This window comes from Aquila chrysaetos, chromosome Z (genome assembly GCF_900496995.4).
Source record: "Aquila chrysaetos chrysaetos chromosome Z, bAquChr1.4, whole genome shotgun sequence".
Taxonomy (NCBI): Eukaryota; Metazoa; Chordata; class Aves; order Accipitriformes; family Accipitridae; genus Aquila; species Aquila chrysaetos.
The window spans coordinates 76,867,692-77,005,551 of record NC_044030.1 but is presented as its reverse complement, the minus strand read 5'-3'; the positions used below and the strand labels follow the sequence as shown (position 1 = coordinate 77,005,551).

The window sequence follows — 137,860 nt, the reverse complement described above, 5'->3', positions numbered from 1 at the left end:
GCAAGGCTGTTCCCTGCCAGCAGCAGGCAGCGACTTGGAGATCCACAGAGCCACCACAGGACTGGCACAGTGCCATATGGCTGAGCCAAGGGCTGGCAACCACAAAGTCCCATGAGACTGGGCTAAGATGCCCAGGGCCAGGCAGCCCCACGTCTGCATTTGCTTGCAAAGATGAGACTGGGGCATCTCAGCATCCTCCAGCACTCTGAAGGGGGTGCTCGGAAATATTTCTCCCTTCCCTTCTCCTTCTGTACAGAGATCTTTATCCCACCCACCATCCATAACCCCACTGGACCAAGGAGATAGGATGCTCAGCAAGCAGCAAAGTCAGAGGGATTAGTAGTTATGGGCTACAGGTAGGGAGGGAAGCCACCCAGCACTGCTGTGGCACCAGTGGAGACTTCTGCCCCCAGCATAACATCACCTGCATCCCTCTGAGCACCACCTGCCATCGGGCCAGGGCAGTCACAGAGAAGGAGGTTTGGGAGGCAATGGAGAAAAGGCAAGACCAGAATAAAGGCAAGCCAGCCTGTTCTTTCAGAAAACAACCCCCGGGGTCTTTTCTTTTTTTTTTTTTTTTTTTTTTTGAGGTGACAGATTTGGTAGCACCACAGAGGTATTAAGCTTCCTATAGCAGTCAACTGGGTACCAATTTGTGTCCTGATGAACCCCTCGCATCTTGCCGCTGTCAGCTCATTTGGCACACTAAAGATTAGATGCCAGGCAGATCTGTTACAGGAAAAGCATCAGATGGACACGCTCCCAATAGATGCAGCAGGGTCTGCCTCCAGCCATGACCTTCAGAGCCAGCATCCCTCCTAGGAACACCCATGGATACCCCTGCCCTGGAAAGCATGGACTTGGGATGTGTTTCAAGGTCAAAATTCCCCAAATGATGGGGTGGCTGGAGACACTAGAAGAGCTCAGTGTGCTTGGCACCCAAATGCAGACTAGAAATAACTTGGTTAAAACGTAACTTGGAGAGAGCCATCCCCAGGAGAAACTATCAGGTGCTACAGGACACCTTTGCTGAGGAAAGCAGAGCAAAGGCTGGAAGCTGAAACAAAGCCAAGCCAAACTTCAGCGCATGTCCTCCACGTGCAGATGGGTCCCCAGGGGCAAGCGATGCTATTCAGGCACAGCCGGCCTCCCTTACAGGGGGACACGTGAGGTCACAGGTGGGTAGCAAGGAGGATGCCAGGGGCTGCAGGGGTGCTGCCGGCTCTCAGCTACCATCCCCCTGCCTCACTGAGAGCTTCTCAATGAGAGTCCAGACACTCCAGATTCAAATACCATGCCTGCTGATTCCCACAGCAACCTGGGACAACTCCCCACACTCCAGCACCTGCAAGTCAGGGTGTGGACACCACCCCTCCTCTTTCACCTGCTTGGACAGAGGCTTTGCAGAGACAGCTCCCACGAGGGGCTTTCACAGCCCACGCACCCTCCATGTCCAGTTTAGACCTGTGTGTTGGCATTTCAGAGTACGAGCCAGCAGGGTAGGTCAGGCCAAACCAAGGTCCAAAGGCAGGATCTGCCTGGTGGAGCCTTGCTCTTCCCAGCCTCTGCCCCAAAAAAGTACTGCAGCATCCCCCACACTGCCCTTTCCTCCTGCTCACTCCTGCCCTCAGGTTTGGGCCACTCCAGCAGAGCCCGAGCACCGGTGGGGGCAGCAGGGGTCTGGAGACGACCGAGTCCTCCCACATGCTGCTGCCCACTGCCATGCAGAGCCACTCGCATCTCTCCCGCACACCCGACGTGGGTGGCAGGAGAAGCCTGGCACGCTCATCTGAGGGAGTTTGCAAAGGTCAGCCCGGGAGGAGGTCTCCAGCGAGGGCTGCTTGCCAGCACCGGCTGGGAACCACTCGAGAATAGAGGCAGGAAGGGGAAAAGAAAAGGGAAAAAAAAAAAAGAAAGAAAAAATAGCCCAGCTGGCAGCACAGACGCTGCCGGGAGAGGAAGCGGCAGGTTGAGACAAGGACACGGCTCATTATGCCACCCCCGCAGGTGCGGAGCGCCGAGCGGAGCGGCCGGCTCGGCTGCCACCGGCAGCATGCTAGCAGGGGGGGAGGCAGCAGCCAGCATCCGCAGCCCCAACCGGGGAGGACAAACCGAACAATATCATTATGGCTAGGAGCAGCTTCCACCCCCTTCCTCCCGCATGCCCTTGAAGGCCAGGCCGGCTCTGGTGAGACACAGAATCACCGGGATGTGGGAGATGCTGCTGAAACAAGCTCTTCCAGCGCTGTCACCGTCCTTGGGGGCTTTCAAGCCCAGCCTGGATAAACCCCCGAGCAGCCCACTCTGATGCTGTGGCTGACCCTGCTTGGAGCACAAGACCTCCTGGGGACCATTGCCACCTGGATTATCCCATGCTCAGAGCCAGGCAGGCACAAGCCCACCGCATGCTGGAGCTACCAACAAAGTCAGGGTGACTGGGAGCTGGTGACAGTCACTCTGGTTTGGTGGTTTCCTCAGGGAACAGGCCAGGAGCTGGATAAGCCCCAAGGAAGAAGGTCCCCATGTCCTCAGGACACAGCTCGCCTGCACAGCCAGCAGTTTCAGCGGGAACTAAGACCCACGCCTGACCAAGAAGGTGACCCACCAGCATCTCCTCAGAGTCGCGTCAATCTCAGACCACAGCCAGGACAGCAGCAGGCATGGAATGGGACATTAATCCAACAAAAAACCCTGGGCATGGATTTTTCCTTGCAGCCATTTCCTCATCCCGCAGCTCAGGGTGCTGGAAAAGGCGGGCAGCATCTCCAAGGATGGGAACAGGCAGGAAGGAGAGACAGCATCGAATGCGTGGGTGCTGCTCTCGCCGTGGTGAACAGAGTACAAACCCCGCTGCTGCCAAGCCCAGTGTCCTCAGATGCATCTCCCCAGCTCACCCAGCCACAGTCGCCGGAGACTTCCCCGCGCCGCGCTGAGTGGGGGAGTCTGAGCGGGCCGGTGGGGAGCACCACAGCAAGGAGCCAGCACTCTCCTGAGTGCGGGATCACAGGCTCGCTCCTGCCCCGTCCGCTCGGCCGTGGGGAGATGCAGATCCAGCTCGGAGAAGGTGGTGGCAGCGACGGGGGAAAGGTCTCCTTCGCAGTGGTACAGCACCTGCCAGGAACACGCTTTGCAGCCGGCACTCGGGTAGGAGGTTGCAGAGCTTGGTGGCCTCATCCACTGCCCTGACCTTCAGACACCAAGTAATGAGGCTTTAACAGAAAAACAGCCCGGGCCATGGTTCCCCACCTCCCTATCCTCTCTGGGACAAGGACCCACAGCCAAAGCCTCAGGAAGAGCTGAAGCTCCAGGGGAACACACCGTGCTCCTCACTCCCGCAGCGTGGGGATTTCCTGCACCAGAAGCACCATCGCTGGGCTCACCAGCCCTCAGTGGATTTCTCTTTTCAGGAATTTGCTTAATTGCCTTTTGACCCTGGACAAGTGTCTCACATCTTCCCTCCATCCCTCCACCCAAGGCCACCATTTCCACAGGTTAATTCCAAACTGCTTCACCAAACACTCGCGCCCCAAGGGGCCACTGCCTCTTCCCACAGGATATGCCCTGTTATGGGAAGGGAACTCAAGCAACCCTTCCCGGCTCACCTTCCCACCGCCGCACAGGATTTTATTATTCCCCGTCATGCCTCCCTCAGTCATCTCTTCCCCCAGACGGAAGACAGCCAGTTTATGTAATTGTTCCTTCTATGGAAACAGTTTCGTACCTTTAATTATTCCTGACACCCCTCCCTGCACTTTCCCGGCGTGTCTTTAAAAGGGTGCGGACGTGCTGGCAGGCAGACAGGCTGTGAAGGAGGAGAAGTTTTGGTTAAGACACCCACTGCACCCTGGGAAGAAGGCTGTGGTCTGCCCTGACCCCGCTCCTGCCCAGCTTTTGGCGGCAGAGGGGCCACATCCAGCCCCTGGACCAAAGCCCTTGTTTGTCCCCAGGCAAGCTGCACACCAAGCAGATCATTTGTGAGCACCGGGAAGGCCAGCGCCAGCTCCCCCAACCCAGGGCCTCCAATGCCCCCGGCAATGACAGGCTGAAACAAAAAGCATTTGCAAGGCCAGGGCATCGGCCTGGCGCGGGACAAGCGGCATGAGCCCCCCCCATCTGGGGTTACGCAGTCGGTCGAACACTGAAAATGTGAAATGGACGGGTGACAGCGAGTGCTGGTTTAATATCACGATGACTCAGCCGCTGTGCGGGGAGCACAGTGAAAACTCCTGACTCCCCCAGCTCGGAGGGGCTCTGTGAAGAGTTCACGGGGAGAAGGGAGGACCCCGGGTGGCTGCTCGCACCCTGCCCCGGAGAGCCAGGGACCCCAGCCCCGTCCCAGTAAAGGACGGGGAGACGGATGCGGTGACCAAACCACAGGGGACGGACAAGCCCCGAGCCTAGAAGTTACTCCAAAACGCCCCATTCAAACACCTCCTCAGTAAGGGGAAGCATACAGAGGTTACAAAAGCACCCTCTAATCGTGACACAAACGTCACGCTGACAGCCTCAACCGCTCACATCACCCATGAGCCGCAGCGCCCGCGGGACCAGCTGCTTCCCCCCTCGGTCTCGGGCCAGGTCCGCAGGTAGGACGCTGCCCCGAAGGGGATCCTCGCTCTGCGCCGACCGTCTCTCCCCCAACTCCACGGGGGCAAGGGATGGGCTTTTTCCTCGGGACGGGCGCGTTTCCTAGGACAAAATCCCGGACGCTGGCTCCCGACAGCTCCTCCGGCCGGGAGCCGCCTCGCTCCCCGGCCTAACCCCGGCCGTCGCGACGGGCGAGGACTCGCAGGCCGAGACCCCCAAAGGCGCTCCCCCCTCGGAAAAGGGACGGCGCCAACGGCTGTTTCGCAGAGGGACGGTGCCGGCAGCGCTGGGCCCAGCCGGGGCGGCCGCAGGGCTGTGGGGTGCCCCGGGGTGAGCGGGGTCGCGGGGGGGGGGGGGGGGTCGGCTTTAAACATGGCCCCCAGGCCTCACGCCTCACACCGGGCCTCCGGGGTGACCGGCCTTACCCCTCAGGTGAGACCTCACCCCCCCCCCACGAAGGACCCACGTCACGCCGGGTGTTGCCCCCCGGGGACAGCGGTGTCCGGGAGGGGGGGGGCGCTCCCCCCCCCCCGCCCCCCTCGGAGCCCCCCGGCCCCTTCCCCCCCGCCCGGACTCCCGGGGGGGGGGGGGGGGGAAGAAGGGGGGTGAGGGGGAAGATTGGCTAAACGGCGCCCCACTGACGTCACAGCCTTCCAGAAGATTCCCGCGAGGATCCCGCCGATCCGAACGAGGGACTGACCAATGAGAGCGCGCCGGAGGGGCGGTGCCGGCTTAAACTGGCCAATGGGAGGCGGCGGTAGGGAGGAGGGGCGAGGCGGGCGGGGTGGAAGGCGAGGCTTCGCCTTCCACCCCGCCCTTCTCGCCCCGCCTCCTTCTCAGGGAGAGCCAATGAGCGCGGCGCGGTGAGGCGACGGACAGCCTCCCGGCCCAACGGGGCGGGGCGCGCGCGGGCGGGACTCCCCCCTGACGTGGTGGCCGGGGGGGGCGGGGGGTGGCTCAGCGAGCGCGCGGCGCCCCAGGACAGCGCGAGCGGTGAGTGCCGGGGGCGGCGGCGGCGGCGGCGGCGGCGGAGGAGGAGGAGGAGGAGGAGGAGGAGGATGGCGAGGAGGAGGATGGCCGGCCTGCCCCGCTGCGCTGCCTCAGACCGCCGTCCCGTCCCACAGACCCCCACGGCGCCGGCACCGGCACCGGCGTCCCGGTGGGGACGGGGGCGCGGCCCCTCCGCCCCCTGCGGTGACAGGGTGTCGCTGGGCGGGGGTGGGGGGGAGTGTCAGTCCCCCTGCCCCGTGGGGTGACAGGGTGTCCCTGTGGGGCTGGGGGGTCAGTGTCTCTGCCCTGTGTGGTGACAGGGTGTCACTGTGGGCCTGGGGGTGTCAGACCCCCTGCCCTGTGTGGTGACAGGGTGTCACTGTGGGCCTGGGAGGGTCAGACCCCCTGCCCCGTGGGGTGACAGGGTGTTGCTGCTGGGTCATTCCCCCTGCACTGTGTGGTGACAGGGTGTCACTGTGGGCCTGGGAGGGTCAGACCCCCTGCCCTGTGTGGTGACAGGGTGTTGCTGCTGGGTCATTCCCTCTGCCCCGTGGGGTGACAGGGTGTCACTCTGGGGCTGGGGGGTCAGTCTCTCTGCCCTGTGTGGTGACAGGATATCGCTGGGGGCCTGGGGGGGGTCAGACCCCCTGCCCTGTGTGGTGACAGGGTGTCCCTGTGGGGCTGGGGGGGTCAGACCCCCTGCCCCGTGGGGTGACAGGGTGTCACTGTGGGGGTCAGTCCCTCAACCCCATGACATGACATAGTGTCACTGTGCGTCTGGGAAAGGAGGGTAGCCCCTCTGCACCCACGGGGTGACAGGCTGACCCGATGGGAGGTAAAACCTCTGTCTTACGAAGTGACAGGGTGTCTCTTTGGGGTTGGCGGTGTGGGCCCCTCTGCCCATGGGGTGACAGGGTATCGCTGTGGGGCTGGGAAGGGGAGGTTAGCCCCTCTGCCCCTTTGTGGGTGGGGAATGGAGGCTAGCCCCATTGCCCCCACGGGTGACAGTCGTCCCTATGAGGTGGAAGGCAGGGGACAAAGGGGTTGGTGCCTCTGCCCCCGCGGGGTGACAGGGTTTCCTTGTGGGGCTGTGAGGCAGGGTTAACTGCTCTGCCCTACCTAGTGACAGCGTGTCCCCAAGGGGCTGGGAGGAAGGGGTTAATCCCCCTGCCCCATAACAGTAACAGTGCGTCCAAGTAGGGCTGGGAGGAAGGGGTTAAACCGCTCCCCCCCCCCAATGGGGCTGTCCTACAGCCCTATAGGGCTGGAGAGGGCAGTGAGGTGAGTGTTAACCCTTCTTCCCTCCGCTTTGGAGGGAATAATGTGCCCTGTTGGAGCTGTGTGGTGTGGCTAGGAAGGGGTTAACCCCCCCACACACACACACACACCCCGTTGGGAGCACCAGTTTATCCCAGTGGGGCTGAACTGGGTGGTGAGGAAATGCATAACCCCTGCCCAGGTAACAGTAATGGGATTGGAGGGGCCAGCAAGGAAGGGGTTAACCCCTTGTCCCCAGTCGAGGTGACAGTGTCCCCCGGGAGAGCTGGCCGTGGGGACGAAAGGGTTAACCCGCTTTCCCCTTGCGGCAGGCAGTGGGTCCCTGGGGGGCTGGAGGGATGAGGAGGGGTCACCCCAGGCAGGGGCCAGCACCCCCGTGGGGCCGTGCAATGGGGCACAGCAGTAGGGGGGGGGGGGGGGGGGAGTGAGAACCCCTCTCCATGCAGGTGACAGCTGCTCACCGAGCCCCTAAATGGGGCACCCCTAAATGGGGCACCGCCTGTGGGGGTGTGTGGGGGGGGTTTAACCCCATCCCCACACAGGTCTTAGCCCCCAGTGGGGCTGGGCAGGGGGCGCAGCGAGCGGGGTGCAGGGGGGGGGGTTAACCCCATCCCCGTGTCAATGTGAGCACCCCGCTGGGGCTGGAAAAGGGGGACCCTACACGGGGTGGGGGGGGGCAGCAAGGGGGGCTTGACCCCATCCCCACACCACTGCGAGCACCCCAGTGGGGCTGGAAAGAGGGAATCCTATATGGGGAGTCGCTGCGGGGGCGGGGGGAGACTTGACCCCATCCCCACGCAGGAGGCAGCACCCCGTGGGCACGGAAATGGGGGACCCCATCTGGGGAGACATTGAGGGGGTCTTGACCCGTCCCCAGGCAGGAGGCAGCAGCCTGGCAGCGGGGGCTGTGCCGGCAGAGGCAGCGAGGGGAGGGTTAACCCCGTCCCCACGCAGGTGCCGGCACCCCAGTGGGGCTGTCGGTGGGGAGGGGGAGGCGGGCGGTGCGTGTGGGGGCCCGGGGAGGGGATGATTCATTGCGGGTAGTCATGACATTGCTGCCTGGTTGCCTGCGGCTGCCAGCCGTCACGGGCACGGGTGGCTCTGCCTGCCCCGGCACGCCGAGATCCCCTCCGGCTCCCTGACCGAACCCGGGACACGCTGCCATGCCGGCCATCCTGCTCTTCTGGAGCCGCGCCGAGAGGTATGCACCCACCCCGGCACCCACCCCGGCAAGCCCCGGCTCGGCCACCCCAGCACTGGGTGCCCGGCGAGCCACCGGACCCCCAAACCCTGGGGACGCAGCAGGCTGTGGGCTATCACCTGCCCGGCGTTTTCGCTCGCCCGAGGGTGGGATGCAGGAGCCGACCGGTGATGTCCCGGTACGGCTGCTTGATTTTGGTGTGGGGCATCCGGAGAGGATGCTCTCCGTGGCCCGTGAGTGACGGTGACGGACTGCGGACGGGGGGACACAGTGGCATTGGATTTCCTTGGAGCACCTGAAGGTGACTTCTCAGAAGTAGGTTTTGCGCCGCCGGGCTCGGCTCGGAGGAGGCACCGTCCCGGTGCCCCGCTGCGGCGGGGGAGCCCCGGACCCCTTCTGCCAGGGGGACCAGTGCCAGCACCCGGTGAGGGGGATACAGGGACCCCCGTGCATCCGAAGGGGAAAGCTGGGGAGGTGCAAATTGGTTAACGTGACTTTTTTTTTTTTTTTTTTTTTTTTTTTCCCACATCACCGCCGCCCTACTTTTCTCCCTCCCCGATTCGCCCGGTGGGTGCACAGCCCTGGGCGTCAGCGAAGTCGGTTCTGGGGACACCGGGGGGCTCCTGGCTGCGCTCCCTGCTCCTCGGCGGGGGCTGCGCGGGGGACGTGACGGCAGCGGGGCGGCCGGGTGCCTTGCGGCAGCTGGGAGGGAGGATGCTGGAGCTGACGGCAGAAGTGTTTTAATCCGTTGGCTTAGCAAGAAAGCGTCAAGAAACCAATTAAAAGGAAAATTACGCCTCAGCAAGCGACTCCATTGAAGGGTCCCCCCGTGCGCGGCTGGGAAGCACACAAAGGACGGCAGCTCCACGCCAGCACCGCGTCGACGCTCGCTCGCTCGCCCGCTGCCGAAGCCCTTTCAGAGCCGTCCTGGGAGCAGAGGTCAGAGCCAACAGCCACCGGGCTGGCGAGGAGCTGCCTTTTCGGTGTGCCAGAGGAGCCGGAGGGAGAGGCTTGCCACCAGAGCATCATCCCTCAGCGGCACCAGCACCCCCGGCACAAGCCAGCACCTTCCTCTCGGCAGTCCCCCTGCCACCCTCCGGTGCCTCCCAGCCGGGCACACGGCACCTGCCGGCGCCTGTGGACAACCGCGATGTTTAAAATAAAACTAGAGCCTTTAAAAATGACGGCTTGGACTCTGAATGTGTTCGTAAAGTTTCGGTAAGTGGGTTTCCACCTCTCAACCTTGTGTCCTCGTTAAACCATGGTGCCTGTCCCCAGCGTCCCGCGGTGACCTTGCACCCCGAGATGGAAAAAAAACAAAAAACCTCCCTGGTGCTGCTGCCGGGGTGGGTTTGTTCCCTTAGATGACTGCCAAGCGGAGGGATTATGTCAAACGATCGCTATTCAGCTGGCGCGCTCATCCAGCGGTTACACGGGCTGATGTCATGTGCGGGGCTGGAACAAAGATTTAATTTTTTTTTTTTTTGGTGTGGTGGCAAGAGCAGGATGGAGGCTGGGCTGGCTTGCCGCGGCTGGGGGATGCTTGTGGTTTTCTCCAAGGCTGGGTGGCCGTGGCTTGTCCAGAGGCTTGTCTGGTTTGGGAGGGCGATACAGGAATGGCTTTTGCCCGCCTGAAACCCGCCCTGCGGCGCCTTCCCCCCCCCTCCCCGCTCCCGAGGGGGTTAAATGGGAAGGCAGGAGAGGATGACTGAGCAGAAGGGGGAGAGGATCGGTGGCAAGGCGCAGCTGATCCCCGGGAGGTGGGAGGGAAGGAGGGAGGCTCTGCGGGGACAGAGTCGTGTTTTACCATCATCTCGCATGTGAGCATCGCCTCCGGAGTGTGCCTTAACCCACCAGGTCACCCGCTGGCGGCTGGTCCTCACCGGCACGGTAAACCGCGGCACGGGGATGCGTTTTGGCAGAGATATTCCCCCCTCCCTGATCACAGCCAGACAAAGGGGTCCCCAGCCAGGAGAGCATCCTCGGCGGGCATCCCCACGCCGGCCAAAGGCCCCTTCGGCGGTCAAGACCAGAGATGTCGCGGGGGGTGACAGCGTTTTGCCGGGATGGGATGTATTTTTGTGGGAAGCGCCGTGGGGTTTCGGCTGGGTGAGGGGGTCCTGGTGGTGCCGTCGGTTTGGGCTGCGCAGGGTCGGAGCCGGGTGCTGTGGTCCCCCGGTGGGGGGAAATTGAAGGTTTGCCACCTCCGTGTCTCTCAAGTTGGGGTGCGACGGGGTTGTCTTCAGTGCTGCCTGGCTTGCCCTCGCTGTGGGAGGGTTGGCAACATCCAGGCAGGCCAAATCCTGGTCCAGGTCCTGGTGCTGGTCGCGGGGAGCCCCTGCCCCGCACCGGAGGCCGCTGTGGGGTGGGGAGGCGTTGGGGTGACCTTTGGCGGGGGGGGGGGGGGGGATTGGCAGGTTACCTCTCAGCCCCCCTGCCTGTTGCTCACCCCAGGTCTCCCACAGCCCCCCGGCCCCGCGGGGAGGGCAGATGCGGAGGCGGGCAGGGGGCAGAGCATCCCCCAGCGCCTGCGTGGGCTGCGTTGGGTGCCGCCGGCAGCTCTGCACGCAGGAGCTGGTACGGAAACGTGCTGGCATCCAGGAGCTGCCGCGGGAGACGCTGTCGGATGCTCTTTACGCCCCCAGGGACCTTCTCCCACCTCTTTTGTGCCCACCCCGAGGCTGCCGCACGCAGCCACAGGTGCCCCCATCTCCCCTCTACCGTGTCCTTCAGAGGTCCGTGCCTTGGGTGCCCTAGCCCCCCTCCCCACCTACAGCAAAGTACCTGCTCCATGGCTGGGGCAAAAAAGAGCAGAAGTTGGTGGTTTGGATTGAGGTGGCCAAGCGTGGGGCCAATTTCCAAGCCCCTGTAGCAGCTACCCAGCTGTAGAGGGGTTATTGCCTGAGGTGTGACCCAAGCTAAGCCTTGGATGCTTGGGATGGATGCTGGGGGCTCGGTGCAGTGCTGTGGGCGTGCAGCCCTGGGGGGGGGCTCAGCCACCCTCATCTGAGCTGCTGTGGTTGGGGCATCCCTCTGTCACCTCCACTGGGAGCTTATGGATAGAGTAAGGTCGGGGGAGAGCAGCTGGTAACTTGTACGATGGTGAAGGAAAGGGCCAAAGCTCACAGCCCGTGCTGAAATCTGTCTGCTGGAGGAGCACGATGGGCTGGGGCTGCCCAGGGGAGTTTGGAGCAAGGACGGGGTAAAACCTGGACCGTAGCCAGGAGCAGGACATGAGCAGGAGGGCTTAGCAGAGAGCAGCAGGTCTGCTGGGGCAACACCTGGAGAAGAGCAGGGCCAGCAGCAAGCGCTGAGCTCTGCCGTGTGAGGTGGGGGGGTGTTGAGAGTTTGCTGTCGGATAACTGAAGGTTGAGAAGCAGCGGCAAGTTTCCTTGGAGGAGTGTGGGGCTTGCTTAGCCTCTGCCCAGAGGAGCTGCCTTGCCGTCTCCTCTGGCTGCTCCCTGGGTCTCTGCAATTCCAGCGGCGTGACTGGGGCATGAATTATGGCCACCCAGTTTTCCATGCCTTAGTAAGGCATGGCCCCGGCCTCGGCCCCCGCACGATGGAGGCAGTGAGCCCTGGGTTTCTGGCTTACTGCAAGATGCAGTTGAAGGCTCTCAGGGAGTGCAAGTCAGGCTAGAAAGTGGGCTTTTTTTTTTTAAAACAAAAAAATAAAAAAGCCCTCCCACCATCACAAGATGTTTCTGTCTAACGGCTTCGTTCTCTCTCTTCGCTAAATACAAATTACAGCTCTGACAGCCGGAGGCGCTTATCTCCAGCTGAATGCCAATTGCTTTCAGGAACAAAATGTTTGAAGTTCCTTTAAGGTGAAGGCGGCAGCACAGTCCCTGCGGCTGCTTTCAGCCTCCAAAAACCTGCTGTTATTACCCTGACTCGGGTCCCAGGTCCCCAGCTGGGAGAGAACCGTGCGGGGACAGACACGGGCCGGCAGCTACATTTAGATATACATAGCTCAGCCCTCCTGGCTCAGCAGGGAGGGGATGGGACGGGACGGAGACGCGGTCCTGGCCTGACGTTAGCGGTGGTGTGGCCCCTATAATAACGCTGTGCCCAGTCTTGGGCTCTCCCTCTCGTCGTCAACCTCAGAGATGAGTCTCCCCATCCCCGCCGTGGGGCTCGGGGGGGTAAAACAAGACCCGGGCCGCGTCCTGGCACCGGGGCTCTGACCTCCGGTGGGAAGCGTGGACTTGAGCCAGCTCTGGTGCTGCTGGCCGGTGGGACGCGGGGAGCATTGGCTCCGCGATAAGTGCGTGCCGGTCCTGTCCCCGGCTGCCCCAGCGTGATACTTGCCTTACGGAGAGCTGTCTTTCTGCTTTCAGGAATAAGTACTCGGCTCCCGGCAGCGTCGCCGTCATGGGGAAGGACTATTACAAGATTTTGGGCATCCAGACCGGCGCCAACGAGGATGAAATCAAGAAAGCCTATCGGAAAATGGCCCTGAAGTATCACCCCGATAAGAATAAAGACCCCAACGCCGAGGAGAAGTTCAAGGAGATTGCGGAGGCTTATGACGTCCTGAGCGACCCCAAGAAACGAGCCGTTTACGACCAGTATGGGGAGGAAGGTAAGGGGATGAGCACTGCTTGCTCAGAGGCAGGGGTGCGGGGTCCAAACTGGTGTTTATAGGTGAGGGAGCATTTTCCTACAGAGATGTTCCTGTGATTCATGCCTGCTCCTGAAACAGGGCTGGTAGCTGCAGAACTGGGGAGAATGAGGGCTCTGTGGGTGCCAGAAATCGCCTCTCATCCCACTCCTCCCCGGACTGCTCCGCTTTTCCGACCCGCCACCCTGCTTCCTGGGATGGCTGGGCTTTCCCTGCCCTCTGCCCCCAAACCCCTGCAGCTGGCTGAGACGATGGAAGTGGAAGGAACTCACTTCCTGGGTCATACCTGGGGTAATTCATTAGCAACCCTTTAATTGACCTAAATTTCCCTGTGAGAAAGTATTGGTTTTGCCTGCATTTCCCCCTGCATTTGGGCACTGGTCCCACTGTCCTCCCCGGTACAGGCTGACCTACAGGATTCAAAGCTTTTCCCAATTTAAGTAATAGGTCCTTGTTTTGAAACCAAGCGGCTGCTGTTGTCTGGTGGTTGGCATGGAGGAGGAGGAGAGCGGCTCCACCGCAGGCGGCCTTATTAGTCGAAGATGGAAGAGCGCAACCCCATTCGAGGAGAGCGCCGAATAGCATCTGCATTAATCAGCCCAGGACTTGGGTGCTTAAAAGAGCAGGAGGTCTGGCAGGAACAGGCTGCTGGGTGGAAAAGGCAGCCCCTCTCATGGGGCCAGCGGGCAGGTGCATCCCCTAATGAGCCACCAGCAGAATTAATCAGCGGTGGGTTAATTCTCGACCCGTTAGTTATGTCAGGGCTACGATGGATGCACCAGGCACAGTGATTTGCCACCCTGTAAAAAGAGAAAAGACTGTCTCAAGTGGGAAACCGGTCTTTCCCTGGAGGCGAGACTGAAATCGGACCCTGCTCGGGCTGGCGTCACGGGATTAAAGGTGAAACCTCTGGCTGTACAGTCTGTTAGGGATGGGGACTCGCCAGGGATTTGGCGAAATCCCCATCGCTTGAAGGCACCTAAAATAAGACTGAGTTAAGGAGGGAGGGAAGAACATCCCCCCTCCTTGCCCCATCAGTGTCAGACCAGTGAGTGGTCTGTGGCCCCCCACCTTTTGTTTCCCATCAGATGCCATTTTTTTGGAGCAACGTGTCCTGGGGATCAGCATTTTAAGGGGCTTCTGGGTCCCACACTCTGAGGTGGGCAAGGCGAAGTAAAAGCCTCCCGACCCACCTAGAATATTAACTTCATCAATCAGAAAAGACCCCCAAACTTGCACGCTCTGTTCTTGTCCCCCTCCTATCTCTCACTGCGGGGGGCTGGCACAAGAGACAGCCTGTCAGAAATAGTCAACAGCGTGCCCTGAAAATAGTCCTTGAGCTAGGCTTGGCTTAACCCTTCCTGCCCCTCCTGGTTAAAAATAGCCCTGCAGAGCATGTGCGACCTCTTTGCGGGGGGGGAACTTGTCGTATGCCTTGGCTGCTTGGGACTTTGGGGGAGTTGCAGTGACGTAAGGCTCAGCCTGGGACAGGGCAGGGGAGTTTCCCCTGGGAATGGTTGCCAAAAGATCCAAACCTTGAGCTTACCTGGCATTTTGTACAGTCCGTATGCAGGGAGTGTACGCAGAACGGGGGGTCTGCTGACCTCCACCTGCTCTGCCACCCAAAGTCATGGTCGCTTGCTGAGCTTAAAGCCTGTTCTCACCTGCAGGACATGATGCTCCTGGGCTGCAGCTGTCAGTGCAGCCCAAGAGACAGGCCATTTGGGCAGAAGGGAGCCTGCCCATGGGGAAAAATGGAGAATGGGCTGGTCAGGAAACATTTCAAATGAAAAGGCTGTGAATTGGATGGAGAGAACGAAAGAAGCACTTCAGTAGGGATAGCAGGGACAAAACCTGAACAGATTTGGGGCTTGCTGGGTGTCGAGGCAGGACTGTGTGTCATGGGTTGAGGTGGTGCCTTCCTGGCCCATGCTCTTTGCAGGTGGCTGGGCTGGAGGGGGTGACCCGCACCCCCAGGAGTTGCTGGAAGGGCTGCCCAGAGCCAGCAGAGACCACGCTCCCACCCGGGAAGTGCAGTCCTTGTACGGCGTCTGCCAGCAGAGAGTGTTCATGTCTTGTCCTTCCCCTTCTCTTCCAGGTCTCAAAACTGGAGGTGGCACTTCAGGTGGCTCAGGGAACACTTTCCACTACACCTTCCATGGAGACCCCCACGCCACCTTCGCATCCTTCTTTGGAGGCTCCAACCCTTTCGACATCTTCTTTGCTAGCAGCCGCTCCCGAATGTTCAATGGCTTTGACCAGGAAGACATGGATATCGATGATGACGACGACCCTTTCAGTGCCTTTGGCCGGTTTGGCTTTAATGGCATTAATGGGGTTCACCGGCGGCACCAAGAGTCCCTGCACACACGGAGGAAGGTCCAAGACCCACCCATCATCCATGAGCTCCAAGTGTCCCTGGAAGAGATCTACCACGGTTCCACCAAGAGGATGAAGATCACACGCAGAAGGCTCAACGCTGATGGCCGGACCATGCGGACTGAGGACAAGATCCTAAACATTGTCATCAAACGGGGATGGAAGGAGGGAACCAAAATCACATTCCCCAAAGAAGGAGATGCCACCCCAGACAATATCCCTGCTGACATCGTCTTCATCCTCAAGGACAAGCCTCACTCACACTTCAAGAGGGACGGGACGAATGTGGTCTACACAGCAAACATCAGTCTTAAAGAGGTGGGTGTGGGTGGGAAATCCCACAGGGTGGGAGGTGGCGCTGGGTTGTGGTGGGACCAAGATGGGATTCAGTCCTTCTCCTGTGCTGATGGGGAAGGACCAGGTAGGTTGTGAGAAACACAAGCAAAGACCTCTGCAGAGAGGAGCTGCAGAGACCAACTTGTGCTTGGTTTTGGAGGTGCTCAACCTCCGTGCTGGGTGTAGGACACAGGTGACGTGGTCCCTGCTGAACCTTGCTTCTTGAGCCAATACAGGTGGTATTTATCCATTTTCTCCCTTCCTCATAGGTCTTGTCGTTCTATTTTAGCGTAGGGTATTCACATGTGGAAGAGAGCCCCGATCCTCCATAGGAACAAGGGAGAACCCAAGTTGGCTGGCATGAGTCTGGTCCCAGCTTCTTCTTGTAGCTGAGCCTGCTGTGGCTTAGTTGCTGTTTGCAATAGCGCTGGGTGCCTCTCCCCATGGACAGAGAGCAGGGTCACGAGGATAAAGGTGGTACCTTGCCCTCCCTGAGCAATGCTTTAGCTGTTTTCCTTGGTTCTGGCTTTCCTAGATAAAAAACCAAAACCGAAATATTCAGGCAGTGAGCAAAACCCAACACATACAGGCTGCCAGTCCTGGAGGTCACAGCAGGGCTGGATGTATCAGAGCCAGCAAACTATGCGAAAGTGGGAGAGGAAGGGGAGATTACCCCAGTACAAGATGTGCTGTTCGCTGTTGCTGCTGTATAACTACCTTTTAATAAATCCCAACTGGCAGCTGCATTTAACATTGACGTTTTTGGCAGCTGCCATTTGCTGTTCCTTTCAGACTGTAGACACTGTCTGTCTTATTAATGAGCTGATTTTTTTTTTTTTTCCTGAAGGCAGATTTATGTTCTCAAATGCATTTAATAGAAATAAGCTCAATGGGCCAGACCTCAGGTAGGAAAATATGAGCTCATTAGAGTGCCAGCGAGTTGGGAGAGCTTTGCAATGGCTCTGCATCCAGCTGGGGCTGTGACCAGGTGTACTGGGGGCAAGGAGCAGCCACATGGGTCAGGCAGAGCTGGGTGCTCCTGGAGCAAACTCAGCTCAAGTTAACCTGTGGAGTCAGTTGAATTTCCTTCACAGTGCGAAGTGCAGAGGTTTATTCCTGCGGTGGCTGGCTCCCCTAGCCACTCCAGAAATACTTGGGAGAGACTACCTTATTTATGGAGCCATGCATGCCATATCTCAGATGTTTCCTTCTGTGCGTTCCTCTATCTGTAAAATTAACCTCAAGCTGGCTGTTCTGATGTCCAGACCACGTTAGCCCAGGTTCATGCACTGCTCAGTCTGGAGGGCCTTTTGCCTGGAGTTGCCCTCACTAGCAGCAAGTGGAGAAACCTGCTCCGGCTCCACATGCTATTGCACCAGAAGTGCTGGTGCTGGGTTCCTGTGAGCTCCGTGAGCAAGGCACACGTGCTGGTGTTTGGTCGGCACGATGCAGTCACAAAGTGGAAAATTGCTGGTCCGGGCAAATTCCTTGTCTCTCTGAGCTGGAATTTCAGGTCTCTGTCCTCCCCCATCGCAAACCCAGCGAGCTGGGCATCCTCAGGGAGCTGCCAGCCTGGCTGCCATCCCCAGGCTGCTGCTTGCCAGGGCAGGGTGATACTCTGCAGCTTTTATCTTCCATGAGAAGAAGTACCTTAAGTGCTCTGGAACACAAGCAGATGCCAGGAGCTCCCCAACTCCATATGCCACCACCTCAGTATGTGATGGGAGTACAACCTCTCCATCACCTGAGCCTACATCCATAGCCCTGGGCACTCTCCTTGCACCCTTCCTCCTTGTGAGTCTGGCTTTTTTAGCCTGGTCTTTAGTCTCGTCCACTGCCACGAGAGCAGCACAGCACAGTGCCAGCAGGCAGAGCAGGCAGGCAAGTGGGTGCCGTGACCCCACTCGTGGCCATGCTGGAGACGCCTCGCTAGCACCCTTCTGCAACGGACAGCAAACCACCTGGTGCTCGGGCTGGGGGCACTCATGGAAGCATCTTCTTCCTCCTCCTCCTCCTCCATCCCACAAGACCCCCTCTGGAGAGCAACCCAGAGAGGCAATGCCTTCCCAGCCCTCAAGTCCCGCTGGGTGCCACGTCCCCCCGGCCGGCGTGGTGCGGGTTTGTTGCCACCCGACTGCTGCAGAAGCCAGAGGTGTACGATGGCTTCCCCAGGGACTTGTGGGCTGCGGGGAAGTGTCCCTTCCTAAAATTACAGGCGCGCGTCGCAGTGGGAGGCTGAGGGAGGGAGGAGTGACACTGCTCCGCCAGCAGCTGCCTCTCCGAGGAGGCAGATCTTCAGGCAACGCTGCCGGCAGGGCCTTGTGCCCGCCCGGCTGCCTGCCTAACGCCTGCCCTCGGCAGCCGCCCGTGTTTCATCCTTTACCTGGCGTCACCTTCCTCGAAGCATCAGCACCCAGCTGAGACGTGAACCGTGGTGACATCCCTCCCGGTGGCTTCGCTGTGAGCGGAGGAGGACCCAACGCTGACCTAGATAAAGCTCTGCTCTCGCAGCACAGCGCTCAGCTATCAAACCCAGGGTGATTTAATCCCCAGGGATAAACTGAGCCTCTTTCTAGGATGCGGGGCAGCTCCCGCGGTTACTGGTGTTACTTCAGCAACCGGTTTCCCAAATGCCTGCGAAGTTGAGCAAGAAGAATGAAAAACAGGGACATACGGTGGAGGAGCGATCGCCTCGGATTCTTGTATCTTGGCTCTAGGAAGGAAACATTAAGATCCCATCTGCCTTCGCTGTTACCGCCCGCTCCTGCTCGCATCCCTCTGCTTGCCCTGTCCACGTGCCCCATCCTGTTCTCCTTCCCATTTTGTGGCTGGAGATGTCCTTACCCTGGCACACACAGACCTGTGCAGCCCTCCATGGCACATGGCAGCGGGCACCAGCCAGCAGGAGGGCTCTGGCATCCTTGGGTGAGCATGGTGAAGAAATGCATTGATGGGGAGAGATTGTCCTTTGGTTTCACCCCCCACCTGCTGGAGAGCCAACCAAGCACCCACTGCTTGCACGGAGCTAGCGATGGGCGTCCTCCTGCAGCCAAAAAAGCTCATCCCTGGAGGACACTCTTCCCAGGAGAAGAACCCGTGCAGATGAGCTCTGCAAGGAGATGGACCCATCTCTCCTGTTTTCCACTCACTGGAGCCCCCCAGCCAGCTCCAGTATGGGTCCCCCAGCAATCTCCCTGGTGCAAAGCCCTGGCTCAGCTGCAGAAGCCACAGCCATCAGCCCTGAGCCGGTGGCCAGCACGAGAAGAAGAGATGTTTCTCCTGGTGCCTGTTGCTGCTCTGCCACCAGAGGTTTTTCCTAGGGAGGAGAATGCAAAACATCCCCCCATCTACCCCAAAAATGGCAATTGCATCCTCCTCCCCTCCCTTCGCAGGGTGTTTTGGTGGGGCTGGGACACCCAGGACCCAGCTCGGAGGGGCAAACCTACACCAACCCCCCACTGGGAAGCTCGAGGCTGTACCCCTGGCAATCCCCCCCCCCACCTCTTCCAGAAGCATCGCTCCGCAATCCTTTCCCTCAGCCCTTGCCGAAAGCCTGGAGACGATCCTGCCCACGTGTACGCCAGAGCTGTCTGAGTTATTTAAGGACACAAGGATTTTCTTGCTGCATTCCTGTGTCACGTGGCTTGCTAATGCAGGCCGGCTTGCGGCTGCCGCGGCACCCACCGCCCCGGCTGCTGCCAGGGGCTGGGGTACAACAGGGTGGCACCCACGAAACCGGCTCTTGGCTTTGTAATCGGGACTGGCAACGGGGACCAGCCCTCCGGGACCCCGGCTTCTAGGAAAGCTCGGTGCCGCGCTGCGGTCGCACCACAATCCCATGCCGGCGTAACCTTTTGGGGGCTGTTGGGTTGGGGGGGGACGGGACAGAACATGGGCTGTGCTATAGATAACCCCCAGCACTGAGCAGAGCTGCAGGGCTCCAGAGGGTGACAGCTGATGAACTGCGTCGGCATCCGATGATCTCAGCTGGATTTTCGGCTGCCCGAGGCTGGGAGGGGGCTAAATTTAGCCTGTCCTGTTGCTGTGAGTGGCCAGGCGCTTGCTGCTGGTGCCTCCTGGGGAGCCCAGGAGGTGAGGAGGGGGGTCCTTACCCCCATGAGGCTGGGGCAGCCCTCGCCTGGTGCACCCCTCTCCTGCACGGCTCCTGCAGCCCAGTTCATGGTGATTAGACTGGGCTGGCACCAGCAGAGACCTGGGCTTGCACTGGTGAGCATCAACCGATGCTCTCGGGCATCATCCAAACGGAGCTGGGTGGTTTAACCCAGGGAGAAGCCGGTGGGGGGACGGAATGTGGCTGTCAGGATGCTTTGGGGTATCATCAGCCCCATCTGATGGCATGTCTCCTCTTCTCCCTGCAGGCCTTGTGCGGCTGCACCGTGAACATTCCCACCATCGATGGGCGGGTGATCCCGCTTCCCTGCAACGACATCATCAAGCCGGGGACAGTGAAGAGACTACGCGGGGAGGGGCTGCCCTTCCCCAAGGCCCCCAGCCAGCGAGGAGACTTGATCGTGGAGTTCAAAATCCGCTTCCCGGACAGAATAGCTCCCCAGACGAGACAGATCCTCAAGCAGCACCTCCCGTGCTCCTAGAGCCCGGGGACTCTCCTCCAAGCAGCAATACTCCAAATGCACGTGCTGCAGCACCCAGCCTGCACAAAGCAGAGGGTGCTACAGCACTTACTTTCAAATGCAAAAAAAACAACCCCTCACACCACTTCACTTGCCCCCAAAACTCACCCAACCCACCCCACCCCCATCCATCCCTCTCCCCATCCATCCCTCTTGGCCTGTTTTCTACTCCAGCAGCGGGGAGCCTCCTGCCCATCATGGCGCTCTCGGCTGCCAAACCTTTTTTTTTTTTTTTTTTTTTCCCCCCAGAGGTCCAGCTTTTCCACCTCACACATGCAAGTGGCGTGGGCCCTTTACCCGGGGAGGTACGTCACGTTGTGGGTTTTTTTATGTCACCTGCTTTTCAGGCCACTTCTCCCACGAGAGGCTGGACTTGTCAGGGTCCGGCGCAGTGTAAATAGGACTCTGCAGGATCTGGCATCCCCGCTGTTAGTTTTTCTCTTCCCTTCTTTGATACTTGCTGCTGTTTGGGGTCCTGGCTGTACCGCGGTGCCGATCGCTCCCGCCCGCGGTGGCCCCCCCGCCCTGTAGCCGGACTGTTTCTCACCTGGGACCATGGTACCGAGTCCAACCGTGGTCTGCTCTCCTGTGCCAAGCCTACAACCGTGCCAAACAATGGAGCACGTGGGGATGGTCCCGTCCAGCCTCCTGCTGACCCCGGTGCCCGTGGGCAGCAGCTGCCTGCACCCGCTGCCCGCAGAGCCCCAGCCAGCAGGAGGAGGGGGAAAGCCCAGGGTGGAGCTTTCTTGTTCAGATATGTTGAGTTTGCATTGCTGCTTTTTTTTTAAATACGTATATATAGAGCTCATTAGATGATAAACTCCGTAAGGGTTGTTTTCTCTGCCCGTTTTGGGATTCCTGGCGTGGGGCACCCTGACTTTTCTTTTTGGGGGATAGTTCAGCTGCACAAACATCAAACCCCTGGGGCGGGGGTGGGGTGGTGTGTAGCACAAGTCGGGGTGCAAAGCAGAGCCAAGCGTGAGCAGAGCTGTGGGTTTCACTAGCCTTTGAGGTCAACATTGGGGATTTTGATAAGAAGAGAAAGGCGCATGTATATATTTTTCTACAGGGACGATTCATTCAGGAGGTATTTCTAGGCGTCAGGGTGGAGCTGGGAGGCGCATGAGGCAATCTGCTTAGTGGCTTCATTTTCAAATGCTGTATTTTTTTAAAACCTTTGGATTTCCATCAGGAGAATTTTTATATTTCTTACCTTTCTCGGCCCACTCTGCCTCATGCCAGTTTTTTTTCCCGGGAAAGGGCTCCTACGGAGCAGGAGGCGCGTTCGACCTGGCTTTGTACAGCTCCTCTTCCACTGCAGCACCACGGAGAAAACCCCTGCCAAAATATTCCCCCTGCCCCGGGAATCATTTTTTTTAAAGGCAAATCACTGACTTGAAACAGGGGGTCCTTTGGGGCAGAGGGGCGAGCGCAGGGCGTCCGTAGGGGCTGGGTGTACAGCTGTACAGTGTATCATATGGGGTGAGAAGACCCGTTAGACGCTGCTTAATTAATTGCCTGGTTTGGCCGGTGAGGGGACACCACCAGTTCCCTCCACTGGTCCCTGTGGAGTTCGATGTAGAGAAACCTGGTGGACACCGTGAGCGAGAAGACAGGCCAGCGCGCAGATGCAAGCTGCTTTGTTTTTCTCGGTTTCAATGAGACCTGAATGTTTTATAGTGGGTTTTTTTGTAATTTTTTTTTTTTTTTTTTTTTTTGTAATGTCAGTATTGAGAGAAATGAAGAAATAAAGTATTTTAAAAAATATACTTCCTTGGAGCATGTTGTGATGGGAGATGCTGGGCTGCGCTCACGCAGGCAGCGGGGACGGGGGGGTCTGTGCCAGGGTCGTCCCCACCACCGGGCTGGCCGGGTGCCTGGGACCTTCAGAACTGATAAAGAAGTAACCAGCCTGGTACGCAGGAACTTTGAGGCTGGCAGGGAGATGAAGAAGAAATCTGTTTGTTTTGTCTAATTGGTGGACAGCACCTTCAGGGCCTGATAATGAGGGAACAGGAACATATATGTGACCTGCTCGGTCACCGAGAATGGCTGCTCGCCTCTTAAAATGGCATTAGTTGTGCTAACCACATTGCCAGGGGTCAGGAGCAGGGGAACCGGTCAGGGGCTCTCCATCCCCTTGGGGATCCCGGGACGTGGCTGACACGGGCAGTGGGGTGTGCAGCTGGGAACGGGTTGGTGAAGGGGGCTCCTCGCTGGCTGCCCGGGGGGGGGACTGGAGAGACAGCAGTGCCCAGCTCTTCTCAGAGGGGCCCTGGGGCAGGGCCAGAGGCAGCAGCACAAGTTGCACCCAGGGAAAGTCCTGCTGACACCAGGAAAACCTTGCCCATAAGCTCCTAGCAGGAGCAGGACGCAAGGACAGGCGATGAGCGCAAAAACCCATGGGTGTTGTGCCTCAGGAGGGGCTTGGGCAGAGGCTACTGAACCCCAAATGGGGGCCATGGCTCACTGCCCCCTCCCAGGCGACAGCGCAGGCCCACGAAATCACCCCACAAAAACCCAACCCTGCAGCCCACACAGCAGACAGGGCTGGGAGCAGATAATGGGCTGGGCAGACTGGGGGGAGGCAGAGCCAGCACAGCCCCACAACGGCCATGGGGGCTGACAGTGCTGCCGGGGATGCCCACGGGGCAGGGGATGGCCGCGGGGAGGGGAAACCCTTGGAGCAGGAACACTTTATGGAGAAGGGATGCCCATGGGGCAGTGGATGTCAATAGGGAGGGCACATCCATGGAGCAGGGGATACCCGTGGAGGACGGACGCCTGTGGCGGGGGGATGCCCTTGGGGCAGGCATAGCCATGGGGAGGGGATGTCCTTGGGATGCCCACGGGGCAGGGATGCCCACAGCGCGGCTGTGCCAGGTCCGGAGTGGGACGGGGGACCCGCCGAGCGCGGCCGCTGCCTGCCCTCTGCTGGCAAGAGCGCCTGCCGGGCTCGCAGGGTTTTGGGGTGCTGCAGGAGGGCCCCAATCCCTTGGGTCAGGGACCCGCCTCTCACCCCAGCACCTTGGCCGGGGAGGGGGTCCCCCATCCTGCACCCACCGTGGCTGGGACGCAGCCCCTAGGAGGTCGCATGGTCCCAGTGGGGACCGGCTGTAGGGCTGGGGGGGGGGACACACACACGACAATGATGACGACGTGGTTCTGGGGCCACACGGGGAGCCCCAGGGGGGCACAGGGAGATGCCGAGCATGGTGGTAACGAAAGGGCTGCCCTCAGCTGACCCCCTCACTAGTCCCACACCATGGAGGGCAAGACTCAGCCAGCAGCCCCTTCCTCTCCCAGCACCTTTGGGGGCTGCCCAGTCCCCCCAGCAAGGAGCTGGGCAGGGGAGGAGAGTGCCGCGGGAAGGCTCTTGCCCCTGCAGCTACCAGGGGTCTCTGCTGGGGGGGGGGGCGGCCCCTAGAAAGGGGGGCTGGGGCCAAACCCAGTCCCCAGCATCAACTGCTCTCCCGGGGCTGCTGGGGGTTCATGGGGGTGGGGAGGCCCAGCCAAGCTCCCCGGCTGCTGCAGGTGCTGATTTGGGGGACACCCTCAGTCCCCCAGCAGGTTTACACTGCTCCAGGGTGGGGGGAGATGCTCCCAGAGCTCCCGTGGGTGCTGTACCCACCATGTGCCCAGGTGGCAGGGAAGAAAGATGAGGTTTTCCAGCCCCGCTGCTGGATTTAATTAGCATTTGCAATTAGGAGAGGCAGTAGGGAAGACTTGGGCTGCCGGGAGCCGGGACATGCACGCCACCACCCCATGCCCTGCTTGCCGCGGCCTCCACCGCAGGCAGAGATGCCAGGATGGATCTTGCCTGAGCACTCGCTGGGTGCTGATGGTCCCAAAGCGGCAGGAAGAAACCCACCCCCTGCCAGAGCCAAGGAAGGCTTTGGGGAGAGTCCTGGAGAGCTCCTGGCAGGGGTACAGGGCAGCCCTTTCCCCCTTCCCTGGTGGCTGAAAGGGGCTGGTTCCTGGTTTCTCCCCGCCCTGGCTGGAGCTGCCTCTCTCCCGGGTTGCACTGGTGAAGCAGTGGGACACGAAAGCAAAACCAGCATTTGCGTCCCTGCAGAGCAGCGGGGAGAAGCACAGGCAGGGAAGCAGCCCTGGAGTAAAAGCTTCCAGCTGCTAGTTGACCCAAAAAAAGGGCTGGTGTGGGGCAGGGGAGGAGGTGACGGCCAGCGTCCCTGCAGGAGCGAGCAGCAGCGTTTTCTCTAACAGAGGTAGCATGAGGACAGGGCAGGAGCGGTGCTGGCAGAGCACTCTGAAGTAGGACAGAGCACCTGAGCTGCCCACCCTCCCCGGGGGCCTACGTGGCCTCCTACCCCAGCAGGAGGTTGTGCTATTTTAAACACAGTGTTCCCAATTTCAGCTCGTTTCTCCCCACTGCTACGCACAAGCCCCCTCTCACAGGTAGTCCTGTCCTTCTGCCATTTTGAGACTCGCCTCTCCCCTTAAATTGAGCTGGTTTGATGGAGCCCTCCAAGATCTGCCAGGCTTTATTAGGGCAGAAACTCCCAGGCCCCATACAACTCCATGCAGTGGGGGGAAGGTTGCCCTCTCCATCCCCCAAAGCCTGGGGCAACCTTCTGCCACACCATTTGCATTTAACCCTCTCTGCAGAAACCCTCAGTTCCTGCAGCCCCCTAAAAGCCGAGAGTACGCGGGCGCTCCATATGTCCTACAGCCACGAACAGGCTCCCCCCCTTGGGCTCAGGGCTGGGATGCATCCAGCCTCCCACCCCGCTCCTGTGTGCATGATGGGAGCAGACCCAGGGCTTCTCTTGCATAACACACAAAGAAGCACAGCAATAGCACATTTTTCAGTTCAGAGAAGGGAAAATAAACCAAGGAGCAAGGCAGCGAGGTAGAAGTGGAAAGGAAGGAGAACCACAATCAGAACCCTTCTACTGAGTGTGGGGCACAGCACGGGGCCAGCTGGCACCAGAGATCCCAGACTGTCATCAGAAACCCAAGGGGATGCAAGAAATGTCATGCTGAAGCTCCCCTCTTCCCTAACCACAGCAGTGTCACACTGCAATACAAAGCCCAGAGACAGCCCAAGTGGCCCCTTGTGCCTGCCTTCAGCCAGGGTGGATGAGACAGGGATTGCTGGAGAAGTCCTTTGCTGCAGAGGAGCCAAAGCAGCAGGAGAGCCGACGGCTCACGGCCAGCGCCGGAGAAGCAACACCAGATACCTGCTGCCAGGATCTCTTACTCGGTGCAGGCTGCCAAGCCAGGGCTGCGGAGAGACACTGCCAAACCGGTTTCTTCCCTTAATGTGAGCTAAGAGGTGTTAAGAATGAAGAGCAACCCCGTAGGCAGCAGGGAAGCGCACGTACAGATGGATTCCAGCAGAGCGAGGAGTGCTCGGACAGCACCAGAGACACACATTTAAGAGACAGCGCCAGCACCACAAAAAGGAACTGCTGGGGCCTGGCTAGAGTTTTGGAGGATTTTTATTAATTTTTTTTATTATTTTTGTGTTTTGTTTTTTTTTTTTTTTTATACAGGCTAGCGTTGTACCCTTTGCTAAAGCTGCTGATTCTGCCACATAAACTAGAACAGAAATTTCTCAGAAATTAAGTCAGTTCCCCTCCTTGTTAATTCACTGTCTGCCTCCCACCTGAACAACGGTCTGGATTTGTGTTTGCAGAAAACATTCCCTGTACAAAGTCTGACGTGCAGCTACACTGTTCTGACTGAGGAATGAAGAAGCCAAGAGTCCATTGAACATTGGATTTTTCCTTGTACAACGTGGCCTGATTTGGAGTTTGGTCCACTGAGGACAGCCAGTTAACCGTAGAGATCATCGTCATTGTCTTCACTGTACACATTGCCCCCGCTACCACCTCCTGTGCCTTGGCTCGGACCGGCGCCACCCTGGTTACCAGACGGGAACCTGTGTGCAGCGGTGCAGAAGGGGAGAGAAGAAATGCTGTTCAAAAACCTCCTCACAGCTCAGCACCATCCCCTCCCTCCATGCCAACACCCTGGCGCCAAGTAGGGCAAGCCGGAGAAATAGGGTGAAGCCTTAGGGCAGGTCACGCAAAAGGCTCACACGGCTGCCAGCTGTCGCTTGTGTTAAAGGAAGAAGGGTTGATGGACTTCAGGAGCACTAACAGAGCAGCTACAACCAACCCGCAGCACAGCCTACACCTGCCACATTGTGCACTGGCTGCTGTCCGCGCTGGGGAGAACGTGAAAGCGCGCTGGAAGAAGGGTTTGTTACCCAGAATCCAGCAGAAAGCTGCCTCGGTGCTCTGCTCTGCAGCTTGGCTGAGCCGCGCTGCCCTCCTGCCACTCCCCCACGGTTACCTGAAGCTGCCAAAGCCACGGCTCTGCTGTAGAGTCTGTGCAAACATCTCGTATTTCCTGATGTCGTTGTCACTGACAGAGCGGCGAGCAAAGCGCATGGCTTCCTCAAAGTGATCCCTGCGTATCTCAGGAACGGGGTCATCCTCCTCGACTTCCTGCAGCAGGACAGAGGGCCTAGGTGAGCTGCGTGCCCGACCTCTGCGGCCCGACAGCTGCCCACAGCCTCCCTCCAGGCCAAGGTGCTCCAACACCTGCCAAGGCAGTGGCTGGAGAGGGATGCTGCAGCAGACCGTGAGTCAGGGCTGCAGCAGACGGCTTCTGAGCAATGCTGACCATGAGGCACCACAGGAGGGCCTCAACCTCCCAGAGGACGAGAACAAAGTGCTCCAGCTCCGCACTCTGTGCGAGACCCCACTTGTCCCTACCCGAGGGTTACAGAGAAGAAGACATCACACCTCACACACATGAGCGGGGAAAGCTCAGAATGCCCCACTCACCATAGCGGAAGGGTTGGTTTGCCTCTCACGTTCTCGCCTGATCTCACTCTCGATGGACTCACGGATGGCCAGTTTGCAGGCACGCTGGCAAATTTCTGTCAGGTCAGCCCCCGAAAAGCCATTGGTCATCTTAGCTAGGAAATCCAGGTCGACATCCTAGTGAAAAAAAACAGAAGCAAGAGACACCTCTCCTTAACACCTTACATCCTCAGGTGACAGAGAGGTGTTCTCAGATCCCATGGTATCAAAGTGCTGCCTTAACTCTGGCCGATTTTGGGAAGATCAGCTAGCTGTTAAGGTTCTTGTTTTTGGGAAGAGTTAACCACACACGAAGGCAGGCCATGCTTCCCACACCCCCACCAAGAACTCACAAAGCAGCTGTAAATGCCTCTGCACCTGTGGATTTAGGATATGATTTGCTCAGGTGTCAGCAGTAGGAGTTAAACAAAACACTGTCAGACTGGAAATGGAGATGGGGCACAGGCAGACCAAGGCAGACCAAGACAAACCGACCTCCTCCTCCTCCTCCTCCTCCCCCTCAACTGAGGGGGTAGTACTGCAACCTCATTTGAAGCTTTCCTTCCCAACAGAATCTAAAAAGGTAAGCTTGGCATAAAAAAGCTTGAGCTCTCACTTGACATCTGCTTTTCCCTGGTTAACTATCAATTGCATTACTGCCTGCTCCCCAGGCAAGGGACATAGCTCTTGCCTGCGATTGAGTTCAGCAACAATTAACTGCAACAGTTCCTCTTCAGTTTCCATTTCCCACCCCCGTGTTCTACATTTACTTTTCTTTCAGAGTACAAGAATCTTTTCCATCTTGCCCATAACAGGCTTTCCTGTTCCCACACTGTGGGCAGAACTCCACTATGTGAGACAGACCTGCTGTGCTTACGCTCTGACACCTAGCTTCGTTGATACCTCGCCTCAGAGCTCAAGCCTCCCCCTACCTCTTCATTTCCATCCTTCAGGGACTGAAGGTTTCCCAGCTCTGTACCTCATGGAGCAGCCACCAGCCCTCTGCTCTGTCCCCAGCTTGAGGAGCACATGCAACACACAGCAAACCCAAGCCGGATACAGTCAGGGTGCAGATCCTACCTTGGCAACTGGCGACTTCCTCAGGTTGGCCTTAAGAATAGCAACCCGGGACTTCTCGTCAGGCAGGGGGATGTAGATGAGCTGATCCAGGCGGCCGGGGCGCAAGATGGCTGGGTCAATGATGTCTGGCCTGTTGGTGGCACCAATAATGAAGACGTTCTTCTTGGTGGACATGCCATCCATCTCTGTCAGGATCTGGTTGATGACACGGTCTGCAGCACCACCACCATCGCCAATATTGCCACCTCGAGCCTTTGCAATCGAGTCCAGCTCATCGAAGAAGAGCACACAAGGGGCTGCTTGGCGGGCCTACAAAAAGCAAATGGGAACACTTAGTCCTTGTTAATACCACTGGCAAGGAGCACGCTCACTTCACGCTAAGCCTGCCCTACCATTAAAGCAACTCAGAGGATACCAGAGCACTGCTGCTGCAAGGAGAGCTTGGAGGAGCTGCTCTAGAATAGCCTCCTGCCACACAAACCCTCAATTAAATTCTCCTGAAAAACAAGCTGAATTTCCCCAGAGCCAGGAGCATTGTGAACCAGGCAGAAAGGCAGTAACTCCAATGCCTAGAGGGAAAGCTGGAGCCGATTTGCCTTACTCTCCCTGCAAGACCTGGGGACATCAATTGGTTATTTAGGCACTCAAGTGTCAGTAGGCAAGATACATCCAAGGGGGGAAGGGGGAAATCCAATCGTTGTTTTCAGCTGCCTAATGGGTAGTTATAAGGAAAAGGGAGCCAGACGTTTCTTTGAGGTGTGCAATGAAAGGATGAGACCACAGGCACAAACAGCTGCAAAGAAAATTCCAGTTAGAAATAAGGAAAAAAAAATTCTTCACAGTGAGAGCACTCAAACACTAGCACGCAGGACCAGAGAGGTCAGGGATTCTCTATGCTTAGCAAGCACTGAGAACACGAGGCACTGAGCACCCTGATAAAATTTCCGAGTTAACTCCCTGCTCTGGGCAAACAGCTCGACTAGATGGCCTCTAAGGTTCCCTCTCACCCTAAATTATTCTCTCTCACTCTCCTTCCAACCTTGTTCTATCAGCACCTTCGCTGAACCACAAGAGCAATGATTCCCAGGATAATCCATGCAGATACCTTCTGGGACAGGAGGCAACCCTACCAATGGGGCAACTGGGCAGTAAGAGTAAGCTCCTTTCTAAGCCATGTGTATTGCAGGACAAGAACCCACAGGGTATTTTGAAAATCTGTAGATGGTGACAGCTAATGAGGTGTCAAGGTAAGTTTTCAGGGTTGTGGAGGATGTCCATGCCATCCTAACACTAGCCTCACTGCTAAGGCACTGGGGCATTTATCATCCTGTACCAACAGATGCAAACTGCAGCCAGAGAAAACAGTTTAAATAGCTATGTTGCTAAAGATGATTAATTCCCTAACATCAGGAAAGCAGCCCTCACTCTCAGTGCAAGTGGGCAAAACACAGAAGACACAATCAAGAACCAGGCCAGTAAGACAGATGCAGTGGAGACAAAGTTCTGGAGGTACCTCAGCACAGACACAGCTCAGGGAGAAGACGAAACACTTACCTTGTCAAAGATCTCGCGCACGTTGGCTTCAGACTCACCAAACCACATGGTGAGCAATTCTGGCCCCTTGATGGAAATGAAATTTGCCTGGCATTCATTGGCAATGGCTTTGGCCAGCAGCGTCTTACCACAACCAGGTGGCCCATAGAACAGAACCCCTTTTGATGGGGTCATACCAAATTTGAGGAACTTGTCCGGGTGCTCCACAGGATACTGAAGGAGAACAAAACAAACGAAAACCTCTCATGGTTAGCCAGAACAGGCTTGTACCTTAGAATCACAGAATGGTTTGGGTGGGAAGGGACCTTCAAAGATCATCTGGTCCAATCCCTGACAGGTCAGTTTTGTTTCTCCTCCCACCAGAAACACTACCTGAGATTTGTGGTGGGTTAATCACAAAATCCTGCCTGCTTGGTGCCACTGGATTTTTTAAATGGACACTGGTTGGAAAAGCACCACAGCTAAATTGAAAAGCTGCCTTAAACAACCTATTTACCTCTAAGAACTAAGTACCAGCTCAGGTAGTTTTCCAGCACACTTAACCCCAACTTCACTCTGCCCTGCAGAAGCAAAAGGGAACAGCTCATTATCTAAACTATTCGCTTTGCTCTCCAGAGATGGGCAAGGTGTCTGATGTGAGCATTTATCCTCAGCAATGAGGTCAGAGATAGGTGACGATTTTAACATCAAAAAATTAGATTGAAAATTAGATTTTTCTATTCACAGACAGGATGTTTCTACAGTGCCAACTGAAAGCTGGGAAGTATCAAACACAAACCATTCCCATGCAGCCACCAGGAGTTTCCACAGACACTTCATGACTTTTTGTCCCAGTCTTTCCCTTCATAGAAGGCTTTACAATCCCTTCTCACCTGTCCCTGTGCTAATGCTGATGGGAAGCCCTTCAGAGGCTCTCTGTATGAGAATCTTCATCTACACTCTGGCATATAGAGCCACCACATAAGAGGATTCTCAACAGTCGTCCCACTGCTGGTTTCCACTTAAGAGAAGCAGAACTGCTGCTGCTTCTGCATGCAGCAAAACACCCACCCAAGATGACACTGTAGACTCAGCTAAGGAAAGCCTGATGCTGCTTCCCAGTACCTTCCTCTTGAAGTTCACTAAGCATGGTATTTTTAGTCCATTACAAGCAAATTCCATAAAAACCTCTGCATTTACCCTGTTCACAGCCCAAACAGGAATCCAAAGAAGTTCTGGATTTTATTATTATAGTTATTTTTCAAGCTGATTAGGCAAAAATGTGTTGGAAACCCCTACCTGTACAAGCTCCTGGAGTTCTCTCTTCACATCTTCTAGACCACCAATATCTTCCCAGGTTACTTGTGGCACCTCCACCACAGTCTCCCGAAGAGCAGAAGGGTTGCTCTGGCTCAGAGCCCACTATTGTTAGAAGAAACAGCATTATATGAATTCTAACACATCATGTTCACTTGCTTCAGACAAGCAAATACACATTGCGCGCAAAAGAGAGGGGCACTCCTGCATTACCCTGAAGTCATCCATGGTCACAGCCAGCGAGTTCATCACTTCAGCATCGATGGTTTCATCTTCTAGGTCTATGAGATCCATCTTCTTTCTGATAGCCTGAAGAGCAGCTTCTGAGCAAAGAGCAGCCAAGTCAGCACCAACATGGCCATGGGTCTCGTTTGCCACCTGAAAGCAGAGCACTGACTATGACTCACAGGGATACGAGCAAGCGCTCTGCAAGGGCAATGCATGCTCTGGTCACTCACTAGGAAGTGCAACAAAGCTCTGGAGGACAGCAACATCACTGTTTTGCTGTGGATTCAAGACAAGTGCTATCACATATTTAACAGGCAAAGACACCACTGTTCCACCTCCTACTTGAGATGAAAGCTGCAACTGGAATTCAGATGGTGTGCAGAAAGACAACCCTGAGGACTGCAGTTCTTCATCCAGGACAGAGATTACAGGAACCATCCAGTTTACACATGGTGTCCAGTGTCACCACAATGCTCACCCAGCTCTGTGTGAGCTGCTTCAGGCTTGCTTTAGTTTTAAAGAGAATGCCACAGCAAACAAACCCAAGAGGACAGCGGAAAGGCACTTCCAGAATGGACTGACACACATTTGTTTCACTTAGCCATGCCATTCTTAACTAGTGAGTGAGGATTTTTGGTCACTGGTAAACTAGTTAGAAGGAAGCCCAGACATCATGCATTCACCCAGTTTCATGCTGTCCTAAATGAGCAACTACATTTATGCGATCAAGCCTTAACAACTCTTCCACTACAAAACAGAGCATTGGGAACATCTGTCTGCAGAGACAAGGTTTCCTAATAGCACGCTACTCACCTGTTCCAGATCCACATCATCAGCCAGTTTCATATTTTTCGTGTGGATCTGCAGGATCTCCAGGCGCCCAGTGGCATCTGGGATACCAATATCTACCTCTCTGTCAAAACGACCTGGGGAGTACAAAACATATGCTGAGCTGCTGATTCTGTGAACTAGAGGAACTGCAGTTGCTGCCTTCCTCTGACTGAACAACCTGATGACAAGCCACAAACACATACAATTTCGGAGAATGCCAGAGCTTTGGGTTTCTCTGTAGCATCTGTCAGCACAGTAGCAGAGTCAGATCAGAGAAGGAAGAAAGGCTTTAGCCATTTAGGGAAAGTGATACTACTGTATTAACTAGAGTTCAAGATCATATGACACAAAGGATTGCTGGTTTACTAACTTATGAGCCTCATTTTTAGGAAAATATGCTTCCCCGAACCAACATACCATGAGACATTTTTCTTTATTTCTACCTTTGTGTCTACATCGGAAGAGTCCACAAATACTGAGAGACTTTATTTTTCAGAACTTTCACAGCAGTACCCAAGCGGTGAAAAACATGAACTGCCCCCATATCTGGAGAGGCAGGAAACCCAGGTATTACTGCAATATTAACTAAGGTACATACACCTATCATTTTTCTCTAGCCATAGCTGTGCATTCAAATGGCTTGCTACACATTTAAGAGGCTGTTTTCCCCCGCACACTTGACTCATTTGCTATTACAGACTTTACCAACTGGTCATAAACCAGTCATTCACTCACACTGCGAAGTTTCAAAAACCTGAATCTCAGAAACTACCAGACTTCTCATCAATAAAAGAAAAATAAATCACAATTCAGAGCCTTCTGCAACCTAAGGCATGAACATTCCCTTAAGCATTTAATCCTTCAGTGTGTCCTGAAATAGCTTCACCTAATAGAGGCTTGCACGCTTTTCCACATTGAAGTATTTTTTTACTTCCACAAGTTCTAACCTAATACAGCACAGAAAATGATACCGAAGTCTGGAAGCCTAGAAATGAACTTCAAACAAGCATCTGGAGACAGGTCAATAGTTTAAGTAACACACAGAAGATGTTTAGTATCAATTTCTGCTCAATCCTTCCAAGGCCCCTGAAGCACAGCCTGTAACAAAGTATGTGATACACAAAAGAGACTGCAATTGTGGTTACCAAATCGCCTGAGTGCTGGGTCAATGCTGTTAGGTCTGTTGGTAGCTGCCATAACGATCACGTGTGCTCTCTGTTTCAGTCCGTCCATAAGAGTCAACAGCTGAGACACTATGCGACGTTCCACCTCTCCATGTGTCTGTGGAGAGAGAAAGCAGTGGTTAGACCAAAAGCTCTACAACAGGAGCACAGCAGCTAGTACTGCACCAGAGCAGACAGATATGACAGCCCCGAGCTGTTAAGAAACATCATGAACTAATATCTGATTCTTCTCAGAATACGACTGAAGTCAGGCATTAAGTTAAATACTGCTTTACCCTGTAGTCAAATGCAGAGATTCATGCCGGTTTCTACCAAAGAGGACGTACTACTTTACCTTCTACAGGCTTTCTTTACCTTCTCTCTCTTAGGAGCAATGGCATCCAGTTCATCAATGAAGATGATGGCAGGAGCGTTCTTCTCTGCTTCTTCAAAGGCTTTCCTGAGGTTGCTCTCAGACTCACCAGCCAGCTTGCTCATGATCTCAGGACCTGAAAAACAGCAGCACTGTGGTACGCAGAAGAGAGGCAGCTAGCCCCAAGACATGCAGCTGAATTTTTTTAGTACAACGTTCACATGGAGCAATCTATTTTTCAAGCCAAAGCAAATACTATCAACTGAGTTCACTAAATTTGCAGCTGAACAGGCAAGAACAGCATGCAGAATTACTTTCTAAATTATTCTGGTGTTTTCAGTTTACTCTAACAGAATACAGCGCTAGTCAATGAGCTACCTTTAGCTGCCTCTTTCCTTACCCTATTTCACACTTGGTGAACTTCTCTGTAATGTGCCACCACACACTGTTAATGCCAGTCCTAGCTTGCAAGAGAAGCAATCAAATTATATGGTGATGAATTATCAAGGTAGGGAAGGAAAGCTCTAAGATACTGAAGCTGCCTTTAGCTTACATTACACAGGTATACATTTAGCTCTGTAAGATCCTATAAATGTGTTTAAAAAAAACCCAGCAAAACAAAACCAAAAAAATCAAAAACCCAAACCCCATCTCCTCTCAAAGAATAAATAAAAAAAGTTAAAATTTGTAAGCACAACAATCCCAGAAGGAAGGACAGCATTCCCCTGAGATCCCCTACAATCGCTGAACACTAGTGCAGGCTTACAGATTTATTCTGTCTGATTTTTCCATCATGCTGATGGGAGTGGTAATGAAGAGAAAGTATGCTTCTAGAAGATCCAAGAAAAAGAAACCTGACCCTCAGGAGTGCAAAGCTGCTAGCTGACTGAAGCACACCAGCTGCAGAGCCACTGGTGCAGCAGGTACTAAGAGTCTTTCATTACAGGTAACTCACCAGTTCATACCAGCTCTGTCTAAAACACTGCCTGCAGTTCCAGGCTTGGGACCAGCAGACAGAGAACGCATCACTAACTCTGACAACGTTATTTTTATTATGCAATAGAAGTACAAGTGTCTAAAGAAATGGCAGGCTCATTAGCATTCAGTGACAGCTTACACACACCTTAGGAAGTATATGACAAGGACAACGTATGGTTAAAACCAGCCCATTTACATTTGGTATCTTGAGATATGAAGCAAGTCACTTCCCTACTGCTGGTCACTGCTATGCTGTGCTATATACTCCTTTGTTATTGCCTTCATTGGTCTATGTGATTGAAATCAGAAAAGAAAAGCAGCACTCCTTAAGTAAAAATGTTCAGTTATTCCAGCACCAACTGTAAAAATGGGACAGAAAAGCAGTAAGGAAAATTCAGAATTTGGTCCTTATTGGACATAAACCAGTAAGCATCTCAACTGCTACAGGTGTGAGTTATCAATAGGAGGTTCTGTAACTTGGTAGCTAAGTCCCAACGTACTCATTATAGCTTTCAGGAAAGTTCCTCCCAATTAATGGTATGTGAAACAAAACAGGTCTTGTGCTTTACTTGAAGGGAAAGAAATCCACAGCAGGCCAGCTTCTTTTCTGAATGGAACATGGTGCCAGCAACAGAAGCAGGTGTCCTGCACCCATATACTTAGAGTCATCTCAGCACTTCACTCCTAGCTCTGCTCTCACCAACATAAACAAACACCCAGACAGACAGACTCCAAATCCCTGCGTCGCAAAGCTGTCTTCCAACCACCCTGCTACAACACAATCAAGCTTACGGGAAGTGCCACTACAGATGCTTCCCCACAAACAGCCCCCAAGTGTCCCCAGAGGCATGCTTGAAAGAGGTGAGGAAGGATGTCAGGGAGACAACATGACTCTACAAGCCCTGTTAACACCATTCATTACCATAAGATGGATGAATTAGCACACAGCAGATCTCGGGCCAAAGCAGCCACAAAACTTACCATTGATCAGGAAAAAGAAAGCCCCTGTTTCGTTGGCCACCGCTCGGGCAATCAGTGTTTTACCAGTGCCAGGAGGACCGTACAGCAGGATCCCACGTGGAGGCTGAGGACAAAGGCAAAGGAGTTAGGTGGTGAGCTAGTATCTGAATGCCTAAGCAGCTTCATAGTGAAACTGTAAGCATTTGGTAAAGCCAGTCCAAAATTGCGATGCAAACTCATACAACAGCTGTCCTCCCAACATTGCTATCAACACCCTTACTACTTTGCATGACACACAAACAAAAACCTTGCCAGTAACTGACAACGCCGATTCAAAGCATCACTCTGCTTTACAAGATGCTTTCCAGAACATGTAAGGAAATACTTTCCTAACACCAGCATTAAAAAAAAAAACAAAAACCCCAAACACAAATTACTTATTCCACCCACCAATGCCTCGTAAACCTCTGACATCAAGAGCCATCTGCAAGGGCAAGCCCACTCATCCACCTGGTGCACACAGGGACTTACCTTCACCCCTATGGCCTTGAAGAGCGCAGGGTGTCGGAGGGGAAGTTCCACCATCTCTTTGATTTGGGCCAACTGCTTCCGGCAGCCACCAATGTCATCATAGCCCACTTCATTCAGTGACTCCTCTTCATCCTACCCGGAAGAAAATATATTAAACATCTGAGTGAAAACAATGGTTCAACAACCCCTCCCAGTCTACAGAAGCCAAGAATCCGGGTTTTTACTCGTAGCCACTTCTTTGCTGTCTTGAGATTCTCACTTTCAAGACTTCCTTGTGTCTTCTATGATTGCTTCTCAGCTCTGCCTTCCCACATGTACAAAGGGAATTGCCTGCATGTACCTAGACCTCACTGAAGCCCACCCTCTTGAATGATAGCCTCTGCTGCCAGGTTCCCTACAGACTCTAGTGCAAAACAAGCTCTGTGACCCTCTGACGTGGCTAACAAAGACAGCAATAGACAATGAAGCTCAGTATAAAATATACTTATTCCTTAAACTGTAAGTGATATCTCTAACTCCTTGACATACTCTAGCTATCGTACAGTTCTCAGATGTAGGGTTGTCTTTTGGGATTAACTCAAATAAACAGAGGATGTTAAGATCCAGACACGCAGATAAGATCAACTGCAACCAATTCTTCCAGTACAGCTCTACAGCATCCATTCATTTGGCTGTCCAAATCTCTACTGGCCTTAGTTATCTGTAACATTATGTCCTGGTTTCGGCTGGGACAGAGTTATTTTCTTTCTAGTAGCTGGTACAGTGTTATCTCTTGGATTCAGTATGAGAAACACACTGATGTTTTCAGTTGTTGCGAAGTAGTGTTTAGTCTAAAGTCAAGTATTTTTCAGCTTCTCATGCCCAGCCAGCAAGAAGGCTGGAGGGCCACAAGAATCTGGGACTAACTGGGCACAGGTGGGCGACTGGTGAGCAATTGCATTGTGCATCACTTGTTTTGTATATTCCAATCCTTTTGTTATTATTTTCATTTTATTATTGTTATTATTAGCTTCTTTCTTTCTGTTCTATTAAAGTGTTCTTATCTCAACCCATGAGGTTTACCTTCTTCCTTCCAATTCTCTCCCCCATCCCACTGGGTGAGGGGCAGTGAGTGAGCAGCTGCATGGTGCTTAGTTGCTGGCTGGGGTTAAACCACGACACATTAGGCCATACTAAAATAATAAAATAATACAGCCTGGAATCTCAGAAGGGCTCAGTCCAAGACCCACAAACAGGAACTACTACCTCAAGCAGGTCACTCAGAGTTTAGCCCTATCAAGCATTGAAGGTCTCCAGGTTTGGAGATTCCTGCCCTCTCTAGGTCCTGCCCCAGGGTTGGGGGAACCCTTTTTCCTAGCATCTACTGGGAATTTCCTTTGATCCAGCTTATGCCACTGCCTCTAGTCCTGTCCCTGGGCACAGCTCTCTGAAGAGCTTGGTCATCCACCCCCTCCCATCAGGCAGTTGCAAGTAAGTTGCCACTTTGCCTTCTCTCCAGGCTGCATCATCCCACTCTTCTAGCCCCTCCTCACTCATTCTGACCTCCAGCTCCTCATCATTTTCATGGCCTTGGTTCAACTTGCTCCTATCTGTCTCTGCTGTGTCCTGAAGAGCCCAAACTGGACTCACGGGGTGCCCAGATGCAGTCTCACAAGTGCAACGTAGATGTGAATTTTTCAGAAGGCAGCTAACTACAAACCAGCCCTCACCCTGATTTGCAGGTAGTAAAAAGGCACTTACTTTATGCAGTATGCAACCACCTTAGCTCATTTCTCTGAGATTTCCTACTCTGTAATACTAAGGTGGCCAAGACCTTACAGACAAGCCACTCAGCCTGCCTGAAGCTTGGAACACTCAAGGCTAAACATCTTAAGGGACTGGGGAAATTTTTTTTTTTTTTATTTTTTTTTTTTTTAAGTCAACCATTTGGGGGTTTCAAATTTCTCACTGAAAAAGCACGAATTGCTTTCTTAGCAACATTGTAAGCTCTCCCTGCTATCAATCAAGGGAACTTTGGAATTAAAAGACGCATCCAAGTCCAGCATAAGATATCTGGAAGCAGATGCAAAACCAGCTGCTGCCGAAGTATGGCATCTCATCAGCAAACCTACACACTGGTGCTATCTCAGCATATAAGGAAGGACACAGGAAATGTATTTCTCTACCTTCAGCAGCAGCTCATCTCCTGAAACCGGAGTTTCTAACCATTACATTCAGTACACAAAAACAAGAACTCCAAACACTGCTGCTCTCAAGCACTGTCAAACAAACAGGTTTCAGACAGAGGTGATTTAGTAGAAGAACTGGGAGGATTCTGCTCACCTCTCGTTTGATGGGCTCTCCTTCACAGTGGATCACTGTGTCTGGAGCCACTATACAGTATGGACTTGGATCTGTCTCCACCACTTTGAATTCCACTGCACGCATCCCTCCACGCACCAAGAAGATGTCACCTGTAAAATCCCACACTTAGTAGCCTGCTGCAGCCGACATCTCCAAAATGTCGACCCTTGTACTACCAGCAGCCCCAGAGGACAAGGAAGTGGGTTACACAGGTATACACTGCTGGCATTTGTAACACTGCTCTGCATTTTAAACTCCAGAGCTCCATGTACTGTGACTACCCAAGCACCATTTAGAACTGCAGCAGTTAAAGTTCTCAAATTTCATCCAGTAACAAACAGCAAGCAAAATCAGCAAACAATAGAAAAGAATACTCTGCCTAAATACAAAAGACAAAGGCAAGGAATCACATTTCTTTTCCATTCAGTTTCAATTTAACATTTCTAAAACATGCAAAAAGCCCTAACTTAATAAAAATTAATTTTGAAGTTATTATAGTTGCCACTAGTTATAACTGGTTGTCTCCAGAAGCAGAATAATATATAATACTGCACTATGACTCCTGACTAAACTGGGCTACAGAAGCTGGATAACTTCAGCTTGTGTTTATAGTGTATGTCCTGGTTTCAGCTGGGACAGAGTTAACTGTCTTCCTTGTAGCTGATATAGTGCTAATGTTTCTGAATTTGGTGTGAGAAGAACGTTGATAACATACTGATATTTTCAGTTGCTGCTAAGTAACGTAGATTAAGTCAAGGATTTTTCAGCTTCTCATGGCCAGCCAGCAAGAAGGCTGGAGGGCCACAAGAAGTTAGGAGGAGAACACAGCCAGGGCAGCTGACCCAAACTGGCCAAAGGAATATTCCATACCCTATGGCATCATGCCCAGTATATAAACTGGGGGGAGTGGGGGTGGGGGGTCACCGCTCGGGGACTAACTGGGCATCGGTCAGTGGGTGCTGAGCAATTGCATTGTGCATCACTCGTATATTCCAACCCTTTTATTACTACTATTGTCATTTTATTAGTGTTATCATTAACACTATTAGTTTCTTCTTTTCCATTCTACTAAACTGTTCTTATCTCAACCCAAGACTTTTACTTTTTTTTTCCCCGATTCTCTCCCCTATCCCACTGGGTGGCAGGGAAGTGAGTGAGCAGCTGCGTGGTGCTTAGTTGCTGGCTGGGGTTAAACCACGACAGTGTATTAGGACCTACTTGTTCCAGCAGAATTGCTACTAGCACAACTCCAAAAGTGCACTTGGTTTTCTATGCACTCTCTCAGTCATTAATTAAATTACTTTGAAGAAGTGAATTTAGTCAGAGTGCCAGCTGGTATACCCAACCTATTGATTAATATGCAAGCAACTCCCTAATTCCACCAAGTGATTTAATGATATTTTCTCCCGAGTTCTACCTGAACCTTTTCTGATGCTCTCCCATCTCATGTAGCATAAAACCACAGGAGAACTATCATCTACACAGGTCAGTCTAATGCTTTGCAGAGGTCTGTGCAAGATTCTAGAAATTCTCTTTATTCAGTCTCAGGACTAGCTCACACTTGCTGCCATCAGGACCGTAATAACAGGCACTATTACCTTTCCTGATGGGTCTGTATGCTTCCAGGAAGTACGGCTTGAGATAGACCTCAAACAGATTCCCCGTGATCCCTTCTACCGTGTCATCAATTGGCAGCACATGGATACGTTTGCCATATTTCACATCTGGGCATGGCTGGATGCTGCAACAGAAGAAACCTCCAGTTAGCCACATCATGCTGGAGTTATACCCTAGTCTGGAAAAGGAAGTGATGCCCCTTCCCAGGCCAGTACAAATGCCAGAAAGGACCCTCCAAAGCCCTGGTGAGACTTCCCACCTGCGTAAGAACATTTCAGTGCTGACCAGGCAAAAATCATGCCCATCAAGAGCAGTCTTCAGAACACTCACTTTCCTTCACTCCTCTCAGCCCTATCCAAGACCACTGGGAAATTTCATACTTTCTTCCTACCCCCCTGCTCTTCTGTAGCCTCCCTCGCCATCCCCAAGACACATTCACAAGTTACTTATGCCACCTAAAGACCTGTGAGAGTCAGGAGCTAACTTTTGTTTCAACAATGAGCTACTGCTGAAGCAGCTGCAAGGGAAAGGGAGCTGGGGGAAGCTTTTTGTTCCTTCCTCTCTCTAACTTATTACAAAGACCAGAGCCCCTGTTGCTGACAACCCTGATTCTGAGTAAAGGCTCTCACAGTACCAACCAGCAGTAACCAGCTTGCAGCCAGGTGTCTGTCAGTCCCACTTTGTGGAGGCTGACATTTAGGTTAAAGTCTGAAGGCCCCTTCCGCCTTTTTACATGAACACCACAGTTATTATTTTGCAGTGTAAGAGAACAGCCTACTGTAGCAACAGCTCCAAGTATCAAGCTGTGGCAGAAAGCTCAAACAGGCTTTGCCAGCTAAGAAAAGCCTATGTGGAACTGCAGCTGAGCATGCAACTTTTCATACATGACTTTGCTCAAGACTCTTAATAGATTCTTTGACCACATGCTTTACAGAAAGGACACAGCAGAAGGGTAAAGGAAAAGACAGACTGCCTCAGAAGGGAAACAGTTGACAGACCACAAGCAGGAAGCGATTAGCACTTGAATCTGGATTTTGGCAGAAACCAGGCCACAGAAAGTAACAGAATAAGCAGTTAAAGATGAGCAAGAAAAATTCTGAGGGCAAGAGGTGTGAAAATTCTCTGACCCTTGCAACACAGTGAAGACAATTGTTAATGCATTTGGGAGGCTGAGAACCACTACACAGTCCCAACAGAGAAGGGGAGAGTACAGGCTGAACTGTCACACTAGAAATGACTCTTAACAGTGAACTCACGTCAGGTTAAAGTAAGGATTCAACTTTATTTTAAATCCATAGACTGACACAAAGCACTGTTCCGTTCCAACTACAGTGGCATTTAAAACTTGCATTTTCTAGTGGTAGAGGGATGGGTAGAACAGCCTCACTTCCCTCCTCTATAAAGTTTTTATGAATCACATTTTGCATTTGAAGATTATTCCAGATATCACCTCAGAAATTCTAGTGTCAGAAACGAGACTCCAATCTTCCCAGAACATGCAGGATATTGCAGATTAGGATGATGCTCAGGAAGAGGATGAGCTGTTAGCCCTCCCACACTTAGGCCTGCAAACTAGCATTTTTATGTTTAAGAAATGCTCACATGCTTCCCTCCCCCACTCCCATCACAGAATGGAACCTATCTCCGGAAGCTGAGATGCATACTTCAATGCTTTCCCACTCCTTTCTGCAAATGTTGCACAACAAAATTCCTGCAACACTTTTTAAGCAAGCATTCCTAATTTTAGAATTATTTTTACAAGAAAACATTCTTAGGGGATTTTTAATCTTGCTATTTGACTGCTTCATGTTTTCGTTGCTCATTTCTAGCAAATTTTAACTTCTGTTTGCCATAGGGCAGCTCAGATACTACAAGATCAATTACAGTGTTGTTTAATGACTTCCACAGTTAACACTGTGGACATTAAAAATTAAGACAAGAAAAATTTGCGACTTCACCTGACACTGTAAATTTGGGAAGACGACTGTGACAACAGTGGATAAATGAACCACTCAATTTAATGACAGAACCTGGGCTCATGAAGGTCCTGAGGAGACTTCAAGAATCTTTAGCATTTTTTAGTATTAATCTGAATATGCATACAGCCAGAAACACATGCAAAAATAAACTGAGATCCCTGATCTTGAAAACACTTGTATGATCTCCTCTGGAAGATGTAGGAATACTTCCTGCAGTCCCTGCCTCTGCTACTGACTCAATCAATTCAGAGCCAGCACACAAGTTATTTAGGCAACCCAGGGATACGCAACAGTTAGCAAACGAGTCCTCACCTGATCACGTCACCCAGACGCACCCTCAGGTTGTTGCGAACAACCCTATTCATGCGAATCTTCTCATCTGAGCAGGTGTCATCTGACAGAACAATGCAGACTGCTTCTCTCCTCTTCTTTCCTTTCAGCAGGACAGTGTCTCCTCTGAAGAGTTGCAATTCGTCCATTTTTGCCTGTAAACAGTAACACCATCAGAACAAGCTTTTGACAAAACAAGAATTCAAGTTTTTGAAGGAGAGTTACTTGACTTTGGAGAATTACATCTTGGAAGCAATATATTAAATCCACAAGGACAGAGGCTCCCACTACGCTGGTCAAGTGCTAATCCTGAAGCCAGACTAAGGGCTCAAGCTCACCTGAATCCTACAACATTGAGAATCAACATACATTTTAACATGGAAGAGTGTTAGGAAACAAGACAACCCTCCCTCACTCATAACAGCTGCAGCTTCCAACACAAATATCTAGATTCATGTTGCAAAGTTACATTTCAAGTTAATACACAGCAACAGCTTGCAAATTACCAGATTAAATGGTTTCCTTTTACAGATGACGCACCTGGGACAGTGACACAACACTGTTGTCTTCATTGATGGCTTCATCAACAATTAACCGATTGGGCCTGTTCTTCTGCTTCAGAATAGCAGTCGATAAGTCATCTGCTTTAGAACTGGTGAAGAAAACAGAAGTTGTAAGTCTGAGTGATACTGCTCCCCCCTTTCCAGCCACTCCCCTGTTTTCATCTCCATTTTCTACAGGTTTCTTTGTTGTCTTGTCTTTTAGAAGCTATACTTGCTTGTAAGACAAAGGAGAATGTTTTTCCCAGGCACTAGTTGCAGAAGTTCAAAGCACAATGTTTCCCATCAGTAAACATAACTACTTTACTAGCCTCAAATGGAAACAGCTATGAAGCTATCTATGAAAAGAAGTGGTCAGTGAGATGTTGCTGACTGCAAGATGTTTTGCCTAAAAGAATTAGTCAGACTCATCTGAAATCACATGTAACCACTGCCACCGAAACAAAAGTTCAAGTCTATTTGGTGTCAAATCCCAGATAAATAGGGGAATTAAAGGACAATGCTGCAGCTCCCCTGACAGGAAGTTTTAAGAGGTTAGCCTGTCGAGGCTTATTAGTTAAACCTAGCAAGCCAGTAGAAATATTCAAGTGCTCATGAAAAATGGGGTTTTCTTTCTTTATTTTTTTTTTTTTTTTTTTTGGATATAAGCACCTTTCCACAATACCTTCACAGGAGTCACTGCAGCTCTTAGCCCACTGTGCCACAAGAAGTACGACAGATAATTTCGCTTGCCTTGACAAAACGGAGCAAATCAAACACCAAGGAAATGGAAGAAAGGCAGATTAAGTGTTTCCCTTCAAAATCTAATACAGCAAATTCACTCTATGAAAGAAATATGAACTCAAACCAACTGATCCCCAAGGAGGTCTTAGAAGTTGTGCATTAGCCAGCCACAATAGCAGCAGGCTGTTGTAACTTCCCTTGGTGGGCGCCTGACTACTTTCTCCAAGTATTCAGATGTGCCAGTGTCTAAGGTCGGAACAGAAAACTTTGGTTTGATTCTGACAAAGAAAAGAAAGTCTTCCTTTGTCCTAAGCAAGTGGCAAGCACCAGCAAAGAGTAGGAAGCTTTGTGGACAACAGTGTTGGCCGTACACTTTCGCTCCATTTCCCTCTTTTATGGACAAAATAACCAGAAGCAATCAAACCCTGAGTGGAAGTGGCAAAGCAAGCAGCTACACAGCACGAACGCAGACTGTGGCAGCAGTCCGTCACTTGGCGCACCCACTGCATTTTTAGAAGTCCATCAGAGAGGGGATGTACGGTGTGATGTTACCCCAGGTGCCCCCGCCCCTCAAGACAGAGGTTTTTCCAAGACAGGCTATGCAGTATTGGCTACTTTGTCTGACATGTAAAAGGGGGAAAAATACCAAGCAAGCCTATGAGGGCAGCCAGCTTGTTTCCAAGAGGTTTTCAAGCTTCGCGTAAGTCCTGGCAGCATAGGAAACATGTTGCAAATCACAAGACAACATTATTTTAAGTGAACAAGAAGAGGAGTTGTAAAATATGTCTTTCCTGGACTGCCAGCACTGCGCAAGTCGCCTTTTTCCTCTCCTCATTAAAGAGTGCAAGAGACAAGACATTGACATCCATCCCTTTCGATGCGAGATGTTACAGATCCATTCTTTGAACCCAAAAAGACACAAGAAAGGCTGCTGGGTACATCCTGGGAGGACCTCACGAATTCCATCTTAAACCCAAAATGTGGTCTTGGTAGAGTCCTAAAAAGTCTGGGATTTCCAGGAAGACAGAGAGCAACAAGAAAACTGAAACAATACACTGTCAGGCCGGACAGGATCTTGTGATTAAAACAGTGTGTAACACCAACAACCTACTCGTAAGGACCTTGCTTCCGCATTAGCTCTAGAAATTAATTTAGCAGGTAGATTTTAAAACTTGAGATAAGGGACACCAGCAAGAAACAATACTATTTAGCCAGTTGTCCTGGTTTCAGCTGGGATAGAGTTAATTTTCTTCCTAGTAGCTGGTACAGTGGTACGTTTTGGATTCAGTATGAGAAGGATGTTGGTAACACTGATGTTTTCAGTTGTTGCGAAGTAGTGTTTAGTCTAAAGTCAAGTATTTTTCAGCTTCTCATGCCCAGCCAGCAAGAAGGCTGGAGGGGCACGAGAAGCTGGGCCTAACTGGGCATCGGTAGGTGACTGGTGAGCAATTGCATTGTGCATCACTTGTTTTGTGTATTCCAAACCTTTTATTATTATTGTCATTTTATCATTGTTATTATTATCATTATTAGTTTCTTCCTTTCTGTTCTATTAAACTGTTCTTATCCCAACCCACGAGTTTTACATTCTTCCTTCCGTTTCTCTCCCCCATTTCACTGGGTGGGGAGGGAGCGAGTGAACGGCTGCGTGGTGCTTAGCTGCTGGCTGGGGTTAAACCATGACACCCGTTCCAAGTGTGAATGTAACCCATACCCCTCTGCACGAGATGTGCATCCAAAGGCCTTTTGATAAGAAAGCGCTGCCAGACTTTGGCTATATAAACTGTCACTGAAACTGAGCGGCTGTCCCTTGGGATGCAGAGACTGCCATGCAGTCTAAAAAAAACAGTCTGGGACACAAGATAAAAATAAATGGAAAAGGAACTGGGCAGCAAGTGGAAGCTTTTCGACCGCAACTGTCCATAAACCAAAAGCTGTATAAATCTGGAAAGAAAGTTCCGATACCTCCTGACACACAGCAGTGCTGAAGAGCACAGCAAGAGGTCCACTTTGTTCTGCTGAATGTGAGAAAAAGTTTTCGTACTGAAGAACTGAACCTACAGTTTCCTAAGTAAGAAGCGAGGGCTGGATCAATGTTGTCAGTACATTACTGCACTTAAAGCAATCGAAAAGCTTGGAGGCATTAAAAATTGAATAAAGGTCTCCAAGAAACAGCATGGAGGCATCTAAACGTCTGGGATCAGCTTCAGGTATCTGACCCGACAGTTCTGTAGACAAAGAAACAAAGCTGTTTTAAAATTATGTCAGCTACACAGGAGAGTGATGTTATTTCTCCTGCAGAGAAGGGTAAGGACTTTGAGAGACAACCACTACCCATCTTTCAGCAGCAATTTAAAATATTGTTATTATCACCATTTGCCCTCATTGCATCTCTCCTGGGGGTTCCTCGTGCTCTAACTGAAATGAAAGAGCAAAATACATCCGTGCACCTCAGCCACACTCAGACGATCCCTGACGTTTGTGCATCAGAGAAGGAAAGCCTAAGGCATGGGTTGGGGTTCTCTCCTGCCAACTTTCCTACACGTGCTGGTGAACTTCAGTGGAGGGTAGGACAGACAGCTAACCTAGGTAATTTTTAAAGCTCCTCAATGAGTTTCCCATCAGAACAAGCCTGGTGCAAATCCTCTAGATCATCGCCCCTACTCACCCCTTTTGTCAACTCCCTCACACACTTTCCCTCTCGCTCCTTTCTTTCACTGACTCAACAAAGAGATAAACTGAACACAAAACGTAGCTTTAGAGCTGTTTTGGTATTAAAAGGAAATTCAAAGCCTGCATCAAGCCTGCCCCAGACAGAGGCCAGAAGTGAGGACACAATCCCCAGCACAGCTAATGGCCAAACTTGCATATAAAGCACAAGACATCAATAAAATTGAAGCAAATATGTATTAGCTCCTAAAAACCAACAACAATGGGTTCCCTGTTCCCATCCTCGGCCCCCTTTTCTCTCTCAGTAAAGCAGTCCAACAGCCCCATTTGACACAGGGAAAGAGGGGGAGGGGGGTACTTTTTATAACTTAAATCACCTCATCATTTTTCTCTGTGTCAGATCTCCCCTCTTCAGCATGTGATAACGCCCAGAGGCTATGCATTATGGTGGACGGTATGAAAAGCAAGAGCAGAAATTAATTACCATGTGATTCTTCCGAAAATGACTACCAACCTCCAAAACTCCACTTAAACTAAGGGAATAGGTCACTTCCTGCAAGTCTGTGCTAAAAATAGAGGAAAAAGTCACTGACTCAGAATGATTCCAGCTGCAGTAACGAAAGTGAAAACAGTCATGCATTCTGTATGCTGGTGTGCCTTTTTATCAATATTCTCAGAACTTGCTTCCGAGATAAAACCTGTCAGTGGTTTCTTACCACCCTGAACATCCATGTTACAGACTGAACTGCCTTCCCCAGGTAGGTATTAAAAAAAAAAACAAAAACCCATAACACATTTTATCCATTGAAGCAAACGAGTGAGGTGTCTGATGACTGCAGCCACTTAATGGAACAGCACGTGACAACCAAGCGGTGAGTTCATACTGGTGCTTGATATGCCAAGTTCTGAAACACTGTTTCAGACAGGTAGGCACACGAAAATGAGAATCTCTTCAGAAACCGCACTCTCCTGCCTCTTGCAGTGCTACTTGCTCTGCTAAGGCTCAGTTCAGCAAGATGGCTGCCAGCAGCACTGACCCAAAAACGGCAACTAAAAAGTAACTGTTTTCCAGTTGCAGAGTAACTTTTGTTGATTTCTATGGGCTGAGAAGAACTTGGCTAAAGCAGAAATTTCTTTCTAAAGACACTGTTCACCTCAGCTGCAAAACATGCCTCCAAGACCACCACTTCCACCACAAGCTCTACCACAGACACTGAATTCTTGGCACACCTTGCTGTAACTGACTCAGTAGGACCAAGCAGGTCTAAATTTCAGGACTTGCAAAAGGAAAGGAGAACATAAACAATGGACGCTGAGGGGACCAAAAGTGCCTCTGGCAAGGCCAAAAAGTCACATTAAGTATTCCTGGATTTGGGACATTTCTCTTTAGGTTCTATTTTTACGCCTCTCAAGGGGCAATGGAGTGGCTTGCACACGTGGGCTGGGAGCCGAGAGACCACTATTACTCAACTCATTTTTGAGGAGCGCGAAACACGATCCTCAGCCCTGAACTGGAAACAGTGAGGCGAGACACCGGAGACGAAAATATAGACGATTGCCTCAGCTGGCAGAGAGGCCAGCCCGGCACAACATGTCTGCCTCTGCTAATGCCAAGTCACTTGCTAGCCCCGGCCCGAGGGCCGCTGCGAGGAGGAGGCCGGGACATGTCTCTCCCCCCGCGCCTCGCTGCCCCGCCAGCCGCTCCGGGGCCTGGAAAACAAAGCCCTCCCTGGCTGAGGCCTAGCCCAGGCGGGACAGCCCGGGCCCTGCCGGGGCACGGCAGGCAGGCAAGGCGGCCCCGGGCGGGGGCACGGCCAGGGCCCAGCGGGAGGCCCGGCCCGACCTGGCCTCGCCTTCCCTCCCCCACCCCCCCATGACTCGACACTTCCCGGGGAGGCCCAGCCCGACCACGGGGGAGGTGTGGGGGGGTAGGGGAGCGGTGCGGCGGCGCGCGGCCCATCCCCCTCCCGGCACCGCCGCCTCCTCCTCCGCAGGGCCCGCATGACACAGCGGGATCGCGGGACGGATCGGGCCCGCCGACGGGCCCGGGCCGCGCCGCGCTGAGGGGGGGGTAAGGCGGGCTAGGCCCGGCCGGGCCCAGCGGCGCCGCGGCGGGGCCTAGGCCGCGGCCTGCTGGCGGGCGGCCCGCACTTACTCGGATCCAGAGGCCATGGCGCTGGGGGGGGAAGGGGCGAGGGGAGGCGGGCGGCGGCGGCTCCTCAGGGCGGGCGGCGGCGGCGGCGGGCGGCGGGTCTCGGACAGGCTGGCGGCGGCGGCGAGTCGCGGCGCTTCGCGCTGACTGAAGCTCAGAGCCGACTCATCGGAAGAGGGAGCTCCGCCCCGCGCCCCCTCGCCTGCCTAGCAACAGCGTGCGCTGACCAATCGAAATACCGCCCGGCCAGCGCCTCAGCCAATGGGAGGGGCGGAAGCGGGGAGGACGAGGCGGGGGGAAAAAAAGAACGGGCGCTCTCTCTCCTTCGCCCCGCCCCTCTCCTTTTCCCTTCCCAATCGTCACGAGCCAAGCGCAGCACTAGTCAGCCAATCGTAGCGCCGCCCCTGCCGTGGCTCTTCTACCGGGCAACGCTGGTCGGCCAGCCGATGACAAAAATCCACCAATGGGAAAATCCGGGCGAGAAGTCCCGCCCCGACGGCCCTCCGCGTTAGTGTCGCCTCGCGATTGGCTAGCGCCCGAGGAAAGGGAAAGGGGCGTCAGGCTTGCAGCCAATCGGAAGGGGCGAGAGGCGGGCACTCGGGCAGGCTGGCGGGTGCGCTGAGCGCGGCGGGTCTCAGCCGGCGGGGCGGCGGGCGGGGGCGGCACGGCCGGGGGTGCGGGGGGAGCACTCCGGAGGGCTCCTTTCCCTCGGGTGAAGGGGTGTGTGCGGCGGCCCGGCCCTTCCCCTCCACCCAAAGCCACCGGCATCCCTTTTCCCCCGTTTATTTACGTTTTTGGCGGGTTTTCTTCTCCCTGGCTGATTTTTTTGGCAGGGCCGGACTGGACGACCCTCGGCCCTCCAAGCCCCGGTTCCCAGTCCGGTTGGGTGCTCGCATCCCCACGTCCCTACCCGGGTGGCATTTCCTTTGGGGCCAGAAACTCGGCTGGAGCCAAGTGGCCCTGGCCCCACTCACCAAGGGGGGATCAGACCTGCTGAGGTAATTTTCCCAAAGGAACCGGGGGGCAAAGCCCGCTCGAAGCCCCTCTGTGCCCCTCCGGTGTTCACGGCCCCGTTTGCCTCCTGGCCTTGCAGCTCCCAACCATTTCTTCCCTCTTGTGGAAGGCAAGGCTTGCCAAAGGCTAGGCTTTTGTGGCCGTGGGACCTTCCTCACCCAAAATTAGCTGCACCAAACAGCAGGCAGGAGCAGGTGCCCCTTGACCCCTGCTCCCTGCGGTAGAGGGGCCCAGAGCCACACAGCACAGTTGGTGCAGACCCCCAGGGACACACAGGCACAGGTCTTGACCCTGCTGCTGTCCCTGTCTAGCGCAGCACAGTGGACATCAGACCTCGGAGCTGTGTGCTTCACCCAAAACCACTTCTCCAGGCTCCAAACGACACTGATCGAGTAAACAGTCAGCATGCAAAGCACGGGTAGGACAGGCCATCTGGCACACCTTTGCTTTGTGAAACCATCTGGCTCTGCTGCCAGCTCCCTGGAGGCACAGAGGATGACGGTATCTCTGCCCTTGCTCTCCCACACACCCAGGGCACAGCCTCTGGGCTCACAGCAGCTCCAGGCAGTGTCAAGACCATGACTGCACAGGTTTGCTCTGGAAAAAGGGGACAGAAAAACTTAAACTATTTAGAGCTGAGGCTTTTATTAGAAAAGGAGATATGTTCTGTTTCAGTCGTTTGGGAATCCAGCTTTATCCAAGAGCAATTCTGTGTCTTGGAGGGGGTCCTTAAAGGCCTCGTGCCAGCCCAGTGCAGGGAGACTGACTGGGTTAGCTTGAGGGGTCCCAGTTTGTCGTCGCAAGGTAATCCTGTATGCTTCTGGCAAGAGATTCACTGTGGGGGAACATCGCCTGCTTCAGACACGAAACCAGGTACAAAGGGAAGGACCTGAAAGAGAAGGAAGCGTTGCAGCAGCCCGGACTTCAGCATTCTCTTGCCCTGGTCTGACTAGGAAGTTCGCTTCCCGCGTGCTGTGCGGAGTCCCTGGCTCTGCCCCTGGCCTCTGCCCTCCCATTTGGCTCCGTGTTGGCTCTTTTTGTGTCCTGGGGAGTCCATGTAGAGCCGCAGCCCACGGTCTCTCAGAGCAGACGTGGGAGGAAGCTCCTCAGATGCATCTGAGCTGCGGGTGCAGGCTAGCAGGAGCTGAGCTAAACTGTCCACACAGCTTGAAACACAGTCTGCGCTGCTGGAGCTCCCTTGTGTGGCCAGCTGAGATCCTACCCATCCCTCTACACACCTTCCCTGCTCTTCCTGCTGCCCATCCTCCCCACGGGGGCTCTGGGAGAACTTCTGCCAGTGAGCAGCCGCCTCCTGCTTTCGATTCAGTTTCCACAAGGCCTGCACCAGGTAGGAGGCAGCAGCTGGGTCACCTGCAAGACACGAAGGGGAATTCAGCCCTTAGCAGGGGAGGAGCAGGTCCCTCCCCAGCACTGCTGTGGGTTGCAGGGTGTTGCAAAAGAAGCTTAGAAGCCGGATGAGGGAGGCAAGCATGAGGAGAGGTGGTGTAATGGGGAGGAGACCGTCCCGGCTGTGTCACAGGCTCTAATTAACCCTGGGGCTGGCAGCCAAGGCAGATGGCATCAGCCCTGCGGCACAGCCAGCCACGTCTCTGTTTGGACACAGGTTGGTGTTTTTCTTGCAGGCAGGTCTGCACCTCAAAGGGAGGGAGCCTCAGTCAGGACTGGGACCAGCAGGTTTGGCAGATCCTGGCAAAGCTCGTGGCCCTGCAGCGCGTCAGCACAGCTGGAACACTGAACAGGGGAGGTCACCCCTGGGAGCAGCACTAGCCATGTGTGCTGCTTTTGGCTAGGATAGAGTTAATTTTCTTCACAGTAGCTAGTATGGGGCTGTGTTTTGGATTTCTGCTGAAAACAGGATTGGTAATGCTGAGATGTTTTTGTTATTGCTAAGCAGTGCTTGCACAGAGTCAAGGCCTTTTCTGCTCCTCAACCCACCCCACCAGTGAGCAGACTGGGGGGGCACAAGAAGTTGGGAGGGTACACAGCTGGGACAGCTGACCCCAACTGACCAGAGGGGTATTCCAGACCATATGATGTCATGCTCAGCATATAAAGCTGGGGGAAGAAGGGGGGGGACATTTGGAGTGATGGCATTTGTCTTCCCAAGTAAGCATTATGTGTGATGGAGCCCTGCTTTCCTGGAGATGGCTGAACACCTGCCTGCCCATGGGAAGTGGTGAATTAATTCCTTGTTTAGCTTTGCTTGTGTGCGTGGCTTTTACTTTACCTATTAAACTGTCTTTATCTCAACCCACAAGTTTTGTCACTTTCAGCCTTCCGATTCTCTCCCCTGTCCTACTGTGAGGAAGGCAAGTGAGCAGCTGTGTGATGCTTAGCTGCCGGCTGGGCTTAAACCACAACACCATGCCTCAGCTGTGTTCAGGACACATACGGCTCACCACTCCGCTCCCCTCTCCCCTGACAGGCCTCCATACTCGGCCTGTGGACTGCCAGGCATGGACATGCTGCTTCCTGAGACGAAGCAAGACTCCAGCTCCTCTGTTCTGGGAAAGCAGACCCTGGGAGAAAGCTGGATGGGGTTTGCGCAGGAAGAGAAATTTCCAAGCTATCTCAGGGCACAGGTTGTGGTCAGGGTTCCAATATGCTCCTCCGACAATAGTTTTGGTCTGCTTCTCCAGAGCAGTGAGCTGACCAGGCCACGGAGAAGCATCTCAAATATGTAACTTTGCTAGTAGCCCTACTGTAGTCCTTGACATCCAAATAAGTGTGGTCTGAAGGATAAGACCTTTCTGCTGAAGACAGCAAAGCAGCCCAGTACAAATTTGTGGAAATCCCCTCTGTTTCTCACAAAAATAAGCCTCTTACCTGGTGAGATCTGCAAACCGTGCTGGAAATCCAGCAAGGCTTCCTTGTGCCTCCCCAGGTCCAGGAACTGCATACCTCGCCCGACGAGAGAGAGCAACCTGATCTTCTGAAGCACCTCCACTTCTGGCATGAGATTCTCTGCCACAGAAAGACACACGCACCTGGAGACAGCATCCTCCAGACATTCCCTCCCTTGTCCCGGCAGGCTGAGCCAGGTTAGCAGTCAGGATAGGCCAAACATTTACTTGGACTGCTCATCTTCCAGCTCCCTGAACCCCTGGTGGCAGAGCTCAGCCTCTCCTCCAGGCTGGAAGAGGCCAGGAGGCAGCAGAGGGTGAGAGCAAAGAACACCAAGAGCTTGGCACATTACATGGCTGTGGTGAACAGTGACCACGGCAGCAGCCTAGCCTTTGGCTGCCCATCTGCACAACTGGTACAGATCTCTTCCCTGAAATCTGGATTAGAGAAGCTTCCTGGTTCACAGACCATTTAACTGTCACCTAGACAGCAGGGAAAAAGGCAGAGCCGAGGCGAAACCCTGCTCCAAACAAACCAGCCAGTCCCTTCAGGGGCTCCACTGCAGTGCAGAGCTTAGCACGCTGGGACAAGTGCCTCCTGCCAGAGATGACGCTGGGCCTGGCACCTTGCTCCTGTACCCACCACTGCCAAGCATGCAGATCCTGACCCAGCCAGGTCCCACACAGGTCCCAGCTGTGCGGCATCCTACCTGTTGGTTCAACTCCAGACCCATAAAGCTGGAGTCGCAAGAGATCGCCGAGGCACCTGCGGGTGGGAGGACAGAGGAGCCTTGGTACCACTCCCAGGCTGGGAAGCCAGCTGCAGGTTGTCAGGCCAGGCCCCACGCTGCCCTGCACCCTGCTCTGACGCCCCCCAGCCATTGCTGCCTGCTGGGGAGGCCCCTTCTCCCAGTGCAGCTTCATCACCTGCTGAATTGCGTTATGGCTTCCTTGCTCTCACCCAGCTTGGCCCATGCCCAGCCCTGGTGCAGGTATCCAGCTGCTCTCCACGTAAGGTAGCACAGACTCTCCTTCTTCTGGGACAGGAGTCCACCCACCAACCCTGCCCCTGGCGATGGGCACTCCGGCTGTTCCAGCCTCTCCTCCACTCGTAACATCCGTGGGATCAGGTCAGTTGTCCGGCTGATGACCTCCTCGCACACGGTTATGGCATCCTGGTGCCTCCCAGCCTGCTCCAAGGCAGACGCTGTTTCCAGGAACACCTCGGGGATCCTGGGCAGAGCTGAGCTATCACCTAGGGGCACCTGGGGAGCAAAAGTGATGGCAGTGCTCAGATGCAGAACTGCAGAGCATCCAGCCAAGCAGAATCAGAGAATCATTTAGGTTGGAAGAGACCTTTAAGATCTTCAAGTCCAACCGTCAACCCAACACCACCATGCCCACTAAACCATGTCCTGAAGTGCCTTGTCTACGCGTTTTTTGAATACCTCCAGGGATGGCGACACCACCACTATCCTGGGCAGCCTGTTCCAATACCTGACAACCCTTTCAGTAAAGAAATTTTTCCTAATATCCAATCTAAACCTCCCCTGGCACAACCTGAGGCCACTTCCTCTCGTCCTATCACTAGTTACTTGATAGAAGAGACCAGTACCCACCTCACTAATGACCCCGTGCTTACTGGGAACCTGGAGCTGCTGCCCAGCAAAGATCAGACCCACTCCCACAGACACTGGAGACTGTCGGAGGAGATAGAATCTGTGCAGCACTAACAGCTCAGCAGAGTCAAGGTGGCAAATCCCTACTCTTGAAGTGAAGGACATCCAAAACCAGGCTGACAGATGCTCCCCACAGGGAAGTGGAAACTGTTTCTCCAAATAGCAGTGGCAAGCGGTCTCTGGTGTGAATCCAAAGGCAGACATGCCACAGGTGAAGAAAATGAGGTGGGGGCTGGCATTTCTGACATCTCAAACTAGACACTGAAACCTGCAGTCCAGGGGTGACACCTGGGCCCAGGCCTTGGGATGGGGATCCAAACCTCATCTGCCAAGTCACCAAGGGAACTCTTCACCAGGACACCTACCTGCCGCTGCAGCCCCTCCTGAAGCAGAGCCAGAAAATCCAGGTAATGTTCTACTGCATCAGCCACCCTGCAACAGGGACAGGACATGGTGTAAGGAGCAGAGGGACACCAAGAAGTGCCAGCAGCCAGGTGGAACCTAGACCACCAGCCCACAGGCTCTACCTGCACCACACTTGCTCTGGTTGTGATGCCCATGCTTTGAGTAGACCTACAACAGCAGTACTGAACTGGACGATTTCCAGGACCACAGAGAAAACTGCAGAGCCCAAACAAGCAGCATGTTGCAAGCAGACCAGAGGCGCTGTTACCTCCCATCCTGGAGACACCGCTGTGCCAGCAGGTACTTCACTTCAGAGGGGTGGCGATGGCGAAGGAGAGAAGCTAGTATTGGTGTGTCAACAAGAAGCTCTGTTCGGATTAGGAAACGTGGACTAGAGGAAGCAGCTGCCGGAAGTTTTTTTCCCAGAGCCTGTGAAACAGGAACAGAAAACATGGTCAACACAACACTGGTTAAGTCCCAAGCAGCTGCAATCACTTGGCACTTCTGGCATCTGGAAATGCACCCAGATGATCAGAAGCACTGCACTTCCTAAGCACAGCTACTGTTCTCTCTTGCTACAGCATAGCCACTTCCAGGAAGAGCAACCAGGATCACACAGGGACAGGCAGACTTCTGATCTCCACACAGCATCAGGAGATTTGCAAGATCACCCAGATCACCTCAGGTTTTTAGTTCAAGGTGCTCTGAGCTGCCTGGAACACCATCTCCCATTGCAGCTGCAGACCTAGTTAAACCAGATCTTGGGCCATTCATAATGAGAGATCCCTCTCCACAGCTGTGTTTTGGATTTCAAATAGCTGAAGAGCTAACTCCATGTCTACTGCTGTGACCTGCTCCTCCCAGGCAGACCAAGGTTGCTACGACTAATGCACACCCCCTCACAGCCACAATCTGCCTTTTAAAGGCCTCTTCACTATTACATACTTTATTAAGAGACTGATACTTTCTGACATGGGAGTGTAACCTCTTCTCCCAAGCCACTAAGAACATGAACTGGGATCCAAAGGTCTTGCCACATCCAACTGCCAGGTCCTCAGCAGAAAATTTCAGATCTCACTGGGCTCCTTCCTGCCCACTGCTGAAGGCAGTACTGTGGCTGGATGGCTGTGGTCTACTCTGGGGACCCCTCCAGGGTCAAACAGCCCCCCAGAAGGCAGGAGCCTGCCTGAAGCTCTGTGCAGGCTCTGCTGAGCAAAAATCAACCCAGAACTACAGGAAGCAGACAAACCTCGTACAGCAGAGCCAGAGCCTCCAGCTCCGTGTTGGTCTCCCCCAGCTCGTGGTACACTGCTGCTGCATGGGACAGGGCAGGAAGGCACTGGAAGTCTACCTGGAGGGCCCGCTTCAGGTGCTGAAGGGCTGTCTGAGGCTTGCCCTAGTTAGATGGGGAGAGGTGTATGTTGCAAGAACATCTTGCTGACATCTTTACTGCTCGGTGGGATCCAGATCCCAGCTCTGCTTCCCCAGCAATCTCCACTAAGCAAGGGCAGTGCTTTAGCCAAAGGCAGCCCTCCTCCGGCTGGTTTCTGAGCTTCTGTCTCTGCAGCAACCCTTTGCGCTCAGCCAAAATCTCTGCCTGGATTTTGCAGCTGTCCAAGGAAGATGAGCAGAAGTTGCCCTTGTGGCCCCAAGGCCTCACCTTCCTGTAGCAGCCTAGGACCACGCGGAGGCAGTGTGGACATCAGCCTCAGCCTCCCCACTCCACTCTAGGCTGCATTTCCCCTCTCCCCGCTGACAGGGGAGAGGCCCGAACATTACCATTTGCTGAGCACAGCAGCCAAGGCAGGTGTAGATCTGGGCCAGGACCCTCTTGGAACAGAATCCTCCCGCAGCCTCCTGAAAGAGGGAGAGGGCAGTAGCAAAGTTCCCAGCCTCCAGTTCCTGCAGCCCTAGGATAGACCAAACATCTCAGCTCTGCAGTTCCCCTTCCTGCCCCACCTGGTCTCCAAACAAGCGCACATGCCCTTTTATTCCCAGTGCCACAGGCACCTGCCAGATCTCCTCCACACCCAGCAATGCACAGCAGCATGGTGCCAAGCTGCCATCTTTGGTCTGATGGTGTTGCAAGAGAACAAGCCATGCAATGGAAACATCTAGCAGAAATAATAGCAGCTTCCAAGCCCAGATACCAAGACGCCTGCCTTGGCCGAGGACAAGGGCAGAGGTAAGTGCTGGGCAGGTCCACCTGCACATTCATCCACAACAACAGCGGTGCAGATGGGGAAGCACACACAGAATCTCAGAAAGACTTTTTCCAGTACATCTGGGCCAGTTCCCCGCAAGATGTTTTGGGATATTGATTCATGAATATTTATCGCGAATGGTATTTGGTTTTCCTTCAATCCCCATTTCAAGTTTTCCTCTGAGGCCGCTCTCACAGGCCTACATCACATTCACATGTGTCACCTCCCCGCTGGAAGTGCTATCGTCACCCTAGAGGCTCTTGACAGGTCTGTGGGCAGGAGGTCCTGCCCTCCCTCCCTGCAGGAGGGCCCCACGTCAGCCTGAGCTCAGCAAGGCAGCGCTGGCTTCCCCTAGAGCTGCTGGGGTTGTCAAGACAGTGAGCGAGGAAAAGCCATGAGCAGGACAGAACACAGCAGTCAGATGAGATCAATCACCTGCTGTGACACCAGGCTACAAAGCTGCACAACAGCTTTGTGTGGCTCCCACAGCACTGTAATCCAATGGGAACAATGTGCTTGCAACAAGGCAAGTGCCAGAAGACAGACAGAAGAAAGAAAAATCCTCATAATCGCCCTGCCAGCCTTCCGCTTTATACAAGATCACTGCGGGGCCCAGATGCCTACCTAAAGCCACAGACAGGCAGAGGAACCCTGTGACAGCGCAGAGAAAGGCTTAGCTGGGGAAAAAGCAGAGAAGCTCTTTGGATACCGAACAGCAAAGTTGAGACCCAGAACATCAGCCCAGGCCCTCTTCCAAAGGAACAGCACAGAAAACCCCAAGGGCCAGTTTGCTTGGGAGCAGAAACCAGGATAATGGCAGGGAGAGGGGGTCCTGGGACAGGAGAGCAGTGGAAGGCTGTGCTGGCATGAGCACCTCCTCCACACAAACCTTGCAGGAAGGCTGCTGCAGTGCAGAGGATCTCTTTCAAGTCCTCAGTGCTCTGTACAAGGGGCAGGGAGGCCTCCTCAGCAGGTACTTGCCATGCCTTGAGCAGGGAGAGGAGTTCATTCTCCCCCTCTCTGCAGCAAGTTCTTCCTGGGTCCTGTGAAACACAGAGAAGAGAGAGCAGGGAATGCTGAAGGGAAGCAGGAGGGACTGATCCCAGGGCACAAGGAAACAGAGGTCCCACCAAACCCTTTGACAGTGCTTTCTGTGCTGGGGAGCAATATCCTACCACCCCTCGCTGCAGTGATTCCTGCCTGGCCCAGGGCAGCACCTCCCCACCTCAGAGTGTGGTGCACCTCGAGGGGCTCCTGGCAAGGCAGATCCAAGTGCCGTTGGAGAGCATTTGAAAAGGTGGAACCACTCAGCAGCCTTACAATCAGCAGGGAAGGTTCCTCTGCATCCCACTGCTTGCAGCTTGCTCCCTACAGAAGCTGCAAGTCCACCTGCAGACCCCTTCCAGCCTGCCCAAGTCTCCTGTCTCACACCTTGGGGGCCAGGGCCCCGACAGGCAGGAGATATTCTGGGGCTTGTTAACGCACTCAGGGCCATTAGGCTACGCTAGGACACCAGGGAGAGGATTACTCACGCTGACTGGGCAGCGCTGATGGGTTCAGGTTGCAAACTGTTGCTGTGGCATCTGGAGGAGTGGGGTTTATGACAAGCACGGCATTTATGCCAGTTCTACCTCTTTTAGCAAACCCATGGGTATTTATATCTGTGCAGATACTCCAGGGCAGGTAACTGGGAGCTGCATAGCATCTGCCTGTATCCAGTTACCTCAGCGTTGCTCAGGAGCCTGAAGAGGCCAATGGTGCTTCCCAGGCGGCTGGCTGCCAGCCACCACGCTGCTTGCAGGGCCCCCAGTCGGTGCAAAGGTGCCTGCAGCTCTCCTGCAGTTACCTCCTGCAGCACCTTCTGCCACAGCTCTTCGGTGCTAAGATCCTGCCCGCAGGCCCCACAGGCCTCCAGAACTGAGAAAACAAAGGAAAAAAACCCAGCCATGAGACAACAGTTGGTACCCTGTAACAGACACCCTCCCAAGAGGGAGAGGAAGCCTCAAGCGAGCACCGGCTCCTCGTAGTGAGAGAAGGAATGGGGCTAAACGGCTGGCCCAGCCCCAGCAGAATGGAAACAAAGCTCTCGGACAGTGGAGTTAACAGCGGCACACTCAGGAGACAACACACGGTTCAGAGCTACAACTCCAGCTCTGTGAGTCCTCCTGCGGTCATTTGCCCCCAGGCAAGCATGTGCCAACACTGCAGATCCCCCTCTGACCTACAGCCTATTTCAGTGAGTTTTCTTTGAAGCCAGCACACCCTAATTAAAGAAAACACTCATTTTCTACTGTGACTAAAACTTTGCTAGAGACTTGGCAGCTTATGCCTTGAAAACTCTTATTTCCCTTAAAACCTCTGGCCCATCCCTGCAGGCAGCAGCAGGCAGACTGGCAGCTGCACATCGTCCCTGTCCACAAGCTGCCCCACCACCTGCCCTTCCCAGCAGAGCTAGGCTTCCCTGCTCACAGGCCCCCCACCTCTAGCCAGTCACCACACATCTCCAAAGCACAGAGAACGCTCATCTTGCCCCGAGGAGACCCCGTACAGAGAACAAATCTCCTTACCCCTGAGGAGCCCCTGGCGTATTCCTTCTGGTTCTTCTTTGATGGCAGAATCAGATGCTCCCACAGTAAAAAGCAGGGAGTTGTAGAGGATGGTAAGCTCCAGAGGCAGGGTGGGGAGGGCAGCCGGCAGCCCTGTGACCACAGCCAACCCAACAAGAAATTGAGCTGGCTAGGAAAAACCCAAAAACCATCCACACTAAGGTGTCATCACCTGGCTTTTGTTAACAGAAGCGTCCCAGCAAGTTTGTTTTTTTTTTTTGTTGTGGTGAGATTTAACAGCTTGGGAACTGCAGTACCTAGAGAGACAGCAGGTGTCACCCGTCCAGGTGCCAACACTGCTTTAGACATCCACTGCCTAGCTATCCAGGTGCTGCAGTCCTCCAGGACTGAGACCTTTCAGCTCTCCCAAAAAAGCATCAATAGCCTACCCTCTTCCAATACACATCCACCCTTTTGCACAGGTTTCCCACGCTGTCTCTCTCTGCCTCGCATCAGTCTTCCTCTACACCAGGGTTGTGGCAGGGAGACCCTTCCCCAGCTTCCCAGGACAAAAGTTGCCTCGTTTTTTCCAGAAACCCCCAAACCCTGCCCACATGCCCCAGCAGGATTAGGTAGAGGTTGGGGCTGGGCCTTAATCCCTTCGCAGGTCCAGTTCAGCTTCGGGCAGGGAAAGACGTTCCCCGCCCCCAACCTTCAGAAGTTTGTTTCCAGCACCGGGATACCGGAGCGGCAGCCCAGTAAACACCAGTTCCCCGGGGACCAGTGCTTCCAGGACCACGCACCTCGGGTCCGGGATGGCAGCGGGAGGGAGGGTGAAGGCAAGGCGCGGGGCAGGCCGGCCCCAGCCAGCCGGGCCGCCACTCACCCCACATCCTCCGCAGCAGCCCCCCGAAGCCGTCTCGCTGCTGTCGCACCTCCCGCTCTGCTGCTCTGCCGGGCCCCGGCCCCGAGCACCGGGCCGCCTGCAAGGGAGACACTGAGGGAGACGCGACGGCACCGGCCCGGGACGCAGCACCCCACCTCACCCCGCGGCCGACGGGCAGGCTGCGGCCTAGCCCCGGGGGGCGGCGTTCTTCATGGTAACCGGCACCGGAGGCAGACCGCTGGCGGAAAAGCCAACCCGGGGCTCAGGGAACGAGAGAGGGGATCCGTCTCACCCGCCAGCGTCTAGCCAGGGCCTGGCTCTCGGCCGCCCAGGCCTCCAGGCAGCGCGGCTCCGCGGCCGCCCCGCGCCGCCGCTTCATGGCCGCCGCCGCTCTCTTCGGGCGGCATAGAGCGGAAGCCGCGGTCGCCACGGCAACGACCGGGCGGGAGAGAAGGGGCGGAGCCAGCCGCCGTCCCGCCAGAAAGGCGGTGGCCGACGAGGACCAAACCTCGGCGCTAGGCCAAAACCCCACTGGGGGGAGAGCCGGGCGGGCCCGGGGGGGGGCGCGAAGGAGACGACCACCGCCCGCCTTGGATCTCACCCTTTTATTTGCAGACATATGTTTCCCAGCCGCGTGGAGCCCCACGCCACGCTCGGACAGCAAATTCCCCCCCCCCCCCCCCCCCCCAATTAATTAATTAATTAATTAGTCATTTAATAACGAAGCGACCCCTCTCCCGCTGCCTCCCGCGCGGCGCAGCCCCCGGCGAGGCAGGTCAGCGGTGAGGGGCAGCGGCCCCGAGGACGGCGGCAGGCCGGAGGCGAAGCTGTCGGGTGAACGGGTGCTGCCAACGCGCCTGGGTTTTGGGGGTTTTTTTTTGAAGGAAAAAAAGGTTCTAGTTCCTAGCAGAGACTCAAGCATCACTTCCACCTTCCCGGTGTAGCTGCTGAATGGGAACAAAAGCATTAACAGCCAGATATGTAGAGACACCCAGGGAAGTGTAGCACCACGCTGCATGCAAAGCTCCCAAACTGCTTTCCAGAACTGGGTCCATCCCCTTTTTTTATCCCAAATGGGGTACTGAGGCACAGAGAGGTTAACAATGAAAAATAAAACAACAATCTTGCTCCAAGCCATGTGGCGGGTCAGGTCAGAGCTTGGGGGAGACGGCAGCGCTCCCCAGCCCTGCTTCCCCGGGGGGAAGGGGAGACACACACGCTGAGAACATGACCGTGCCTTGGCGTAAATAAGTGGCCTGAAGTGTTGAGGGAAGAACAGAGAGAGACAGGATGGAGAAACGGGTGTGGGAACGGAGATACACCCAGCCCTGACCTCCCCGCAGCCCTTGGATCAGAGCAGGGCCGGCCCCACGGGTCAGAGCGGGGAGACGCTCCCAACAGCCACAACCTTTCACAGTGGTGGCGGCCGTCGGTCGCCCTTTTCCAGGTGACACACCATCCTGCCTCCAGCCTGAGCCAGGGAAGTTTCCCAGCGGAGCTCTCCCCTGCCCAGAGGGACAGGACGCTGGGCAGGAGCCCTGCCAAGGAGCGCACACACAACACTTGCAAAAGCCCAAAGCGCAGCAGCTTTCTGGAGTGCGGGATGGAAACCACTCTGCTGAGCAGGCTGAGGATGACTGATCAGCAAACACAGCCATGTCTTCTCTAGCATCAGCAGCACGTCCTGCTTCCAAGGTCGCCAGGCCTTGGACCAACATTAACTCTGTCATCCCTGGCACACTCAGGAGAATGGCAGCCAAACAATCAGCTTGAGGGCAGCTGGGGAAGGCCAGCAAAGACTAAAAAAGTCAATGAAAGAAAGCAAGAGCATCTCCATCCCTTGGAAAACTCATGTTCTTGAATCTGAATTCTTTGGTGTAGTGGCTAGTCTGCCTTGGCCGAGCAGCTAGCACTCCTTGGCATCTCTGGAGTGACAAGAATGTACTTGCAGCTTTGTTACCGCAATATTTTGTTTAGTCTCCGGTGAGGTAAGTGTGCGTGTTTTCATGGCGCTGCAGCTCTGCTGCTCTGCCCTGGCCTCCGGGGGCCGTGAGCCCACAGCCCCAGCAGGAAGGCAGAGGGGTGATACAGAGGGATGAGGAGAGGATGCCCAAGTGCCGGCTGAGCGCTCCGACCACAAACAATGGGCTGGGCAGGCTCAGCAGCGTTGTGGTGACTACTGAAAGAGGAACTAGTCCCAGAGATGGGAGAGAATGAAGCCCAGGGGCCTGGGTGGCAGCTGCGGGGACGTCAAGGGCCAGTTCTACAGCATTAGTGACCATAAGGATTTCTGCCAACACAAATACATGCAGGCAGCAAGCTCCCAACCAGGTTACAAGGTTACAAGAAGACCTATTTGGGCTCCAGCCTTGGGGTTTAGCAACATATGTTATCTTGACTAACCACACGTTAAATGAAAATTCACTGGGTAGCTGCTACCTCCATTCCCTTCCTCCTATCCACACCGGTGCACCCCTCACCCATCAGCATGGCCCCTCACCACCAAGAACCACAGTGTTATCAATTAATATGTATAATATGATTGAAAAAACCAGGGAACTGCTAAAGTCCTGTGTACAGCCCCCATCTGTTAATATTTTGTCCTGGGTTCAGCTGGGATAGAGTTAATTTTTACAGGAACCTGGGAGGTGGGGGGGGCATAGCCGGGGCAGCTGACCTGAACTAGCCAAGGAGCTATTCCATACCATGTGACATCATGCCCAGTATATATATGGGGAGTGGGTCGGGGGAGGGCTCTCCTGCTCGCTCTCTGGATTTTCGGTGGGGGAAGTGGTTGAGCGTCAGGTCCCGGGTGGTGAGCAGTTGCACTATGCATCACTCTTTTTTTGTATACTCTTTCATTAGTACCACTGTTGTTGTTGTAACTTTTTTTGCGTTGTCCCAGTAAACTGCCCTTATCTCAACCCTCGAGGTTCCAGGTTTTTCTTTTCTCTCCTCCGTCTCCCCCCTATCCCACCAGAGGGGGGCAGGGAGGAGTGAGCGAGCGGCTGCGTGGTCCTTTGTTACCCGCTGGGCTGAAACCACGACAGTCCTTTTTGGCGCCCAACGTGGGGCACAAAGGGTTGAGATAACGACAGATCTGGCTAGAGCGTGTTGAAACAAATTTGTCATATGCATTCCTTATATTAGATAAATAGATGTTAGTCACAATGTTGATTCATTTGTTTACACGGTGGCGTTTTGTAAGTCCTTATATGCTCTATGTATTGCCTGTAGTTACGTTTCTCACCTCTGGGAGAGTGATTGGGATTATCATTTTGCTGTACTGGGCAATGTCGACTTGTGAAATGATTACATCACTGGTCATGAGGTTAAGCTGGTATCTGTATGAGGCAGTGATATCATTTCCATACTTTGGGCACCTTCTATCGGATTTTATTGGTAATTGCAGCCAATCCATGGGGAAGTTAGGGGGGGATGCTTCCCCCTGTCCGTTTGCCTCCCTTCTCTCCTTCCAACTAATTACAACAGCTTTTGAGAACTTTGAAGATCCTTGGGATGCACAAGCCAGTGTGCTGTTAGTGCTATGCCTCCTGAATATGTTTCAGGTCTTGTTTAGGGCTACAAAAAGGCTCTTTAAGAGTACCACCCAGAGATCTGCCCCAAAGCTGGATATTCATGGGTGGCACGGCATGTGGGAGGATATGGGCAGGTATCTAGAGAACTTCTCACCCCCAGTGGCTTGGAAGTTCACTCCCGAACAACTACAGAACCCTCGTGAAGTGGTAGAATATTTGAAAGAAAAATGCTGTGGCTATTCCAAAGACGTACAACTTGCTGCACTGTGCTGGGCCCTGGCCAGTATCTACCAAACACTGCTTGATATTAGGCAGCACCCTCAGGGAGAAAGGGGGGAAAAGATGGAAAACAGGACAGCAGGCAGCGCGGCTACCCCAACCCCGGTGACAGATACTGCAGCTAAACCAGAGAACCAACCTGTGCCAGTATCAGTCGCCCCTGTACAGAAAAAGAAACACACAAAGAAATCAGTTCGCTCAGTGAGAGATGAAGGTGAACCAGGGTCATCACGAGAACAGGAGGAAGAGGCAGAACCTGGAATAATCACCTGATCTCCATCCCTGAGTGAGTTGCGTGACATGCGAAAAGATTTTAGCTGCCACCCAGGTGAGCACATTGTTACCTGGCTGCTCCGATGCTGGGATAATGGGGCTAGTAGTGTGGAATTAGAGGGTAAGGAAGCCATGCAGTTGGGATCTCTATCTAGGGAAGGGGGCATTGACAAGGCGATTGGGAGAAAAACACAAGTCCTCAGCCTCTGGAGGCGACTTCTGTTAGGTGTAAAGGAAAGATACCCCTTCAAGGATGAAGTTACATGTCACCAAGGCAAGTGGACCACCATGGAGAGAGGTATCCAGTACCTGAGGGAATTAGCCGTGCTGGAGGTGATTTATAATGATCCAGAAAATGCGCAGTCACCCATAGACCCAGATGAAGTCCAATGCACACAACCCATGTGGCGGAAGTTTCTACGAAGTGCGCCACCAACCTATGCCAACTCATTGGCAGTAATGTCCTGGAAAGAAGGCCATGGACAAACAGTGGATGAATTGGCTGCCCAACTCCGGCAATACAAAGGAAGTCTCTCTTCCTCCCTACGGGCCTGTGTCTCAGCTATAGAGGAATTGTCCCGAGAGTTCCAGCAATTCAAAGTGGATATGTCCTCCTCCCCACCTGTACAGGCCCGCATCGCAGCTATTGGGAGTAAGCATTCCTCTGCCCAAGAGAGAGGAGAGAGAAAGTACACACGACGGGCTAACCTGTGGTTTTACCCGCGTGACCATGGAGAGGACATGAGGAAGTGGGATGGAAAACCTACCTCAGTCCTGGATGCACGGGTACGGGAGTTGCGAGAAAAAGCAACCAGAAAAGAGGATTCTTCTTGGAAAACTGCTGCTCCAGTTTCCTGTGAGCAGTCCCCCAGATGCAGTAGATGGGCTGATCTCATTTCTGATCCTCTTGAAGGGACTTCTGACTCACGTGTGCGAAAAGTGAGTAACGAATATTCTAACCAGGATTAGAGGGGCCCTGCCTCCAGCCAGGTGGAGGAGAGGGACAACCGAGTCTACTGGACAGTGTGGATTCGATGGCCTGGCACATCAGACCCACAGGAATATAAGGCTCTAGTAGACACTGGTGCACAATGCACCCTAATGCCATCAAGTTATAAAGGGGCAGAACCCATCTGTATCTCTGGTGTGACAGGGGGATCCCAAGAGCTAACCGTATTGGAAGCTGAAATGAGTCTAATCAGGAATGACTGGCATGAACACCCCATTGCAACTGGCCCAGAGGCCCCGTGCATCCTCGGTATAGATTATCTCAGGAGGGGGTATTTCAAGGACCCAAAAGGGTACCGTTGGGCTTTTGGTATAGCTGCACTGGAGACGAAGGAGATTGAACAGCTGTCTACCCTGCCTGGTCTCTCTCAAGACCCTTCGGTTGTGGGGTTGCTGAAGGTTGAAGAACAACTGGTGCCAATGGCTACCACGACGGTGCACCGGCGGCAATATCGCACCAACCGAGATTCCCTGATCCCCATCCATAAGCTGATTGGCCAATTGGAGAGTCAAGGAGTGATCAGCAAGACTCGCTCACCCTTTAATAGTCCCATACGGCCCGTGCGGAAATCTAATGGGGAATGGAGAGTAACAGTAGATTATCGTGGGCTGAATGAAGTCACGCCACCGCTGAGCGCTGCTGTGCCAAATATGTTAGAGCTTCAACATGAACTGGAATCAAAGGCAGCCAAGTGGTATGCCACAATTGACATTGCTAATGCATTTTTTCCCATTCCTTTGGCAGCGGAGTGCAGGCCACAGTTTGCCTTCACTTGGAGGGGTGTCCAGTACACCTGGAATCGACTGCCCCAGGGGTGGAAACACAGCCCCACTATTTGCCATGGACTGATCCAGGCTGCACTGGAAAGAGGTGAAGCTCCAGAGCACCTGCAATACTGTGATGACATCATCGTATGGGGCAACACGGCAGAAGAAGTTTTTGAGAAAGGGAAGAAAATAATCCAAATCCTTTTGAAGGCTGGTTTTGCCATAAAAGAAAGTAAGGTCAAGGGACCTGCACAGGAGATCCAGTTCTTAGGAGTAAAATGGCAAGACGGGCGTCGTCAGATCCCTATGGATGTGATCAACAAAATAGCAGCTATGTCCCCACCGACTAATAAAAAGGAAACACAAGCTTTCTTAGGTGTTGTGGGCTTTTGGAGAATGCATATTCCAAATTACAGTCAAATTGTAAGTCCTCTCTACCAAGTTACCCGGAAGAAGAATGATTTTAAATGGGGGCCTGAGTAACGACAAGCCTTTGAACAAATTAAGCGGGAGATTGTTCATGCAGTAGCTCTTGGGCCAGTCCGGGCAGGACAATAAACGTGCTCTACACTGCAGCTGGGGAGAATGGCCCTACCTGGAGCCTCTGGCAGAAAGCACCTGCGGAGACCCGAGGCCGACCCCTGGGGTTTTGGAGTCGGGGATACAGACGATCCAAGGCTCGCTATACTCCAACTGAAAAAGAGATATTGGCAGCATATGAAGGAGTTCGAGCCGCCTCAGAAGTGGTTGGTACTGAAACACAGCTCCTCTTAGCACCCCTACTGCCGGTGCTGGGCTGGATGTTCAAAGGGAAGGTCTCCTCTACACATCATGCAACTGATGCCACGTGGAGTAAGTGGGCCGCACTGATCACACAACGGGCTCGCATAGGAAACCCCAGTCACCCAGGAATTGTGGAAGTGATCATGGACTGGCCAGAAGGCAAAAATTTTGGAATGTTGCCAGAGGAGGAGGTGACACGGGCTGAAGAGGCCCCGCTGTATAATAAACTGCCAGAAAATGAGAGGCAATATGCTCTGTTCACTGATGGGTCCTGTCGCATTGTGGGAAAACATCGGAGGCGGAAGGCTGCTGTATGGACTCCTACACGACTAGTCGCAGAAACTGCTGAAGGAGAAGGTGAATCGAGCCAGTGTGCAGAGGTGAAAGCCATCCAGCTAGCGTTAGACATTGCTGAAAGAGAGAAGTGGCCAGTGCTCTATCTCTATACCGACTCATGGATGGTGGCAAATGCCCGATGGGGGTGGCTACAGCAATGGAAGAAGAGCAATTGGCAGCGCAGAGGTAAACTCATCTGGGCTGCCGCACTGTGGCAAGATATTGCTGTTCGGATAGAGAAGCTAGTGGTAAAAGTACGCCACGTAGATGCTCATGTACCCAAGAGTCGGGCCACTGAAGAACATCAAAACAACCAGCAGGCAGATCAGGCCGCCAAGATTGAAGTGTCTCAGGTGGACCTGGACTGGCAACGTAGGGGTGAGCTATTTATGGCTCAGTGGGCCCATGATACCTCGGGCCATCAGGGAAGAGATGCAACATACAGATGGGCTCGTGATCGAGGGGTGGACTTAACCATGGACACTATCGCACAGGTTATCCATGAATGTGAAACATGTGCTGCAATTAAGCAAGCCAAGCGGCTGAAACCCCTGTCGTATGGAGGGCGATGGCTGAAATATAAACAGTGGGAGGCCTGGCAGATTGACTATATCACACTCCCACGAACCCGCCAAGGCAAGTGCCATGTGCTTACAATGGTGGAAGCAACCACTGGACGGCTGGAAACACATCCTGTGTCCCACGCCACTGCCCAGAACACTATCCTGGGCCTTGAAGAGAAAGTCTTATGGCAACACGGCACCCCAGAAAGAATCGAGTCAGACAACGGGACTCACTTCCGAAACAACCTCATAAGACACCTGGGCCAAAGAACATGGCATTGAGTGGGTATATCACATCCCTTATCACGCACCAGCCTCTGGAAAAATCGAACGATACAATGGACTGCTGAAAACTACATTGAGAGCAATGGGGGGTGGAACTTTCAAACACTGGCATACACATTTAACAAAAGCCACCTGGTTAGTTAATACTAGAGGATCCACCAATCGGGCGGGCCCCGCCCAACCAAGACTTCCACATACTGTAGAAGGGGATAAAGTTCCTGTAGTGCACATGAGGAGTATGTTAGGAAAGACAGTCTGGGTTAGTCCTCCCTCACGCAGAGACAAACCCATCCAAGGGGTTGTTTTTGCTCAGGGACCTGGGTACACCTGGTGGGTGATGCAGAAGGATGGGGAAGTTCGATGTGTACCTCAGGGAGATTTGATTTTGGGAGAGAATAGCCAGTGAACTAGGCTGTATGATATTTAACTGCTAAATAACCTGCCAATGTATGTCATTGTATCTATAGTGTCTATATGCCGTATCAAGGGTATTACTGTAAGAATTACCCAAATGACTGAAGGATGGACTTTGAAACTGAGCCAAGAACAACAGTGATAGAACTTGAACTGGCGCCCAGCAGTTTCCTCAAGATCAACATCTTCAACCTGCAGACCAAGGGTGTGGGTTGCATCAAATGTACCAGCCAGAAGTTCCAGAGACAGCATAGAACAACCCAACACCTCACACCATCTCTCTTATCCTGAAGAAGTGTTACAACAGATGGAGCCCCAAAGTCATGGACTAAATAAAATTGATGGACACATTGGAGGGATAACCCATTGACTAAGGGAATACTATTTGTGTGGGGGGGGTGGGGGTGGGGGGGTGTCCATATACATATATATATATATATATATATATATATATATATATAAAAGACAAGGAAAGTGGTAGTGGTTGATTGGAAAATGTAAGATCTGGGCATGATGTAAATGGTATAGAATAAGGGGTGGATAATGTCCTGGGTTCAGCTGGGATAGAGTTAATTTTTACAGGAACCTGGGAGGTGGGGGGGCATAGCCAGGGCAGCTGATCTGAACTAGCCAAGGAGCTATTCCATACCATGTGACATCATGCCCAGTATATATATGGGGAGTGGGCCGGGGGAGGGCTCTCCTGCTCTCTCTCTGGATTTTCGGTGGGGGAAGTGGTGGAGCGTCGGGTCCCGGGTGGTGAGCAGTTGCACTGTGCATCACTCTTTTTTTGTATACTCTTTCATTAGTACCACTGTTGTTGTAACTTTTTTTGCGTTGTCCCAGTAAACTGCCCTTATCTCAACCCTCGAGGTTCCAGGTTTTTTTTTTCTTTTCTCTCTTCCGTCTCCCCCCTATCCCACCGGAGGGGGGCGGGAGGAGTGAGCGAGCGGCTGCGTGGTCCTTTGTTACCGGCTGGGCTGAAACCACGACATATTTAAAATAGGGAAACAATAACTAGACATGATTTAGGGTTTAAGAACTACCTACTAGATAATGGGGCTTTATGTTTATGTCCAAAAAGGTTACAGATTGTGGTCTGGACAATAAACCTTGAAGAACCGCTTGGAACTGCTAAGATTACAGAAGAAGTAGGTAAAAGGCAATTCCTACACCGGGAGATTGTGACCACCGACTCACTGACCACTTACTCAAATGATACCCACCTACTCAAAAGAAGACAATGAAGGAAGACAGAGTCTGTGCACTAATTTGTGAGGGGCAAAGAAGAAAGAACCAATCATTAAGGAAAACAGCAATGAATCTGTTAGTTAAGTGTATAAACGTCAGAATTTTTGAGACAAGGGTGTGCTGTCTTGAGACAAGCAACCATTCATTCATGTGCATCAATGAAATTAATTTGAAAATACCTTGACTCTGTGTGTTACTGGCTTGGACACCAGGTAAATGAACCCTGTCTGTGGGACAACAACATGGCCACCAAGGAGCCACAGTATAGAGCAAATAACCTATTTTTAAGGGTGGGACTGCATAAGCCCATCAGATTGTGGGATGACACATTCCTGCCCACTCCAGCTTCCCCTGCTGCATGCTGCTACCCCTTGCCTTGCACTAGCACTGGTGTGCATGCATCCAGGTGGCGAGGCAGCCCAGGGAGTCACGCCAGCTACAAACCAGTCTCTGGTTGTGTTGGGTGAAAATAAGCAGGATAGGCCCACATGGCAGAAGAGATGCGAGGCTGAGGTGGGAGAGCACAGCCAGCAGGCCAGGAGGAGGCCAGGCAATGGAAACCCGAAATTAGTGCAGTTTAACCTTCCCTGGAATTGCACTCTAACACCTGAGCAAGCATTTTGCAGGGGTAAAATACAGAACTAACCCTGCCCTCAAGAGCCGTTTTCCACAGCAACTGAGCACTTGGGCATAACAGCAAGAATTGAAATGATGAGAGAGGTGATGAGACGCTTTCCCCAGGACTCTCCAGGGCAGAGGATGGGAAGAGCCTGGAGTTACACTAGCAGTCTGCAGTGAGGAACTCTTAACAGGGGCAGTCATGGTGCACGAGTTAAAAAACAAATGGTATCAGATCAAAAATCAATGCAGGAATCCTAGGCAGGCTGTCCTCAGCACTTTCCAGAGGGGAAGGAGACAAAAGGTTTCATAGCACCAAGTAACACCACAGTGGTTCAGGGCAGTAAGGAATCCCAGCTCCCATCGAAACTGCAGGGGTAACTTAGCTGGGATGTGGCCAGGCACCATGGTCACTGTCCTCTTCCTCTACCCATAAAGAAATACAATGTCTCTTGACTGTGAGCAGTCAAGGGTGGGTTTGGGGTAGCTCACTTGCAGCATAAAGTCCCACACAGAACACCAAGGTCAAGAAGGAGATAAGCACCAAATACACCATCATAGATGCCATCGGCTGCAGTGCCTGGGATCCCTTCAGGTTGACATAACCCCCAGCACATACACAGACACCAGTGAGTTAAGCCACCTCCCAGAAGAGTTGTCGCCCGCTCAGGGCTTTCAAGCAGCTGTTCCCAGGCACCGGAGCTCACACCAAGGCCACTCCTACAGTTGGGACAGCTACTCCAGATTCCCCTTTCCTCTTGACCAGACCCAATATGGGGGTGAACCAATGTTTTGTCACTACATCCTGCTGCATCTCAACCGTTCACAATCAATAGCTGGCATCCAGCACCACACGCTTAGGAAGAGATTCGGAGCCCCAGCTGCTACAGCCCAGCCCACAGGTATACTGACAAGCCGAGAGCATGAGTGGAGAGTTTCTTGGTCATGGACAGAGTTCTCCCTGCTGCCATCCCCGCAACAAGCCAAGCCTGCTCAGGCTGTACGAGGCAGCCCAGAGTGCTCCCCACTGCCCTTTGTGGGGCTAAGGAAGACCAGAAAAATGGGAGTGAGTGTAGGGCAGGAGAGGCCTCACTACAGAGCAACCAACTGACTTTACAGAGGAGCAGCTGCCACCGAGACCCCAGGAACCATCTGCATGCGTAACCATGTGCACTTTGATTCCAGCATGAAAACTGAGCATGCAAAGAGAATTGGTGGCTGCAGGACTTTCCCTCTCCTCGCAACCTCCTCTCCCCTCCTCAGCAGGTTCCTCCCTGTGAGTCACTGTCTCTGCACAAGCAAGGTGACACCTTGCTGGCCACTGAAGCTGACCAGCTGCACAGTGGGGACAGTTGTCAGGGAAGTAGCAGCAAGACCCCCGGTTGGTGTTTCTCCAGAGGTGCACTTCAGGACTCTTGCTTCTTGGGCTCCTGCAGCAGAGTCCTCCTGCTGCTAACAAATGCCCAGAGAGAGCTCTGACTTCCACTGCTGAGAAACACCACCACAATGAGCGGAGAACAGTTCAGTCCTTTTGTGCAGCGCTGAGGCAAGGAGCTGGGGATAATCCCTGACTGCTGTCAGCAGGCACTCGTTGCTGGTGGCTCATGTATCCCTCCCGGCCCGAGGGAGGCAAGGAGACAACCACAGCCTCGGCCGATGAGCAGGTCAGGTTCCCCACATCTCCAGTGCTACCTGAGCTGAAGCTGGCTGAACCAGGTGCTGACGGCACAGTCCACACGCATCACCAGTGAGATCCCCAGCAGCAGGCAGATGCTGCTCACCATGAAGCCCAGCGACTCAAAGAGGAACCTGCAGGCACAACAGACGTGGTAAGGATATCACAGCCAGCATGCCTGCAAAGACAGGCTGCTACCCTCACTCCCAGCAGACTGATTTTCCTGACAGTGAGAGCTGGTAGCACCCCAGATCCTAAAACCTGAATTACATTCACTCCCCAGCAGTTGCTGCCTGCAACCTGGAAGCCAAGCACACCTCTGGTTTAGAGGCCGCTCAGGACAACACCCAGGTTGGATTTTGAATCTCTCAGAGGCCAAGGCCACCTCACGCTCCTACTAGCCCAAAGGTTTGCTAGTTTAGCATTTCTGGGTTTACCACTTCTGGTCTGGTATCCTTACCTTTGGCTCTCTGTCCTGAGTATCCTTACCTTGCAGGTGGACTCTGTGTGTCCTTAGAAATCAAGATAAGGACAAATTTCTAGGTTCTAGCTCAAGTCCAGCTTCTGAACTTGAAGCAGGAATTAGTTAAGGAGTCCTACAGCCTCTGCTAGGTAAGAAGTCAGAAGATCGATCACAGAATCTCTTCCAACATTACTGCCTATGAACTCTAGTTAAGATGTCAGGGATGAGCCCTAACCCAGCATCAGAGCAACTTCTGGGACTTACTTTGGGGCAAAGACCTTCCAGACCATGAGGTGCCTCCTGAGGATCATAGCTGCACAAACACAGGCCAGAAGCTGTGGGGGAGATCAGGAAAAACAAGTTACAAGTGACTCTGGAGAGACCTCCTGGGCGCTAGGTTCACCTCTGAAGTTGGTACTAAACTGCACACATCTGAGAGGTTGGTACAGCACATACCAGAAATAAGCAAGCATCCCAAAAAGGACTCCCTTCCATCGTATCCTCAAGTCAGCAAACACAAGCAGCTTGGGGTACACGCAGGCCCTCCTGGGGCCAGGCTGGGACAGCACAGAGGAGGGCTCACACTGTGGCTAACCCGACCTAATATTTCACTGAGAGGGGCACTCCAGCTCTCCTGCTGCAGGGCCTGCCCCCTGCCCTGCACTGTCTTTGGTCTGACCACACAGGAGAATGATTTGAAGGGCTAAACCCCAGAAAGCCATTAACTTCATTCATGGGATTAAATTTCTGGTGTTTAGCTCCCTGTAACACCACAGCAGAGGATCAGATAAAAACCAGAGCTGGTGCAAAATAGATAGGCATGGTCGGGAAGAAGGGGAGCAGGATTACAACCCTGCAGTTTCTGAACAGACACTCCCACTCTGGGCAGATATGTACAAAAAGCAGCCTAATCCATACTGCGGCTTCCGTGCTGGAGCCCATCCCAAAGCACAGAGCAAATGGCACAGCTAAGAACTGGACCTGTGCAGCTGATCTTCCACCTGCAACCAGACATAGCACCCCTGGGCCTGTCTGTGCCCTGGCTGACCACTTTCTCTGATTGGAGTACCCCACGGTTTGCACAACACACCAATTTCCTCTTAGACAGCCTTCCTCACAGCCATCCATCTGTCCAATTACCTGTGTCCCAAGGACAAAGAGGTACTTCAGTCCCAGCTGCAGCAGAGCAGTGGAGAACTTCTCCGGGGACTCCCGCAGCCTCATCTCCATCATGTGCTCCTCCACCTCCTGCAGCTCCTCTTGGGGGTCCTTCTTGGGCTTCTTCCTCTGCGAGCTGGGCATCTCACACACAAAGGGCCAAAGCAGGAGCAGAGGGCAGCCGACTACCTCAAGGACAAAGGCACATGAAGTTACTGGAGCCCAGGAGGTGAGGAGCAGTCTAGGCTCCACCATCATGCCCTGGACGTGCAGGCAGCATATACCCCAGTTCCAGTTTGCTGATCAGGCACAACTGCATGGAAGCTGCAGGCCACGGGCAGCTCTGTGGCCCCAGAAGGGGACAGCAAGGATGTTGCTGTTCAGCTGGTGCCGGAGCCTTCAACGCCTCGTGCTCAGCCTGCAAACCTCCAGACAAGGCAAAGCGGTGAGCCATGCCTGCTCAGGCTCAACAGCCCAGGAAGAAACTGAATTACCTGCAAAGAGGATATGGGAGGCAAACGTGTTGGCGCCCACCAGGACAGCAGGCAGGAGGTTCGTGCTGTGGTCAAGGTGGAAGCCCACAAAGGCTGCATTCCAGTGGATGGCTGGGAAGATGGGCTGGTGGCCTGTGGAATAGAAGAACTGGGAAGCAGCAAGGAGCCAGGAGATGACTGCGTACCAGGGCACCGAAAAAGGCTCTGAGAGATAAAAAAAATTTAAAAAGAGAGAGAGAGAGATCAGCATCAAGGAACAAAACAGGTCGATGGCAAAAAAACCCCTACTGACTTTTCTTCCAGGTTCCCTTTCCACGCTCTCCCTTTTGAGAGACGGAAGCCAGTCAGGCTCCCACCACAGATACAGCAAGGGGCCAAGCATTCCCTCTGCTGCTTGTCCTGCTACTGGACTCTGTCAGCAGCAATGGGGTTTGGTGGCTGCTTGCACCCTGGGAAGAAGGGATGGGTGTAGAGCCCCCTTCCCTGACACAAGCGACTCCACCTTCTCCCACATTATGTCCCTGCTGCACACATCTCTCTTCTACTAGAGGATTCAAGCAGCTCTAAAAAAGCTAGGAGGATCCCCTGAGGATCAGTGCACTGCCATTCCCCAAGAGCAGAGACTGGACCCTGCCTCTACCACTGGAAATAAGACAAGGTCGCTGCACGTAAGGCCCAGGTCGCACATCCAGAGGATGTTCTACTGAGCCCTGACTCACCAGCATCTCCAGCAAGGCCTTTGGCACGGGTCTGGATGTGCAGCAGCACAAAGGCCTCCAGGAAGAGGAGAAGGAAGGCAAGACTCAACCGCTCACTGTGCAGAAGCATCAAGAGGAAGCCCAGCAGGGTGAGTGCTATGACCAGGGCTGCCGAGTACACGCTGCCCAGCCCATATGCTGCGACGGTGGCCTTGCAGCTGCCCCGCTCCAGGCGGCTTTTCTGAGACTCCTGCATCCTCTTGTAGATCTGAGGGATGACGTGGAGGAAGTCGACTTCAGAGCTGGGAACCCCCAGGTAGGGAGTGACGATGGATCCTGCCGACTCCCGCGTGTCCTTTGCAAACACTGTCATGGGATTGCACAGCAGGAGCAGCAGCCCCACAGATGCTAGTCCGTAGACAGCCCATGGAAAGGCAACAACTGCCACCTGCACCAGCTCCTGCAGCTTGCCGAGAGAGTCGTCAGCGCTGGAGGCAACAGCCCAGTAGCAGGCAATGCAGAGGACCACCAGTGGGAAACACCAGCGCACAAAGAGCACGAGGGGGTCCGAGCTGTTCAGGTTGCCGTAGTGTCTCAGCCAGCTCCGCACTGCATAGACCAGCCCGGCCAGCAAGGCCACGCACAGGAGGTAGAAGAGGTTCTTGGCCCGTGTGTTTCTCAGGCTGGCAAGGGGGGAGAGGAAAAGAGAGGGCCGGCACTGAGGGATTTCTTCGCGGCACTGGTGGAAGAAACCAGAGAGGCGCACGCAGACCAGGAGCATGGCCACGAGACACAGCAGGTACCAGATCTCTCTCCGATAAGAAGAAAAGCCAAGGAGCTGCTGCTTGGGGCCTTCTGGCACAGTCAGACGACCGTCCCAGTGGAGCTTCCCTACTAGCAACATCACCAGTGAGGCCAGCAGGAATGGGGCTACCCGGGCCTCGGCCACCACAAAGCTATCGGAGAACATAGCTCCGCAGCGGAAGAGCAGGATGCCCATGGGGAAGGCCAGCCTCAGCCACGCTCGCAGCCTCTGCCTCAGGCTAATGGTGGCCAAGGGTGGCTGACTGCCCACCAAACAGGCTCGCTTGGGATACTGGCCCCACCAGTGCCAGAAAAAACCCAGCTGAGAAGCAGCAGCTGCCCATGACAACACCAGGAGGAGATCCAGCCCCTCCTGGGTGAACGCATGGGCCAGCCCAAGCAGAACAGCCACCACGAGGCCCCATAGCAGCGGGTACAGGAGGCAGCTGCGATAGAAAGAGCCTGATGATGTGGCCAGCTCTGAGGCCACATAGCAGAGCAAGCAGGAAGCAGCAATAAGGGTGCAGCCCCCCACCATACGCAGGGGATGGAAGCGTGCCCAGGACTGGGTGCACACAGCCCGTGCCTCTCGCAGGTAGAGCTGGAAGCGACTGATGAGGCTTCCCAGCCTGGACTCCAGCTCTGGAGGCACCAGCGTCTCCCCCTGCACCTGGGCCAAGAGCTGAGTGTGCTCCTCCATGGCACCGGAGAAGAGCTCCTGCAGGCGCTGGAGCTGCTCTGCTGGCAGGTCCTGAGCCACCAGCGAGTAGGAGTGCAGGAACCGGTCCACCTACAGGAGAGGGGACACAGGGTTAGACAGTGGCACTGGGACCACTAGGAACAGGTTTCAGTGCCTCACACAGCCTCTTCAGAATGGAAACAGCCCCAATCTGCCAACCCCTGCCAGGACAGACCTGTCCCCAGCCACATCGCCCAGGGCTGGTCACCCAAATCCAGGACGTGAACGGCAGGAAGCACAATCCCTCTACCAAAGTGACATCCCTCTCAAGTGACGTATACATCCCGACAGCCACACTGACTCCTCTCAGCTCTTCACCTGCAGGTGCACCTCTGGTAATGTTGTCCACCACTAAGGGCTTTTATACAGAGCCTTTGGTAACAATAAGGCAAACATCCCCCAGAAGTCCGAGTCACTACTAGCTATTAATCTGCACCCAACGTCGACTTCTACATTGTTTGTCTGAGAACAAACATCAAATTAAAGAGCTTATAGTGGGTCAAATCAAACTGCTCCCTCTTCTTCAATACAGGCACGTTAACCCACTGTACCATGGGCTAAGGAGAGCTCATTCTGCTTCCTACTTCAAGAGGACAGAAACAGAGGCAGCTATGATCCCAAAGTCGTAAAAAAAGTCTTACAAGGGCATTACCAGGGCAGGGCACCTGTACAAACATCCAGCTGCTCAGCAGCGTAGATCTGCTCAAGCCCTGAAACACATCAGTATCTTCACATGCCTTCCAGTTGCCTCAGAGCACAGGCAGAATCAGTCTGCCCCTGCCCGTGAATGGCAAACATACGCAGCAGCTCTCTCACAGGCCTGCGTGACCTCCCCAGTATGCAAAAGCTTCTTCAACACCAACGTGATCAAGCCAGCAACATCCTCAGACAAATGAGTGCAAATATTTAAACAGGCAGGACTGGATAATGCTAATTCCTAATAGATGATGATCGATATCTTCAGTGACTAATGGACAGTAACGTACGTTATCACCTTTAAATGACAAAGCACTGTGCTGCTTTATAAATACACAACAGAGAGGCTGAACATTTCTGTCTTCCTATCAGCAATCATATCCTCTCCAGCTCCTCGCTGACTTGCACCAGTGGTGTCCACCTGGCACACCGAGTTGCTGGCTGGGGGCTGGAAGAGTTATTCTTGCGCTCCTAGCAATCCAGAGGTCCCTCAAAGGCAGGCTGACACACAGCTGGGACACATGCCTGGCAACGTGTGTGGCAAATCTGGCTCTGTAGCATGCCCAGAGCCACAACAGACAGCTCTCATGTCCTCCATAGAGGTTCTGGCTTGCCCTGGCACATGGCCTGCTCCATTGCCTGAGCTTCTTTTATACCTGGTATAGTCACTCTCATTCAAATTTTGTCATTCAGCTCTTGGGGTTCTGTATTTTGTTGCACCTGGTGTAAACTGTTCCTTCTCTATCCCACTTTACTGTCACCTGTTAGATGGCATTTCTTTTATTTAGTCCTTCGTTACTGTTTTCCTTCTGCCACTGATATAGAATAGCTTTTTAGCTAATGTTGTTTCTCCTCCAGAACTGAAGCAGCATCAAAACATCCATTTGTACTCTTGAATCTCCATTAACGAGACTTGCCCCTAGTCATCTTCAGCCTTGAGGAACCAGCCTCCCCAGTTACCAAATCCACCTCTGACCATCTGGGACCAACCCTCACCCTGAAGCAAATGCCACCTTCCCGGCCAGTATTTTCCACACCACAGCACTCACCACCAAGCACTAAACAGGTATCTCTCTTTTCTCTTTTGGGAAAATGGTGCCACCCTTTACTGAAGCAAACACTGCAAGCAGGTAACTCTTCAATGTAAGCTCCCCACGAAGATAACGTCATGTCCCCACCCCACCTCCACCAAACAAAAGAGGTCTGTGCTTAAAAAGACATTCCTTCTCTTCTCTAGTTCAATGGGGAGGCCTACTGTGGGCCGTACCTGTTTGGCGTTGATGTGATAGACCGAGAGCTGCTGCAAGACTGTAGACACAGCGTCACCATCCCCGGAGAACAGCTCAGCCATCACCTCCCCGATGTTACTGTAGGGGATGGGCACACCCAGCAGCAGGGCCACAGTGGGCACCAGGTTCACCTGGGGAATGGCCTCAGGCTCCTGGAGAGGCAGGGGAAGAATTAGAAATTTGGAAAGAACACAGCAACACAGCTTTTTACTTGGGTTAAAGGACACTGGGGAAGACATCCCTATTCAGAGGGGAACTTGGGGAAGCCAGGTGTGGGAAAACACAGGGGAAGGCAGAGGCACAGCTCTGCCCTCCCTAAGTACCCTGTGGAGGAGAGGATGCCTGCTGGGACCTGCAGGTCCTTGGGTATGGCCCCAGCTGTCTAACAGCTCACCTGGCCTCACTCAAACACCCCTCACAGCTGGAGGGGCCTGAACATGGATCCCAAACACTTCAGTCACCTGCATTCTGTGTCAGCCTTTCCACTGTTCTCTTGGGAAAGATGACAGACTCCCCACCCCTCTCAATCTAAACAATCCCAATCGAACCATTGCTCTCTGTAACCACAGGATGCAGTTTTCACCCCAGATGCCACCTCAGGTAGTGACAACTAAGGATCAGCTTCTTCTCACCTCCGGAGGGCTAGTGCCAAACAGGGGTGTTTTGCTGTACACAAACAGTGCCGCATTCACTTCCTTCTCGCTGTCGCCGCCATGGTCTCCAGTCTCTGTCATGCCGTGGTCTCCAGCCACCAGAAGAAGGGTGTCATTCCCCAGGTGATCCACCAAGGACCTGTCACCAGGATAAGGAGGGTCAAATCCTATCTGGGCAGGGAGTCAAATAGCCCAGGTGGGAGTGGACATGTCCCCACCAAGCTTGACTGCACCACAGAAGTAAAGCCCACAAAAGGATATGAGCAAAACTATGTGCTGACACAGAGCTGTAACAACTGAGCCAGGTACCAGGGCAATGGATGCTTTAAAACCAAACTGAAAATTCAGAGCCCTGAGACAGAGTGGACTGAGCTTGCTTACGTCCCTGGTGAACAGTGGCTGGCTCCTCAGGGCCTTCAGGCATCTTGACAAAATGAAATTCAGAAGAAAGTTTCCCAAGAGGAACAAATTTTAGGCTGCTTCTATTTGCGTATTGTATATTGCATCATGTTGTGCAAGCAATCTCCTACTTTTAAGGAAAAAAGAGGCAGTAGGTATGACACAATATATACTGCACTCTCAGATGCAGCAGGACAAGTTACCCACTCCTTCTAGCAGCAAAATTTAAAGCAGTCCTAAGAATCAAAAGCCACAGCATTTTGGGCTGATGCACGGCTGTGTGATCAGGATTCCTGGATCCCATTCTGCCCTCTGACACAAAGGTGCAACTCACAGGCCTGTGCAGTAAATGCAGCATTCCCTAGCCAGGGTCTTCCAAGTGCTTCTCAAACAATAGCCAAACCTCAGTGTGACAATCTCCATTTTAAAGATGGAAAGAGTGAGGCTTAGCTGTACCACCACCTGATGGTTTGGTTGAGAATGAAGGCTTCAAGAACTGAAGACAGCCTTATCTCTGAAACCAAACCTCTCATGAACATGTGTCTATGCAACCGAGACTGCCCCACAGCGGGAGTTTCAGCTGCTGCTGGCCAAAGCTGCTCTCCGTGTTAACAGGCACAGCAAGCATCCCCTGTTGCCCTCTGCATCTGCAAACTCCCTGGGAAGGCCCCACCAAGCCTGGCTGAAGGAAGAGGAGGCCAGCTGGCAACCCCCCACCAACGCATTAATCACCTGAGCATCTCATTCATCTGGGTGAGCTTCTTAGCCATTTCAGGGTGGTCAGGTCCATGTTTGTGTCCACAGTGGTCCACGCCGAGGAAGTGAGCAATCAGCACGTCCCATTCACCACTGTCCACTGCAGAACAAGAGCAGCCTTACCACACACTAGCCTGGGATTCAGGCACGGGCTGTATAGCTGGATCCTCCTGCCAGAGCTTTCTGGTTGCCTATGGAAACTGCTGTTTCTTCCTCTCCTTCCATTGTCACTCCCAGCTCTCAAGTAGATTGATGCAGGTTTTAACAGAGGCACACTCTTCATTTGCGGGTGTCTGGGTGCAATGCCGTGGGGAGCTCCATGCCCGGGAAGCAGCCCAGTACCCATAGGTTTTGTTCACCACCCCTCAGGAGAGGAATGGCCCAGTGTCACCCAAGCCACCTTGAAATACCATTAACTCAAACTGCCACAAACTGAGCTAAACCAAGGGGATGCTTAAGAAAAGGAGAATCCAGAACACCAGTCCCTCCCCGGAGGTATTTCAGGTCAGACTCATTAACGTGCCCCTCTGCATCCCACTCAGGACACAGGCCTGGCACACTGATGCTGTGCCTAGCTAGAAATTTATCCTGGCCTCTCCCCTCTGCTTGACAACCAACATATTTGGAGTTAAATGATGAACTTCAGCTCTCCCACAAGGCACAAGGACTTCCCCATGAAAGGCCACTGCACCCTTGATTCACTTAGATTCATACACAGATAAAGCCAACAGCATCCTCCTCAGTCGCAGGACCTCAGGGAAGAGTCTGAAATCACCTAAAATTCACAAACCAATCTCACACTTCCCCTTCCTCCCAAGACTAGAAGCCGCCGATGCTCTGCTGAGAGCAGTGCTGTGCCCCAGCCTCCCGGCAGGTAGCTGCACTGTTCTGTATTTCCCAGAGCATTGTGTGCCTGCCCGGGCAGCCGCGTGTCAAAGTTAAGCTGCTCCTTCCTGGCAGTGTATTTCTAGGACAGATGTAGAAGTCTAGCTTCATCCCATCAAGCTGCACTCTCTCCCAAATGGAGGAAAGGTATTTACAGAAACAGTTTATGGGCCCCAAAAACTGGCTTATCTGTGGAAATCCAGCTAGAAAAATCCACTGTAATCCCCGGGCAGCAGTGTGTGACTGCCCAGTGCCACTCAGTAACAGAAAAAACTCTTCACTCCTACCCCAAACTTGCAGTAGAACCCCCGCATACGTAAAGGGTTACCCAGGCCCTGGGGGAATTGCTGCTTACCAGTTGGATAGAGATGCTGCAGGATCCCATCATCCACAGTGTGAAGGTCCTTCACGTTAAAAGAAGGGAAGAAATACGAGCGGAAAAACTTCTTTGGGAAGAGTCCTTCCCAAGTGTCATCACCCATGAAGACCACTCTCCTTCCTGAGGCAGCAAGAAAGGAATTAATGAGAGCAGGGAGCCCACGCAAGTCATGCTGTTACCCTCATGTCCTGGGTTCAGCTGGGATAGAGTTAATTTTCACAGGAACCTGGGAGGTGGGGGGGCATAGCCAGGGCAGCTGACCTGAACTAGCCAAGGAGCTATTCCATACCATGTGACATCATGCCCAGTATATATATGGGGAGTGGGCCAGGGGGAGGGCTCTCCTGCTCTCTCTCTGGATTTTCGGTGGGGGAAGTGGTGGAGCGTCAGGTCCCGGGTGGTGAGCAGTTGCACTGTGCATCACTCTTTTTTTGTATACTCTTTCATTAGTACCACTGTTGTTGTTGTAACTTTTTTTGCGTTGTCCCAGTAAACTGCCCTTATCTCAACCCTCGAGGTTCCAGGTTTTTCTTTTCTCTCCTCCGTCTCCCCCCTATCCCACCAGAGGGGGGCAGGGAGGAGTGAGCGAGCGGCTGCGTGGTCCTTTGTTACCCGCTGGGCTGAAACCACGACAGTCCTTTTTGGCGCCCAACGTGGGGCACAAAGGGTTGAGATAACGACAGATCTGGCTAGAGCGTGTTGAAACAAATTTGTCATATGCATTCCTTATATTAGATAAATAGATGTTAGTCACAATGTTGATTCATTTGTTTACACGGTGGCGTTTTGTAAGTCCTTATATGCTCTATGTATTGCCTGTAGTTACGTTTCTCACCTCTGGGAGAGTGATTGGGATTATCATTTTGCTGTACTGGGCAATGTCGACTTGTGAAATGATTACATCACTGGTCATGAGGTTAAGCTGGTATCTGTATGAGGCAGTGATATCATTTCCATACTTTGGGCACCTTCTATCGGATTTTATTGGTAATTGCAGCCAATCCATGGGGAAGTTAGGGGGGGGATACTTCCCCCTGTCCGTTCGCCTCCCTTCTCTCCTTCCGACTAATTACAACAGCTTTTGAGAACTTTGAAGATCCTTGGGATGCACAAGCCAGTGTGCTGTTAGTGCTATGCCTCCTGAATATGTTTCAGGTCTTGTTTAGGGCTACAAAAAGGCTCTTTAAGAGTACCACCCAGAGATCTGCCCCAAAGCTGGATATTCATGGGTGGCACGGCATGTGGGAGGATATGGGCAGGTATCTAGAGAACTTCTCACCCCCAGTGGCTTGGAAGTTCACTCCCGAACAACTACAGAACCCTCGTGAAGTGGTAGAATATTTGAAAGAAAAATGCTGTGGCTATTCCAAAGACGTACAACTCGCTGCACTGTGCTGGGCCCTGGCCAGTATCTACCAAACACTGCTTGATATTAGGCAGCACCCTCAGGGAGAAAAGGGGGAAAAGATGGAAAACAGGACAGCAGGCACCGTGGCTACCCCAACCCCGACAGCAGGCACCGTGGCTACCCCAACCCCGCAACAGGCACCGTGGCTACTCCTACCCCGGCAACAGGCAGCGCGGCTACCCCAACCCCGGTGACAGATACTGCAGCTAAACCAGAGAACCAACCTGTGCCAGTATCAGTCGCCCCTGTACAGAAAAAGAAACACACAAAGAAATCAGTTCGCTCAGTGAGAGATGAAGATGAACCAGGGTCATCACGAGAACAGGAGGAAGAGGCAGAACCTGAAATAATCACCCGATCTCTATCCCTGAGTGAGTTGCGTGACATGCGAAAAGATTTTAGCCGCCACCCAGGTGAGCACATTGTTACCTGGCTGCTCCGATGCTGGGATAATGGGGCTAGTAGTGTGGAATTAGAGGGTAAGGAAGCCAAGCAGTTGGGATCTCTATCTAGGGAAGGGGGCATCGACAAGGCGATTGGGAGAAAAACACAAGTCCTCAGCCTCTGGAGGCGACTTCTGTTAGGTGTAAAGGAAAGATACCCCTTCAAGGATGAAGTTACATGTCACCAAGGCAAGTGGACCACCATGGAGAGAGGTATCCAGTACCTGAGGGAATTAGCCGTGCTGGAGGTGATTTATAATGATCCAGAAAATGCGCAGTCACCCATAGACCCAGATGAAGTCCAATGCACACAACCCATGTGGCGGAAGTTTCTACGAAGTGCGCCACCAACCTATGCCAACTCATTGGCAGTAATGTCCTGGAAAGAAGGCCATGGACAAACAGTGGATGAATTGGCTGCCCAACGCCGGCAATACAAAGGAAGTCTCTCTTCCTCCCTACGGGCCTGTGTCTCGGCTGTAGAGGAATTGTCCCGAGAGTTCCAGCAATTCAAAGTGGATATGTCCTCCTCCCCACCTGTACAGGCCCGCATCGCAGCTATTGGGAGTAAGCATTCCTCTGCCCAAGAGAGAGGAGAGAGAAAGTACACACGACGGGCTAACCTGTGGTTTTACCCGCGTGACCATGGAGAGGACATGAGGAAGTGGGATGGAAAACCTACCTCAGTCCTGGATGCACGGGTACGGGAGTTGCGAGAAAAAGCAACCAGAAAAGAGGATTCTTCTTGGAAAACTGCTGCTCCAGTTTCCTGTGAGCAGTCCCCCAGATGCAGTAGATGGGCTGATCTCATTTCTGATCCTCTTGAAGGGACTTCTGACTCACGTGTGCGAAAAGTGAGTAACGAATATTCTAACCAGGATTAGAGGGGCCCTGCCTCCAGCCAGGTGGAGGAGAGGGACAACCGAGTCTACTGGACAGTGTGGATTCGATGGCCTGGCACATCAGACCCACAGGAATATAAGGCTCTAGTAGACACTGGTGCACAATGCACCCTAATGCCATCAAGTTATAAAGGGGCAGAACCCATCTGTATCTCTGGTGTGACAGGGGGATCCCAAGAGCTAACCGTATTGGAAGCTGAAATGAGTCTAATCAGGAATGACTGGCATGAACACCCCATTGCAACTGGCCCAGAGGCCCCGTGCATCCTCGGTATAGATTATCTCAGGAGGGGGTATTTCAAGGACCCAAAAGGGTACCGTTGGGCTTTTGGTATAGCTGCACTGGAGACGGAGGAGATTGAACAGCTGTCTACCCTGCCTGGTCTCTCTCAAGACCCTTCGGTTGTGGGGTTGCTGAAGGTTGAAGAACAACTGGTGCCAATGGCTACCACGACGGTGCACCGGCGGCAATATCGCACCAACCGAGATTCCCTGATCCCCATCCATAAGCTGATTGGCCAATTGGAGAGTCAAGGAGTGATCAGCAAGACTCGCTCACCCTTTAATAGTCCCATACGGCCCGTGCGGAAATCTAATGGGGAATGGAGAGTAACAGTAGATTATCGTGGGCTGAATGAAGTCACACCACCGCTGAGCGCTGCTGTGCCAAATATGTTAGAGCTTCAACATGAACTGGAATCAAAGGCAGCCAAGTGGTATGCCACAATTGACATTGCTAATGCATTTTTTCCCATTCCTTTGGCAGCGGAGTGCAGGCCACAGTTTGCCTTCACTTGGAGGGGTGTCCAGTACACCTGGAATCGACTGCCCCAGGGGTGGAAACACAGCCCCACTATTTGCCATGGACTGATCCAGGCTGCACTGGAAAGAGGTGAAGCTCCAGAGCACCTGCAATACTGTGATGACATCATCGTATGGGGCAACACGGCAGAAGAAGTTTTTGAGAAAGGGAAGAAAATAATCCAAATCCTTTTGAAGGCTGGTTTTGCCATAAAAGAAAGTAAGGTCAAGGGACCTGCACAGGAGATCCAGTTCTTAGGAGTAAAATGGCAAGACGGGCGTCGTCAGATCCCTATGGATGTGATCAACAAAATAGCAGCTATGTCCCCACCGACTAATAAAAAGGAAACACAAGCTTTCTTAGGTGTTGTGGGCTTTTGGAGAATGCATATTCCAAATTACAGTCAAATTGTAAGTCCTCTCTACCAAGTTACCCGGAAGAAGAATGATTTTAAATGGGGGCCTGAGTAACGACAAGCCTTTGAACAAATTAAGCGGGAGATTGTTCATGCAGTAGCTCTTGGGCCAGTCCGGGCAGGACAATAAACGTGCTCTACACTGCAGCTGGGGAGAATGGCCCTACCTGGAGCCTCTGGCAGAAAGCACCTGCGGAGACCCGAGGCCGACCCCTGGGGTTTTGGAGTCGGGGATACAGACGATCCAAGGCTCGCTATACTCCAACTGAAAAGAGATATTGGCAGCATATGAAGGAGTTCGAGCCGCCTCAGAAGTGGTTGGTACTGAAACACAGCTCCTCTTAGCACCCCTACTGCCGGTGCTGGGCTGGATGTTCAAAGGGAAGGTCTCCTCTACACATCATGCAACTGATGCCACGTGGAGTAAGTGGGCCGCACTGATCACACAACGGGCTCGCATAGGAAACCCCAGTCGCCCAGGAATTGTGGAAGTGATCATGGACTGGCCAGAAGGCAAAAATTTTGGAATGTTGCCAGAGGAGGAGGGTGACACGGGCTGAAGAGGCCCCGCTGTATAATAAACTGCCAGAAAATGAGAGGCAATATGCTCTGTTCACTGATGGGTCCTGTCGCATTGTGGGAAAACATCGGAGGCGGAAGGCTGCTGTATGGACTCCTACACGACTAGTCGCAGAAACTGCTGAAGGAGAAGGTGAATCGAGCCAGTGTGCAGAGGTGAAAGCCATCCAGCTAGCGTTAGACATTGCTGAAAGAGAGAAGTGGCCAGTGCTCTATCTCTATACCGACTCATGGATGGTGGCAAATGCCCGATGGGGGTGGCTACAGCAATGGAAGAAGAGCAATTGGCAGCGCAGAGGTAAACTCATCTGGGCTGCCGCACTGTGGCAAGATATTGCTGTTCGGATAGAGAAGCTAGTGGTAAAAGTACGCCACGTAGATGCTCATGTACCCAAGAGTCAGGCCACTGAAGAACATCAAAACAACCAGCAGGCAGATCAGGCCGCCAAGATTGAAGTGTCTCAGGTGGACCTGGACTGGCAACGTAGGGGTGAGCTATTTATGGCTCAGTGGGCCCATGATACCTCGGGCCATCAGGGAAGAGATGCAACATACAGATGGCTCGTGATCGAGGGGTGGACTTAACCATGGACACTATCGCACAGGTTATCCATGAATGTGAAACATGTGCTGCAATTAAGCAAGCCAAGCGGCTGAAACCCCTGTCGTATGGAGGGCGATGGCTGAAATATAAACAGTGGGAGGCCTGGCAGATTGACTATATCACACTCCCACGAACCCGCCAAGGCAAGTGCCATGTGCTTACAATGGTGGAAGCAACCACTGGACGGCTGGAAACACATCCTGTGTCCCACGCCACTGCCCAGAACACTATCCTGGGCCTTGAAGAGAAAGTCTTATGGCAACACGGTACCCCAGAAAGAATCGAGTCAGACAACGGGACTCACTTCCGAAACAACCTCATAAGACACCTGGGCCAAAGAACATGGCATTGAGTGGGTATATCACATCCCTTATCACGCACCAGCCTCTGGAAAAATCGAACGATACAATGGACTGCTGAAAACTACATTGAGAGCAATGGGGGGTGGAACTTTCAAACATTGGCATACACATTTAACAAAAGCCACCTGGTTAGTTAATACTAGAGGATCCACCAATCGGGCGGGCCCCGCCCAACCAAGACTTCCACATACTGTAGAAGGGGATAAAGTTCCTGTAGTGCACATGAGGAGTATGTTAGGAAAGACAGTCTGGGTTAGTCCTCCCTCACGCAGAGACAAACCCATCCAAGGGGTTGTTTTTGCTCAGGGACCTGGGTACACCTGGTGGGTGATGCAGAAGGATGGGGAAGTTCGATGTGTACCTCAGGGAGATTTGATTTTGGGAGAGAATAGCCAGTGAACTAGGCTGTATGATATTTAACTGCTAAATAACCTGCCAATGTATGTCATTGTATCTATAGTGTCTATATGCCGTATCAAGGGTATTACTGTAAGAATTACCCAAATGACTGAAGGATGGACTTTGAAACTGAGCCAAGAACAACAGTGATAGAACTTGAACTGGCGCCCAGCAATTTCCTCAAGATCAACATCTTCAACCTGCAGACCAAGGGTGTGGGTTGCATCAAATGTACCAGCCAGAAGTTCCAGAGACAGCATACAACAACCCAACACCTCACACCATCTCTCTTATCCTGAAGAAGTGTTACAACAGATGGAGCCCCAAAGTCATGGACTAAATAAAATTGATGGACACATTGGAGGGATAACCCATTGACTAAGGGAATACTATTTGTGTGGGGGGGGGGGGGCAGGGGGGTGTCCATATACATATATATATATATATAAGACAGGGAAAGTGGTAGTGGTTGATTGGAAAATGTAAGATCTGGGCATGATGTAAATGGTATAGAATAAGGGGTGGATAATGTCCTGGGTTCAGCTGGGATAGAGTTAATTTTCACAGGAACCTGGGAGGTGGGGGGGCATAGCCAGGGCAGCTGACCTGAACTAGTCAAGGAGCTATTCCATACCATGTGACATCATGCCCAGTATATATATATGGGGAGTGGGCCGGGGGGAGGGCTCTCCTGCTCTCTCTCTGGATTTTCGGTGGGGGAAGTGGTGGAGCGTCAGGTCCCGGGTGGTGAGCAGTTGCACTGTGCATCACTCTTTTTTTGTATACTCTTTCATTAGTACCACTGTTGTTGTTCTAACTTTTTTTGCGTTGTCCCAGTAAACTGCCCTTATCTCAACCCTCGAGGTTCCAGGTTTTTTTTCTTTTCTCTCCTCTGTCTCCCCCCTATCCCACCGGAGGGGTGCGGGAGGAGTGAGCGAGCGGCTGCGTGGTCCTTTGTTACCGGCTGGGCTGAAACCACGACATCTCACTAGCTCAAAGAGCCTGGGCAGATCCAGGTCAGGCTCTGGAGCACTGGGTCCTCTCCAAACCACACTCAAAACCTACCTAAAATTAAAATTACTATCTGGCTGGAAATGAGTTTGAATACGGGGAGTGACCAGCCCTGTTTCTAAGCCTACAAGTGCCCCCGACACCAAACCCACCTGCAGCTCATCGTTGACCTCTGACACGTCACCGCTGCAGAAAGACCCATGGATTGAACGGGCCAGGAAGCATGCAGGTACCCACCCATACTACTGCAGCACTTAGGAAGGTGCAGTGCAAAGCAGACAAACCCTCACCCAAGGCCCATGACCCCACTGTAAAACACAAGGCAGTAGATGGCTGCTGACAAGGGCTGAGTAGAAGCTGTGAGTCCTGGGCTCCGACTTGAAACACATCGGTGGTGGGTTTTCATAGGCAGAAAAGAGAAGGCAAAAGCACTGATGTTTCCTGCTGCCGTCACTCTGCTTGTCCTGCCTGCCACCAGCACACCCTCCATGTTTCCAAAGCCTCTCCAGCCTGGGAGCGGGAACCATTTCCTCTGGCGCAGGGTCCGCCACTGCTTTTCGCCTCGGATGATTTACTGTGTTTGCCCACCTTACTTGCACACAGGGGAGCGTCACCTCATTCCAGGCACTGGTATTTGTGCCACTCTGAGCCTTGGAAGGAAATCTCTCTGGGTAACACAAGACTGAGTCCTGTCCCCTTCTCTCTATTCCATCATCCCACCCTAACAGGCCCCTTACAGCTGCACTAAGCACACCGCAGCAGCACCAAGCTACACAGAAAATGTGATGGGGTCACTGCCTAACAGCGGCAGGCAGCTAGCCAGGCACGCTTGCTGCCTGAGTGACACCCCACAGCACACCTGGCACCAGCTCCTCCCTTGTCACGTGTCTCAGCTGAATGCAAACACAACAGGACACGACTGACTGCCCTTGGCTTCGCAGAGCCGTTCCTGGCAGTGACCTTGTGACAATCACCATCAGTACAACCACTTTTCACCTACTTTCTTGTCATCTTTGAAGGTGATGATGAAGATGAACCCGTGGTCCCAGCTACTTCTTACTCCTAGTACATAATGGAGAAACCCTGCCTGCCTGACAGCTCTGAGACAACTGTCATTTGAGTAGGGCAAAAGAATTAGCTGACGGGGCGGAGGTGTTTTAAGCAGTTCCCTTCCCAGAGAGAGGGGAATAAAGGTCCCACGTGAGTCCTGACTACTGGCTTGCATGTGCCCTGTCCCAGCAGGAGAGCACCACTGCCCACTTACCGTTCTGCACCAGCTGTGCCAGCAGGTTGTCCTCTTGGATCGCATAGGTGGCGAAGTTGTTGCCCACATCGATGAAAGTGGGCAGCGAGCCAGTGGTGAGGCCCTTGATGCGCTGCATGGTGGCCGTGGGGGGATCGGCTCGGAAGCGGTAGAGGCGGGCATGGCGGGGTTGGGAGGTTGCGAGGCGATGCAGGAAACTCAGCTTGTTCTCATAGGGCAGCGGGCTGGCCTTGGCTGGGTTAAAGTGGGCAAACTCAAAACTGAGAGCATCGATGATGACAAGCACGGCCTTGGCAAAGCGCTGGGGTGCCCAACAGGAGCCCGGCGGGAGGCTCTGCCTCTGCCAGGGTGGTGGCACGAGCGGGTCTGAGCAGGAACTGCTGCTGGCGAGCTCGATCCGGGTGAGCAGGAAGCCGCTCATGAAGAGGCCGATACCAGCAAAAAAGAGAAAGCAGACCCAGGCCAGGAAGAGCAGCACCGGCCACCGCTGCATCCTAGGGGGAAGGACAAGCAAGCTCAGCCCCTTGCGACTCTACCCGGGCCAGCACCCCCCCCCCGGCCGCTGCCCTGCGCCCCGACACCCCTCACACCCGTCGGTCCCAGCCCCTGCCCCGCTAACCGCCCCGCACCCCCACCGCCCTGCGACACCCCCCCCCCCCCGACTTCCAGGCCTCTCCCTGGCACCCCCCCCCCAAACCAGGCAGCACCCCGACCCCCGGGCCGCCACCTTACACCCGAGCCGCCCTTGTGCCCCCCCCCAGCACCACTCGCACTCCCCAGACACCGCCTGCCATCCCCCCCACCCCCAGCCCCTCGGCTTCCCTCACAGCCCCTCACCCCCCGCGGCCTCCCCCAGCGCCCACGCACCCCCAGCCGCCACCCGACCTTCTCACGCCCACCCCCCCCAGCCCCTCTCGGTCCCCCCTGACACCCCCAGTCCCCCCTGACGCCCCCCACATTCCTCCCCCCGACCCCCCCTCACCCCGCCGTACCTGCGGCCGCCGCGGCCCGGCGCCCGCCGCCGCCGCCGTCCCGTCCCCCGCCCGGAAGAGCCGCGCGTGGCATCGGCCGCCCAAGAGCGGCGGCGCGGCGAACGGCTGGCGGCACCGCCCCCTAGCGGCCGGGAGCCACCGGGGGGATCCTCGCTTGCCTCGGCGTGGGGGGACCCCCCGAGCACCGCCGCTCCCCCCCCTCCCCCTCCCCCCGCAATTAATTAATCGCCAGAGACGTTCCCTCCGTGCGGTGCGCGCTATAGAGAAGGCACCGTCACACACCGCAGGGGTAGCTACGGGGAGAGCGAGGGGACGACGACAGGAGCTCACGTCCCAGAGAGGGGTACCCCCCCAAGGAGAGGGATCCCCCCACCGGGTCCTCTCGGGGATCACTGCACGTCTGTGGGAGCTCCTGGCAGAAGCCTGCTTAGGAGGGATGGTCACCCTTTGGCGGCAGGCGGTGGGGTCACAGGTCAGGCTCCTGAGCGCCAGGGGACGTGCTCCAGCAGCACCAGTACCATTTATTACATGATTTAAATCCAAATACAAAATAAGGACCAAGGGAAGAAGAAGAGCGTCTGACCAGGATGGGTAGCAGGGCAGGTCTGCTGGCAGCCCGGCAGACCCCAGGCAAGGGTGCGGGATCCTCCCGTCCCCGCTAGCTGGAGCTGGCCTGTTCTGCCTTAAGCACCTCTGCGATGGGCAGCTGGGGGTCTTCATGGGCTGGGGGCATCTCATCCTGGGTCTTTGTGGCTTGCGGCTTGGTCAGCGTGGTGTAGATGCCCAGGGCCTGGAGGGAACGAGAGAGTGATGGGAGGAGGAGGAGAAGGGGAGAGGGCCAGGCCCCGTCAGGGTGCCACCTTCACCTCTCCCAGGGCAAGAGACGGGGTCTCTCTGACCACACTGACCTGCGCGACCATGTTGGTGATGTCGCCGGTGTTGGCGGGCAGCAGGAGGGTGTTGGACTCTTTCGCAAGCTTGGAGAAGGCGCTCACGTACTGCTCTGCCACAGAGAGAGAGGCGGCGGCGCTGCCGTGCTGGGGAAGAGAGGGACGAGGCTGAGCAGCAAGTCACGTACCACCAAGAGCTTCCTCTGTGCCCCTGTCCCCAGCCCGCCCCGGCTGGTAGAGGCCCCCAAAACAGCAGAACTCCTCGCTTGCTGCTGCGGAAAATGCCAGGGAGTATCCACAAGAAAGACGGTTGCCACCCCGGCCCTGGTTTTGCCTCCCCCAGTGCCAGCACCAAAGCGGTGGCTGCCTCGAGGAGCCATCTCTCACCTGCTGTGCCAGAGCAGCTGCCAGGAGCTGAATAGCCTCCGCCTTGGCCCTGGCCTTGACCAGCATGGCGTTGGCTTCTCCTGCAACGAACCACAGCAGAATGCGCGTCAGAACTGCAACAAAGTGCTTGCAAGGAGCGAATCAAGATGATTTCATGCATGCAAAGCCTCCTCTTCCCCAACAGCAGCATGACAATACTCCTGCCACACACCTCCTGCTGCTCTGGGCTGCGGGGCAGCAACACAAGCTGGTGCTCAGCCCGAGGGCCCTGGCAGGGAAGGATCAGCGTGGCTGGGGAAGCCTGGCCCACAGACAATGATGCAGTCTGCTCCCTGGGAGCATCGCTCCTCGGTGCAGAGGGCTATGGATCCCCCAGGCCCCACATGTTCTAGCCCAAGGCACTACCAGCAGCTTTGTTGATTTGTTCGGCCTTCTCAGCTTCTGATGCCAGGATCTGGGCCTGCTTCTGCCCCTCAGCCACGTTGATAGCCGATTCCCGTGTCCCCTCCGACTCCAGCACTGTCGCCCGCTTCCGTCGCTCTGCCTCCACCTGCAAACACAGGTCAGACACCAGCCTGCCATGGCCACGCTGGGGAATCCCATCCGAGGGGCAAGCGCAGCGAGGACACACTCCTAAGTCCTGCTTGGGCAAGCGTGGCTTAGCAAAGTATGAGAACACGGCTACAAAACATTGCGTGATCCCCGGTGAGGGCTGGTTCTGCTCCTCATGCTGCACAGCCCTCTGCAGCCCGGTCCACACCTAACCGGGCAGCCGCTTCCCCCTCCTTCCCTTCCAGCCTGGAGACCCGGCACCCAGCTTTTCTCAAGGGGAGACCTTCAGCTCCAGGATTTGCTTCCTACAGAGCCCAGTAGGCATTTTAAAGGGAGCTGGCAGGGCTTCTGTGTACCAGGCAGCAGCCACCACCACCAAAATAAGGACGGGAATTATTTATTCAATAGCTGTACGTTTGCAGCCAAAGTACCAACGGGCTTCCCTCACCGCAGGAGGGGCCAGTGCTGCCAGCTCTGGACAGATAACAATGGTGTGGCATGGGAGACTTCCCTCTTGCTCCAGACCGCCCTCCCAGAGAACCAAACCTGCATCTGCATGGATTCCTTCACGCGTGGGGGTACGTGGATGTCCTTAATCTCGTAGCGCAGGCATCGGATGCCCCAGCAGTCTGAAGCCTGGTTGATGGCATCCACAATGCTGGCGTTGAGGGACTCCCGCTCCTGGGAGGCACGAAAAAAATGGCAAAGAGGAGGCGCTTAGCATGAGACAGGGGTCAGGAGGGAAACAAACACTCCCCCTCATGGGCCACGTCAGCCAGGAAAATCCATCTCCACAGGCGTAAGGCAGGGTCAAGTGCTACCCATATCTCTTGAAGGGGTCACCGTCTCCTAGGGAAGGCAGTACCCCAAACTGAAACTGCTGGGATACAAACATCTGGTGTACATCTGGATACAAAGATCATCCAGGAATGCCAACAGTTCCTGTTTCTGCCCAGCAAACACAGCATGAAGGTTACAGTCCCCCACGAACCAGGTCAGCCGGGACATTCATCGCTGGGCCTGAGCAAAGTCACCTACTCAACAGAAATGCAGCTGGACCAGCTGGGTCTGGGCACATGCCACCCATCACCCTTTCCAGCTAACCCACGGCAGGGTAAAATAGCTCCCGTTAAACAAAAATAACCAAAACAAGACCCATCTCCAAGCATTCACTGATAGGTCAACTGAAACAGAAGCCACAAGCCCTCAAAGCAAAGGGCGTTTTGCTGTTAAGCGTATCAGCCTGGCTGTGCAGACTGCCCTGGCATTTTGAGCGACACTGGCAGCTCCATGATCCACCTCCCCAGCTCACCCGGAAGACTCTGTCGAGGGAAAGTTTGCCAAGTTCAGATCTCATGGTGGTCTGGGCCAGCTGGGTCACTGCATACTCAGGATCTTCTACCCCGTAGCTGGCCTGGAGAGCAGAAGCAAAAAAACAGAGTTGATGGCAGTGCCGAGAGGGACCCTGAATGAGGCAGGACAGGCAAACATAGCACTAAGACAAGAAACCTGCCACAGACACCCCTGCCAAAGAAAAACGGGAGTCCCAGAGCCTCGGGAGGGATCGGAGTGCTCAGCCCACCCGCCTCACAGGGTGCAGCAAGCTGGGGAGGGGCTGAAGCACACACTGCGGGGAGAAGGGAACCAGCAGAGCCAGATGAGCGGTGCCCGAGGGGCTGCCAAGGTGGCCAGCTGAGCAGCACAGCAGACACAGACCGTGCTGGGCGCAGCCATGGAGTCTGCAGGTTTGACTCAGGCCAAGTGTCGGCGCAGCAGGGACGGTACCTTGTAGGGATCCATAACCCGCAGATAGAGCACACCATCAATCTGCAGGGTGACATTATCTGCCGGGAGAAAACAACATGTCCTGTTTACTGAAGCAGCAAAGACAAAATACGGCAACACCCTCTCCCCTGACAGAACTAGCAGAGCTAGGCAAGGTCATCCCTTTCCTTTCCTGGTGTCAGCAGCATGGCACGGAAGAGGGATAGACTGAAACAGATCTCTTTATCTAAAAGGCTTTGTAAAAAGGACCTTGACATTCCCTAGAAAACACTACATTTTGATGTTTTAATACGTAAGAAGCCTCAGGTTTCCAGATCAAGACATTTCGTGCTGTAGTTATCTTCATAAACAAAGATTTAAGGGTGGGGGGAAAACAAAACCAAAAAGCTTAACACCAGAATTGTAACCGAGCTGTCTGCTAACCTGATCTGAAGTCTTTTTTACAGAAACACAGGGATTTTTTTGTGGTTCAACACAGGAAAACATCCGAATAAGGGATTCCTGCCCAGGTGCATTCAACCCAGCAAGAAGGTGCAGCCGCATCCCCGAGGGCAGACGGGACATCTTGGGATGCCCCAGCGCACGGCACCAGGACTATGGCCAAGCCCATGTCCCCAGGAACAGGGCTGAGCACAGGAGCCTGGGACATTTCCACTCCTCCCCGTGCTCTCCCTTGCCCACCCCAGACACAGCAGAAGGAAAGGGACAGGACATGGAAGCTATTCCTTACCGAGGGTGACAGCTGACTGCTCTGGGACGTTAATGACAATTTCTTTGAGACTCTGCACGTAACGAATCCGATCTAGCAGAGGGATGAGGAAGTTCAAACCCTGGGAAAAGGGCTGGATTAGATGGCTGAGCCCTCTAATCTGAGGTTTTCCCCCCAGAGAGCTCAGTCAGACTAGCGAGAGCTGTGCAAACAAAGCCCAAGTATGCTGCACGCTGCAGGCAGAGCAAACATGCTTTACACATGGGGGGAATTCAGGTTTCTCAGTGCTTTTAGCAACTCACCAAGGGAAATTAGTCTACAGGCAGTCTAAAGGATTTCAATCTGAAAGAATAAGCACCGCCCCCCCCCGAATCCTCGCACAAAGGATGTGCCTCACTACAGCTTTAGGAACCTGCTGAATCCAGAAGGGGAGAAAAGCAGCTCCTTACAGGCTCAAGGATTCGGTGGAACTTGCCCATCCTCTCCACCACCCAAGCCTCCTGCTGCGGCACAAAGAGCACCCCGATATTCACAGGCAGGCCAGAGGTCAAGCGGCGTGGTGGCTGGGCCACACACGCTGAATGCTTCAGCTGCTGGGAGCGCTGGAGAAAAGAAAAGGAACGGGAATGAGACCAGCTGCCGGCACCTGGGAGCCCAGCACCACCCCTGCTCTCCCATCTGGGATTGCTGCTCACAGCCCCTATACACCAGGGCAAGAAACAGCTCTGAGGCCCTAAACAAGCCCAGGCTGTGAGGGGACACAGGCTGTCCCCACGGGGATGAGTCCTGGACCCCAGGGTCAGCATGAGTGTCAGGGCCTTCCCCGCAGGTGCAGGGGGGCTCACCCCCATGCTGGAGCTTTCTCCATGTCTCCCCTTCCCTCATGTCTCCACTGTGGGGGAGGAATAAAGCCTCCCTGACACCATCAGGGAAAGGAAGGTGTGTGGGGGTCTCTTCTGCCACACTTAGCCCCCTGTAACCTGGTCAAAACCCCTTCCTCCCACCCTTCTCCCTCACCTCAGTCCCAGACCACCCCCCTTCAGCAGCCTGTCCCTCCCCAGCTAAGGCCGCCTCCCGGCCCCCCCCAAGGACCTGTTTCCCCCGGGCACTCCCTCACCCTCCTCCCCCACAGGCCCCTGACTCCCACAGCTCTCCTCACCACCTCCCAAGCCCAGCTCCGACCAGCCTCCTCACTGACAACCCCCCCCCCCCGACACAACCCACCTCTCAGGCCTCCACAGCCCGCCACGTCCATTTCTCTCACAACCCTTCCCTCCCCAGCCCCACCAGCTCACCTCACCGCTCCCGACACCCGGTTTCCCCCGGTCCCCCAACACCACTCCCCCACTAACCTCCCCTCAGTCCCCCCCATGCCCATTCACCCCTAACCCTCCTCTGAACCGCCCTCCCCCCCCCCCGCGCCCCGCTACCCCCGTATCCCTGCTCAGCTCCGCCCAGCCGAGCCCCTACAACCCCAGCACCTCCCCAGAGCCCCGACACCAGCACCCTCAGCCCCGCTCCCCTCAGCCCCGCCCCCCCCCCCCGGGCTCCCCCAGCCCACATCCCCCCCTGCCCTCCTCAGCAACCCCCTACCCCGGACCCCCGCGGCCCCCTCACTACCCTGCCGGCCCTCCGAGACCTCCCCCGGTCCCACCTGCAGCAGGCCGAGGCCGGGCCCGGTCCGCAGCCCCGCCCGCGCCAGCATCGCTCCGCCGCTTCCCCGCCGCCCCGGAAAGCCTCCCGGAAGACCTCGCCCCTTCCGGGTGCCCCACCCCTTCCGGGTGCCCGCCCGGAGCGGTCCGTCCCGCCGCGAGAGCCGCTGCCCCTGGTTCCGCCCTCCCCCCCCCCCCCCCCAGGAGCGACACGGGCCGCTGTGAAGCTCCAAAGAGGCGTTTATTAAATTAGAAACAAGCCAGAAAAGTACCGATACAACCTCCCCGCCAACCTCAGGGACCCGGTGCCGTGGGGTGAAGTAGGCCCTGTGCCGGTGGGAGTGAGTCCTGTGTCCGTCCGCCCCGTGTCCCCCCCCGCCCCCGCTAGGCCAGCAGAGCCGGAGCCTCCCGGCAGCCGCCGGGCAGGGGAGAGCAAGACCTCGGTCCCTCCGCCCGCTGCTCCCGGAGGCCGGTCGCGACGATCCCAGCACCCCGGGTCTGCGACCGGGCGGAGAGCAATGTGAACAACGGGGTGGCCTTCGGTTCAAGTCACCCTGGCCCCCCGGGGCTCGCAGCCCCACGTAGGCTGGCATAGGGTTTTGTGGAGACCCATCCCTCTCTTCCTCCCCCTTAGGCAGAGGGGCTGGACCTCCTCAGAGCTCAACTAGGAGCCTAGCAGAGACCCCAGATCATAGGGGTGAGGCAGACAAGGGGCGAGCAAGCTCATTTTTCCCTTGCCTCCTGCCCCCTCACCTCTCTGACCCACTCTGGCCTTGGCTCGCAGGTCTCAAGGCTGCAGCAGGGATAGGTACTCCTCCAGATCACCCTCAAGCCCCCTCGTGAAGGTCCAGCCCCGTTCCCGTTCCACGTCCTCTGGTACTTCTCCATTTCCCACAGACAAAGCTAGGGCTTCCGCCCCATCCTCCAGCACCGGACCACACTGGATCAGAGGTAGGTCACCCTCTCTCCCCCAGGCCGAGGCGGCCCCAGCCCCAGTTACCCTTGCAGTCGCCACAGCCCTGCCCCAACATGGGCACCCCTGCACAGCTCCGGGCCTCATCCGGCACTGACAGTGTGGGGGAAAGAACAGCGCAGCACCTCCACTCCTCTGTGCTCCCAGCAACAATAAATACTAATAAATACAAACTCTTCAGCACTTTCTGCTCCCAACCCTGGGATCAGTAATGGGCAGCCTCACCTGGGGCCCCAGGCCTAACTCTTGGTCCCCCCCACCAGCAACAGCCAAGTCTCCAAGCTGCCAGCAGCACTGGCAGAAAGCTTGGACATGTCCCCGGAGGGCTAGGACTCATCCCCAGGCCCTTCCCCTCCTGGTGAAGCCCCCTTGGTGATCCCAGCCGTGCTGCAGGGCACAGCGACGGTAACGGTGCTGCTCAGGAGGGCAGGGGCATGTGGGGAAGGTAATACTTCAACGTGGTGCTTGCTTGCTGGCCCTTTACTCGTCTCTCCCCAATGTGCTGGGCTGGAGGCTGCACGGCGGCCCTGGGGTATAGAGGTGGTCAGGCCCAGGGCGAGTAACAGGGGTTTCTCGGCATCTCCGTGAACGATTTCAGTTCATAGGGGATCCCCGAGTCAACCTCAATTGACTTGCGAGAAAAAAGCAGCCGGATGTCGTTGTGAAGGTAGATCTTCCCTGACTTGGAGCTGTGAAACCTGAGTGGAGACAAGAGCAGGGCAGAGGGACCTCAGGCTCCCAGGCATGGGCAGGACAGCCTCGGCAGGGGGGGGGCACAAACCCCTCGCCTACTTTAGCCCCTGGTCAAGGTGGCCACGCTCCAGTTGCCTTCAGAGGGACAGAGACCGCTGCCCTTGGGCAGGGTGGCAGCTCTGACCTCCCCAAAGAAGCACCTGGTCCCCGCTCCTCCCCAGGGTGAGGGCGTCAGGCTGCTATCACTCCCCACTCTGGCCTGCAGGCTTGGCAACGGCAGGGACACATGGGAGAGGAGCCCAGGGGTGACCCTGGGGCAGGCGTCCATCCCTCCCAGCATGCCCTACCTTAGGTGCATCAGGTAGCAGAGGACCCTGCGGGGTGGGCCGGTGCCTGGTGGGTTGCTGGGGGCCGTGGTTGCCCATTCCTCCTCCCCCACAGGCACCAGGAAAATGCGATGGCGTAAGAAGGTCATGTGGTTGGCTGGCATGTCCTGGAAGTCGTATGTCACCAAGAACATCTTCACCACAGTCTTGTTGGGGTTAAATAAGGTCTGGGGGCAGAGGAGTAGGGGGTGAGACTGGGAAAAGCACAGGAATGGATCTGCAGGGCAGGGCTGGGGCATCTGGGGGCAGCATCAGCAGGGTCAAGGGTCCAGAAAGCCCCACATGAGCCCCAGAGGGCTTAGCCTGAGGCCCACAGGCCAGTCCTTTCCACTCACCTCCAATCCTGTGATCCCATCCCATTGCCCCATGTGCAATACATGCTCTCCTGCCGAGACCCCATCCCTCCTCACCAATCTCTTCCTTCCCTGCATCTCCCACCACCTTGTCTCCCTGCTAGCACCCTGGGGACCCTGTACCACCCTCCGCTGTGCTGTCTTGGTGGCCATGTACCCCCTCTGCACAAGCTTTCTGGCTGCTACCCTGCCAAACAACATAATGGAGCGTATCCACCCTGGGGGGCAACTGGAGCCCACCCGGCCCCCTCCCCATGGTGCTACTGGAGGCCAGGGAATGACTCACCACTTGGATGGTTCCAGCTTTGGGGACATTATAACCCTTCTTTCCCAAGGCCTCCAAGTTAATCACTCCCTGGGGCAAAAGAAACAGCATGTGAGAGAGAGAAAGCCCATGGAGAGCCCAGCTGCGACCCAGCACGGGGCTGAGAGCCCTCCTCGCCAGGAACACCTGGCACAAGGCAGCAAGAAGACACCCAGCTCAGTCCTTCTCCAGACCAGGGGAAGAACAAGCAGCAACACAGTCGTGATGGCAAAGGAACAGCCATGAGACGGCTGGGCAGCAGCCTGCCTCTTTATATGCCTGCAAGGGTTTCCTCTTCTCTCCCTCTTTGCTTTTTGGGTTAAATACTGTTCCCGGCACAGCTAGTGGTCTCATCAGGTAGGTGGTTGCTTGAGCCACGCTCTCCAGAGAGGGGCACCTGGGTACAGCCCCCACTCACCTCCCCCACAGTCCCAGCCCTCCCTTGTCCACGTACCAGGAAAGGCGAGGGCGCGCTGTGTTCGGAGATGTCAAAGTAGGTGACGTCAACGGGCAGGGTGGCGTGCTGGGGGCAGTAGGAGCCACTGGCGCCGATCTCAGCCGTGAACCCCTCAATCCTCCCCGATGGTGCAAAGCGGCCTTTCAGGATGGATTCCTGAGAGAGGAGGGAAGCGTTAGGAACCTTCAAACACCATTCCAGTCCCTTGTCTCGAAGCTGCAAGTGAGATCACCCCCATCTCCACTACTACCACATGTCTGCTTGTCCAGAGACCATCCATGAGGAGCCCTGGCTGCTCGCTCTGAGACAGACCCATCCTGAATTGGTGGGCTAAAACAAGCCATCTAACACAGAAGCAGTGAGAGCTCCTCGGCTCAGCTCCACAGCAGCCAACTCAGCAGGGTCCAGGGTCCTGGTGCATCACCCAAGGATCTGCCAGCTGAGCCATCCTGCCAGTGGATGGTGGCTGTGCCACATGGCTACTGCACACCAGGCCCTTGAGGACAATCAGCCCCGCGACACACCAGGGCTTCCATCAGGTTCAGCCTCTCACACCTGTCACCAGCCCAGTCTGGAGCCCCTGGGATCCACCTCCCTCCCTGGCAGATGGTCACTGTTACCTCAAAGTTGCCCAGCAGAGCATGGCTGACGGTGGTGGTGGCCCAGGGTGCTGCGGAGCACCTGGTGCCCCTCTGGAGGCTGTTGCGGAGGTGTTCCCTTTGAGAGAGGAGACAAGATTGGTGTCGGACTGGAGAGTATCCAGCCCCGGGCTGCCTGTGTCCCTGGGGATGTAGATCCGTCTCCAGGTCCCCCCAACCCTTTCTTTGGTGGAGGTTAAACCCACTTTCCTACCCTCTAGGGGCAGAAGAAACCCCCCACCACCCCGCAGCCTGGGGTCCTGTGGAAGGGAGATGTCTGGGGCAGGGCAGGGAAGAGGATTGGACCCAACCCAGCAGCTTGCTGGAGTGGCCGGGCACCCTGAGTCTCCATGTCCATCCTACAGGGCTGCCAGAACACTCACCATGTCAGGCACAGCCCGTTCTTCAGTCTCTTCCTGATCGCAGCACAATCCACAGAGCTCTGGAGCGGACATGAAATCGAGAACCATGTTAGGACAGCAAGCGGGGACTGCACACCCCTGGGAGGTGCCATCGCCCCTTGCCCTGCCCCACAGCCCCACGAGAGTCCCAGCAGACTGGACAGGCTCCCATCCATTGGGAGCTGTAGGTAGCCTCTGCAGGGGCAGCCAGCAGAGCAGTACGAGGGCTGGGGTGTCTGGTGGGGACGTGGGGCTGCCCAAACCCCAAAATGGCTCTGCTGGGGATGAGGGTGTTGGTACCCAAGCCGAGGGTGCAGCACATGACTCCCACCTTGCAAAGCAGGTCTCAGGACCAGCCCCAGTGACAAGACACCCCCAGAGAGAGGAATGCACCAACACCCCATTGCACCTTCCAGGGAATGGTACACGTACAATGAAGCTCCCTGACCAGGATGGGAAAAGTCCCGTCCCCTGGTGATTCACGCAAAGTTTTTGGTAGTGCTGCCAGGCAGAGGGGTGTGCTGCCCACCCCTGCCCACAGCCAGGCTCCTACAGCTGTAGGGTAGGGGGTTAAAGCCAGAGCCACACTGCAGCCTCCTTTAAAAGATGTCCCCTTTTCAGGGGTTTTCCCTTCTGGAAGCCACACAAAGGGCAGCACAACACAAAGGGATGATGGAGCTGGCTGGCATGACCGGGCAGGAAAACCCAGGGAAGCTGCTGGAGGGCTTCACTCTGCAAGGGCAGTGCTGGGGACAGCCGGGCTGGGGGACAGTCACCAAAAAAACACGTGCAGGCAGGGATGGAGCTGTGCCCCATAGACAGTGTGTCCCGGCTCCAAGCAGCAAGAAGCTGGAGTAGCTCTGCTGTTGGTCCCTGCACCATGCGATGCCCCAGGGAAAGAGAGGAGCGTGCCAGCTCTGGCATGAGCCTGCTGCAGCCTTAGCTGGCAGGACACGGTGAAGGCAGGGAGCTGGTCAGGAGGGAAGGAGGAATCGCAGACAACTCCTGAGCTGCCAGGTTGGTTGCAAACCTCCGGAGTCTATCCCATTTCTGAGAGCTTGTCGCACCTTGGGGGATATGCCACAAGCACCCCAGAACTGCAGAAAAGCCAGTGGCATCTCTGCACACAGCACTGGGGCTCCCGCTCCTTGGCCAGAGCACGTCCAGTCCCGCTCCCTGCCACCAAACCCTTGCCCTGATGGCTATCACGGCCAGGGACCCAAGACATCCCACAACTCTGCCTTCCTCCTCGTCTGGCAGGCAGAGGCCAGCCACTCTTCCCAAGCCTGCTGGTAAGTCTAGCTTAACACGAAGCTGTCAGACACTGAGTGTGGCCCCACACCATGTGTCCAGCTCTTGCTGTCATGGGGAGGTCATGTCCTGTCCCAGCAAGGCTCTCCAGGCTAAAGAGATGGTTGCAAGCAGAGGATCCAGTGACTACAAGGTGTCAAGAGCTGGTGACAACCTACAGACCATGTCCCCCAGGGCTGGCTGTCAGCTGCTGCCCTGCTCACACCAGTGGTGTGGCACTGGGACAGGACAGGGCGTGGTGCCACAATGGACCACATTGCCCACGGGGACAGCCCTAAGCTCCGGGTGTCCCCAGGCCATTCCCTGCCTCCCCCCACCAGCAATGCTCACCTTGGCTGCAGGGAGCAGGTGATTCCAGAAAGGGGCCCCTTTGGCATCAGTGCTGCGGCAGGTCGTGGGCACTGGATGGGAAGGCAGGAACCTCTTCTTCTTTGCCAGTGGGGACAGACTCTCATCCTTAGAGCAGGAGGCAGCCACAACCCTGCCAGTGGACAGCAGCTTCTTTTTGACTGTGCAGCTGCTGCTGCTGAGCTGGCTGCTCCTGCAGGGTGTCTTTCCTGGTGACCTCAGGTTGCTGGGCCCAGAGCTGAGTGCAGTCTGCAGCGGGGAATCCTTGCACCTGTTGGCCACCACTGGCCATTCCTCTTCTCTGCTAGCCCAGCTGCTGTGAGCTGGGCTGCTTCCTGGCTTCTCTCTCTTCCCACCAGAGTCCAACCAGGCTGTTTGTGCAATATTGTGCAAATCAAAGGGTAGTAAGTTGTAGCTGCTTGCCTGCTCCCCATTCTCCCCATAGTCTATGGGCTGATCCCCCGATGAGACAGGGCAACTATCTCTCATGTGCAAAGTACTGCAAGCAATGTGCTGGGGCCGAGAGGAGGAGGAGACATCCTGCAGCTTGTCCTCTTTGCTGGCCTTGGGGCTCTGGCTAGGGCTGCCCTCACACCGGTGTTCCACCACCCGCAGCCCACTGTGGGAGAAGTGCTGGGCAGAGCCGCTCAGGGATAGCTCCTCTACCAGCAGACCGTCCTCGAAGGTGTCATCATCATCATCATCATCCAAGGAAGCCTGCCCAGGGCTCCCATCGTGCTTGCCATCCACCACCCCACTACCCCAGAGAGTTCGTTTGGGATCTCGCCCTGCCTCTGGAGTTTGCTGCTTGGGGTAAGCTCTCTTGACAGCTGGTCGGCTGCCTGCCCGCTGCTCCATGTTCTCAGAGGAGCTGGAGAGATGGGAGAAGATGGAGACCTGGTAAACCTTCTGGCGCGTGATCTCTGTCTCATTGTACCCCATGAGGATGCTGCGGTGGGTGCAGCACTGCGAGGAAGGCTCCAAGGGTGCCTCTCCACTGGGCTGGGACAGGCTGGGGTCCGTGCTGTGCTCCGGGGGCAGGGGAGCATCCTCCGCGTGGATGTGCCGCATGACGCCTTATTTGCCTGGACGCTGAGCAGAGCCAGAGTCAGAACAGCCCACACAGCTGCAGCAGGAGGGGGACTGTAAAGTGCCACAGGTCAGGGTGCAAGAACAGGGGGTGGGAGCCAGACCCCTGCCTTGCTCAGAACGTTTGGGTGATTCATCCACTACAGGGTGCACTGCAGCGCAGCATCTGGAAAGAGCAGGAGGATGGAGATCAGCCCGGTATCCCTGTCCTCGTCCGGGCTTTTGATCGCAAGGGACCTGCTGGGACACAGGCAGCTCCTCGTACAGCCCCACTTGGACCTCCCTCTTCAGGGATGGGAAGAGGAACCAGGCTGGTGTAGCTCTCCGGGGAACCCTCTGGCATCACCCACCTGCAGGATCAGCACTTCCTTCCTGGCCTGGGCACAGAGAGGAGTCTCCAGCCAGGCTGGAGACTACTGGGGACAAGTCTGGACAAGTGAGGAGAAGGGGGCCTGCCCTCTGCCAGGGACTTGATATGCTTGTGCTGTTCGGGAGTGCAGGAGTCAGGCAGGTCAGACCAGTCCCAGGGGCTCAGGCCTGTAATCACCCCTTTGGGCAACAGCAACAAGATCTCCCAGGGCTCGCCAAGAAGACCTGGCCCAGCGTCATGCACTGAACAAGGCAAGGCTGGTGCTCTACGCTGCCAGCCCCATGTCGGGGACAGGAACCTGACCTAACATCACAGTTATCTCTGCCAGCTTGGATCAGGGACCTCCACCACCTCAGTTATCAGCTGGGTGGTACCACAGGCTGCAGAGCCCACCACAGGCTCCTGCACCATCTACCTACTCCTGCCTGCCCTGGGGGCCTGACCTCCTCCATGCTGCATGGCGCCTCACTTCTGATTTTCAGCCCAGTTTGAGACCTGTGAGAATCCTGGCCATGAGTTTTTCTGGCATGGTAAATACTGAAATGGCTGCAAGAGCTGAAGAGATGCAGGAAAAGTCACCGGCAGGCTGAGGAGCTCCAGAGCCTGAAAAACTGCCTGTGCCTGGCAGCTCTGCCCTTTGCCTGTCCCCGCAGCTCTGCAGGCTCTTGTGGAGCAAAGGCTTACAGGTGGGCAAGGAATAGGGGAATTGGTTCTCCACGTGGGTCAAGGCTATTTGGAGAATCAGGCTGCATGTGGTATTTTGACCCTGCCTTGATAGGGATGGGAAAGCAGCAGGCCAGGGTGGTTAAGCCCAGGGATTTTGTTTAAAAGGAGTGATGAAAGGTATAACCATGCAACAGCACATGCTGGGGTCTGACCAGCTGGAAAGCAGCTTGGCAGAAAAGACACTGGGATCCTGCTGGACACCCAAGTTGGACATGAGCCAGCAATGGGCCCTTGCCACAAAGGTATCCTGGGCTGCATTAGGCACAGTATTGCCAGCAGGTTGAGGGAGGTGTTCTTTCCTCTCTCGGCACTGGTGAGGCCACACCTGAGTACAGCAAAGGGCCACTAACAATTAAGGGACCTGAGCATCTCTCCTATGAGAGAACAGGCTGGGAAAGCTGGGACTGTTCAGCCTTGAGAAGAGAAGGCTCAGGGCTATCTTATCGATGTGTATAAATACCTGAAGGGAGGGTGTAAAGAAGATGGAGCCAGGCTCTTTCAAGTGGTGTCCAGTGACAGGACAAGAGGCAATGGGCACAAACTGGAACACAGGAGGTTCCCTCTGAACACCAGGAAATACTTGTTTTACTGTGAGGGTGACTAAGCACTGGCACAGGTTGCCCAGGGAAGTTGTGGAGTGTCCATCCTTGGAGATATTCAAAAGCTGTCTGGACATGGTCCTGGGCAATGGCTCAAAGTGGCCCTGCTTGAGCAGAGGGGTTGAACCAGATGACCTCCACATGTCCCTGCCAACCTCAACCCCTCCGTGTAACACGCCATGCTGCAGCCTGTCCTGGCTGCTCCCCACACTCACCACTCTGCAGCAGAACTTTGCTTTGCTCCAGATTAACTTCCCTGTCCTGTAGCGTGCGGTCGTAGGCAAAAATAGCTGAAAACACCTCCCAGCCAGGCATCCCCCAGAAGCGACGTGGCTGCCGTGGAATGGCTTCTACCATCACAGTATGCCTCTGAACCTCTGCACCATCCTTTCCAGTTCTTCAGTTTCCACAGTGGCTCTGAGGGGGAAGGAAAGCGGGAGATGCAGGGCTGTAGTGATTCAGATGCTTTTCAGGAGAACAGCAGGAAGGTACTGCCTGCCTGTGGGGTCACACAGGCAGAGAAGGCAGCATTAAGGCTCAACGTCTCCCAACCTCCTGTCATGGTTTAACCCCAGCCAGCAACTAAGCACCACACAGCCACTTGCTCACTCCTCCCCACTCCCAGTGGGATGGGGAGGAGAATCGGGGAAGAAGTAAAACTCGTGGGTTGAGATAAGAACAGTTTAATAACTAAAATAAAATAAAGTATAATAAAAACAACAACAATAAAAACTATAATAAGAATAATAGTAATGAAAAGGAATACAACAAAAAGAGAGAGAAATAAAACCCAAGAAAAGACAAGTGATGCACTGGGCATCATGATGAGCACTGTTCTCAATCTGGAAAGAGCAGGGCCAGGCAGATGAACAAAATCGCCAAAGAGATGCTCAGAGACACCAAACACCCAAGTGCACTCCCTTTCTGGCACCTGGCAAGTTCTGCATCCCATCACCTTGCAGGTGGGAAGCCAGCTTCAGCAGGTCATTCACTGTGCTAACTGCCTGTCTTTGCCTGCCCCAGGAAATGGGCATTCATTCATTACATTTCCAATAAGATTTGTAATTAGCAGGCAGTCATGGCCAGTCCCCAAGAGTCAGCCAGCCCAAAAGCCACTGTCAGCAGTGCTGGGGAAGGGCAGCTCCAGTGACTAGCCAGAACACCAGCTCCCAAGGAGCACTTGCTGCAGGGCAAATCAACACCATAACATAACAAACCTCTGGTCCAAAACTTCAGCAAAAGCTCTTTGTAAAGATCAGCTCCTCCTGGCACCCCACACGGGGCCTGCACCAAGTCAGGTAGAAAAGCAAGTGAATGCCCACAGCTGTGGGTGTATGCTGAGGTGGTAACACAGTGTGCTCTGCCTGCCTGGAAGGTTGCTGCTTCTCTCCTCCATCCCTAGGGGAGATTTGTACCATGACTTGCGTGGGACAGTCAACCACTGGGAAGCAAAATCAGCAACCAGCAGCAAGAGTGAGCATGGTGCAGCGGGGAGAAAGCCACATCCTTCCTGCGCATGTCCATGCTGGGACAAATATACAGTTTCACCTGCATCCTTTCTTTCTCCTTCCCATGTCCCTCTGCAGTCACAGCCCTTTGCTCCCCCACAGCAGCTGCCTTTCAGGAGAATGGGTCCATCAGGAGAGGTTGACATGCTGACACCACAAATCCATCCCAGCCAAGACCTCAACACCAGTCACCAGTTGATTCCAGCACTAGCTAGTAGCGCACACACCTAGCACAAGGGGCTGCACCATGTCTTGCTGGCCCAGATACTGTCACTTGAAGCATCATGCTGGGAAATGCCAGGATTCCCCAGCCCACTCCAAAAGTGTCTCCAAGTACACCTTGGGATCTCCTTGTACATCCCCCTGGAGGACTGCCCATCAGCCTGGGATGGGGACCAGACGGAGCACAGCACTGCTCCTCACCCTCCTCAAGATACAAGGCACTGTGTCCAAGGGAGGTTCCTATTCCCCTTCACCTAGCCTTGGGGTTTCCCTTGGCTGCTCCCAGGGCAGCTCCTCCCCACTGAGAACCCAGACAGCTCGCAGCAGAGCTCAGCCTCTTACAGCACCCAGCAGGAGCCCACCACCGCCGTACACAGCAAGAGAGCAACACGGGAGCCAGGGACTCCCACACCTTAAGCAGGGACGGGGAGACAGCACCTGGTCACCTATCCCTTCTCCTCCCCTTGAGCCAGGCATCTCCAGAGCCCTACTTCTGGCTACCCGGATGGGACAGAGCCAGGTCCAGGTCCTCACCAGCTCAGCTAAGCAGCACAGGTACCACCCCCTCGATGCAGCACATGGGGCTCCATGTGCCCAAGCTAAGGGTTTGGCCCCTCCTAAGCCCAAGTGATGGTGATTTTGCCAGTGTTTCAGCCTGTGCTGGTGCTCTGACTCCAAGACAGGACTCAAAGGGCTTTGCCTGTTGGGGGAAGGCCAGCCAGAGCTCCTCCTGCTCTCTGCCCTGCTCCTTCCAAGCTCCCAGGTCCCCTCAATGCTCAGAGGACAGGAGGAGCCCTGTGCTTTTGCCAGGGTCTCCAAGCACCTGTGTCTGGAGCTATGCCAGGCACAGCTTTCCTCTCTTCCTCCAGCCTGGCGAGGCCTGGGGAAGGGCACTACACTTCAACAGCCACAAAACACCCAGTGCCAAAGGACCTGCAGGGAGGGAGTGCGTCCCAGGCGCTGGGGCAGAGTCACTATATTCCCCGAGGACACCGAGCCACCAGACCCTGATGCGGGATGACACAGCCAGGCCTGGGGGGCGGGTTGGGGACTTGGCTTACCTGCTGATTTCATTGCTATTAGCACATCCAGGGGGGACCCAGGATTAAAAGGCCATGGTCTCAGTCTGGTAGCAACAGAGCAGGATGGCAGGTGAGGAGGGGTCCCTGGCTGGGTGATGCAGCAGCTGTACCACATGCTGGGCTGCAGCTTGCAAAAGGATCTGTTGCTGTTTTAACTGTACTGTACCAGCCAGAAAGGATGCTGGATGGGTGTGGGGGTAGCTCTGCCAGCCAGGGGGGCATTCGCCATGGGGCAGGACCGGCAGAGCCCTTGGAAAGGGAAGCCTGGCAGTACTGGCAGCACAGCACCAGTGCAACGAAGAGAGCAAGAGCTGTGCCCGAAGGGGCCACGCTCACCCAGTGGGGATCCATGCGGCTTCCCAGAGCGGCACTGCCAGCAAGTCAAGGGGACACACGGCTGGTGCACAAGCAGCTTTGGTCTGAGCATTGCTGCCTGGGGCAGAGCGCCATGGCTGGGGACTGGCAGGGCTGAGAGAGGTCCTTGCACCATTTAGGCCACAAAAAAACCCCAAACCAACCCCAAAGTGGCTTTTCCTGCCTTCCTCCCTCCTGCTCCCTCTCCTGGGAAGGGCTAAGGAGACCTTCGCAGCCTCACTGGGGGTGAAGCAGGAACCACACAGCCAGGAAGGAGAGGGGCTGTCATTACAAGTGGGCAAATAATCATCCTCAGTAGGAGCAGAGCACAAGAGGCAACAGAAACTACTGGAAACAGACTGCCTGAAGAATAGGTCGCAGCTCCATCAGTCCTATTTGAACCCAAGGAGAGGGAAGGAAATCTAACCAGTGCAAGTACAAGCCCAGAAGATCCCTGGCACAGGCTAAGAGTAGAGCTTAAGAAGTGCTAGCAGGCAGAAAGTTTCCATCACAACCCTGAAGGACGGCAGCACTAGCAGCAATGCTGCCACAAGAGAAGGGTTTCTCCACAGCCTGACAGATCATGCATATCACCATCAGGAGAGAGACAGACACATGAGGCTGGGGACCACCTCCAGCACCGTCCATAGGAGAGGTGGGAATCCTGGAGAGAAGCTGGTTACAGGGATGCTAGAGGAACAAACTGTGCATGAAGGGAAAGACGAACAGCATGGACGAGGCTCTGGCACTCCTCTGGGGTTCAGGCTGGGGAGGAAGGAGCTTACGCTTGGTGGAAACAAGGGAGAGGGAGGGAGGGAGGATGCAGAGGGAGGGAGCATCCTTGCCCCACTGCAGGGGCAAGTGCTGCTTTTGGGGGTCCTCAGGAGGCCTCCTGCTGTGCCAGATTTATGCAGCTGCAGAGCCTCACTCAGTGCTGGCCCCTATGCTGATAACGGGGAGGAAGCCCGAGCCCAGAGGGGAAGCACGGGGAAAGGGGCAGTACCCATGTTAGGAGTGCGAGCTCCTAGAAACCACCAGAGACAGCTCCGACACCTCCCTCTGCCCCGCAGCACCAGTGTTCATGAGGTGCTGCTGCTGCCCTTCCTCCCATTCCGCAGGAGGGGACACTGACAGGGTACAGAAGCCCCTGGGGACAGAGTAGCCCTCTCTGCAGGGCACCTTCCTGGGGCTCCAGGCTGCAGCAGGCTCCTGAGGGGCTGAGGTCTGCCCAGCAATGTGTGGTGCCTCCCCAGACCCACGCACAGGTGCCAGAGGGACCGAGCCCTTCCGCTTGGCCAACCCAGGATAACACAATGAAACCTCTCCCGGCAGCTCGGGGAGCTGGAGCAGAGCTCCGGGCCCGGGGGCTTACCCCTGCTCCCTCTGATGCCTCATGTCTTGGGATGGATCGCCTCCGCACACCTTGCCCGGCTGCCTCGCGTGCAGGCAGTGATGCTGACAATAGCCTGCAGCTGGGAAGGGGGGCTTGCAGGGTCTGCAGGCAGATCCTACTATGCAACAGCCACCTGTGTACAGCTTTCCCCACGCCCCAACCAACCAAACACCCACCCCCCCCCCCCCCCCCCACCCCCCACCCCCCCCCCCCCCCCCCCCCCCCCCCCCCCCCCCGCCAGCCTCCCCTCCATGCACGGCTGCCCCTCTTCCCAGGAAAGCACAGTCAAAGAATGAAAAGCAGCTTAAAATCCGGCAGGACAATCGGGCAGCTCTCCAAAGCCGGCAGCACCCCCTGCCCACCCAGCACCAGCAGGCTCAAACCTCAGTGATACAGCCCACGGCCACCCAGCTCCAGCGCTCGACCGGGAGCCCAGGAAACCTGCAGCAGGCAGGGCAGGGAAATCCCATGCAGCAGCCGCTCACGGGGAGGACAGCCCAGGTTGAGGACAGACCTTTGTCTCTGCCTGCCTGTCTCGCTCGCTGCCGGAGGAGGAAGAGGGGGGCGGTGGGGGACAGCAAGCAAAGATAACACCCCTAGGAGGGATGTCACAGCCACGTTAATCACTTGGAATTCCAGCCAGCGCAGACCCGGGTGCCGCAAATATGGGCAGCAAATGGAGATGCTCAAAGCTCTGAAATAATTGGATCCTTTCACAAGAGCCGAGCCCAGAATCCAGCACAGGAATTCAGTCCCCGCTGGAAGTCGAGAGATCAAATACACGGAGAGGCAGGCGCAGCACAAGCAATCCTCAGCCACCGCTGTATCCGGCTCCGCAGACCCCGGCGCTGCTCTAATCTCAGGTGCCTTCTCAGCGGGAGCGAGGGCGAGGGAGGACCGCAGCGGAGAGACCGAGGCCCCAGCGGAGCCCAGCTGAGGACCGGCCCGTTCCCATCCAACTTACTCCACTTGTGGCAAGGTGCAGAAACGCTGCCAACACAAAAGAGGGTTTCGCGCAGGAAACCAGCGGCCTCGAAGCCTCGCTCGACCGGAGGAACGGCCCACGGAAAGGAGACCCCCCGAAGCTGCCGGCTGGCCTCCGCAGCCCGGCGAGGGAGACGCCCGGCCCGGCAGGCTTGCCAGCCCACATCACGTTCCCGGCGAGACGCACACACGGCACATGTAGGCTCCTGCTCAGCGCCTCAACGGCAATGAAAAGGCACGGAGGCTTCTGCCAGAAAACAAAGAGGCAGCGGCAGAGCTGGGGGTGGGGAAAACTCTCCGCTGCCCAAGAGGATCCCTGCAGAGGCAGCAGGATGCTGCTGGGCTCCACCGCGGCTACTCACCCCCACAAGCCCGACGTGGCACCCACTTGCCCAGCACAGGGAGTCCGGAGGGTGGGCCAGCTCCCGCTCCCTTCCCCAAGACAGTGCCGGCTGGGAAGTGCTGGAGGACACAAGCCAGGCCCAGGACAACAGCTGGCCACAAGAGGAAAATTCCTCTGGGCTGGCTCTGCTTCATAAAAAGCTGCGTCTTTCCACCTCGGGGTAGCTGCCGCACACCACTGCTCCCGGGGGGAAGGCACAGCCGGCACCGCGCCTGCAAGCTTTGCTGCCAGGGCAATCTGCAGAGCCCAGCAGCGTTGGCCTTGCAGCGGCACAGTGGCCTCGGCAGTCACCCCGGGGCAACAAAGAAAGTGCCAGCGGCGAAAGCAAGCCCCTGGCCACCCAGGCACGGAGACACATCAGCCAGCTCCCTTCCAGTCCTCCCGTCCCTCTCCAGGGGCGGTGGCCTGATGGACGGAGACCTTGGCCACTGGATGACCATGTAGACTGGCTGCTCCACTCCAGACCTCAGTGCCAACTGCAATCAATGGAAAATTTTCCACCGTTGGTGATTACAAAGTTAGGTGCATGTGCAGCTGGTCACAGCATGCTCACAAGAAGTCAAATAGGCAAATAGAAGGCAGGGACCACTTCTGCTCTGCGCTTGCTGGACATCTGGGGTCTCCAGCCATGATCAGGGCACCGATGCACTGCCATGTTTCAAGTTCAATAAGGACATTTGTCCAAGGGAGGCATCCCCCAGGTCCAAGCAGGACTAGACCCTCACCATTCTAAGTGATGCTCAAATGTTAGCATTAACAATCCTTTTTATCTGATGTCCCAAGAGGAAGAATGATGCCGTGGGGTTGGCGTCTGCATCAGAAGCCCTGGGAACCCTATCCTGACCCATTTAACTCAACCTCAATGGAAAGGAAATTGCTTACTGGTAACTCCCATCCCATCAGCTCCCTGTCCCAGGCCATGTGCTGTGGGAAGCGTGATCTAACTGTGTGGTGTGAACAGCCCAACCCGCTCTCCATCACTACAAGCAGGGTACAGAAAACGTGGGCCCCTGACAGGGAGCCCTGGGGCGGGTGATGCCTTGTGAGCTGGGATAAGGCAGCACGGCAATCAGTGAGTGACTAGACCCCTTTTGCTCCCACCTCTGCTGTCTCCTCTCTTCTCCCTCCAGCCACTCCCACATACAGCCACAGCCATCCACAGCCCCACCTTCCCTCCTTACCAAGCCAGCTCCTTCTGTACCCTGATGCCCTGTAGCCATCCACACTTCCTGATCCTGGATGCACAATCCTTTGCCTTCCCCACACCCTTCACATAGCAGCCAAAGCTCTGCATCCCCATAAGTGTCCTCCACTTCACTCCCACCCCAGTCCCGTCCTCCTTCACCATCAGATGCTGCCCTGTTTACACGCACCCCCATGAACATCCCCAATGTCCCCAGCTCTTTACCCGTGCTCTGTTGCCTCCTGATCGCTGCAGCTTGTACCATAACTTACCCCAGTCTCCCCCCATCCCCAGCTGCCACACATCTACAGCCCTGCCAGCCCAAGCCTCCTTGCACATACCCCACTGATGAGTCCCCAACGCCCATCTGGGAGAGCCACAGCAACATCACCTTTCCCTACCTCCCCAAATGGTCACCAGGCCACCGCAGAGCAGCAGAGAAGGTCCCGGGGGTGATGCATTACCCCAAGCAGCTCACGACACAGGCATCAAAGCTATGCGTGGTAGAGGGAGCAGGTGAAGTGCCCGCGGTGGGGAGGGCAGCAAGGATTGTGCAGGCAGCGTTTACCCTGTGGGAACTGCCTGTCCCCACTGCAACCCCTTTTGCGATACACTTCCTTTTACCGTAAGAGCCCTTCAAGGGAGGTGCTTGGGCACAGGCACTCGGGTCTCCAGCTCGGCGTTACCAAGCTGCAGCCTGCAGATAAGGCTGCAGCAGCTGTGGGGACATTCAGCATCTTTTCCACTCCCTGTGCTACGTGGCACGAGGGGAGGAGATACCACACACACACAGCTGTGCATACCCACCCAACTCACCCTTTTCCAGCAGCGATTTAGAAAGTCTCAAGTCCAGCACAGGCCAGAGCGGTAACACAGGCTGGGCAGAAATTTGGGCCATAAGGGTGAGGCTTTGTCCATCTTTGATCGTAAAGAGCTGGACACATCCAGGGCTACTGCAGGGAAGGAGGATTTCCAGCATGAAGTCAACGCCCTGTGCCTTGTCACAGAAAAGGAAAGTGTCTCCTTCCTGTGGGACTGAAGGTGAAAGAGAAACACCCTGCTGGCATTAGGAAAAGGGGTGTCACAGCTGTCACCTAAACACTCACACTATTGCCCATAATGAAGGCAAACACACAAGTGCACAAGCCTCTTTGAAGGGAAATGAGAGGGTAGGAGGGACTGGCATGTCTGACTGCAGGCATATCCTATGCAGGGCAGCGGGAGACACAGTCTAGCTCCTACTTCACCCCACGAAACTGGCAAACCACCTGGTCCACGCACTGGTCCTGGTTCCCATGAACCACTCGTGGGGTCCCAACAGCAGAGCCCTCTGCCTGGTGCATCCACCACCCCCTCCATGGGGCCCAGGCTCCTGCAGGGCTGCCAGGGCTCTGAGCAATGCACGTGGCCGGGGATACCCTTGGGATGAAAGGGGGAATCCACCTGGCACCTGCATGTTGCATGGAGATGGAGGAAGCCAAGGCTCAACGGGTGCTTCATGTAAGGCGGAGGCCGGACAGGACCTGCTCTCAGGGCTCTCTGGCAGGTTCAGCCTGCAGGGACTACACGGCACTGGGGCACTGGCATATCGGCATCCCCCGTCTTCACAGACACGATAGTGAACAGGGTCAGGCTCAAGACACAGCTGCATCCCCAGACAACCCACCTGCACAGGACACGAGCCCCCACATTGGTCCCCTGAAAGATGCAAAGGCCCCCATGCAAACTCTGCCTTGCTGCCACTGTTGCAGCCCATGTTTTGCTGCGTTGCTTCTGCAGGAACACACAAAGCTCAGAGACCCCAGAAACCAGCAACTGGGTCCAAAACACCTTCAACCCTGGTGGCAGCCGTGCTGCTGGGGACACAGATGTCTCCCCAGACCTGACCCTCCTAGGGAGACAGAGCCTGCAAGAGACCCGAGAGCTCTCCACAGACTACCAAGAACCAGCTCGTCCCTGGCCACGCAGTGATTTACCTGTGTAGCTGGAAATGGACCCCAAGGCCCTCTTGGTTCAGACCACCGGACCCTGCTGCTCTTGATGCACGCAGGTGTTGTAACAGGGATATCCAAGTAACGCAAGAGTGCCTAGAGCGGTACTGAGTAACGAATGGACTACCGGGGAAGGGAGAGCACACAGGGCTCTGAGTGAGATGGCAGCACAGCATCAACGAGCCCAAGAGAAAGGCTGAGAGGAGCAACTTGAGAAGGGATCTGGGGACTAACACAGGCTCATGGGAATGTCCTAGACCGCTCATGGGAGTGTCCTAGACCTTGAAAACCCACACAGAAGCATTTGGGGAGCCTGGACATCCTTCCAGCCTCTGCCAGATGAGTCAGCTCTGCCCAGGCACTGTGGCTACATGCAGCCCCCTTTGCTCTAGTTCACCATTCTTGCGGATGGGATAAGGCAAACCCTAAACACCCTTTGAGCACTTACATACCAGACACAGGCTTCTGCAGCATCAGGCACCAGGGTCAAAGCTCGGAGACACAATAAATCGCAGAGCGAAGTTGTTTCTGAAGACAAGGCTGATAAGGCTGCCAGCAGCCAGCCTTGCAGAAGGACAGGCTCAGGAAAAGAGCAGCCATGAGAATAAAAGGCTGGCAAAGAAACAGAAAATACTGGGAGCAAGTAATTCTTTCCAGACAGTCCTTTGGGCTCATCTCAGCCTCCATCTGCTCCCTATCTGCTCAGGATGGTCAGGCAGCTGGAGCCTTTAAAAAGGCTACTGGTGACTTCCCCCACAATCGCCACTGTCTCTGGGACGGGCACCATGGATAAGATAAACCTGGGAGCCCTTCCAGACAGAGGTCTGGGGGCCAGCATCCTCCCCAGTCTCCCAACAATGCCAGCACCCCCTTACAGATCACAGCTCTGCACTGCCAGCAGAGCAGGGTGGATGGTTTATCGCCCCGTGCTTTACTGCCAACTGGCTTTTTGTGCTCATGCAGGGACTGAATAGGACGGACCTCTGGAGAAATGGCTAAGATAGGTGGGGCAAAGCAACGAGCTGGGCAATGCTGCTAAGACAGTGTCTCCATCCCCTGGCACTGCTAATACCATATGGATGAGACGAACCAAGCCAGGAGAAGGGGATGGACAGAACAACCCCCTGAGCCCTCCATTTGCTTCCAAGCCAGTCAGTCCAACAGGCCGTGAGACGCTACATTGCCAAGCGCCCCAAGAACTGCAGAACTGGGGAACAACAATGGTGGGAAGGGACCTCAGGGGGTTTTGGTCCAATCCTGCTGACAGCAGGGCCAAGCTCAAGGAGGTTACTTATTGCCCCTGCTGAGGGCTGAAAGTCTCCAAATGTAAAGACTGCCTCCCTTCTCTGGGCCCTGCTCCAGAGTCTAACTGCCCTTGTGGGGAAATATTTTTCCTAATATCTAATTGGAACCTCCCTTGTGTGCTATTGACTCTCACCCTGCCCCTGGGCACTTCCCAGGAGAGCTCAGCTCCGGCTTCTCTCCAAATGCACAGCTGTCGGCAGTGGTGAGAGCCCCCTTCGCTGCCTTCCCTTTCCCAGGCTGCACAAACCCACCGTTCTCAGCCTCTGCCTGCTGCAGCACACCAGAAGCCCCACAGCAGGGCCAGAGCTCCAGCACATCTCTAGAGACTGCTGGAGCCTGTTAGTCTCCATCCTGCCCAGCCAAGGCTGCTGCTAGGGAGGACAGGAGGCACCTGCAGCCAGCACTGAGTAGCAGACACCTGCACACCTTGGGGGTGCTGGAAAAAAAGAGACTCACCTCAACACTGAGACCAGTGGGGGCTGGTTTTGTTCACGTATTTGATCATTGCTCTGGTTAGCAGCAATACCAGTGCCTGCTGCAACACACCTAGGTTATCCTAAGCTGGGAGTCCCAAGTACCTGCTCTGAGAAGTTTGGCCCTAAATACAGAGAGCTTTGGCTTCACCGCTCTGCCACTGATACCAAGCCTACCTCCATCAAGCCCCTGAGGGACCTGTCCTCAGGAGTGATGAGCAGGACCATCATGAGTCAAACTCTGGATGAGGGAAGCAGCCATCCACGACCCCTCGAACACCCCCCCAGGGTCTGTAGCAGAGCCCAGGTCACATAAGGGATTTTGGAGCCAATGACCAACCCTACCCCTAGATCTGCAGCGCATTGTCCTCGTCCCAGCTCTCTCCCTACGCTGTGTTCACTCAATCCAGAGCTATCTGTTTATCAGTCTCTGCTCCAGCAGGGATCATTCATTTTTCCATCCTCTCCCTGCTCTCTGAGTGGATGGGAAGGTTACTGGGCGGGATCCAGCCAGGACAGAGACCTGCTCAGCTTGCCCAGAGCCAGCTGGACACCCCACTGCCTGCATGGGGACAAAGATCCACCCCACGCACCGGAGGCTGGGATACCTGGTCACCGCACTGCTCCCTTGTGGTGCTCATCTTTGGTCCATCCTGGGAAAGCCTCAGCACCAATGATGCCCCAGGCTGCCCCGGGAGAGCAACACAGCCACAGCTGGAGGAGATGTGGGCAGAGAATGGGTTCAGCATGTGGCCGAGCTGGATCCCGGCCCGTTCCCAAGCCACAGGCACTGCCTCCACCTGCTAAGCCCCGTGGCTTTCCCAGCTCTCCTCTGGCACCCTCACCCCATCGCCCAGGGGACCCGGCATGGGCTGCCAGGCCCTTGGGTTCCCTCAAAGCCCAGACCTCAGTGAGCACCTGCCCTCTGCTTCCCGCTGACTCATTCCCCTGTGATTCACCCCCTCCTCCTGCCTGACTCACCCATTTCTGCCACAGCCGTGTGCACGCACGCGTGTGTGTGTGTGTGTGCGAGGGTGTGTGTGTGCAACCCGGCCACAGCTGTCAGGGCAATGCCATGAACTCCGCAAGGCAGCAAAGCAGGCAGGGAGCCTGGCCGGGCTTTGCTAGAGCCCTCGCCTCCCACAGCGCCCAGCGGCAGGAGGGGCAGAGATGACACCGCTGGCTCAAGTCCATGGTGGGGAGACGAGGCAGAAAGGCAGACAGGGAGTGTTGCTGTGTGCCAGCACTGCCGAGATAAGGAGCGATGGTGGGGGAAGGCTTCCTCCAGGCTCTAAGGCTGCCTTCCAGGCAAATATGTTCACTTTATCAGCCCTCCAGCAGCCTGACCCCCACAGCTGGCTGTGGGAGGGTTAGCCGGCACTGCAGCAGCTCAGATCACAGGCGAGCCGTCTGCCAACTAACCTGCTTTTGGGTACAGCCAAACGTACTCCCCCAGGCTGTGCCTCTTCCCAGTTTGACTCTCTGGGGTGGAGAGCTTCCTGGGAGCCGGGAAGGGACTTCTTCTAAGCACGGCTATGTTCACTCGGCATCAGGGCCCACAGGCTTGGCCAGTTCCTGAATCCGGACAGTACAAGCCACACACATGATGCTACATATACATGTCCTCTGCAGGCTGCTTCTCCGACTAGCAATTCCCCTAATGCTAGGGGCTGAAGCTAAACCAGGCTTTGCCCCACATCCTTTCCCTTCACCCTTCCCCTAGCATCACCCCTTTCAAGGGCTCTCCAGCTAACCTCGGTCTCCTTCTCGGAGAGGACCAGAGCAGACAGAGGTGACAAGAGGAAGACCGCAACAACGCAGCTGTGCTGGAGCCCAGCAAGAGCTGCAGCACACACATCCCAGCTGGCAAGCAGCTCTGTGTACCAGAGCACATCCATCTGTGTCGAAGAGCACACAAGAGCGCCGGCGCATGCGGAAGATGCCGGTCTGTGCAGCACACCCGGTCACGGACCTGCGCCTCTGCCTGTTGTAGCTGGAGGATCCATTTCCCATTGAGTACAGGAGAAAATTACTGGGATCAGACACAGGCTATTCTCTTGCCCTTTCCTCTCCACATTCCATGGGTCAGAGTCACACTGACAAGGGGCTCTGGTCCCTTCCACCCAGTAGTGCTTGGCCAGCTGCAACATTTTGCCTACAGCCATACACAGGTTACTCAGGACAACACTTGCTGGTGCTGCAATAGGACAAGTTAGTCAAGTATCACTCCAGCAGGGTCACACAGCCCCAGCCGGGTCTGGCGGCCCTGACACCCAGGAATTAAGGACAGACTAAACCATCCTTTGGCCAGGGAAGGAAGGACAATGTTTTGGGCTGGGATGTCACGTATTAATAGGGACAAAGAACAATTTTCTGCCAAAGCTCAGCACTGTATGTCAGAACTGCTGGTTCTCCACAGATTTTTGCATTCCTGATCCTCACCATGTATGCACAGAGCCCTTCTCAGGGCAAAGAAACCAAGTTTTTGTCACACGGGGTCCCATGGGCTCCAGCAGCTTCCCCTGCACACCACCCCTCCTCTCATCAGGATGCTCCTGTCCCTGGGGTCCCTTCTAGGGAGGCAGGGGTGGAGATCCATAGTGCTCACTGTGTGTCATCAGCGAGGCCAAAGGCAGGGCCAACACCATGGTCATGGTGTCACCAAGATCACAACACTGGACAAGTACCTGAATGAAACACAGCAGGCACCAGCGGGACAGACCCAGCAATTTAAATGCATATGCTTAAATCAGCCTGTCACCACTGAAAGGATGGGCTTCCCTACAAGACCTGGGAGCCCCTGAGAGAGCAGCAATAACCTATGTGAGCTCTTAGACAAGGCTGGCTCCCTGCTGTAGCCCCTGCACAAAGGGGAAGCTGAGGGATGTGCCCTACACCCAGTTAGGGCAGCCAGGGACTGCTCCAATTTGAGCCAGACCATGATGATTTCCTGCCAGCCCCCCATTTGTGACTAATGGAGCAGTAACACCCCATCTGCAACACACCCCCTCCAGCCAGGCTGAGGGGAAGAGCAGAGAAGAGACAGCCAAGCTGCTCTTGCTTCTGACATCTCTCCCACACCAAGGGGATCCCTTGCAACTGCCTTGTGTTCCCCTTCTGCAGCCCAGGTGGCTAAGAAGAGTGGCAAAGCATCCCTCCAAAGTACAGTGACAAGACCTTGCTGCCTTCAAATAGCACGTTTCAGGTCAGCAAGCTAGGAACTGTCAACAGAGAGGAGCCACTTTATTCACCTACCTTTATGGTAGTAGCACACTTCTGCAGCACAGGTGATGCCAGAGGACAGGACGAGAAGAGAAGATTTGGGGCAACACCAGATGGAGAAGTTCAGGCGTTCTCAATGTCCACTCTAAGCAGCAAGATGTATACGAAGTTGATGCTTCTGCTGAAATGGTTCCTGGTTACAAGGACAGACACACAGAGCATGACTCAGAACAGGCCAGCTACCAAGGTGAACAGAAGTCATTATGGTTTCCGAGAGCCCCGAACCAAACATTCTATTTCTGGGTTCCCCTTCTGACAGCAGCTCTCTGCTCCGTACAGTTCTCCCTTCGTGGTGCTTGATAAAAGTAGAGCAGCCTCCAGGCTGCTAACTTAAGTGGTGGCTGCAGTGACCCTCATGGAGTATTCCCTGGGACTAGCTTTCATCTCCTAGACAGAGCCCAATGAAGCATCAGCCCTTTGTTCCAAAAAATCACATCCAAGGTCATCTGATTGAACATAAAGACCAGATGTGGAATTTCTTTAAATGAAAGCTTAGATGGGGGAGCATGCCTGTGCCAGGGGATGAAGCTGAACTGCCAAGTGCCTGCTAACCCAGCCTGAAAGTTTTAAGGACCGCCTTTTCTGGTCAGTAACACAAATCCAAGTTTGCTAAAATTGGAAAGCCCACCGTGTGGTTCCCAGCTGGCGCTCACCCTTCCTGCAAGCTGGAAACCCCTATTGTCTCAGCAGCCCTGATCAGCCCCCCGCCCTCACCAAGGGGATGCTCTTGTTGACTCAGCACATCCTGCAGCCCTCCATACACGTCCTGGGTGGGCTGGCCGGTTGGCTCACACCATCCAAAGCTCAAGATGGAAACTAGCTGTGTCCTGTTTCCACCTTGCTGTGGGAAGGCAAACAGAGGTTTCTGCCATCCATCCCTTCCCTAGCTTCTATTGCTGGACCCTCTGGTGCTGGGCTCCACAGGGCACCCTGAGCAGATGACTTTAAGCAGAGGGGCTAAGAAAGCAGCTAGAATAGGGCCTTCCTGCTTATCTACATGTGAAAAATCCAGTTTTAGCTTGGGCAGGCACTAAAAAGCCAACTTCCCTCTTCTGTCAAGGCAAAATGTGCCTGCAGGCACCCGGGACTGTCTCCTCTTCTGCATTTTGGAGAGACTCTCCCTTGCAGGCATTGCCTTTTACCCTCTGCAGCCTTCACAGGCTCACAGCAGGTTTGAGAGGCCCAAGTGCTAGCTACACCAGTGACGCTGCAAATTTAGGTGCTGGGGGGGGAAGGAGGGGGGGTGATGCAAATACCATGCAGGGGGGGCATTGAAACAAAACCAAACCACCCAAAAATCCCAAGGCAGAAGGCCTACACAAAGCCTACAGTCCTGGCCTCCTGGCTCCCAGCCTTGTGTTCAACACTCATTCATCTCAGTATACAGTTCCAGTTTTCACTCTGCTCTTAAAGCTCCCCATGAAGTTGCTCTCACTGACTTTCACAATTTCTTTTCTCTCTGCCCCACTTCCAGCAGGGACCTCAACCGCTGCTGCCTCCCAGCAAAAGGGTCTCCATGACCTTTGTAATTCAACACACTGGGAAAGGCTCAATCCATTCCCTCTATTCCTAGCCCAACACAGACCTTAAAAGCCCTCTTTGTTCCTGCTACAAACCCTATCCCACAACCGTGGCTTAACCCTTAGGGCACTGCCTCAAATAAAGAGTGCTTCACAGAAGCAAGGCGGGTTGCAGCATCCACGGGAAGCTGGACCTACCCTCCACCTACAAAAGAGCTGTGCTGACAATCTGCTGGTAGCTTGCAGGACACATCAGGTACACACAATGGGGCGGGAGGGAGGAGATGTCTCTGACCATCCTCCTCATCAGTACAATCTACCACCAAGACGTGCACGTGGGGACCCTGCGCCCCACACTGCTGCAGCGACATGGGACATGGGCTGGACTTTAGAGTCTCCTGGTTTTGCTCTGCCTGCCCTCAGTTCAGCAGGTTTATTACAAAACACGCTGCATCCAGGCAGATTTGGGGCCGCAAGGAAGGAATAGGGGTGAGGAAGGAAGCAGGTGGGACAGGGCACTCCCCTTGTCACTCCTGCAAGGACTCCTCTGCTCCTGCCCCCAGGTACAGCCATTGCTCCATGCCCAGGTCCAAAGCAGAGACAGCGAGGGATGCCACGTCGCTACCTCTGCAGCCTGCATGTAGGCGAGAGCGCAGTGACGGCAGTCCCGACTCTTGCCTTATCTGAGATAAGCTCAGACCCATATCCTGAGCAGCAGCTCATAAATCACACGTTGTAGGAAGCAGTGCCACGGGATTGTCCATAATCATACGCCCTGCACATGGTAATGCAGAGGGGATGGAAGGTGCAGCCAGCCCCCCCTGCCCTAGCGTGATCCCTGGCACAGGAGAAGGCAGTATGGAGCAAGGGCTGCTTTGCGGCACCGAAAAATGCCAGCTCTGCAGCTGGGATGGAACAGAGCTGCCCTGCAGCACCCTGAAACACCAGCTCCACAGCAGACAGAGCAGGCTTGCACCGCTGCACCCCAAAACACCACCTCTGCAGACAGGATGGGGTAGGGCCACCTTGCAGCACCCCAACACGCCATTTCCTACCAGCTGCTGTAACTTCCCCTCTGCCCCTTTCCGGTCCCACTCCACCCTTCCCTGCTCTCCAGGCCACTGGGAAACTGAGTCACGGTGTGCTGTCCCTACCCTGAGGAGGGAGAGTGGGTGGGCAGCCCGCAGCACTGGGCACAGCATGGGAAGTAGGGCAAGGGTGGCAGTGACACCTCTGAAAACCTCAGCGATAGGGAGAGATAAAGATACCCACATGTCCTATACTAAGCAGCTATCTGAATTACGAGCCTCCCCCGTTCCCACCTCTCTCGAAGCAGAAGTTGGCCCCACTTTGCTGCTGGCCATATAGACTGTACCCAGCTCTGCTGGGTTATATCTGGCCTCGTGGAATGACCCACGCGCTCTCTGGCACCAGAGCGGACAGGGACATGCAGGGCTCTGCACCAGATACATGTAACTTAGCATGGCCCAGAAAAGAAAGGTAATGCCACATAGGAATAAAAAAAAAAAAAAAAAAAAAAAAAATTAAAGACCCAGATAGAGCATTATAAAACAGAAGAGTGCTCTGGCATCCAAATGGCTGGTAGGGGACTGGATGCTTCCTTGAGAGCAGGTCATTGTATTCTTTACTTTAAAAGATTCGTGTCTGAGTAAAGACTTGGATTTTCTGGTCCAGCGCTAGGAGCTGATAAGTTTCCAGTTACTGACCTCAGCCTCTCTGTTTTTACCACACACCTCCAAAAACCCTTTTGAGGGCCTCCTTACTAGTTAAACTTCCCAGGACCAGGCCCATAGCAGTGTTCACCCACACCAGCATCTTTTAAAATCCCTATACCTGGTGCGATAGCAAATCACCACTCATCTATCCACCTTGCAGGCAGAGAAGCTAAAGCTTAAAGATTTGTTCATTCAGGCTTCAGGTCAGACATCTCACTAATGTTATTAAAGTTATGGTTTCTTTACTGCTTTTCTCATGATCGCAATGAGGTTAAGAGCCCAGCATTCTCCAGTTCAGCTGGGCCACCGAATGGGAAAGCAGAGCTCAAGCTGCGGAAAATGCACAGCTATTATGCACTGCTCATCTGCAAATCTCCTGGCATCTTTCCCTAGGCTCCTATCTCTTGGTTGCCTTGCTCCACCTTCCTAGGGACTCTTTGAAAACAGACCCTTTCACCCCTCCTCCATAAGCCTGTTCAGGTGGTATTTGCTGTTGTTGTCACACAAAATACAACGTTATTGCCAATACCCTTGCCCCCACTTTATCTCCCAGGACAACATAACAGTAGATTAAACTCATTATCCCCTATCACTTTATGGCACAATCTTTTCAATTCTCTGTTAACACACATCTGAGACATATCGAGTTTCAGGCAGGCTCACTCCAAAGGAAAATCCCTGCTCTTTCCTTACAAGGAGTTGCACAAGCAATACCTTTTCTTTTCAGTAGCAAAAAAAAGCTCAAACCAAACTGACATCACCAACAAAAAAAAAACCCAAACCAAAAAACACTCCAAAAAACCCACTTGGAGGTTCCCTTAAGGACAGAACTTGACTTTTCTTTCCAGACTACCACTTTGGTTAGACCTTTCCCAGGTTCTGGATGGTAGCATTCTCACTACTGCTCACACTGGTACAGCTCCATCAGCAACGTTTGGAGCTGTGTAGTGAGGAAGCTTTCAAGGGTTAGATGCCTTTTCCTTCTCAAAAGCAACCAGCACATGAACTCAGGCATTTCCTGGTAAACTGTTGCTCCTTGCTTCCAGCCTCTGCTACAGGGGTGGCCTCTGATAGCAGCCTTCCTCCGGAAACACCACTGCGTTTTGCTCAGTTACTCTAACAGTATGATACTGTAGGGAAACAGAATTAAACAGAGCTGTAATCTATAATAAATCATTCCTACTGAGCTGCCAGGGAGATAGCTCCACAGGAGAAAGAGAGGAGATCTAAGTCTGTTTCCTCAACAAACCTAAGCCATGAAACCACCTTTCGGTTACAGGGAACAGGCACAGCAGCAAGAGGAGCACTTTAAGGGTGGCAGATTGATGCCACCGTTTTTTGTGTTCTCTCTATCCAGATTTATCACATGGCCAGGGCAGATCATCGCAAATACCTCAAGATCCCAGACTGTGAGCCCAGGGGAGGGGTCAGCAGACCACACCCAGAAAAAAAAGCCTGAGAATATCCTAGTTCCTCAAAAACTGCTCATATTTTCAGCTGTTGCTGCTCCTAGAAGATGAACTGAAAGCAAAGCTCAGACCTGCTACTTGATGCCATAACTGCTTTATTTTGCTGGCAGCCACAGCAGAGAGGACCTTGAGAATTACCCTCTTTGTCCACCACTGGCCCAGCTATGCTAATCTCATCAATAACACAAACACTGGTACAGAAAGGACTCGAGTGACTGTGCTAACCTGTCCGCACTAAACTCTCTCTGCACAGCTACAGCAGCACTGACTGGCAGTGAGAAAACCCCAGTGCACAGAGTCCAGGCACTTTCCCCCCGGCTCTCAGTTGAGCAAAGAGTTGGCTCTTGCAAACTATTCTTTATGCATCTTCCAGACAGGGCAATCTATCCAGCACTGCTCGGCTCATCTATCTTCGCACAATTTAGGGAATGCAGGTAGAAGCACCCACCAAGTCAAAGTTTCCTCTTGGTCCCAATGATGCATAATCTCTCTGCTGAAATCCCCAGCACTTTTTCTGCCACAGCAGCATTAAGGTTGCTCCTGGTGTCCAGAAGGACACTGGCCATTTTTTCAGAGTGACACTGCTTAGGATGGTGCCTCCATCTGACTACTAGCAGGTATGCATGTCCCAGACTTGCCTAAGGCGATGGCAGCAGCAAAGCGCAGCAGCACGTAACCCACACAGTACTTTCCGAACCTCAGCGCTGCAGCTCAGCCAGGAGGAAATCTCTCTTGGCTGCCTCCCTCTAAATGCTTATTCCAGCACTGCCTGTCTTAACTCCTCCCCAAATCGGGAGCAGAGTATGTGACCCCACAGCCTTTGGGCTTTTCCGATCCTCTGTGTTGTGCTCTAAAAATGTGTAGTATGAACAGGCAAGACAGAAAAAGGGGGAGCAGCACTTCAAAGATGACAGTTACAACTCAGCAGATCACAGTGCCCAGGAGCTTGAGTCTTGGGCAAGGATTTCAGCATGCGAGGTGCTGTACAAATGCCAAAAGAGAAAACACCCTCTGCCCTAGAAACCAGCAATTCATACCCCAACACACACACATAACCCATAGCCTTAACAGCTAGGCTCTGCATCCACTCCATCATATTTCATAGCACATCTTGGGGCCTCAGTCCAGAGGAAAGACCAGAAACAACAGGCTGTGAAAGCAGGGTCAAAGGGAACTATGGTTTGGCTCAGTGGATCCTGACCATGCTCCACCATCATCTGTACTCGTAACATATTGTAACGCCAATTCTCACACCAAGTGCTGAAGGTCACATACGTGAAGAGCTGTGCTTGAGCTGCTGATGTGAAATTGCCTTCAGTGTCAGGTACCAGTGTCCCAGCTTCCTCCATGGGAAAGAAGCTCCAGCTGCGAGCGCAGAGTAAGCTGTTACCTTCTGAAAAGGGAAGGAACCTGCCGGGAAGCAGGAGGGAGGAAGCACACTGCTGTCTGCCGCAGGTGGCTTTTCCAGAGGCTCCATGTTCCAGCTTCCACCTCCTTGTTTGCTCTCCCGTGGGAACAGTAGGGTCTGGAGACCAGGGGACATTTTACAAAAAAGTGTAGCCTATTTGGGATATTTAAGATGACTGGAACTGTAGCACTGGACAGTCTATACAGATCTTATAATCACCCTAAATCAGAGATGGATGCTATGGCAGATTGGAAATGGTGAAACAGTTTTCAGAGGAATTTCTGAGGCTTTGTACCCCAGTTCAGAGCTGGATGGAGGGGTCACAGCTCAGGTAAGGATCATGACATTTGTGAGTGCAGGGCCAATTGGGCAGCTCACAGACAGGCATCCTTTCCCCTCCAGTTTTGCGTGAACATCCTAGTCCCAGACAAACTCTGGCCACAGGCACTACAGCAGTGTGTGCCACCCGATGGCAACCCCACACGTCTGACTTCAGAGCATTCAGAGCATCCTCTGAAGGTGGCACAGGTTCCTTCCCCTCTTGTTCTGGGCTGGGCACGGAGCTGCGGGCAGGGCGTTGTAGCTCACTGCGAGCACTGACCTTTGAGAGGTGTAATGAGAGAGGTTTACAGCTCGCACAGCCATCCATGTTGAGACGGGCAAACTGTGCTTGCTGCCAGCCGGTCCCTTCCCCCCTGGCTCGCATCCAGGGCTTTAGGCACATCGTGGATGACAGGTCAGGTCTCAGTCATGCTCACATTATGACCAGGCTGGAGCCGGCTTCCTGACCTGTTCTCTCTGCACAGCGAGCGGCACCATGTTCCCTGCTTCCTTCAGCAACAGGAGCCAGCTCTCTACCAGCATCTGGCAAGGGGTCTGCCCAAAGGCAGCTTCAGAAATGTTTAACCTCTCCTTTACCTGTCCAGGGGATGGTCTCAGACCATCCTCAGAGGTCTCACTAGAGCATCTGCTCTCCATCAGAGTACAGATACCCCAGAGCAAGACAAACTGGCTGTGCGAGGTGGACAGCACGGTACAGGGCCAGGCATCCTGGGAAGATGCAGGCATGGCTGGAGCCACTTGCATTGATTAACTGAGGATAAGCAAGGGCAGCAGAATGACTTGCTTTCCTCCGTGGTACAGTGAGAGGGCTCAGGAGACTGGTTTCTTTCTCGCTGGGCCTGCTCTGCAACTCAAGGCTTCAAATAGAACAGGTCTGCAAACAGGAGCTGCCTGCCCATTCCCCAATAAGGGGTGAAAGAGGGGAGAAGGACAAAACACCCCTGGCCATCCACCCTGAGGCTGCTGCCTGAGGAGAACAGCTCCAGATGCCAGATTGTCACACAGGAGCCCAGCGGTGCTGAGCCCATGGCACGGCTGGGACAGGGCTGCATCAAGGGCTGCGGCAGGTTGCACATTTGCCCCAGCCGCTCCTCCGTCGCATGCTGCAGAAAGAGCGATGCAGCGATGCTGCCAGCGGTGAGTTGCCATAGCAATCCCCCCAAGCATGCCCTCCTGCCTCCCTCCTTTGTCTCTGCTGCCCCAAGCCTTGCGTCCCCTCCCCGCTGCCCCACACATAAAACCTGCTGCACAACACCCAAGAGCCTCCACGTGCTCCTAAAGGGCTGTTCGTCACCCCAAGGAAGGAAAGGGGGGAGAGGTGGAAGCCCCCCCCCCCCCACAAGCCATCATCCCCACCTGCTTCACGGGCAAGGTGCCTACTCTGGACCCGGGGGCATCACACCGCACTGTACCCAGTCCCGAGGTGCGACACAGGAGAGCTGGGCAGCCAGACTTGGGGTGTAGAGGCCCCTCTAGCCGCACTCCCTGTCGTGCTGTGGCAGGCAGGGATGCTTCAACATCACTGCCTGCTCTGTGGCTGTGACACGCAGCCCCTGCCCAGACCAGACCACCACAACACGGCTGCCTGCAGGTCAGAAAGCCCTATGAGCTCTTTCTGCCTTGTGGCAGCACCAGGTTTGATGGAAATGGAGGTCCCAGACTCTTCTTGCTGCAGGCTGGCAGGCATCTCCTAAGTCTCTGTTCTTCAGTCCTAGCCCATTTCCACTTCAGGCAGGCCTGCTCTGTTGCACCGAACCTCACTGTGGCTTGAGCCGGAGACAGGATCCTGCTTCGCTTCCTGTCCTAAAAACTGTTGTCTACTGTTGCTATGTGCTGCTAAACAGTTACCCAACCCCGTGTGTAAGCAGAGCTCCTCTCCCTTTCACCTCTCCCACACGGGCGCAAGATGCAAGGGGAAGACAAAGGACCCTGCTGAACCACACTCAGGTGTGATACCTGCCAATATCTTTCAATCAATGAATTTAATGACTTAACAGAAGGGATAAAAAACAACTTCTAAAAGCTCTGCTTCCCTACCCATTCTGCCCTTCCCCAGATCTAGTAGGGCCCACCACAACTGGTTACATCACTTGAGGGTTATAGCAGAAGGTAGCAAAGCCTCAGTCCTGATCCAGGATGAGTCAGGGAGCTCAGGAGACCATGCAGCTTCCTTCTGATACCATCAACCATGTCTTAGGCTAAAAATAAAGATGGGCCAAAACTGCAGAGCCACGTCTTGCCTCAACATGAAACTTAGCAAAGCTCAGCGCTAAGCTCAGCGCTGCTGAAAAATCACCTGAGCAGGTGGAAACCAAAAAGTGCAGAGAAGCCAAAAGTCTTGGTTGTACAAACAAGGGAGAGGCCAGGAGGCCTCACCCTGTGCTGCGCTGGGCTGGAGGATGGTGGTGGCAGATGCCAAGAAGCCATCCAGCCGTACAGAGAGGGCCAGAGCTGGGCTCTCATCTCACTTGGCTGTGGGCTTTTGAGTATTCCCACTCCCAGAGGTTTCACGGAAGACTGTTTTCTGCGCTGCATGCGCCCATCCGAGACAACAGGAACGGACTGCTGTAAACAGGAAGGATGCTGCATTTTTGGCAGGAAAAGGCTGGAAAGCTGCAGCCTGCTTCCCACCATGCAATGCGTGGGCATCCACAAAGCAAGGTCCGAAGTGTGCTTGGTACTAGGGCTAAAAAAGGGGGTCACGTATACATCTGATATGGCTTAGACACTTTAGGTAAGTGAGGAATTCAAAGTTCTTCCTAATCCCTGGGACGCTATGCCCCAGCAAAACCTTCGCACATGAGGATACGGGACTCCCACATAGCTCTTAGCAGGGAGCCGCAGGATCGCACACAAATAGGAGCTCAGAGGGACATCGGCAATGTTCAGAGACCTAAAATTAGCCTCAGCAGATGATCCTCTGCTCCATTCTTGGGAGCGGCGAGAACCGAACAAGGATCCAGCTGTCCCAACACTCCCATGAACAGGATCTTTGAATGCTCGACCTACTTGCAACAGAGATGGTAGGGCAAAAAGGGGATTCCTTGCATAACTCCAGTGCCAATACTGATGAGAAACCCAGGGCCCCATCTCTGAAGGAGGAGCAGCATTTTCTTGGAGTTTCCAGTGGAAAGAAGACCTACTCCTAGATCAGCTGGTCAGACCAAGGGGCCATGGCAGCCCACACATGCTAAGAGTGGGCTGAAGGATGTTAGGCTAACCACTTTCTGTTGAAGATATAACCTCCACTTTTCCCAGTCTTTGAGTTTGCCAGCAAAGCGTTCCATCCCATTCCCGACAGAGGCACTGCAAGTCTGTCCAAGGGTCTGCAAGCTGTACCAGCTTCCAGGTTACTGCGAGCTGCACTAAACTGAACTAACGTGGTTAATTCAGCCCGAATATAAGTTCACTGATATCACCTGGGTTAGGCAATATCCAAACCAGAGAGAAGAGGTTCATGCTGTGACCAAGTAATGGGAGAAGGTGCTGCATTACACATATACGGGAGATTTGCTGTCCCTGGAGGTATCAAGCTATTTGGCAGCAAGCAAGGGGGAAGGAAAGCCTACTTGCTGGTGGGGTGGTGTGAGAAGCAGAGAAGGCCTTGATGCTAGGCAAGCACTGCTAAGCAGTAATGAAAACATCTCATCATTATCAACACTGCTCTCAGCACAAATCCAAGACATAGCCCTGTACTAGCTACTGTGAAGAAAATTAACTCTATCCCAGCCAAAACCAGCACACAGACACTTCAGAGAAGAGTCACACAGCCTGGGCAGCCATGTGTCCTAAACAGCAGCTTCCCCACATAATGTCTCCTGGCCAAATCGTACCCGAGCTCTGGGGTGAGAGCGGGGCTCGGCCTCCCACCCTGGAGGCACAGTGCCGATGAGGGCTCCCTTCCCGGTGAGAGCACACCATGCAGGTGGGGTGGGCACTGCTGGATCCCAGGCAGGCAAGCAAGCATCCAGGCACAGGGACAGGGCGGGAAACCCGCAGCAGTCTCAGCCTGCTCCAGGCTGGTTACCTCTGACCAGCAAAGGCCTGACCTTCACATTTCTTGACAATAACAATACAAAGACTACCAGTCCTGAAACACTTCACTGTCACTCTAAGCCTCATACACCATGGCCAAGGGACTCTTCGAGCTACAAAATCCTGGGAAAATGCAGGCAGAGCTCAACTGGTTCTGACAGAAAGCAGGATCGCATCTGCTACGAGCTCTGGGTGAAGTCTCAGCTCTGTTTGTCAAGGTGAAGGACAGCAAGCAGTGGAGACCAGCAGCTGGGAAATGCTCCCGTTCAATATTGCTGCTACATTGAAGGACGAGTGCAGAAAGCAGCACAGAGTGCAAGTTCCCAAGGGTTTAAAACATAGTGCCCTTGAGCTCCTGACAATTGTGTGCAGGGTTTAACCGTCTTAACAGCACCAGTCGCACACATCCAGGCTCCCTTCACCACACTGTCAGCCAGGTGAGAGGCAGGAGCACCCAGCAAGCCTGGGTGATGGGAGCACCTCACCTGGGAGCACCTCACCTACTCTACAGAGCTGTCCGTACGGGTCAAGGGGAGGAGAGCATGGGGTTTCCCTGCTTCTTCACACAGCCCTGGTGAAGGAAGAGAAACTGGTGATGATTGAACAGGTACTAACCATGGTGTAGGGCTGAAGCAGACAGGAAAGAAAGTTCTTCGCAGTCAGGGCTTGTGGTGTGGTCTTGGGGTTTCTTCGTCTGGCTGTCTTGTGTCACCTGGAAAAACAAGCACACAGACACATGTTCAGGTCAGCTGGTAAATACCCTACCCATGGAAGAAGACCTTCCCAACGCTGGGCAGGCAGTAATTGCTCATCGAAGCCAAACAAGTTAGTGGCCTATGCACAGAAGCGAGAGACCCTGAGCACCCCAGCACCTTGAAGATCCCACCGTATCTTTTACCAGTGCTGAGGCCGCCCCTCCAGCTGCAGCCCTGACTCACTCCCAGGGTTCCAGTTGTCACCCCAGTTCCTTGCATCACTCTGGGTGGGTGTTTTGTTGGTTCCCCAGAGAGGGCTGCTAAGGTCACTGCCACTGTCCCCCTTCCCCAGATTATCAGTGGGAAGTAAAGTCCCTTCTGTGCCCTTGGCTTTGTTCTTCTACACCTGGGCAGCTGTATGTACTGGCTTTGCCAGTACTCGAGTGGGTGCACTGGCGTATGGTTTATCTGCAAGAACAGACTCTGGCTGTGGTCCCCACAGGCCACTTGCTAAACCACCCCATGTGGACATGGAGCCAGAGCAGGGAGGGCGAAACTCCACTGCTGGAGAGACACTGCTCCCAACAACCCAAAGAGACCAAGCCAAATCCACAGCCGCAGCGTTTCCCAGGCTACAGTGAAGGGGGAAAACGACAACTTAATAGAAATCTCCGAGAGGCCTGCCAACACCGTCACAAAGACGTTGTTTAAGACTCCTCCCTGGGCTCCCACTGCTGTAATCGCAGACTACTGGAGATCACACTGTGTGGGGACTAGGTGCTTGTGCCCAGCACGTCCTGAAAACCAGGACAACATCGGGCTCCCCAAAACCAGGTCTGACATTCCCCTGGCCACAGGCACAACAAGCAAAAGCTGCTTAGGGGCAGTCCCCACTCCCCAGCCTGCCCTCCCACAGGGGTAATCACCCTGTGGTACCACCCGCAGCACAACCCAGCTCCGACCAGAGCTGCAGCACCAGCGAGCAGAGCACTGCAGGCAGCCACACTGCCGGTCCCCCAGAAGCACAGCCTTTACATCGTGATGTGGGAAGGCACCCCCAAGTTAGCTCACTGGTGCACCGGCCCTTGAAACAGTTAGGAAGGCACCCAGAAAGTTTGTGCTTAATGTCAGCTGCACCTACAGAGCTAGCAGTTCAACCTGCACCAGCGTCCCAGGAGAGGTCCCACCTGGAAGCTGTACCAGATAGTCACCAGGGCTATGGTTTTGGTATATTTTTGGTACAAGCAAAACAAGCCCCAGTAAGTGTAGCATGCGTATATGTAAATACACACATACTTAAAACCCTCCACCAATTCCCTGCTCTATTACACTACCTTTCAGAGAAAGCTTGAAAGGCTCTAAGCTTGAGCAGTGACAAGAATTGCTTTGGACATGGCTGAAGTACTGCCACCCACATACTGCTGCAGCACAGGAAGCGATGGCAGTGTATCTGACAGGGATGGGTTGAAAACACTCCCCAGGAAGAATGCAATTACCCCAAATGGACTGAGGCCGGGAGATCTGGATTATCACCTCAGCTCTTGCATAAAGGACTTTGCATCTTTGTTCACTTCCAACAAGAATCACAGGGTTGACATCGGCCCTGGCCCAGGACATGGATTCATTACTAAAAAGCACTTCCAGCTGAATCACTAACTGCACTTTTTGCAGCACACAGGACTCCTTTGGAGGCTTTGCATCCAAGTATTGTTCTACCCTCACGCTGCTTAGCTGGGGGGTTGTCAGGCCACAACATAGGCGACTATGACTGCAAACCACCAGCCAGTCCTGAAAAAGCTCTCTGAAATGCAGAGCATGTGAGCTCAGCTGCTCTTCATTCAAGATTCACAACCAGCTGAAGACACTGACAGAAACAGGGGAAAAACATGTTAATTGGCAGCTGTGCATTCACGAGGCCAAGCAAGGGAGACCGTGATAGAGACTAGCAAAGGCAAAGGGAGAATGAAGATTTGCAAAGACACTTCCCAGTCAAAGACTATAATTTTTAAAGCAAACCTCAAACTTTGTGGGATCAAGTTCTCTAGAGCTTACATTCACCTGGCTCACTTGCTCACGAGCAAAAGCAAAATGGAAAAACAAAGGAAGAGAGCTGGTCAGAAAACAGGCTCCAGGGATCGGAGCTGCCAGGCGCTGCAGACAGAAGGAAGGATCAGAAACACGCAGTGGGGTTACCAGGACACAGGGGCCCACACAACCCGCTGGAGGAAGGAGGTCCCTGGGAGTGATGAGAGGTGGAGAGGCATCAGGCAAAACCCTCCCACAGAAGACTCTCACTGCCAAATAACCTGCAACAACACCCTCCAGAAGCCATCTGTTCACTTACAAATGTCTCCCTTCGGGATTTCTCTCCCGTATTGCCCTTCACACCTGTCCTGCTTCAAACCCGACTCATTAATTCCTCCAGCCATGGAAGCCTCCGATAATTTGATTACAGCTCCATTGACAGTGTGCTGGGGACACCACTTTTCTAACCACTACGGCTTCACTTTTTCTTTCACATCTGTGGTTGCACACCTACAAACGACACATTTTCTTATTCTGCATCCAGGAAGCGTCCTGTCCCCCAGGCATTGTGCCTTTCCACACACCACACGATGCTGCCTACAAAACGTAGAAGGGGACAAGCGTGGGCAGGCCCAGAGCAGTAAGGGCAGGTAAAGGCCTCAGGAAGATTCAAGAGTCATTGACTCTCAAGAGTCAGATCAGTAAGTATCCCCTCGAACCACCCTCAGATCCAGAAGCAGTGGGGAAGTTTGGGGCGTCTCTGCCCTCTGCTACTCAGAGTGGCCGTGCAGAAACGGGCCAGGGCAAGCAGCTGGCAGCAGACAGCAAGGAGGAAGACCAGGGATGCAGATGTGCCTCCCTGCCCTCAGAGGTCCCTCAAACACATGGAGGGAACTTCCTTTCCTCCTACCGCTCCGCACGTTCGGAAGACCTGAAACTGCCGAGGGAACGGGTTGGGAAAGCTCAGCACGACCGCAGAGGGACGGTGCTTGGCTGGGGGGGCTTCATCTGCCTTGGAGGAAGCCACCAGGAGTGAAACAGCAACCCTACCAGTAAAATTAAAATGATCTGTTATTCCCTAAAGTCCATTTCTGGAGAGGGCAGCCGTGAAGAACAGAGCATCAAGAGCTGCTCTACCCAGCTTGCTACAAGGGCAAGGGAGCAGGGGAGCCCCTCAGCGAGCTGTGCCTCGAATAGCAGGGTTCCCAAAGTTAGTGCAGGATGGCCCGGCCAGCTTTCCTTCTGGCGGTGGGTAAGAAACTCTCGCACAGGGAGCAGAAACAAGGCGGGCGAGTGGCAGAGCTGAAACGGCCCCAGCCCTGCCCCACCTGCAGGCCGGACCTCGGTCCAGAAACCCAGCTCCCCAAGGACCACAGCTCTACAGCTGGGGTGACAGGAGGGCTCTGCTGTCCCCACACACCCTGGCCACCCCAGGGTCCGTACGAAGGGACGCGTTCGAGCTCCACGAGAGTTAGCAGGAACCCGGCAAAACGCTGTGGGAGCAGCTGCTGCGGATGAGATGAAGGTAGGTGCTGTCTCCCCTGCGAGAGACACCGTGGCAGCAGTGTCCCACCCTGACCCAAACCCTGTACAAACCTCCCTGACCATCCAGCTCCCACCGCTGCCCTGCTCTCAGCACAGGCAGGGCTGCCAGGAGGCTGCAGATGTCAGCCTGCCGCGATGCCCAAACTGGCGGCTGGGCTGCATGGAGGGAGCTGCATGCTGGGACATGTAGTCCCTACCAGGGCCCTGCCGCTCACTCACGCCAAGACCCGCACGATACGAATCGCTGCTGTGAAATAAGGCGGTGGTGATGCTTTACAGGACGACTTAATTGTCGCAGTCCTCAACCCCCTTCTAAAGCACAGACCAGCCAAAAGTAACCCTAGCACTATCACCTTGGGAGTTTTCTCCCGTTTCACCTGCCAGACCTTGTTCACCTTCTGCATGTGTTAGCAAGTTTGCCGAGACTTTCGTTTGTGGCAGGGTTCCGTCCTGCTCCACCACCACACAAAGTCCCAACTGCCCCTCTTTGCTAAAGGCTAACAGACACAATTCAGGTTGATAAGCAGATCTCTGCTTGCGCGATGCTTTTTAAAAAGGCACCGAGTAGAAGTGACTTTTAAAATACCATAAGACACAGCACAGCATTCCTCTACCGTACGTCTTCCACACCAGCCGCAAACTCCACGCTCCTTCCTTAAAAAATAAACGGAGCCTGGAAACCCCGGAGATAAGTCTATGCCCCTGCTACACGTCACCCGATGGATCGTGTTCACAGGCGGGTTGCGAGCAAGCCCACCGCCCCAGCTCCCACCGCACAGCCATCCCCTCCGCCTTCCCTGACGCACAGCAGCTTTCTCGGGACTGCCAAGAGTACGCCGCGCACCGCCTGCGTGATTTCTGTAGAAGCGGGGTGCCTCGGCCGCAGCAAAACGCTTGAAAACCCCACCGGGTCTGTAGCTGCTGATTCGGGGCGCATAAACGTGTCCCCCCCACCACTCCCCCCACCCCGCGACGGGTCCTTCCACCCGTGGCGGCTGTCACCAGAGGGCAGCAGCCCCCTCGCCGCGAAGGGTTCGCACCCGCTCCCATGCCGTTTTCGCAGCCCCACGGGGCAGGTGCCGGCCAAGCGGGCGCTGGACAAGCCACGTCTCCCGCTCCCCACCTCGGCGGGTTGAGCGGCCGCGACACGGGGTGGCAGCTCCGGGTCTCCGGCACGCTCCCACCCACCACCGCCGGTCCCCTCGAGCAGGGGGCCATCCCCGGGGGGACAAGAACGGCCACCGAGTCCCGGCCGGGGCTGGGTTTGAGCTGATGCCCGGGAGGAGGAGGAGGAGGAGGCCTCATCCTGTCGGCAGAGCCGTGGACAGGCTGTCCCTGGCCATGTCATGGCGGAGAGGACGTGGCCATGGTGGGCGAGACCAGGGGCAGCACAGCCTCCCCGAGCTGCCGGGGGCCGTGGCGGGGGGCTGCCCGCTGGGATGGGGGGTTGGGGGGGGGACGACGGACACCCCCGAGGCGCAGCCTGCGCCGCCCGAGCCCCAGCCCCAGCCCACTCCTCCTGGGCAGCAGCTCTGCTCACAGCCCCGCTGTGCCCCCCCGCCAACCGCCCAGCCCCCGTCCAGATCTGACTCCGCCAGACCTTCCTACCGCAGCCCCCCCTCCAGAGGCCACACATACCCCCGGGCACCGACCCCCCGGCAAGGGGGGGGGGCACAGTGTCCCTGCCACAACCTCCCCTCCCCACCAAAGCCGCTCTACGGCCACACCGCCGCCTGCCGCAGGCTGACCCCCGCCCCGGCACCTCCCGCCGCAGCTTCCCCCGGTCCCAGCCACCCCCCCCGGCCGGTGCCAGCACTCCCGGCTCCAGCCCCCCCCCCGGCTCAGAGCCCCCCATCCCGCTCGCAGCCCCCCACCCCGGTACTACCCGATCACGGCCGCCGCTCCCCCCGCCCCGGCCGAGGCCCCTCTCCCCCCCCCCCGCCGCCCCAGCCCCAGCTCTCGCTCGTCCCCGTTCGCCCCCCCCACCCCGGTCAAGGCCCCCAGTCCCAGCGCCCCGTCCCGAACCTTCTGGAACCGGGTAGGGGGTGAGACGGGGGCGACGGGGACCGAGGACATTAACCTCTCCCACGCCGGACAGGCGACCCGTCCCCGTCTCGTGTCCCCGCTCCCCGGTGCCCGGTTCTGCTCCCGTGTCCCCCCCGGCCCGGCACAACCCGGTCTTACCCTCCGCGGCCCCGCCGGACCCAGCAGCGCCAGCGCCACCGCCACCTCCACCGCCGCCGCCGCCGCCGCCGCCGCCACCTCCGCCGCCACCTCCACCGCCACCTCCACCGCCACCTCCGCCACCCTCCTCCTCCTCCTCCTCCGCCGCCGCCGCCGCCGCCGCCGCCGCCGCCGCCGCCGCCGCCGCCTCCTCCTCCTCCTCCTCCTCCTCCTCCGCCTCCTCCTCCTCCTCCTCCTCCTCCGCCGCCGCCGCCGCGGCAGCCCCAACTGCTGCGCGGCTCCGTCCGCTCCTTCCGGGTGCCGGCCGAGGACACTCCCGCTGGGCCCGCCTCCCCGGCGCTGATTGGTGCGCTGGGCGGGGCAGGGCGCGGGGCGAGGCGAGCGGTTGGGCTTTGCGGCCAATGGGCGGGCGGAGAGGCGGTGATGCGCCGGACTGAGATCCCGCCCTCTCCCCGCCCCCTCCACGTGCGGGTGTGTGATGACAGCGGGGAAGGGGCGGGCCCAGGCGAGGCGGCTCCTCATTGGCCGCCGGCGGCGGGGGGCGGGGCCTGGCTCAGCGCTGGGGTGGGGGGCTGCCGCCGCCCCGACTCTTCGCCTCTGCCAGGCTGACCTTTAACCTCTGACCTGACCCCGGCCTGCGAGCGGGGCGCCGGGCCCGGGCCACGGCCCCACGGCCGCGACGTGTCCCGGCCCCACAGAGGCGGCCCACAGCCGCCCCATGGGCACAGCGTGTCTCGGCCCCACGGGCGCAGCCCCCCCGACCCCACGGGCGCGGTGTGTCCCACCCCACGGCCACACTCACAGGCACGGTATGTCCCCACCCCACGGGCACCCTTCCCCCCCCACCATCCCAACCCCACGGACGTGGCATGTCCCAGCCCCACAGACACGTCCACGTCCCCGTCCCCGGGCCCCACGGACATGGCCTCCCTCCCCCAGGTGGGACCCCCAGCGTGTCCCCCGCCTCACGGAGATGGAGATGTCCCGAGTGGGGGTGCCCCACGGGCCCGGCCTGCCAGCCACCCACGCAGCTGGGCTGGGAGCTGGCTGTGGGTTTTGGGCCGGTGGGGGCAGCAGCCCCCGGGAAATGGCTGCTCAGAAATACTGAAGCGCCAGGCGGCCGTGGGGCTCCGGGTCTCTGTCACCCACCGGCGGGGACCCTGGCAGGACCCACTGCCCCAAGGGGCAGCAGCCTGGGGCTCGCCAGCCTGACCGTGGGCAGCTTGAGTCGGGGAAGAGACACCTTGCTTTCAGCAATTTTGGGTGAAGCTCAGTAAAGACCAGTCCCCCGGCCAACTCACCTCGTTCCTCGGTGAGCCACAGCTGCAACGCCGCTCTAAAAATAGTGGGGACCGGTACCGCCAATGATAAATATAACCAAGATCTCGTCTTCTAACGGTGCTAGCGTGCAGCGAGCTGGATGCGAACCGGCAGCACACCGGCTGCCGAGATCCAACACCCCACTCGCCTTGCTGCCGGTCTGGGGGCATTATTTTCGGAGCTGCCGTCATGGACAAAGCCGTGCCAGGTGCTCTCTGGGAATAGCTGTGTGCCGGGGGGGCAGCAGGACGGCCGGTCCTTTCACGCCCCTGCCCTACACGTGCTTTTCTGCAGGGAGAAATGGCAGCTTGATGTGCTGCTACATGGCCGAGGAGCAGCTGCTGACACAGGACCTCATGTCCTCCTGGGGCCTCAGCCTGTTGTTGTAGGAGATTTCTTGCTAAATGTCCCCTGGCTGTCCCCAGATTCGGGGTGTGGGCCATTAAAGGGTATTTAATGTATGGAGCATTTTAATATCTGAGAGTGAGGACGGGAACACATGATCCTCTGGTGCTCCTGGTGGTTTAGGAGCTGCTGTCTCGA

At 54.8% G+C, this 137,860-nt stretch overlaps 6 protein-coding genes across 20 annotated transcripts; 1 reads left to right on the top strand and 5 right to left on the bottom strand.

The window, feature by feature from the left end:
- The first annotated feature begins 5,514 nt into the window (after window positions 1-5,514).
- On the top strand, window positions 5,515-21,804 carry DNAJB5 (DnaJ heat shock protein family (Hsp40) member B5). 6 transcript variants are annotated; one of them, XM_030005198.2, is made up of 5 exons: window positions 5,515-5,580; window positions 7,936-8,056; window positions 12,397-12,641; window positions 14,779-15,377; window positions 19,775-21,803. In XM_030005198.2, the coding sequence occupies exons 2-5, from the start codon at window positions 8,019-8,021 to the stop codon at window positions 20,006-20,008; spliced, it is 1,116 nt and encodes a 371-aa protein (XP_029861058.1). In that variant the 5' UTR covers window positions 5,515-5,580; window positions 7,936-8,018; the 3' UTR covers window positions 20,009-21,803. The 6 variants fall into 6 exon arrangements, with proteins under 6 accessions (XP_029861058.1, XP_029861060.1, XP_029861056.1 ...); XM_030005196.2 differs by lacking the exon at window positions 5,515-5,580 and adding an exon at window positions 8,636-9,274 and having other exon boundaries at window positions 7,847-8,056; window positions 19,775-21,804; XM_030005200.2 differs by lacking the exon at window positions 7,936-8,056 and having other exon boundaries at window positions 5,517-5,580.
- A 3,687-nt stretch (window positions 21,805-25,491) lies between these two features.
- On the bottom strand, window positions 25,492-48,410 carry LOC115336800 (valosin containing protein). Its single transcript, XM_030004377.2, has 17 exons — window positions 48,255-48,410; window positions 42,687-42,798; window positions 42,129-42,301; window positions 39,819-39,961; window positions 38,200-38,330; window positions 35,878-36,009; window positions 35,368-35,470; window positions 33,411-33,544; window positions 33,018-33,153; window positions 31,855-31,967; window positions 31,027-31,191; window positions 30,796-30,918; window positions 29,518-29,730; window positions 27,964-28,272; window positions 26,866-27,021; window positions 26,369-26,523; window positions 25,492-25,952 (listed from the first exon to the last, which is right to left on the bottom strand). The coding sequence occupies exons 1-17, from the start codon at window positions 48,269-48,271 to the stop codon at window positions 25,847-25,849; spliced, it is 2,421 nt and encodes an 806-aa protein (XP_029860237.1). The 5' UTR covers window positions 48,272-48,410; the 3' UTR covers window positions 25,492-25,846.
- A 1,483-nt stretch (window positions 48,411-49,893) lies between these two features.
- Window positions 49,894-60,334, bottom strand: FANCG (FA complementation group G). Of its 5 annotated transcripts, none has more exons than XM_030004238.2 (14): window positions 60,142-60,299; window positions 59,850-59,946; window positions 58,985-59,116; window positions 58,141-58,334; window positions 57,307-57,460; window positions 55,993-56,123; window positions 55,463-55,609; window positions 54,482-54,642; window positions 54,174-54,240; window positions 53,057-53,394; window positions 52,840-52,895; window positions 52,113-52,250; window positions 50,504-50,636; window positions 49,894-50,154 (listed from the first exon to the last, which is right to left on the bottom strand). In XM_030004238.2, exons 1-14 carry the CDS (start codon window positions 60,226-60,228, stop codon window positions 50,037-50,039), a joined length of 1,953 nt encoding a protein of 650 aa, XP_029860098.1. In that variant the 5' UTR covers window positions 60,229-60,299; the 3' UTR covers window positions 49,894-50,036. The 5 variants fall into 5 exon arrangements, with proteins under 5 accessions (XP_029860098.1, XP_029860101.1, XP_029860100.1 ...); XM_030004241.2 differs by having other exon boundaries at window positions 59,850-59,960; window positions 60,142-60,247; XM_030004240.2 differs by lacking the exon at window positions 55,463-55,609 and having other exon boundaries at window positions 60,142-60,304.
- A 9,094-nt stretch (window positions 60,335-69,428) lies between these two features.
- On the bottom strand, window positions 69,429-90,320 carry PIGO (phosphatidylinositol glycan anchor biosynthesis class O). Of its 2 annotated transcripts, XM_030004236.1 has the most exons (11): window positions 90,236-90,320; window positions 89,244-89,737; window positions 81,031-81,174; window positions 79,767-79,890; window positions 78,615-78,774; window positions 77,961-78,134; window positions 74,476-76,048; window positions 73,757-73,960; window positions 73,245-73,447; window positions 72,369-72,439; window positions 69,429-71,775 (listed from the first exon to the last, which is right to left on the bottom strand). In XM_030004236.1, the coding sequence occupies exons 2-11, from the start codon at window positions 89,734-89,736 to the stop codon at window positions 71,655-71,657; spliced, it is 3,267 nt and encodes a 1,088-aa protein (XP_029860096.1). In that variant the 5' UTR covers window position 89,737; window positions 90,236-90,320; the 3' UTR covers window positions 69,429-71,654. The 2 variants fall into 2 exon arrangements, with proteins under 2 accessions (XP_029860096.1, XP_029860097.1); XM_030004237.1 differs by lacking the exons at window positions 69,429-71,775; window positions 72,369-72,439 and having other exon boundaries at window positions 73,294-73,451.
- Window positions 90,321-90,736: 416 nt separating this feature from the next.
- STOML2 (stomatin like 2) lies at window positions 90,737-96,326 on the bottom strand. Its single transcript, XM_030004961.2, has 10 exons — window positions 96,213-96,326; window positions 95,008-95,160; window positions 94,580-94,679; window positions 93,850-93,908; window positions 93,377-93,478; window positions 92,611-92,745; window positions 91,918-92,062; window positions 91,513-91,592; window positions 91,144-91,272; window positions 90,737-91,025 (listed from the first exon to the last, which is right to left on the bottom strand). The coding sequence occupies exons 1-10, from the start codon at window positions 96,261-96,263 to the stop codon at window positions 90,894-90,896; spliced, it is 1,086 nt and encodes a 361-aa protein (XP_029860821.1). The 5' UTR covers window positions 96,264-96,326; the 3' UTR covers window positions 90,737-90,893.
- Window positions 96,327-96,432: 106 nt separating this feature from the next.
- On the bottom strand, window positions 96,433-136,064 carry FAM214B (family with sequence similarity 214 member B). Of its 5 annotated transcripts, none has more exons than XM_030004956.1 (11): window positions 135,998-136,064; window positions 130,164-130,260; window positions 119,012-119,171; window positions 105,074-105,275; window positions 102,057-103,329; window positions 100,398-100,456; window positions 99,997-100,093; window positions 99,374-99,532; window positions 98,902-98,970; window positions 98,224-98,429; window positions 96,433-97,881 (listed from the first exon to the last, which is right to left on the bottom strand). In XM_030004956.1, exons 5-11 carry the CDS (start codon window positions 103,143-103,145, stop codon window positions 97,728-97,730), a joined length of 1,833 nt encoding a protein of 610 aa, XP_029860816.1. In that variant the 5' UTR covers window positions 103,146-103,329; window positions 105,074-105,275; window positions 119,012-119,171; window positions 130,164-130,260; window positions 135,998-136,064; the 3' UTR covers window positions 96,433-97,727. The 5 variants fall into 5 exon arrangements, with proteins under 5 accessions (XP_029860816.1, XP_029860817.1, XP_029860818.1 ...); XM_030004957.2 differs by lacking the exon at window positions 135,998-136,064 and adding an exon at window positions 135,839-135,857; XM_030004958.1 differs by lacking the exon at window positions 119,012-119,171.
- Window positions 136,065-137,860: the final 1,796 nt, after the last annotated feature.

What these genes read in the sequence shown, in the direction of transcription:
- STOML2 (XM_030004961.2), bottom strand. Translation starts at nt 96,263, where the DNA reads ATGCTGGCGCGGGCGGGGCTGCGGACCGGGCCCGGCCTCGGCCTGCTG. An exon ending in TCCACCGAATCCTTGAGCCT is followed by an intron (nt 94,680 to 95,007) that starts GTAAGGAGCTGC and finishes CCCTTTTCCCAG; the next exon opens with GGTTTGAACTTCCTCATCCC. An exon ending in ACAAATCAACAAAGCTGCTG is followed by an intron (nt 91,593 to 91,917) that starts GTAGTGCCTTGG and finishes GGTTCGTTGCAG; the next exon opens with GAGAAGCCAACGCCATGCTG.
- LOC115336800 (XM_030004377.2), bottom strand. An exon ending in CGTCTGGGTGACGTGATCAG is followed by an intron (nt 39,962 to 42,128) that starts GTGAGGACTCGT and finishes CTTCTGTTGCAG; the next exon opens with CATCCAGCCATGCCCAGATG. An exon ending in TGCGCGAGATCTTTGACAAG is followed by an intron (nt 28,273 to 29,517) that starts GTAAGTGTTTCG and finishes TGCTTTTTGTAG; the next exon opens with GCCCGCCAAGCAGCCCCTTG.
- FAM214B (XM_030004956.1), bottom strand. Translation starts at nt 103,145, where the DNA reads ATGCGGCACATCCACGCGGAGGATGCTCCCCTGCCCCCGGAGCACAGC. An exon ending in CTCTGCTGGGCAACTTTGAG is followed by an intron (nt 99,533 to 99,996) that starts GTAACAGTGACC and finishes CTCCTCTCTCAG; the next exon opens with GAATCCATCCTGAAAGGCCG. An exon ending in TGCTACCTGATGCACCTAAG is followed by an intron (nt 97,882 to 98,223) that starts GTAGGGCATGCT and finishes GTCTCCACTCAG; the next exon opens with GTTTCACAGCTCCAAGTCAG.
- FANCG (XM_030004238.2), bottom strand. Translation starts at nt 60,228, where the DNA reads ATGAAGCGGCGGCGCGGGGCGGCCGCGGAGCCGCGCTGCCTGGAGGCC. An exon ending in AGGAGGGGCTGCAGCGGCAG is followed by an intron (nt 53,395 to 54,173) that starts GTAGGTGTCCTG and finishes TTTGCTCCCCAG; the next exon opens with GTGCCCCTAGGTGATAGCTC. An exon ending in GTCTGGAGTTGAACCAACAG is followed by an intron (nt 52,251 to 52,839) that starts GTAGGATGCCGC and finishes TTTCTGTGGCAG; the next exon opens with AGAATCTCATGCCAGAAGTG.
- DNAJB5 (XM_030005196.2), top strand. Translation starts at nt 9,207, where the DNA reads ATGTTTAAAATAAAACTAGAGCCTTTAAAAATGACGGCTTGGACTCTG. An exon ending in AATGTGTTCGTAAAGTTTCG is followed by an intron (nt 9,275 to 12,396) that starts GTAAGTGGGTTT and finishes TTCTGCTTTCAG; the next exon opens with GAATAAGTACTCGGCTCCCG. An exon ending in CGACCAGTATGGGGAGGAAG is followed by an intron (nt 12,642 to 14,778) that starts GTAAGGGGATGA and finishes CTTCTCTTCCAG; the next exon opens with GTCTCAAAACTGGAGGTGGC.
- PIGO (XM_030004236.1), bottom strand. Translation starts at nt 89,736, where the DNA reads ATGCAGCGGTGGCCGGTGCTGCTCTTCCTGGCCTGGGTCTGCTTTCTC. An exon ending in GCAGCATCTCTATCCAACTG is followed by an intron (nt 79,891 to 81,030) that starts GTAAGCAGCAAT and finishes CTTGTTCTGCAG; the next exon opens with TGGACAGTGGTGAATGGGAC. An exon ending in TGGAAGGTCTTTGCCCCAAA is followed by an intron (nt 71,776 to 72,368) that starts GTAAGTCCCAGA and finishes TTGTGCCTGCAG; the next exon opens with GTTCCTCTTTGAGTCGCTGG.